The 144179-nt window shown below is 40.4% G+C and overlaps 1 protein-coding gene and 1 non-coding gene across 4 annotated transcripts; one reads left to right on the top strand and one right to left on the bottom strand.

The window, feature by feature from the left end:
- Positions 1-36439: 36439 nt before the first annotated feature.
- Positions 36440-133272, bottom strand: MCCC2 (methylcrotonyl-CoA carboxylase subunit 2). Of its 3 annotated transcripts, none has more exons than XM_058309965.2 (17): positions 132942-133272; positions 116891-116957; positions 111150-111234; positions 109795-109896; positions 101925-102052; positions 100438-100550; positions 78713-78826; positions 70529-70593; positions 66399-66498; positions 66198-66293; positions 55277-55349; positions 52395-52471; positions 50597-50663; positions 48881-49037; positions 44660-44774; positions 41520-41605; positions 36440-40174 (listed from the first exon to the last, which is right to left on the bottom strand). In XM_058309965.2, the coding sequence occupies exons 1-17, from the start codon at positions 133068-133070 to the stop codon at positions 40144-40146; spliced, it is 1605 nt and encodes a 534-aa protein (XP_058165948.1). In that variant the 5' UTR covers positions 133071-133272; the 3' UTR covers positions 36440-40143. The 3 variants fall into 3 exon arrangements, with proteins under 3 accessions (XP_058165948.1, XP_004465685.2, XP_023446660.2); XM_004465628.4 differs by having other exon boundaries at positions 36440-38874; XM_023590892.3 differs by having other exon boundaries at positions 36440-38874; positions 133054-133215.
- Positions 126316-126446, top strand: LOC111765871 (small nucleolar RNA SNORA24). Its single transcript, XR_002798092.2, has one exon. It is a non-coding gene; the product is annotated as a small nucleolar RNA SNORA24 (small nucleolar RNA).
- Positions 133273-144179: the final 10907 nt, after the last annotated feature.

Genomic DNA, 144179 nt, shown 5'->3' with positions numbered 1-144179 from the left:
GGCATCTGCATTTCTTTTCACCTTCACTTCCCCAGGACACACACACACACTCTAGGGTGCAAAAGAGGAGAAGCAGGGGACCCTGAAATACACTAAGAGTTCCAGAGAGGGAGACACAAACCTGCCCATGAGCGTTGTGCCTGACTTAGATTTTCTATGAGGTACAATTTGGGGCAGACTCTAAGACCTCAGAATTCTGTCCCCTCATTCCCAAGGTGTTTCCCAAGGGAATCTCTGTTGGGCGTTTGTTCTAGGGTTCCTGCCTAAGCCCACAGGTGTCAGCCTCAGTGAAAGCCTTGACATTGCCTCCAAGGACCTTGTGTGATCAGAGCTACTGACCAGGGTGGCAGACTTGGCCTAGTGGTTAGGGCATCTGTCTACTACATGGGAGGTCCGTGGTTCAAACCCTGGGCCTCCTTGACCCGTGTGGAGCTGGCCGCTGTGCAGTGCTGATGCGCGCAAGGAGTGCTGTGCCACGCAGTGATGTCCCCCGCGTAGGGGAGCCCCACGCTCAAGGAGTGCGCCCTGTAAGGAGAGCTGCCTAGCGCGAGAGAAAGTGCAGCCTACCTAAGAATGGCGCCACACACACGGAATGCTGACACAACAAGATGACACAACAAAAAGAACAACAGAAGCGGACAAAGAAGACGCAGCAAATAGACACAGAGAACAGACAACCGGGGTGGGAGAGGGGGGGAAGGGGAGAGAAACAAATTTAACTCTTTTTTAAAAAAAAAAAGAACTACTGACCATGCAAGTGAGCTCCGGTGGCCACTGGATGACATCATGCATGATCTGAGCACTGGGCTTCATCATAAGATCCGGAAAATACAGATTCGATGCCTCCAGAAAGAAATGGCTAGGATCTCTTTTCCTAGGGATTAGGCAGACTGAGCTGAAATGGGAGCTGATAATACCCCCTGATTGCATCTCAAGGACAATTTCCTTGAACTAAGCCTGAGTTTTGCCAACAGATACTTATTCCTTTGTAGATGCATCTACCAGGGAAATTTTAGCTCTAACATATATAGCATTAGGGAAAAGGGGGGTGGGAGGGTAGGAGGAAACATTTTACAGTTGTATTGTGATGAAATTGAGGGGAATCAAAATTGATTGTTAAGGGAAGCGGACTTGGCCCAATGGATAGGGCATCCGCCTACCACATGGGAGGTCCATGGTTCAAACCCCGGACCTCCTTGACCCATGTGGAGCTGGCCCATGCTCAGTGCTGATGCGCGCAGGGAGTGCCGTGCCACACAGGGGTATCCCCCGCATAGGAGAGCCCCATGTGCAAGGAGTGTGCCCCGAAGGAGAGCCGCCCAGCACAAAAGAAAGTGCAGCCTGCCCAAGAATGGTGCCACACACACAGAGAACTGACACAGCAAGGTGACGCAACAAAAAGAAACACAGATTCCCAGTGCTACTGATAAGGATAGAAGCGGTCACAGAAGAACACACAGAACACAGACAACGGGGGGGGGGGGGGGGGAATAAATCAATAAATCAATAAATCTCTTTTTTTAATTGATTATTAGGATAACATAGATCTTCTTATTGACTGGCAGCCCTGAAGAGAAAATACGTTTGTGCTGGGGGCTGGTTTTCAACATCAAAACCCCCCACCCATGCTAATGACACTACCTACCACCAGCAGAGCCCTTGTCTGGGCCAAGCACTGAGGAGAACACTTTACATGCTTTTCTCACTTAAACTGAGCAGTAGGAATTATTATCCCATTTTCAATAAGGCTCAGAGAGATTAAGTAGTCACACAACTGGTGAGTGGGTGAGTCTGAGCCCTCTGTCCCTCGTTCCGTCACGTCTTCTCGCGGTGGTCTCTGTACTTTAGAACCAGGGGGACCAGCAAAGAAGCCAGAGGAGGTAACCAGCTTGCAATGGAGAAAAAAGCCACCCTCCCTGCTGTTCTCCCCTACCCTCATCAGGAGGCTCATCACTAGCCTCCCCAGGCCAGGTGTCTCTCAAGGCTGTATAACCGAGGGTTAAGAATTAACAAATAGTGACACGGGCTTGTCCCAGTGGTTAGGGCGTCCGTCTACCACATCGAAGGTCCATGGTTCAAACCCCGGGCCTCCTTGACCCGTGTGGAGCTGGCCCACGCACAGTGCAACGAGTGCCCTGCCAGCAGGGGTGTCCCCCACGTAGGGGAGCCCCACTCACAAGGAGTGCGCCCTGTAAGGAGAGCCGCCCAGCACAAAAGAAAGTGCAGCCTGCCCAGGAATGGCGCTGCGCACACGGAGAGCTGACACAACAAGGTGACGCAACAAAAAGAAACACAGATTCCTGTGCTGCTGACAACAACAGAAGCAGACAAAGACGCAGCAAATAGACAGAAGGAACAGACAAGGGTGGGGGGGGAGGGGGAGAGAAAGAAAGAAAGAAACCTTAAAAAAAAGAATTAACAAATAATTACGATTGCAGATTCATTATATAGATGCCTTTTTACTTTCTAGTGTATTGAAAAAGTAAATACCTGAAATTACTGAAACTTGCTGAACTAAGATTGCCTTTATCTTGTGATTGTAAAGATCTTGTAACTGAACCCCGTTTTGTACCCACCCCCATTCTGTTTTCCAACTTTACATTCTCATGCTCACTAGACAGCCTCTTAATGTTAATTAACAAAGGCACATGAGCCAGCCCTACCCCAAATATGCATTAGCTCAAACCTGTGAAACCTGGATACTACAAGGCTTTCAGAATTACTGCAGTAATTTAGGGCAGTAGGCCTCTGCCCTCCTTGTTATGCACTAGCAACAAAAACTCTTGTATCCTTGAAACCCGGATATCTCAGGAATTGGGCTTTGAAGTGCATTGGTCAGAAAAGAACCCCGATTTTGTGCAGGATCAGGATCAGCTGGGGCTCCGAATAGCAGGGGCAGCAGGGAGAACAAAGGCAGAGGGCAAAAGCCCCAGGGCTCTTCCCTGCCATCCGTTCACCCACATCCAGTGCCTCCCACCAAACCTGACACCTGATGGTTTGGCTTTGAAATATTCACCGTACTCAACAACAGTCACTGCATTTTTACTGAACCAGAAAAATGTACTTTTTTAAAGCTGTTTTCTTTCAAAGCTCGACAGAGCTGAATCTAAAGGATGCCCTTTAAATATAATCTGGAGGGGTGGGGTGTGGGGTATGTGGGAACCTCTTATATATATTTTTTTAAGATTTTTATTTATTTATTTAAATCCCCCCCTCCCCTGGTTGTCTGTTCTCTGTGTCTATTTGCTGCGTCTTGTTTCTTTGTCCGCTTCTGTTGTCGTCAGCAGCACAGGAAGTGTGGGCGGCGCCATCCCTGGGCAGGCTGCACTTTCTTTCGCACTGGGCAGCTCTCCTTACAGGTGCACTCTTTGCGCGTGGGGCTCCCCTGGGGGGGGGGGCACCGCTGCGTGGCAGGGCACTCCTTGCGCGCATCAGCGCTGAGCATGGCCAGCTCCACACGGGTCAAGGAGCCCGGGGTTTGAACCGCGGACCTCCCATGTGGTAGACGGACGCCCTAACCACTGGGCCAAGTCCGTTTCCCTCTTATATTTTTTAACGTAACATTTTTTGTGATCTAGGTACCTTATAAAAAAGACAATTAAATCAAATAAATAAATAAATAAATAAGTATAATCCAGCATAGGTTGCTTCTCTGATAAATACCTACTATTTACTGAATACTACATGTCAGCTGCTTTACATATATATTTCTTACAAGTAGCTGTCAGGAGTAATGTGCATTGTACCAATACTTTAATACTTATTAATTTAATAGCTATTATTTATTGTACCTTAAGAGCTATGAACAAAAAATTATTTTAGTTATCCATTTTTAATCATAGTAAAATCAACAAATTCATCCTTTCAGACCTAGTACTTTTATAGCACTTAGAGTTTAGAACAGTGCCAGATGCTGTTAAGTATTAATTTGTTTAGTATTTTCAACAACCTTATGCTATTATCCTGTTTTGGCAAATGAGGAAACTGAGGCCCAGAGAAGATAAATAACTTGCTCAAGGTCACACACCTGGTAGGTAGCACAGCTAAAACTGAACCCAAGCAGCCCGATTCAGAGTCCAAGCTTGTGACCTCTAGGATCTGCTGCCTCAAATGCTTATTGAGTCTAATGACTGAACCACTGAGAGAGCAAGTGATAACTGCATGAAAGGAATGCAGTAGTAAAAGATTGGGGTAAGAGTCTCTTCCCTGTGACAGAGTCAGAATCACATACAATTCATAGAAACACTTTAACATGGTGTGTTGAAGTCAAAACAAATGATGAATACTTAATGTTACACATTATAGATACTCTAATTTTTTAAGATTAAGTGGAGGCTTAGAGATACTTCCAACACTTACAAGCACTCCTAACTGTGACTTCCAAGTGTCACCATTTTATAAATTAACAGGCACTGTTTGTGCATTCAGTGGGTGACCAGCTAAAACCCAGTTGAATCCTGGGGAAACATACTTCAATGTATGTGTGTGTGAGTGGGTATGAGTATGTAACATACAGCAATCAGCAAGGTTTATTGAAGGGAAGAGAGCACTCAGGTAGAATATATGATGTGTCTACTGTCATACATGAGTGGTAGAGCCAGGCTTTGAAGTAGCTCTTTCAAAAGCCTACGTGCTTTCTATTCACTACAGTCTTTCTGAAAGAATAGGATGAGAAGGGATTTCAGTTCAGTGTTTTCACTTAAAACACTGAATATATGTTAAAAGCTATTAATCATAAAGGGACAAATAAACCTAACACTCATAAAGATAACTTATCTATGGTTCTTTGGTCTATTAATTTTCTATTCTCTACAAATTTCATATCCCAAGTTATCATTAAAAGGATTCTCTACCTAATTTACTGGCTTTAGTGTGCAAATTCTATGGAGTAAGTTTGATGCAAGCTAGGAATGCTGGTTTTTACAGTATTTTTTTTTTAGTTTCACATAGACTAATTGTTCTTTCCTCCCTTTTTCTAAGTGAGTTATTTTAAACTAAAATATATAGCAACAGAAACCAAGGAGTTTTGTGAAAAACATATCTATGGAATTAATGTGTTGTCTATTGTTAGTCATGAAATCATAAGCCTTATGACCATAACAGTGACCAACAGAATAATTCTGAACAAGACATCAGCTACAGGGTGGGCCAAGGAGAAAAGGAAAGAGAGGGAAAATGCTCAGACCTCAATGTAATTGGGTCACACAGGCAAACAAAATGCTTGCATGCTACATTCCATCTCCTGAAAAAAAAATTTTTTTAAAGCATAATTTATTTTCTTGGCCTTTAACCAACTCTTAAAGGCAAGTTTCTACCTTCCCCTTTGCTTTCACTGACTGGCTAACCTGTGATTATTCAAGAGAAATTCCCAAATGTCTTGGCACACATAGGAAAGGATAATGACTGAAGGCCGATGGAGTGAAAGATCCAAGCTGCACTTGACCAAAAGTAATCTGCCCTAGTCCCCCACCAACTCAAAGACCTTGTTGCGAAGGCCTGCTCTATGTTGCCCGCATGTAACTCTCTCAAAGTACTTCACAGGTGGGGGTTTGGGTTAGGGTTAGGGATAGGAAGGGTCCAAAGCAATGCCCTGCATTTTCAAAGGCTGAGGCTACTTCTTCCCCTCCTCTGCAACCATACCGAAGTGCTCGTCCTGTTTCCCAAGCAACCATAACAGCTGCACAGTTGCCAGCCACTGTGCTGAGCCTTTTGCCTGAGTGTCACAGCCACTCTATGGAATGAGTGCTTTTACTTGCACTTTTTCCCAGATGAGGAAAAGGAGCCTCAGACTGAGACAGCAAAACTGGGTCAGCTGGCTCCAGAGCCTACTACCGAGGACACAGCTCTGCCAGCAGGGCATCCCAGCACCCCTCCACGTGTCTTGGACCACTGAGTTGAATACTAGAGAAAAAGGAGGCCAGAGTCCTGGGAAAAGAAGGGGAAACTCAGAGCAGTGGACCGAGGGCCAAGGAAAGGCTTTTGGTCCCTTCTCCGTCCTCTGGGCCTCAGGCAGCAAAGTAGAAGCTTCCAGACTTCTGGCAGGATTGCCCTCTGGGTCCTCGGAGGCCTGAAAAGGAGGCATGGGGCTACCCCTGAATTTCCTAATTTCTTTTTTGAGGATGCTGAAAGCTGAGAAAGGTCTGCCCAAGAGAGACTGTAGAGTCTGTCCCTGGACATGGACTTTAAAAGACAGAACAGACAGTCCCCTCTCCTGGGTATTTGAAGCACTTGCTTCCATCAAACCAGGACTTACTATTGCCTTATCCCATTCCCACCACCCACCTCCAGTGAAGTCCTCTTTTCTTTTCTCCTGCCTGTCCCTTTCCATTCTCCTTCTCCATAATTCTTCACTAATTTGACATTTTTAAATACTCTACCAGTTGTCTAAACATTACTCACACCTTCAAATAATTCCTTGAGCTCTTTGATTTACAATCAGTTAAATAGTTCTTGGCACAGTAATAAGACTTCCTATGTCAGACTGGAGAAGAAATACTGCTTCAATACTTCTTGCCCCCACAAATCACCACTCTTTCAAGTCTGCAACTAATGTCTCTGAATGTCAAGTAATTTTTTTTTTATTCTAATAAAACCTAATTCTTTGTGCAATAAAATCTATTCATGTTGACAACATCCCTGTAAATCTTTATGCCTGTGTTCCCTCACATGTATCCCAATCAGTTAAATGTCAATGCAAATTCCTTTATATAGAGAGAAGACTTGTAATGGTCCCCTACCAGAGGCCCCTTTGGATGACTGCCACCTCTCAGGAACCATGTGCATCCTGGGGACTTTTTACCACAGTCAGGGATCTCCAAGGAAACAGAACCAACAGGATATACATGTAAATATTATGAGATTTATTCGAGGAATTGGCTCATGCAACCATAGGGCTTGGTAAGTCCTAATTCCATAGAACAGTCTGCAAATGAGAAACTCAGATGAAGGTTTCGATGAATTCCTCAGGAGAAGATTGCTAGCTGAAGGAGAGGTAGAAATTCTTCTTTCTGACTACTGAAAACATCAGTTCTTCCTTTAAGGCCTTCAGCTGATTGAATGAGACTTCTCTCATTGCTGAAGGCAGTCTCCTTTATTGATGGTAGATGTAATCATCCAAAGATGCAACACACAAAATACCCTCACAGTAACAAATAGGCCAGTGCTAAATGACCAAAGAACTGGACACCAAAACTTAACCATCACACATGGATCATCAACACCTTCTTCAAAATTTATTAATTGTCTCTACATATGACTTTGTAAGTGGAAAAATTTAGTAGATTGCCCATCTATTTAGCTTCTAGGCACCCCAACGCCATAACTCTATGCAACTCAGACTACTTTGAGAGCCTTTTTGAATCCGCCGTTCATTGGGGTAGCCACGCCCATCTTGTCTTTGGCCATTAACTGCCAAAAGACTTTTGCCAGACCGACATCCAATCATCCTTGTTAGATATCAGAGCGAGACAATTGGGACACGAAGACCAGCAATTGCAGGCAAGGATTTATTGAGAAAATCCAACAGGAAGGGGTCCGAAGATAGAAACTTCAGAGCGCCCCTGGCAAAGGTAGTCATGAATTTATACAGTACTCTATAGGCAGGAACAAGCTTAGTTAGTGGGAGTGGGTTTGGGCTTCGGTAAGGCCAGAGGGCCTCTAGGGATGGCTAGGGGTACAGGAGGAGTTGGTGGGGAGATGTGGGTTCTCTGTCTAATCTTGTGAGGAAATGAACTGTATCTGGACACATAGGCTTAGGATGGGGGGCTGCTCTATGTCCCAGATGTGGCTCCTTCTGAGAAAACAGCTGCCCCTTCCACAGTGGGGCAGGTTTATAATAAACTTGCAGCTTCTACAAGTTGTGGCTGTTATGGGACCTAGGGATGGGACCTAGTCCTGTCATTCCTGGGTTTTGATTATAATAATAAATAATAAAGTAGGTCTAAGAGTGGACAGCCAGGCTCAGACATGAAGGGTGGAGGAAAGGGGCGTCAACTCATTCTGGCAGCTTCCTGCTGTCAGGGGGTAAAAGGGGTTTCCTTCTTGTGCAGTTCGGCTGGTGAGGTTTCACGTTTGAAGTGGTTATTGATTGTTGTTCTCCTATTTACATATTCTTGGGTGGTTGTTTGAACAACTCGGCAGATGAATCAGTTAGGAGCTGTAGGAGACAAGGGCCACACATGAGAAGTAGAAAAATAATTATTAATGAGGCTATTAGGGGTATTAGTATAGCTTTTAAAGGTGAAGAAAAATATGAGAGGAAAGAAGAGAGCCAGGATTGGCTTCCATAATTTTCATCTCTTGCTCTCTGAATAATTTCAATGTTTTCTTTTAGGGCTTTCAGGTTTTCTTCTACTTGTCCAGTTTTATTTATGTAGAAGCAACAGGTTTCATTAATAATAGCACATGTGCCTCTGGCTAAATCAGTAAGAATGTCAAGGGCTCTTCGATTTTGAATGATACCGAGGCTGGGCTATTGATTTCCATTTGTTGATTATTGATAGCTTGTACTGTGGCATTCGGGGTAGCTGTAGTGTAAGGAGATGTTTAAAATAACTCGTTCTAGGAGAGGAATTTCAGTGAACCAGAAAAGGCTCTGGGAGATAGTATGCCCTATTCCGAGTTATTTTAGGATTGGGTTATTGCAGGCACGGTAAAGAAACCCTGGATTACCCAAAAAGTGTCTTTGTCTGCGTTTGTGTTTTGGGGAAAGTGAGGTTTTAAGGAAGGAGCCAAGATTGGGGATTAAGCCAGAGGTGACCATGTCTTGTGGTTGTAGGACTGTAGTGTTAGAGGTTATAGATACAGTGGTACATGTTCCTGTCCAGACTACCAGCAAAACTAAGTAGCTGAGTTACCACAAAGAAAATAAAATCCTGTTCCTGCCAGTATTAAAGCAGTGGAGGGACCAGAAGGGATAAAGTTAAGCCTTGGGACGACTAGGAACTTGGAATATTTGGGTACCATCATATACCACATTGACGCACAGTGGAGAATAGTGTGATTTGGAAGGGTTGTGAGACTGGTTTGGCATACAAGGTTTCTGAATCAAAAGGTAAAGAGGTTTTTTGGATCCTTTTTAGATTTTGACCAGACAGAGTGATATAGTTATCCAGATTGAATGCCAGTTCCCAATAGTTCTTTCTTTTGGTATGAGCTATTGAAGCACAAGGCCTTGTATGTTGGTTTGTTAACAAATTGTACAATTTTTGGTAATTTCTCCCAGTGTTTTTGAGAGATGAGTTAAGTTAGGGAGTTGAATAAGAGATGGGAGAGTGGTTTACTTTTGACATGATATTGGTTATGCAGAGTAGTGAGGGTGTTATGTGCTTCAGATTCAAGAAATGAGATTTCCCATCTTTAACAAACCAACCTTCTATTTGAACTGCCCCTTTTTATGAATATTTAGAGTCTTCATCAGGAGTATAGAGGGGAGCAGGAAAAGAAAGGGCTAAAGAATAGGGGTAGTGACCGGGTGTGGTGATGGGTAAGTGTTCATTGCTTGAGTTTTTGCTTCAATGTCAGCTCTGTGGTTTCAATGTCAGCTTTGTGGTTTCCTCTGTCTATTGGGGTTTGTGATTTTTGATGCCCTTTGCAGTGAAGAGTGGCTGCACATGTGGGAAGTGAGGCAGGCTGAAGGAGTTGTAAGATAATGTTTTTCTTAGAATTTCCTATATTCCCCCATTCAGTCTTGGCTGCCACAACCAGACAAACAGAAAGCACAAGGACCTTCTTGTGCTTGCATCTGTAGTGGAAACCTAAGATAAGGTTTTTATTTACAATTGAGGAACCATTAGAAGTCAGGAAGCCCCTTTCTTTCCAAATAGGGGCATGTGAATGTACAGTGTGGTAAGAATATTTGGAATCTGTGTAAATGTTGAGAGTTTAGCCTTTGCCTCTAATCAGGGCTCTAGTGAGGGCTATAAGTTCAGCTTTTTGGGAGGTGGGTCCTGGGGGAAGTGGGGCAGACTCAATTACGCCGGTCAGGGTGACTATAGCATGTTCTGCCTGAGTGGTGTCATTAGTTTTTGTGGAACTTCCATTTATGAACCAAGTGTAGTCTGGGATGGGGAGTGGCTTGTCAGAGATATTAATAAGTGGTTGCAGGAAAAGATCCAAAAACTTGAGGCAGCTGTGGGAGTCTGAAGGGGAGGCTTTGGTAGGAAGTAGGGTGGCAGGGTTAAGAGATGAACATCGGTGTAGGAAGAAGTCAGGATTTTGTAATAGAGTAGCATGGAGAGTTTATAACTGTGTAGACAAGATGGAGGCATAGCCCGGTGTGTGAAGGGGAGAAAGGGAAGGAGAGGAAAAAACATCAAGATGCAAGATAGGAGTTAATCTAAAGCTTTCCTGTATGAGGAGGGTTGCAGCGGCAAGGGTTTTAAGACAAGTAGGCCAACCCAGAGTGACAGAGTCTAATTGCTTTGAGAAGTAAGCAATGATGTGTTCATCTGGTCCTTGTGGTTGTGTTAGGAGTCCTACTGCATAGCTCTGTTGGGTATCTAGGTAATGAGAAAAAGGTTTGGAGGGATTGGGGAGGACTAAGGCAGGAGGTGCTAACAGAGCTTGTTTGAGTTGGTTAAAAGGACCAGAGAGGGCTTAAGGGTTTTCTAGAGGTTCAGGAGGGTTTCCAGAGGCAACTTGGTAAAGGAGTTTGGATATGGGTCCAAAATTAGGAACCCAGAGCCTTAAGAAGTTAACAAAACCAAGAAAAGATAAGAGGTCAGTTTTAGTTTGAGGTAGGGTGTAGTTTTGGATGAGTTGAATCCATTCTGTTGTAATATATTTATGGGTGGGGGACAGTAAGAGTCCTAGGTAAGTAACTTCTATTTTGAAAAATTGTCCTTTACTGGGAGACACCCAATAACTTTTTTTCTCCAAGGAAATTGAGTAAGGTAACAGTAGAGATAGAAATGGATAAGGAGGATCTATGGAGTAGAAGGTCATCCACGTACTAGAGAAGAGTACTGGAGGGGAGGTTTAGAGTAGAGAGGTCTTGAGGTAGTGCTTGCCCAAATGTACGGACTATCTCTGTAGCCCTGAGGAAGAATGGTCCAAGTTAGTCGTGTAGGGTTTAGGGGGTAATCTGGGTCTGTCCATACAAAAGCAAAGATGTTCTGAGAGTCTTCATCTAGAGGGATTGTGAAAAAGGCCATCTTTGAGGTCTATTGCTGTGTAATGTGTGGTTTGAGGAAGGGTATGTGATAAGAGGCTATAGGGGCCCACTGGGTGGAACGTGGGAGAGTGTGGGCTATGATGTGGACCATTGACCATGAGATGCAGCGGTGCTCAGAGATGTATTCACCAAATGCAATGAATGTCTCATGATGATGGAGGAGGTTGTTGTTAAGGGGGGAGGAGTAGGGTGAGGGGGGTGGGGGGTATATGGGGACTTCATATTTTTTTAATGTAACATTAAAAAAATAAATAAAGACCAAAAAAAAGAGGCTATAGGGGTTGGGGACTAAGGAGACTATAAGCTGGGTTGCCTGGTTGATAGCTCTTAGGTCTTGTACTAGACGAATACTGCCATTAGGTTTTTTAACAGCTAGGGTAGGTGAACTGAATGGAGAGTTGGTGGGGCGTAACTGCCCTGCGGCACAGAGTTTGTCAATAGTGGGTTTAAGTCCCCATTTGGCGCTGAAGGAAAGAGGATATTGGAAAATGTTGAAGAAAGAAGTTTTCTTTTAGGGTGATTTTTACACGAGAGCGGTGTGAGGTTATCAAGGGAGAGTCAGTTTTCCAGACTTGGGGGTTTACTTCCTGTTGTAAGATAAGAGGCATGTCGGTAGGAGGGAAAGTAGGAATTAAGGCTGGGGCTGGGGACAGAAGGAAAAGGAAGCTAGCTTACGGGGAGGGTAGTGAAGAGGAGATAGAAGAGTGCAGTTTGTATAGAATGTCTCCTCCTAAGAGTGGGGAGGAGCATGATGGTATAACTAGGAATTGGTGTGAGAATGTGTGATTTTCTATAGCGCAAGGAAGGGGGTGTGTAATTGAGGGAGAGGAAGGAATACCGTCAACCCCCACAGTGGAGATTGAGGAAGATGTTAAAGGTCCTGAATGTTCTGAAAGGACTGAATACAGTGGCCCCCGTGTCAATTAAAAAGGAGATCGGCTTACCTCCAACCTTGATGATAACCCTTGGCTCGGACTTACTGATGGAGATGCAGGGCCTTTCCAAACCCAGGACCCATCAGTCTTCTGTTCTTATTCTGAAGAGGTCAGGAAGGGAAGATGATTTATGTTCTAGGCCGGTAAGGCGTGTTGGAGGGATTTTCCCGGAAACTGGGTTTTTGGGACAATTCAACTTCCAAGGGCCTTTAGGTCAGCACACTGGACAAGACCCTAGCAGGGGTCTCGGATTAGGGCACGTACATGCCCAGTGTCCTTCCCACATTTAAAGCAGGGTCCGGGTGGCGGCTGCAGGGGAAGAAGAGGGATGGGGTTTTTGGGAATTGACTCTGAGGGCAGCAGCAAAGAGGAAAGCTTTCACTTGATCTCCTTTGTGTTTTTCTAATTTGACTTCCTCCTCTTTGTTGTTAAAGACCTTGAAGGCTACTTTAATTAGGTCTTTCTGAGGGGTTTGAGGGCCCTCCTAATTTTTGCAGTTTTTTTCTGATATCTGGGTATGCCTGAGTGATAAAGAGGATATGTAACAATAGTTGTCCAGATTCAAAATCCAGGTCTAAATTAGTATATTTAGTGATTCAGTCAATCTATTCATAAAGGCAGCAGGATTTTCATCTGATTTTTGGGAAATTTCTTTGATCTTGTCATATTTTGTTGCTTTGAGGACTGCCTTTTTCATGCCTTCTATTGTGCAGGTTAGAAAGTGTACCATATGATCTAAATCTCTAGAGCCTGCCTGATATTCCCATGAAGGGGAGGCTGTGGGAACTGTGCCAGTGCCAGTGCCAGGGGCGTGTCGGTGAGGGTTCTGTGGAGAATCGGAAAAGACAGTGGCTGCAGCCCAAATGTGACTTTTTTCGTTGGGGGTGGTAGAAGAAGTTATTATGACATAAACATCCTGATATATGAGATGATAGGGGTGAGTGAGGTGTTGGAATTCTTTAATGCATGTGGCAGGCTTTTCTGAGGAGCCTAATCATTCTTCTAAGATCTGAGAGTGAGAAAGGAACATGTACTTGGATGATTCCTTCAGCTCCCGCCATTTCCCTAAGAGGAAGTAGGGGGGCCGAGAGTGGTTCAGTTGGTTGGGTGGAGGGAGGCATTCCACAGGAATGAGTATGAGGGGGAGAAAAGGAGGTAGGAACAGAGGGAGGGGACAGAGGAGGAAAGAGCTTGAGTCGAGTGAGGTCGGAGGCTCGGAAGGGGACAGTAGCAGATGATATGGAGGAGGGGAGAACGTGTTCAGACACATCAATATTGGAAGAGTCTTTAGGTGGGGCTGTCTTATGAGAAGGTTTCTAATTGAGAAATAGGATTTGGTAAGAGGAACACAACTGACAGAGGGAAGGACTGTTTTGGAGAAATAGGAAGGCCTGACCACAAGGGACCTCTAGCCACTTGCCATTGCATTGGATGACGTTTTTCAGATCTCTGAGAATCTGTACATCAAAGGTACTATGTTCTGGCCATTGACTTTCATGTTCCAATTTGTATTGAGACCAAATTGTAGTGGAGTGATGGATAAGTTTCTTGGGTCTGATATCTGCTTCAGGATATAAGGTTTTAAGGTTCTGAAGTGGGCAGCCCAGTGGTGTAGTTTTTGGAGGAGCCGAAGGAGTGTTTCCCATTTTCAGAAGCTGGGATGAGGTGAGGGACTCTCAAAGGTTAACTGAGCAAGTCAGGTGTCCCCGAGTTAGCCAGAGAACCTTATCAGCAGGAAGTCCACACCCAGGAACAGACATCTCTGATTCCTGAGGGGCTTCTGGGGACACAGGTCAGGCACCTGCCATGGTCCCCCAAAATGGAGAGGATCACTGACCTAGCTAGGATTTGTGGAGTTGTCTAAAGCAACAGGAGAAAGAACAGGATCCTCCAGAGAATTCCCCTAACTCATCCAGCTGGTAATCGGAGTCCAGTGTTGGATGGAGCTACAGCAGCAACAAGAGTAGGTCTCTCACCAATCTGCAGTCTTAACGCAGTCCCAAATGTCTCTGGGGTTCACTCTGGGGAGTTCTGGGAGAGGGTGAAAAGGATCCAAATTTGCACGATCAGGATCAAGGAGTAAGCCTGGGCGAGCTGCTGCTGTCCATTGCTTCCTCTTTCCAAGATCAGGCTACAAGCTCACCAACCAGAATCTGGGAGTAAGTATGGTGAGCTGCTGCTGCTCACTGCTTTCCAGGTTGCAGGGTATGGTGCTGGGGTCTCCTCTTCCTGGATCCTGGTTTGGGCATCAAATGTTAGATGTTGGAGTCAGACCATTGGGATGCAGAGACCAGCTACTGCAGGTAAGGATCTATTGGGAAAATCCAACAGGAAGGGGACTGAAGATAGAAACTTCAGCCTGCCCCTGGCAAAGGCAGTCATGAATTTATACAGTACATCTATAGGCAGGAACATGCTTAGTTGGTGAGAGTTGGGTTGGGGCTTAGGTAAGGCCCAAGGGCCTATAGGGATGGTTAGGGGGCAGTGAGCTAGGGGCAGTAAATTCCAAGGGTGCGGAAGGGGTTGGTGGGGTCATGTGACTTCTTTGTCTATTCTTGTGAGGAAATGTGGCTCCTTCTGAGTGAACAGCTCCTTCTGAGTAAACAGCTGGTCACCCTTCCACAATGAGGCAGGTTAATAGTAAACTTGCAGCTTCTGCAAGTGTGTGGCTCTTATGGGGACTAAGGATGGGGCCTGGTCCTGTGATTCCCCATAATGTTTAAGGATTCTAATTCCATTACAGCCCTCCCTACAGTAATATCTGGACTGCAGAGAGAAGCAACCACAGAGCTCTTCAGGGAAGATGGAATTAGTCTTAGAAATTTATTCCTCACAGTCCAGGTTAAAGGTGCATCCTCTGGATATTCCTGGGATGGGTGGGCAGGTCTCAAATGGTAAATCCATTCTAGCATTCCAATCTCTTTAAGCCTTTGAATTCCCTCTTCTACTGTATACCAGGGCAAATTGGGCATCTCAACCTCAGACATGCTAGGCCATCTTTTGGTATGTTTCAGTCAGCCACCCAAACAAAGTGTTAGAGACTTTTCTAACCCCTCAAGCTACAGTGTTGGATCCAGAATTTCTGCTTAGTGTGCCCATATCAATAAATTCAGCCTGATCCAACTTTATATTCCCTCTACTATTATCCCTTACCCTTATTATCCATTCCCACACATATTCCTCAGGTTTCTGTCTATATAAATTGGAAAACTCATGCGGTTCTTTCAGAGTATACCTTACTTCCTCATGGGTCACACTGTATTTCACTTTTGCAGGTTTGTCATGATTTTAGTCTAGTAATAAGTCTAGAAGACAAGAGGTGGTGGGGGTAGGTAAGGAGAAGGATTAGAAATGCCTTGCTAGCTACTGACCTCAGGGCATTCCTTTGCATTTTCTTCTTGTGAGACAGAATTAATCTCTTCAGGCAGGGGTTGGAAGGCATTTTCTTCAGGGCAGGCTGGAAGCTTGGCAATGCAAGCTGGAGTTTGGCTGGTACATGCCTCAGGGCTGGAAGGAGGTCTGGACTCCCTGGTGCAGGCCAGAGGCTGGTTGATACAAGGTTGGCAAGGTGTGGTCTCCACAGGGCAGGCCATTGCTGGCTTATCTTGTAAAGTCTCAGTGGAATTTAGGGTTCCAGTGTCCCCACCAATTATTATCATCATCCCATATGTCTCCATCCCAATGCTCTGGATTCCACTCTTTTCCAACCAATGCCTTAACTTTAACTGCAGAAACCCTGCAGGGTTGAGATTTTAGTTTCCTTTGAAACTGTGCTATTGATACAATGAGAGTCTGAGTTTGGTTCTCAGATATTTGGAGCTTATGGCTACAGGAAACAAGATTTTCTTTCAGAGCACACAGAAACTTTTGCATTAATCATGCGGTGTTTAAGTTTCAAATTTGAAGCCTTTAACTTATCTCTCTTTTTTTTGTAACAGTATCCAGAGTATCTAGGACAAGCCAGTCAACATTACTGTAACTTTTTACTCCACAAAACTCTATTAAGATGTTGAAAACACTCCCCTCCAGATCCTTGCTTCTTATAAGCATGGAAGTAGGAGAATCCAGTAATGATATTTTGCATATCTCAATTGCCTACTCTTGCCATGGACTGTTAGCTGCCTCTTGGTTATTGGAAAGGGAGTCATCAGTACCCTTGAGTCCAATTAGAGTAGAGACAATTGCAAAACTCCCAGAACCACTTCAGACATCCCGTGTGTAAGACTCTGTTCCTCAAGAACCATCCCATGTCTGGTACCTAGCTGTATTAGTCAGCCAAAGGGGTGCTATTGCAAAAGACTGGAAATTGGTTGGTTTTTATAAAGGGTATTTATTTGGGGTAGGAGCTTGCAGATCCAGGCCATAAAGCATAAGTTATTTCCCTCACCAAAGTCTGTTTTCACATCTTGGAGCAAGATGGCTGCCGACATCTGTGAGGATTCAGGCTTCCTGGGTTCCTCTATTCATGGGTCTTGCTTCTCTCTGGTCTTAGGGTTCCTCTATTCCCGAGGTTTGCTTCTTTTCCTCTGTGCGTTTACTTCCCAAAGGCTCCAGCTGAAGATTTCAGCATCAGACTCCAACATCAAAAACCTCTGAATCTGTCCTTTGCCATGTCTTTTATCTGTGAATCCCGCTCAACACCCTACTGATGTGGCCCAATCAAAGCCCTACTCACAATTTAATCATGCCCAGGTACAGGCCAGATTACAAACATAATCCATTATCCATTTTTGGAATTCATAACTATATCAAACTGATACATTTATCCCTAAGGAAATGTATTTATATGATAGAATATTACACAAGAGTTAAAAGGTGATTTATACAGTGAAAAATAGCTCACATTCGTCAAGTTCTTACAGTGAAATAACTGGACAAATTTCTGTTTTACAGCTAATTATTTCAAGTTCACTCCCAAATTAGTAGTGAATCCCACAAGAGGGATTCAGCTGAAATCTGTATCACCAATAGAAAGAAACAATTTAACACATTTGTTTTAGAGATGGATAGCCAGTGTCCTCTTTAATAACAACAACAACAACAACAACAACAAATAGCAGTTACTGAGCATTTCCTGTGCCAGGCACTTTTCCAAGCATTTAGACATTTTAACTCAATTAATGCTTTTAACAACCCAATAAAATAGACACTGGTAGAATTCACATTTGACAGATAAAAAAATTAAAGCACAGAGAAAATAGGAAATATGCTCAAGATCACACAATGTGTCAATTCTGGTTCATCAATTGGTAACAAATGTACCCCACTAATGTTAGTAATAGGGGAAACTGTGTTTGGGGAAGGGGTCAGTGGTGGTGTAGTTATATAAGAACTCTTTTGCATACTGCTCAATTTTTCTGTAAACCTAAAACTGATTGGAAAAATAGTCTATTAAATATATATGTGTGTGTGTGCGTCTTCTAATATTCCTTGGATTTTCTGTATTTTTTTAATTTCTCAAAATTAAAATGAGAAAACAAACAAAAGGGGGAAAAAATCTCAGAAATTCCGGCTGTGCTATTTGACATCAGGGATCTCAAGTAAGCTTTGATGCTCTCTTAAGTTTCAGGTCCTAATCCTCAAAATAAAGGTATTAGGAGTTAGAACACCTGCACCACCTAGGGCTGTTGCAAAATGGGTTGGGGAAAAATACACCAAATGTAAGATAAGAAATATAATTGGTAGTAATATTTTGACAATGTTCTTGCATAGTCTGTAACAAATATTTCACACCAATGCAAAGAGTTGGTGGGGGGCGATGTATGAGCCCCCTATGTGATATTATGTATGTTTATTTTGTAAGTTCACAATCTTTACTATACACTTATTGTTTATATGTGTTCGTGTATGAATGATATACTTCAATTAAAAAAAAAACTAAATGGGTCATATATGTAAAGCACCCTGTGGGTGCCAAAGAAACAGTGGCTATTATTTTTTTAGATGACGTCAGCCCAGACCTGCTGTTGGGGATTGAATCACAACAAAACATGTTCAGGTCCTAATTCCTGGTCCTGTGGGTGTGGACCATTGTAAACAGGGTCTCTTGAAGATGTTACTTCAGTTAAGGTGTGGCCTAACTGAATCAAGACGGGCCTTAATTCAGAATACTGGAATCCTTTATAAAAAGAATTTAATTTAGACACACACACAGAGCGAAGCCACTGGGAGCAGCCAGAGCTGGAAGTCAACGGAATGGGGAAGAGAAGGGAAACACTGGCCTGGGATTTGCCATGTGATGGAAAAGCCAAGGAACCCAGAGGCTGCCAGCCAGAAGGTCCTGACCTTGGGAGGCAGCAAGCCTTCTTTTTTCTGAAACAGTAAGCCAATACATTTCTATTGTTAAGATAACCCATTGTATGGTATTTATTTTAGCAGCCAAGAAACTAAAACACCCACCTATTGTTACATAATGAAGGCAAAAGTGGCCGGAAGAATGCAAGGACACACTTTCTAACAATTTTGCAATGTGAGAGGTAATTTAAAAAGAAGAGAAAAGGTTTGTAAGTGTTTGACTGGCTTCATCAGAAAGAAGAAAGCCTTAAAAAGAGAGAGAGAGAGAGAAAGAAAGCAGTTCTTTCCTTCTATTTTAAGTCTGGAGAAGAATCTAGTATCAAACTGACAAGTCATTCCACAAATACCAATAGAAGGTGCTTGGATGACCATTTATCATCTGAATACCCTTCTTGTGCTTGGAGAATCATCCATTGTGTAAGACTTGGTGGGAGGCAGGGCCCCAACTCCTTCACAGAGGCCACAAAGGCCAGACAGTGGCTCCCTGTGTTGGGCCAACTGGATGTTCCCACCTGGGGACTTGACTCTAGCCCATGAGTTGCAAAGAAGCAGGGCAATGCGGAGTCGACTCTAGTAGCAAGCCACAGCACCTGGCGTGTGAGTGACGGCACCTGCAGTGTGATGGTAAGGAGGCAGCACCCTGGCAGGATGCTCCTGGAGCAGGGCCTGAACTGCCATTCCTATTCTTGCCCTCGGCTCGTTCTTGCGCCACCTCATCTCCCTTGCCCTTGGCTCTTGACCATCTTTCAAGCCTGACCCTCCAGGATCTTAACAAATCAGGAATGAACCAATATCCCCTGATTGATTCCTTTTCTTTTATTATTATTATTTTTTTTATGTATCTCTCCCCCCTGCCCCCCACCCCAGTTGTCTGTTCTGTGTCCATTTGCTGCGTGTTCTTCTTTTGTCCACTTCTGTTGTTGTCAGCAGCATGGGTGATTCCTTTTCTTAAGCTAACCAGAGTCGGCTTTCATTGCTTGCCATCAAGAACCCTGAGAGGTCCATCTGTATGTAAGATTCAGTGTTCAGGGGATGAGAGCTACTAGTATAACTGTTAAGGCTTTGGCATCAACAAGTCAGGTTTGAAACCCATCTCTGCTACATATTGCAATGAGACCTTGACCAGGTTATTTAACTTATTTGAGCCTCAGTTCCATTACCTATGAAACAGTATTCATCTTGTAGAATTGTTATTAAATTAAATAATGCATAGAACTGGGTCTAGCTTACAGAGAAGCTTCCATTAATGGCATCTAGTGAAAAATAAAGATGAAGAAGGAGGAAAAGGAGAAAAACGTAGAGAAGAAGAAACGTCCCGTCTGCAAGGAGCCAAAGAGAAAATAAATAAACATAAAATTTTATGCCATAAGGACTTTGCTTCCGGCACTAAGTGAGTTGATACTGAACTGCACCTCCTATAAACAACCATAAAACTGGACAAAATGTATGAAACAACTGTTTACAGATATCGAACATCAGGCAATGCATCTTCGTGGTTCCTATAGGGGAAAAACAAACAAACAAACAAAAAAGGTGAGCCCTGTGGCCAGACGCCAACATGGGGAGGGTAAATCCAAGTCGAATAAGGAGGTTACCTTGAGTCGAAGAAAAGAGATCAGAGTACGGGAGTATGAAGCAGCTGAAATTTAAGCAGCAGAGATTCTGAGAAGAAGGAGCTCTGCAGAGAAAGAAAACCAGAAATCTGCCTAGGAGACCCTTTGAGTCATTGGCTGAGTACTGAGCCATGCACATGTAGAGCAAGACCTACAATCCTAGGCAAAGCAGCAACTACTAGTGAGCAATAAGCTGAACCACTATGAGAGCTTGCACAGGACTGGGAGAAGTTTGAGAAGCAACCAACCAGAGTGGATGAACGTTGCTGAACACCCAGGGTAATCAATAGGAACCGCCAAGAGGCCACACTTTAGAAACAGGCTAAAGTAACCCTGGAGTAAAGGCTATTCTAGACCTCTCCTAATGATACTTAAAAACAAGTCTTAAAAGGATAAAACTGATGGCAAGTAAATTAACTATCTGCTAGTCCAAACTAGATACTCTTAAAGAAAAATTTTTAAGACTCCAGGCCCTCAGTCACAATGCCTAGAATCCAATAAAAAAAACTATTACACATGTTAAAAAGCAGGAGAATGTGACCCAAAACCAGGAGAAAAGTCATCCAATAGAAACAAAAAAGCAGAGATGTTGGACTCAGCAGGCAAGGAGTTTAAATATAATCAAGGATTTAAAGGAAAACATAAGCAGAAGGGGAATAGAAAGTATAAAATAAGAACTAAATTGAACCTCTACAGCTGAAAACTTTTTGAAATAAAAGGTCACTGAATTAGCTTAACTAAAGACTAGACATTGCAAAAGAAAAGCCCAGTGAACTTGAAGATAGGACAATTAAAACTATACAAACAGAAGCACAGAAAAACAAGACTGATAAATGTTAACAGAGTCTCAGTGACCTAGGGAACAATATCAAGTGGCCTAATAACACATACAACTGGAGTTCTAGGATAAAAAGAAAGGATCGAAAAATATTTAAAGAAATATTGGCCCAAAAGTTCTCAAATATAAATTCACAGGTCCAAGAAGCTCAACAACCTCCAAGCATTAAAAAGAAAACCAGGGAAGCAGACTTGGCCCAATGGATAGGGCATCTGCCTACCACATGGGAGGTCCGCAGTTCAAACCCCGGGCTTCCTTAACCAGTGTGGAGCTGGCCCATGCGCAGTGCTGATGTGTGCAAAGAGTGCCCTGCCACGCAGGGGAGCCCCATGTGCAAGGACTGCGCCATGTAAGGAGAGCCGCCCAGTATGAAAGAAAGTACAGCCTGCCCAGGAATGGCGCCGCACACATGGAGAGCTGACACAGCAAGATGACGCAACAACAACAACAACAAAGAAACCGCTGATAAGGATAGACGAAGTCACAGAAGAACACACAGTGAATGGACACAGAGAGCAGACAACTGGGGGAGGGAGGGAGGAAAGGGAGAGAAATAAATAAAAATTTAAAATCTGAAAAAAAAAGAAAAGAAAAGAAAACCACATCAATAATAAAGAGAAAATCCCAAAAACAATTTGAGGAAAAAAGACAAATTATATACAAGAGACCAAAGATAAAAATTATCACTAAATATAAGCAAACAATTCAAGTCAGCAGACAGATAAACCACAAACAACTGTCCTCTTTTTTTTTAATGCTGGAAAAAAATTGTCAACATAGAATTCTATATGAAAATATCCTTCAAAATGAAAGTGAAGAAAACTGATAACTTGAAAGAATATAAAACTGAAGAATATACAATATATAAAAGATGAAAGAATCCCCTATCCTGGTGGCAGATTTCCTGCAGAAAAGGGGACAGTGGTTTATCTATCTTTCCTATATCAACTCTTATTTATAGGAAGAGCCCAGTAGTGGTCATTAATGATGATGGAGGCAGCAGACTTGCCCCAGTGGTTAGGGTGTCCGTCTACCACATGGGAGGTCCGCGGTTCAAACCCTGGGCCTCCTTGACCTGTGTGGAGCTGGCCCATGAGCAGTGCTGATGCACACAAGGAGTGCCGTGCCACGCAGGGGTGTCCCCCTCATAGGGGAGCCCCAGGCGCAAGGAGTGCGCCCCATAAGGAGAGCCGCCCAGCGCAAAAGAAAGTGCAGCCTGTCCAGGAATGGTGCCGCACACATGGAAAGCTGACACAACAAGATAACGCAACAAAAAGAAACAGATTCCCATGCCGCTGACAACAACAGAAGTGGACAAAGAAGACGCAGCAAATAGACACAGAGAACAGACAACCGGGGTGGGGCGGGGAGAGAAATAAATAAATAAATCTTTAAAAAAAAAATGATGATGGATATTTCTTGGAAAACAACACGAAATATTTGTTCGTGGGAAAATTATGAACTAAATGTGCACATTATAGTATATTTCATTCTTGAACATTAATTCAGAATGTTTCAGGCTTTAGGAAATCTTACTAAAGTCTTTACAATGCATAGTCAAGTGAAGTCATGTCACAACTTCAATGAGTATATGTAATCAATACACTTTCCTTTTATTTTCCCAATACTGTTATAAAAATTGTCATTTTTCCTTATTGTTCATATTTTCAAGGCTCAATATCCAGAAACTTGCTCTAATCTAAAGCCTATCTTTTAATATTTACATTATTAGAAGAGCATAAATGACATTCACTTTTAAGCAAACTTTCTTAAGTTATGCATTTTAACAATGTGAAAAGATTAGAAGGAAAAGCCAAACAGGCTAAAACAAACAACGTAAACTTTCTTATGATTTATTTTAGAAATTTTAGAAATTTCCAATAAGCAAGAGATAAACTTCACTGTACACAGCTGATTAAATTCCCATGTATATTGGTCTAGGATTTTCTATGATTAAGTATACATATAAAATTTTTATTCAAATACAGCATCATGGTGTATACACAGCTCCATAAACTGCTCTTCTCCCCTTATTATACAGTAAATATCTTTAAATATACTTCTGTATTATTTTAAACAGTCACATAATATTTCATTCTATGTATATATTTAGCCAACTGTTATTGGGGAAAAAATGTTGAAATATGACATTTTCAGAAAAATAAAAGCTGAGAGGATATGTTGCTAGCAGACCTATGCTACCAAAAAAATGTTAAAGAAAGTTCTCTGAGAGAAGGAAAATTATTCCAGATGAAAACTCAGTCTACACAAAGGAAAAAAGGGCATAAGATGACAAATACGTGAGTAAATATAAAATAATTTTGTTGTCTTTTTGCATTTCTTTAAAAGATAATTCACAATTTAAAGCAAAAAGTAAATCACAATGTATTGTGGGGTTTATGACATGTAAAAGTAAGAGGTATGACAATAGTAGCACAAAAGGTGGCAGGGGGAAATGGAAGTAAATGGTTCATAGAGTTGTATATAGGGAAAATGATAAGGCACACATTGTAAACCCTAGAGCAGCACCTACATAACCAAACAAAAAGTATGAACTAAGACAGTAAATACATGTAAATGCATGATTTCTTCCCTCTTTCCAGATGCTTATGTCTTCTTTCTACCTCCCCAGATTCCCTTTATCTATAGCCAGGGCTGGGCTGCAAGGGTAAGGACTAGAGGGGAAAGGAAGGTCAAAAAGGGTGTGGTGAGAGCTTTTTTGCTCTATAGGCATACCTTGTTTCATTGCACTATGCAGAGGGTGTGTTTTTTTTACAAATGAAGGCTTCTGTGGCAAAAAAAAAGTACATGATTCAAGGCGATAACTGGTATTTAAAGAAAGGACCCATCAGTGAGAGATGCAACCAGAATTCTCCAATACTCTCACCTCCTGCTATAGAAATAAAAATACCTGCTCACAATATGACTCTGATCTAATTCTTTTGTCCTAATCTTCATTTCAAAATATGGAGGCGATCAAACCCACCTGCACAAACTCCTAAAGGAACTAGACAGACAAATAGTCAGAGGGGTCCACAGAGAATTCAACTGAATGAAATCCAAATATCCTCATCATAAACTCATATCCTAACCCGAGAAGCCTGGGTCCTGAAGCTTTGATGCTATCTATCTTGTAATACAGTTTCATGTATCAATAACCAAGTTGGAAACATGCTGGCATTCTCATTATCAAAGCATCGATTTCTCTAACGTTCAGATCCTTTTTTGCATCCACATGTCCAGAGAGACAAAGACACAGTGACTTGAGCTTGAATGAGCCCTTCAGGGAACATCCAGTAGTTGATGACAAACATGTATCAGAGCTCAAGTGACAGAAGTCAAGTAGACTTTCTGAATCATTCCATCCTGTCACTTGGGTCCAGGCATAGCGCTGAGTGTCTCTGAACAAATCCTCCTGCTCAGTGAAGTAGAGCCAGTTGCTACATGCCTCTGGCAGCTGGGCTTTTTAAAAAATGATAGTTGAATCTCAAAATACATAGATTATTACCTATTTCCTTCCCTGTTATATTTCATACTTCATCCCTAGTTATGGTGCTGGTTTCCAGGGGAGATGAGAATGGGTCTCGAGGACAACAGGCATCCTCTTAGAAGGCAACTGCCTTAGGCAAGATTATTACGGGGTCTTCAAGCAAGAGCCTTGGAGGCCAGTCTCATATTTGGAAAGAGAGCTTGTGTCCACCAACCAGGGAAGCCCAGAATGACTTGGGATTCAAGATGTTCCCATTCCAAGTGTTAAGGTCCGATTCCTTCTCAGCCTATGTCTTAACTCTCACAAGTGGGCAAGGCTGTGAATTCAGTTAAAGTTTGTATCTGATTTTAAACACAATTGGGCCTGTGGCTTTAGGAAGTAAATGCTTTTAGGGCTACCCTAGAAGCTCTCTGGTTCTCTATGTCTAGAGCGGAGAATATAAGGATCTAAACTTGTCATTTTCTTTCTCTAAGTGCTCCAGGGTACTCAGAAGAAGGCATTCCACGTTATTGTCCTTTGTAGTCATTACTGTCACAATGGTTAAGTGCAAGCCACTTGTTCCCCAAAGGGGTACGCTTCAGTGAACACTTCATTACAATTAACTACATGTAAGATAGTTCAGAGACTGAATTAACCACCAAATGGGTTTTGGCACCAAACTTTAAAAAAACCCTTCAGGTCTCATGCTTTTTTAGATGTAAAAACTATAGATAAAAAATTACAAATCTGAAAAAAAAAAGATTATGAATCTGTGGTAATGTGATGTTATTGGGTAAAGAAGGGAAAGAAGGGGCTGGTTGTGTGGGTAAGCTAAAATCTTTATTCATCATAGAAAGAGAAAAATAAATGTCTAAAATTGAAAAGCAAAGAAATATTAAATAAGTACATACATAGGGATGTGGAGGCAATCACTAGAAGAACAAAATACAGAAATGATGAAGAGTGGTTGCCTCCGAAGCAGGGCAGGGGCTGGATGAGAAAAGCAGGGATGGGAACTGTTGTGAGACTGCATGTTTTGTTTATTTTTTGACCGTTTGTTTGTATTATTTGGTTTGACAAATTTTAAAGCATTTAAGCCAGGCCCAGAACAGCTTGCTCCAAGGAAAGACATTTAAACTTTAAGCCTAAGTGAAAAGAAGTCAACAAAAGTACTAAAGCAAGGGAGTGGCGCAATAAAAAATAATGTCTGTAAGAAAGGTCAGCAGACTCTGAAAATGTGAAGAGTGTACTAGAGGGCTGGGCAGCGGGGCACAGGATTGTAGGGAGACTATCAGGTGAACTTTCCACCCATGATTCCCACACCTGAAGAGTTTAGGGTCTACTTTACAAAGCAATTTCAGAACTTCACTAGTTCTGGCAGTGAGAAGACATAAGTTATCGCTCCCTTACAGCTCTCCAGTAGTGGGACAGCATACTAATACAGGCTTTTTCTTTTATTCCTCTTTTTATTAATTATCATTGCCTTGGGAGATTAAGACTTACACGTGGCCTCATATTACAATATTGCGTATGGACAGAGGCCCAATCTGGATGAGTAGGGGGAAATTCTACGGTTAAGAACAAGAAGCCATGGTGGACACCAGGGGTTTACTGGCCATGGGATCATGCAATAAAGGTGTGGCCAGAATGAGGGTGTGAATGGTGAGCTCTGTCTCCCCTGGCCCTTTATTTATTTATTTATTTTTAGATTTATTTTTTATTTATTTCTCTCCCTTCCCTCCCCACCCCAGTTGTCTGCTCTCTGTGTCCATTCGCTGTGTGTTCTGTGTCCGCTTTTATTCTTGTCAGGGGCCCAGGAATCTGTGTCTCTTTTTGTGGCATCATCTTGCTGCACCAGCTCTCCGTGTGTGCGGCGCCACTCCTGGGCAGGCTGCACTTTCTTTCACACTGGGCGGTTCTCCTTACAGAGCGCACTGCTTGCGCATGGGACTCCCCTACGCGGGGGACAGCCCTGCCTGGCACGGCACTCCTTGTGCACATCAGCACTGCGCATGGGCCAGCTCACCACATGGGTCAGGAGGCCCTGGGTTTGAACCCTGGACCTCCCATATGGTAGACAGATGCTATATCAGTTGAGCCAAATCCACTTCCCATATACAATATATTTTAAATTCTCTCTCTGCTTTCAGGATGTCTTGTTGAAGACAAGGAGACATCAGTATTAATGTTACCTTTAGCTAAAACAACAGAAAACACAACTCAAAATGGCTTCAACTTTAAGGACATTTATTATCTCATCTAGCACAAAGCCAGAGGTGCAAACTAAAAGTTGTTGGTTCTGGGACTCAGTTATGTGACCAGGGACATAGGTCCTTTCATCCCCACTCTGCCCCCGTCAATGCCAGCTTCATCTGCCAAAAGGCAGCAAGAAGCTCCCACAGATCCCAGAATCACACTCTCCATATGATAAGAGCCAGGAGCATCTTGTCATGTTCCTTGGGACAAGGAAATGTCCCTAAGACCACCCCTCAAAAGATTCCCCCTACCCTCCTCGGCAATTCCTGAGTCAGTGGCAGTGGGAGTGGGATCTTTTTTTTTTTTTTTAAGGAAGTACCAGGGATTGAACCCAGGACCATGTACATGGAAAGCAGGTGCTCGACCACTTGAGCTATTAATACATCCACTCTCCTGGAATCATTTTTAAAATAGACCCACCCTGGAGCTTAGAGCTCATCTGCTTCCCTGAGGAACATGGATACTTACATAGGCATATGTAGTTGCAGAACAAAATCAGGCATCTGTAGGGGAAAAGGGGTGGGGAGATGGGTGCTGGGCAGCTAACCAACAGTGTCCATTATAGCAACTACATTGAAAAAAATGGCTGATGGAATCAGAAAATCAAATTATATTAACTGATAATTTTGGCTAATCAATAGAAGTAAAGAAATATTTCGCTCCAAATTTGGGAAGGTGAAAGCCAAGAAAATGCTGGAAAGTAAGGCCATGAGATCCACAAGAAAAGTGTTTCCAGTACCTGGCCTCTGGGAACACGCTGACACATTCCCTGACATTTACAGAATCTCAAGAATTCTATAAGAATACCAGAGTAGTAGGAAGGGTAATAATGTGTTGTTGATGCTCGCTTAAATTAATAATTTAGTAATGCTGATGATGGGTAGCACACATTGAGTCCTTGCTCAATGCTAAGCATTTTACATATATCAACACATTAAATAGGGATTATTATGGCCTATGATCAGAACATTTTTTTTCTATAACTAGTGTAGCCTAAAACATGGCCAGCTCTTCTAAGGAATCTCATCACACTGTTACCAAACTTGCAGGATCTTTTTTTTTCCGTATTAGAATTGCTGCATTCAGATTTTCTAGTTTATACATAAGCTTTTTGTTTTCCAGAATTTAAATGTATCGGACTCATAGTCATTACTCTTAAATCCCATCTTGTTTGAACCCTTAATTCAACCTGCCAAGAATTTTTAATCTTTATTGAAAGGCAGGGAGTGGAGTGGAAAAAAGTTGGGCCCTACAGTTAGACAGACCAGTGTAAAATCAGATTCGTTTGAGACAAATGGCTCCAGTGGCTGGGCAGAAGACTTCGTAGCTCCAGAGTCCCCCTCAACGCCTGACAGGAAACGTGCACGCAATATCGCATTTGCTGAATGAACTAATTAAAGAATAACTGATGGGAGCGATAAGCAGAAAGCCTGGTTAGGAAGCTTTGCTACTGATCCAACTAAAAATAAAGGCGGGAATTGAGGCTACTTCAGTGGGAATAAAAAAGGATTCAGGGACCTATTTAAGAGGTAGAAGCAATAAGATTTGCGGAACAATTCGATGTCAGGGTAAGGAAAGGGAAGGCTCCCAATGACACCAGGACTAAATGCGTAGCACCTCGGCCATCCCCCAGATTTCCTAAAGGCTCTGAGGAAACGGGGGCTCTATCGGTTGGGTGTTAGCTTAATTGAAATGAGGTTGCCACCTTTATGGACCTAATTCAATTGTGATACCAATTATTTGATCAAAAATACTCGAGTTATCAACCATCCGTGTTAGTATGAATATTCCCTTTCTTAGTCTAGTTACAGTTGGCTGGAAGTGAGAAGGAATGACAGAAGTCCCCCGAGACCTGAATCCTCTGTCTAGTCCACTGAGAAGTTACAACATAGACACGAGGCCTAAGGGAGCAACTTGGAAAACAATTCCGTGGAAGCAAAACGCTAGCTGCTTTACGTTACAGCATGTTACATAAAACACTTCTGTTTTTGTTTGTTTGTGTTCTGGTCTTATTTTTGTCCACCACTAGGATAAATTTCATTAGAAACTTTCAGCTACTGGTAACCACTTTTAACAATTACCCTGAAGTGAGGTTACAAAGAGAAGTCAGAACACACACAAGTTTGCCTTCTCATAAAGGCGTGGTTTTTGGCATCCCAAAACAATTGCAGTAGTAACATCAAAGACAACTGATTACAGAGCACAATAATAGATATAATAAGTTTGAAATATTACCAAAATGTGACACAGAGATATGAAGTGAACACATGCTGCTAGAAAAATGGCACCAAAAGACTTGCTCAATGCAGGATCACCACAAAAACACACCCTCTGCACAGTGCAATGAAACAAGGTAGGCCTGTACAGCAAAAAAGCTCTCACCACCTTTTTCACTTTCCCTTCCCCTCTAGTTCTTACCCCTGCAGCCCTGACTATAGATAAAGGAAATCTGGGGAGGTGGAAAGAAGACCTAAGCATCTGGAAAGAGGGAAGAAAAACAACTGCTGGCACAGAGAGGATGATTTTACTCGCCTCCCATCTTCCTCAAGTTCACACAAATTTTTAGCAGCAGAACTAGGACTGAACTGATCTTTTCCCAATTCAGTGCTCATGCCATGACCATAATGCCTCCAATACATTTAAGCTGAGGCTTCACGACTTGATGCCAATGTGACGTTGTCACCTAGACACAACTTTTAAAAATTGAAGGAAACTGGTTTATACTAAACAATTTAACTCTACTGGAAGGTATTTCAGTATCTGAAAACACTGGGTTATCATTATATCCAGCAATACTTGTACCATAAGAGTACCTTTATAAAAAGGAATTTAGCAAAATAGCTGAAGTCCATGTACACTTTACTTTGATATAACAATTCCACTTCTAGGAATTTATCCTAAGAAAATAATCACAGATATGTAAAGGAATTACAAAGATATTCATTGCAGCATTATCTCTAATAATGGCAAACCAGAAATAACCTGAGCCTCCAACAATAAGGGATTGGTTAAATCAATCAAGGCATCCATACAATGTAATCCCATGCAACATCAAAATTATTGTAGAAAAAATACTAAATGACATAGCAACATGCAGATTACAAAGTAAAGAAATATCATTTTTGCAAAAACAAATCCTACAAATTTTAAAAATGATGGAATTATATATAAGAAAATAGCAATTATCCCTGTGTAGTGGGATCATGGAGAATTTTTTTTTACTTTATTTTCTCTACTTTCTCTAAGTTTTCCATAAGAAATACTCTGAGATTTTAAATTACAAATATTTTTAAAACAAGTTATTTTTAATTATCCAGTAGATATAGGAAAGTGATTAATAGAGCTTTGTAGTTAAAAAATGTTGAAAGTATTTTACAGATACCTCTTGATATTAGTCTAAGTACTCCAAAATTCTAGTTGTTTTTCTTCTAAGCTCACTTCTTACCATTAGCACTGAATGAATTGTACTTAAAAAAAGTTTTTTTCTCCAACTTATTTCTAGCAAGTAGCTCCAGGCATATTTTCTCTTCAGTAATTTCTGTATGAAATCACTACCTTCCTAAAATCTTGCTCTCCCTTGACATAAGGAAGAGTATAACCCTGTGATTTGAGTGACCTTTATGAGAGAAAACATTGCCAGGCACATGAAATTCTGATCTCAGAAAACTAATTGATGGATGCTACAGGAAACAAAACCACCCCTGCCCTATGGTAAGATCTCTTGGGTCAATTACATCACTCTCCAGAATGCTAATGCATATTATGTGATTGGTATCATACTGAAATCTATACTGAAAGTTACAAAGCAGGTATCTGGAATGCTGGTTGTGTGTACTATCAAAACTTGACAGTGATTAAAAGGGATAGAGGAGGGAGAGTTCTAGAAAGATGGCATCAGAGTAGGCAGGCAGAGCTCAACTCTGTCACAGAAACAATGGGGGAAAGTCCAAAAGCTGTCCAAGGGACCTGCTTTGCAGGTCAACAGGCCAGGACAGTGCTGCACAACTCCCAGGAGGACAAGAGACAGAGAGACAAGAAACTAAAACAACAAACGTGAGTTACTAAACCCCCACGGCAGCCTGGAAGGACTCCCATCCCCCACCCTTGAGATATTAAGACTGGATAAAACCTCTGCCTCACTGCAGCCGATTGACAGGGGAACAGTCATCCTCCCTGTCAGCTGTTTTAAGGAAAGAGGGATGGTGCTTCAGAGGGCTTCTCTTCAGTGAATTAGGCTAGCAGAGCCTGCTTTGAATCTCAGCTCTGGCCAGGCCAGAAACTCAGGAAAGCAGAGATTGAAACAAATACTTCTGTGGAACGGTTTGCTGACTGGCCAGAAATTGCAAAGAGAAAAACTGTTTTTAGGTCTCTCCTTAGCCCCATTCCTATGAGAAAATCTGTGCCCCATTAGTGAACCCCTGGTCCAATTTTGATAACTTAAGCTGGGAGATTTTAAAGACTCAGAATAAGCTGGCCAAAAATCAAAAGAGCTGTGTGTGGGGGGGAGGGGGGGAACAATAGGAAGGCGAGAAAAACTGACCATCAGAGTAAACTCACCAACATATGCAGATGCCTAGACATCAGCAAACAATTACAAGCCACACTGGGAAACAGAAAGAAATGGCCCAGCAAAGGAACAAACCAAATATCCTGATGAGATACAGGACTTAAGGCAACTAAGCAATGATAATTACACAAATCTCCTAAGTCAATTTAAAGAATGGAAGGAAAATATGGCTAAAGAGATCAGGAAGATATTAGGAAGACCCTGGGCAAGCATGAAAGCCAATTTTAAAGCCTACAAAGAAAAGTAACAGAGCTTATGGGAATGAGAGACATGATGGATGAGATTAAAAATATATCAGAAGCACATAACATCAGATTTTAATTGCTCAAAGATAAAATTAGTGATTTTAAGGCTAAAACATCTGAACTGGAAAAGAAAGGAAAACAAAGAGAAAAGAATGGAAAAAAATGGAACAGGGTCTCAGAAAACTGAATGAAAATATGAAATGCACAAATTTATATGTTATCAGTGTCCCAGTAGGAAAAGAAAATGGAAAAGGGGCAAAAAGAATATTTGAGGAAATCATGACTAAAAACTTCCCATTCCTTATGAAAGACATAAATATCAATATCCAAGAAGGACAACACACCCTAAACAGAATGAATCAGAACAGATGTACTCCTAGACACTTACTATTCAGAATGACAAATACCAGAGATAGCAGATTTTGAAAGCAGTAAGAGAAAGGCAAAGCATCAAATACAAGAGAACCTCAATAAGATTAAGTGCCAACCTCTCGTGAGAAACAATGGAGGCAAGAAGTAAGTGTTATGAAGTATCTAAGGTACTGAAAGAGAAAAACTGCCGGCCAAGAATTCTTTATGTAGCAAAGCTGTCCTCAAAAATTAGGGTGACTGAAGTTTTCATAGACAAAAACTGACAGAATGTATTACCAGAAGACCAGAATTACAAGGGAGACTACAGCAGTTTGGCATTATTTATGAATTCCAAAAATAGATATTGGATTATGTTTGTGAGCTGGTCTTTTCCTCTGGACATATTAGATTATATTGGATTCAGAGGTTTGCTTGATTAAATTATGATTAGGGCTTTGATTGGGCCATGTCAGTAGGGTGTTCACTCTCTGCCCCTTGGTAGGTGGGGACTCACAGATAAAAGACTGGGCAGAGGACAGAGTAGGGAGTTTTGAGCTGGAGTTCAGAAAGTGAATACACAGAAGAACACAGAGGAATAGATACAGCTTTTTAGACATGGTAGAAGCTGGGGGCGAGAGACAGAGCTGTCTACCTAAAAGTCTACAGCTGACCTTGTGGAGAAACTAGATGAGCTGAGCCTGCAGAGAAATGAACCTCAGGAAGAAAGGAACCCAGGAAGCCTGAACCCTGGCAGACCTCAGCAGCCATCTTGGCCCAACACATGGCAATAGAGTTTGGTAAGGGAAGTAATTATGCTTTATGGCCTGGTAACTGTAAGTTTCTACCCCAAATAAATACCCTTTATAAAAGCCAACAGATTTCTGTTATTTTGCATTAGCACCCCTTTGGCTGACTAATACAGCTATTAAAGGGAGTGCTGCAGCCTGAAAGGAAAAAAACAAGGGTGAGAGACTTGGAGAAGAGTGTGGAAATGAAGATTATTAGGAAGGGTAAATTAAAGAGTAAGAAGATAGAGAAGATATGACAACAAACAATCAAAGGCTAAAATGGATAAAGTAATGCCTTTACAGAAATAACATTGAATGTTAATGGCTTTAACTCCCCAATCAAAAGACGTAAACTGATATGAACCATCTATATGTTGTCTACAAGAGACTCACCTCAGATGTAAGAACACAACCAGACTGAAAGTGAAAGATTGGAAAAAGACATTTCACACAAATAGTAACCAAAAAAGGACTGGAGGTGATACTGATATCAGACAAAATAGATTTCAAGTGTAAAACTGTTATAAGGCACAAAAAGGTCATTACATATTAATAAAAGGGGCAATTCACCATGAAGAAATAACTCTAATATTTATGCACCTAACCTGGGTGCCCCAAGATACATGAGGCATACCCTAGCAAAACTGAAGGGAGAAATAGATGTTGCCACAATTACACTTGGACACTTCAATACACTACTCTCAGTATTGGAGAGACATCTGAACAGAGTATAAATAAAGAAACAGAGAGCTTAAATAAGATGATAAATGAACTAGACCTAATAGACATTTATAGAGCATTACACCCCAAAACAGCAGGACATACATTCTTTTCAAGAGCTCATGGATCCTTCCCCAGGACAGACCATATGTTGGGTCACAAGACAGGGATCAATAAATTTAAAAAGATTGAAATGATACAAATTTTATCTCTGATTATAATGGAATGAAGCTGGATATCAATAATGGATGGAAAAGGGGAAAATCCATAAATATACAAGGATTAAACAACACACTTAAATAATCAGTGGGTCAAAGAAGAGATTGCAAGAGAATTCAGTAAATATATTGAGACAAATGAAAATGGGAACACAACATATCAAAACCTATGAGACACCGCAAAGGCAGTGGTGAGAGGGAAATTTATAGCACTCAATTCTTACATTGGAAAAGGAAGAGCTCAAACGGAAGATCTAACTGCACACCTGGAGGAACTAGCGAAAGAACAGCAAACTAATCCAAAACCAAGCCAAAGGAAAGAAACAGTAAAGAGCAGAGCAAAAATGAATGAAATTGAGAAGAATAAAATCAACAAAACCAAAAGTTGGTTCTTTGAGAAGGTCAACAAAATCGACAAACCCTTAGCTAGATGGACAAAGAAAAAAAGAGAGAAGATGCAAATAAAATTGGAAGTGAGACGGGGGACATTATCACTGACCCTGCAGAAATGAAAGATCATAAGAGGCCACTATGAACAACCGTATGCCAAAAAATTAAGACAATGTAGAGAAGATGGACAAATTTCTGGAAACACATGAACAATCTACAGTGACCCTAGAAGAAAGAGAAAATCTCAACAGGCAGGCAATTCAATGGGAAAAAATATTTGGAAATCACATATCTGATAAGGGTTTAATATCCATGATATATAAAGAATACAACTCCACAATAAAAAGACAAACAACCCAATTAAAAAATGGGCAAAAGACTTGAAAAAACAATTGTCCAAAGAAGAAATACAAATGAAAAAAAAAAAACATTAAAAAAATGTTCAACATCATTACAAATGGCAAAAAAAACACGTGAAAAAAATGTTCAACATCATTAGCAATTAGGGATACGTAAGTCAAAACTACAAGATATCATATCACACCTATTGGAATGACCACTATTAAGAAGACAGAAAACTAAGTGTTAGAGAGGATGTGGAGAGATAGGAACACTTATTCACTGTTGGTGGGAATGTAGAATGTATAGCATCTGTGGAGGACTGTTTGGTAGTTCCTAAGGAAGCTGAATACAGGTTTGCCATGTACCTGGCAATACCACTACTACCTATACCCAGAAGACCTGAGAGAAGTGACATGAACATACATTTGCACACTGATGTCCATAGCAGTGACATTCACAATTTCCAAAACATGGAAACAACCCAGGTGTCCATCAATTGATGAATGAATAAACAAGTTGCAGTGTATTCACACGATGGAATATTATGCAGCTGTAAGAGGAAAGTCATGAAGCAAATAACAGTATAGATGAACCTGGAGGACATTATGTTGAGTGAAACAAGTCAGACACAAAAGGATAAATACTGTATAATTACACTATTACAAACTGAATATATTGAGTAAATTCATTGGAGTTAATAATTAGAATATAGGTCACCAGAAAATAGAATGAGGGTAGTGAATGGAAAGCTGAGGGTTAATATGTGTAGAATTGGTAAAGGCTGTTTGGAAATGAATAGAAATGGTGAAAGCACATCATAGGGTTTATAACTAGCCGAGTTATTATATAGATAAGACAGTGGTTAAAAGGGTAAGTCTATGGACATGTATATTACTAGAAGGAAAGCTAAAAAATGTAACATGGGACTGTATACCATAATGAAATCTCATGTGAAATAAAAACATGGGTGATATTGCAAATATAAGACTGTTTTTACAAAATACAAATACAAACAGATGGAAACAGAATAGCAGCTATGTATGGCATGGGAAGCATAGCAAGACTGAGAGGTGATGAGGTTTGTCTGTTTTTGGTTCTTTATTATTATTATTGGAATAATGAAAATGCTCTAATAATGACTGATGTGATGAATGGACAACTATGAGATTATACCAGATACCACTGATTGTACACTTTGGATGGATTTATGCTTTATTATAAAGCATAAAATTGATTTGTTTAAAGGAAAAAAAAATAATAACATGCAGCTTAAGTGCATAGTTTGTCTTAAAGGTAAGTTAGAGAGAATAACCACCCATCTGCCCAAGTCAGGCCCAGCTCATAGCTGTATCCCAGTGTAATTATTAGTAGGTCCCACCTGCACACTCAAATACTACAGTGTAGACAATAAATTATATCTCTTTAACTACAGATCTCTTAATCTGGAATGTATGTTTGCCCAGAAAGGTAAAAGATAACAGAAATTTCATTTAGCTCTCAAATAACAACTTTATCTTTAGCATCCTGATTCCAGGTACAGGAGAATTTGAGGCACACTAAATAAAAATAAATTACTTTTAAGTGATTTGTGCAAAGGCCCTTTGTCAAAACCATTAAATATCCATGTTACCATAAATAACAGTTGTACTTAAATTGTAACATTTTTAGAGAAATGCAATAAAGGACACTAAGTTGTGATTATCTATAGTTCATTTCCTTGCCATTTTTCTAAATACTGGATATGGGGACCAATCACTAAACGATCAGAAAGGTTTGGGCCAGAATCATCAACAATCAGCCCTCTAGAACACCAACATCAATGCATTTTAGAATGACCATAAAATCTTAATGAGATCATTCAAAAACCTGCTCTGACTTACCCGTTAATTAAGGTCACCACCGCCCTTTCTGGTTCTGCTGTAGGCAATCATGCTCGAGCAGAATGCCATGCACATATTGGTAAAAGATTAATTGGCCACTTACACATTCCACAATAATGCCTTCTGTTGGTGTAGGAAAACTGCTTTTAGACAATTTTTCATTTGAATATGTTTCTTGAATACTGGAAAATAAAAGTAATCTTGTCTCCTTTTCATTCTTTAAGTACCCAAAGGGGTAAATTCAGAGACTAATTAGGTGTAAACTTCTTAAAATCATAGGTTATTCACATTATGTGGCTGAAATTCAATTTAAAATAATGAAAATGTTAAAAAAGAAAAATAAAAGAGAAAAACTTCCTCTTTTGGTAAAAACAATTATGTTTATTATTACATAAAATACACAAAACAATCCAATTAATTTAAATATGTTTTAGTAATGATGGGATCTTCCTAATAGAGAAAGGCAAACACACTCCTAAAATATCTGAGTCCTTTGTACATTGACGGTTCCTACCAAAGGAATACCATCTAGCTATGACAAAGAAAATCATTTTGTTTTCTGACATGGATTCACATTTTAATTGAAAATTTAATATTATTATTTTAAAATACTTAATGTGTTCCTTCTGAAAATACACCCTGTCGTTGAATTGTGATCATTCATCAGTGTATCCCACCAAAACAAACTGGCTTCCTGACTCACAAATATAGCCTAAAGTGAACACCACACAAATGTTTGAAATATTATTACAAAAACATCTGATGGTTATATTACATTATATAATCAATTACCTAATTTCAAAATGACCTGGACAGAGTATATCAATTAAAATATGGATTTTTTCATTCATTCAACAAATATTTGAGCACTTACAAAGTGTCAAGCATTGGAGATACAAGGGAAAATAGAAGGATCCTTGCCCTCATGGGGCTTACATTCTTGCAGGAGGGTGACAGTAAAGAGATGTTTATAAGTTGATGAGTTTGTAACAGAATGGATGGTGCTTTATAAGAGCACATAGCAGCGTACCTAATCCTGTCCAGGGAAGTCACAGAGACATCCCGGAGGAAGTAGTGCTTAAACAGAAAATTAAGTGCTTAAGCAGAAGGGTAAGTATTTAAACAGAAGAAAGAGTGTAAGGAAAGAGGAGAGTTGAAGAGGTCAGGCAGAGGGAACTTTGTAGACTCTAAAAGAGGTAAGGCCTTGGCAGCTAAGAGGAACTGGAAGAGGTCTAAAATGCTAGAGCCCTGAGGGTGCAGCAGGAGTCAAGGAGACTAGACTGAAGAGGTGATGATCAAGACCATTAGGGCAAAAACAAAACAAAACAAAAGACCATTGCGGCATTAGGGCTTGGCACTTCTCACAGGAAACCACTGAAGAATTTTAAATAAGGGAGGAGCATGACCAGATGAGCACCTTAGAATGGCCATTCCAACTACAGTGAAGAACAGATTAGGCTAAGTAAAACTAGATATGGTAGATCACTTCAGAGGTCTGTGGTAGTAAAAGACAAAAATAAGAGGGGACTCAAGATAGGAGGCAAAATCAACAGGCCTTGATGGCTGAGTTTGAGGTTCCTCTAAGACAATGAGTAAAGATGCCCAACAAATCTGCTCGATAAGCAGGTCTGGAGCTCAGGGGAGAACGGTGTTAAGAACTGCCAGTTGTCTACATTTAGATGCCAACTGAAGCCATGAGAGGAGCTGAAATGGGCTGATGAGAATAAATCAAAAGATGAGAAAGATACACATTTAAGAATGAGATACTCATATATTATCTATACTTTAAAGAATGTATTCATATATTAGCAATGAAAAATCAGGACAAAGGATATGAAAGGGAGGGAAGAGAAAAGAATCCTTAGAGGAAGAGGGGCATACAAAGGAAACTGAAAAAGAATGGCCAAGAGGTTTGTAGAAAACCTGGAGTGTTATGTCATGGAAGCTAAGGACTGTATTTCAAGGAGAAAGGAAACCCCTGAAGGATTTTACAGGAGGATTATGACCAGATGAGCACTTCAGAATGGCCATTCCAACTAAAGTGACTGATTAGAATGCCTCAGAGTTAAATCAGATAATGACAGGAAAGAATCCACTGGTTTCTGCAATTCGGAGACCTTGAACAGGGCTGTTGGCAGTGGAAGCCGGAAAAGGGTAGGATGATGAGAAAATGGGATAGGAAACAGAGCCCAGAGAACAGACTGAGACATCTGACTATTATGGGAATGAGACAGACTGATGGCTGGAGGCAAAAGTAACAGATGATTTTTAAAAAAATAAGTGTGTCAAAATATCATGTATAATCAGCAAAGCAATCATTTCAGTGGAAATATAACTTTATATTAATAATCTCAATAACTTGAATTTACAGATAACAGGATTTCTCATATTATTTGTGAGTTAGAAAAGATAACTATAAGTAATTCTCTTCCTTTTAAGGATGGTAAAACTGGGTGCCAAAGAAATTTCTCTAAGAAAATTTAAAATGAATTAAGGTTCATCAAGCAAATATCCTCATTGATTTTTTTTTTAAGGTAGAAAAGTACAATGTACACCATGGTAAGAAAACAATTTTGTTCTAACAGAGTCACATGTTTAAAGAGTCATTTAAAATGGTAAGGCCACCAATATGTTCATTTTTAAGTACATGTCCAGTGGAAAGTGCTTTATATTCCAGTTACATCCTAAAGGTGCCAAACTCGGTCTTCTGGATTGGTGCGTTGAGGGCTGCACTGATACTGAGACCCAGGACGAGCCTGGTGTCAGCTGGATCAATAATCCCATCATCCCACAGCCTGATAAAAGAACAAAAAACCATTTATTAGAAATTCACCATCAAACTACCATTTATACCCTCTGTGCCCAAACATACCAGCAATGTTTTTCTTTAGGGAATATATGGATGTACTGATTAGAATCCATGTACTATACTCTCACAATAGAAAACATGGTCAGAGGGAGGAAAGGGGAAAAGAAAATCATATGACTTTAGTTCCAGGTCACCAAAGAATGTGGTACCACACTTAAGGTTTGGGAATGACTCACCATGAGAAATCTCAAAATAACCCCTGGAGTAAAAACCTTTTTCTTTATTTCAGAAAAAACTGTACTGACCTTTTCCTGCCCACAAAAATGTTCAAATCAAGTTAGTGTATTTGTCTTGTGAATATGAAGAACCACATAAACCCAGGTAATAATTTCATACCAAAGTCTCCACTGGAGAGAGAGTACCCTGGAGAACTCCCCAAACTCTTAAGAATCCATGTAAATTACTGAATAGCCTTGAGCATATTTTATTAATAAATACCTTCAAATGTAGTTGTTTAAATTATTTGCTACCACAGTAAAATAAGTAATAACTTTGCTTTCAGAAGCAACTTTTAAATATTTGATTTGCTTTTCATTGACATGACAATCTCAAATTTATAAAGAAAAACAGGTAGAGCTCAATGGTTGAGCACACATATACAAGGTCCCAGGTTCAATTCCCTGCTACCTCCTAAAAAAAAAAGAGAGAGAGAAATGTTGCTTTTAAAGGCTATTAATAAGTGGCAGTTCTCCTTTCAGTATCTGGACATAGCATCAATTATTTAACCATATGACAGGCCATGAATCAATTCTTTGCTCATAAAACATTTAAAACAGAGACTCAGAAGTATCAATATCCAATTTAAAAAGCCATCCTTGTAATTTTTAACCCATGTCAATTGATCACATTCCTCTCTGTAGCCCACAGCAGAGTAAACATAGTAATGAAGGGGCTGGTTAAGGAGGTCATTAAAAAGACTGCTTCAAGTAAGAGGTTCTAAGCAAACATCTCATTAAAGTTTGATTATAAAAACAATTGAGCAAAAGAAAACTGGCATATGTTACATGAACAGATTAAGAATACCTAAGGAGGTTACGGTAGGAGATGATGACAAGGCTCTCTGAAAAGTCAGGTATATCCATGCTCAAGCCTAAACAAGCCAGGGAATTTTATTAATCTGAGATTTATTAAACCCAAGAAAGGTGCAATTAACGGGCTTGAAACCTTTCATCTTCAAAAGAAAGCTGTTTCCACATCACCTCCTGTTCATCCAGAGGGTTAAGCTTCTACAAATCAACAGAAAAACATTTGTCTTTTAATATTTACCTCCAGAGATAAGCTTATCTGGATCATTTGCTCTCCTGCCTTGCATGTAATCCATTTTTTTAAAAATATAGTACAAAAATAATAAAGGATTACATCTTTCACAAGAGATGTCTTATTTCAGCCAGAGCAGAGAAACAAATTAATGGCTCACACAAAATATGCTATATTTCAAAGTTTAATATTTCAACTGTCCCTGTGAATTTCAAACACCTACGTGAAAAAAATTGAGTTTGCAACATATATTTTTTATCTTAAACTTTTTATATTTCTCTTTTGTTTCTACTGACTACTATATAAATCTATTTACATGATCATAAAAAAAAGGAACATGTTTACTTTTCAAGTCAAAGACTATAAAAATATTTTATTCTTAAAGAATTGATGACCCAACCCCACAACAAAAATATTCCTGTAAATTTGCTCATAAAGTTATATAATTATCAAGGATACAAAAAGGCTTTATTAAAACCTCAAATGGTCTGAACCTAATTACACTCCTGAAAACAGGTATTTTAGTTTTTGTAACCCCAATGCTAAGAGCAGCCTCTGCCACAAAGGATGCATTCTGGTTTTCTTTTCTTCCTCCCCTCTAGGCTGCCTTCACAACTAAATGGCATAAATCACAGCACAGCCTAATTTTAAAAGACATAAATAGTTATTTTCTGTCTTCCATCTGCCCAAGAGATGCAAAAAAGACATGAGGCTTAGATTCTTCTTCAGAATGTGTAACATTAAGGTCGTTGAAAAAAAAAAGATCTGAAAACACAGGACAGCAAGTCTCCAGCTAGGGTAGGTGGTAAGAATTTATTACCACATTAGGTGATATAAGAAACAAACAGAAGCCACAGCTACAATGCAGGCAGGGGAATTGCTTGGTGCCGACACGTGGACTCTGGCTGTCCTCTGAAAGCACAAGCCCACTTGTTAACAAGCACCAGAAAGTGTTCACTCAGTATCATGTTTCAAGTGGCATAAAAACAAAATAAATAGAGAGGGGTATGACAGGAATCCACAATTTTAAGCAAAAAATAGAAAACTAACTCCTGGAGTGATGGAGCCAGTATTAGAACTTCCCAGCTCCTAGCATGGCCCACAATTCAGGGCTTGATGACTCTCCCCCTTCTGTTGAGTGTCCCTGCAGCATTTCAGCAGCAGGTATTCCCATGATAAAGAGGCAAATTAAGTGTGTTCAAACATCATTTATTGGTTCCCACAAAGGCTGGACCATCCCCAACTGCTCAGATCTATATAAAGCTGTGGCCCTGTCAAGATGCTCCCATGAGGGAGCTATTCACTGGCTCCTACCTTGCACTGGAATAGTAAGGGTTTCCTTCCTCTTCAAACCTCTTAATGATGGGCTCTTTCAAAGCTGCTTCATCAGCACTGGAGAACTGAAAGGAAAGGGATGTGTGTAAGCTGGCTTCAGAGAAACAACAGAGCCTGCTGAGAAAACCTCAAGATCAAAGGGACCAAAAGATCCATGAATAATTTCATTATGACTAACATGTATACAGAAATGTATAGATTACAAGTGATGCTTTAAGATACATTACCTCACACGAAACATGAGTAAATTAGCACACCATTACATGTCCCTGACACCATTTAAGATAAAAAACAAGAGTATCATGCCTATTATTTTAAAAACCCAAGTTGTTTTTTAATAGCTGTTGTCAAGGATATGGAAAAACTGGAACCCTTGTACATTGTTGGTGGGGATGTAAAATGGTGCAACTTCTATGGAGAACAGTCTAGTGATTCCTCAATAAATTAAGCCAAGAATTGCCATATGATCCTGTAGTTCCATTCCTAGGTTTATACCCGTAAGAACTGAAAACAGGAATTTGAACTTTTATCTGTACACCAAAGTTCAAAGAAGTATTATTCACAATAGCTGAAATGTGGAAACAACCCAAGTGTTCATCAACAGATGAATGGACAAAATATGGTATGTACATGCAATGAAATACTATTCAGCCATAAAAAGGAATAAAGTTCTAACACATGGTACAACATGGATGAAACCTGAAATCATTATTTCTAATGAAATAAGCCAGACACAAAAGGACAAATATTGTATGATTCTGCTCATATGAAATATCTAGTATAAGCAAATTTACAGTGACAGAAGTGCATTAGAGGTTACCAGGGGCCAGGGGGAGGGGAAGTGGGGAATTTTTGCTTAATATGTATAGTTTCCATTTGGTATCATGAAAAAGTCTTGGTAATGGATGGTGGTGATGGTAGTACAACATTGTGAATACAATCAATACTGCTGGTATGTATACTTCAAAATGGCCAAAATGGGAAATTCTGTGCTATATTTATGTTACCACAATTCCAAAAAATCACAAGGTTATCAGGCATCACTGTATTACAGCAGGGTTCAATAACAGATGTGAATCATACAGTATAACACAAGAGTTAGGTCACATTCAGTAGATTCTGTGTAAGGAGGTGGAGAAGCATGACATTTTTATTTAAAATGGCTAATTTCTTTTTTTAATTAAAGCTTTAAGGAGAGAAACATCAACCACACTTTGAATAACCTCATCAGTAAATTTCCCAGATAGTTGAATTTTCTCTAATTAAAAATGTAATTCCTTGTTTATCAGTATTATCAGGACCAAGTGATAATTCAGTTGTAGAAATCTTCATGAGAACTTATTTTGAAACCTGATATTTTCAATTAAAAAAATTTTCACACCAAACACAAATGGCTTATTTCAAATAAATCATACTTTTTTCTTTGTAAATACTTAATACTTTAATATCATTTTTACAGGTCAAGAATTTAGAGGGCAAGTGGTGGAAATGGGAAATTTTGTGATATATATAAATGTTACCATAATAAAAACTTAAAAAAAAAGACTTTGGAGGGAAAAGCATTAACACCCTGTACTTTCCTCTCATACATAAATATGGATAAATTCTGATATATACATACCAAATTAATCAGAGATTACCATGTTAGGCTTCACAGAGTTTAAGGTACGTCTTCAAAATATCAGATAGGATTTCATATGCCACCCCTCACACATTCACTGCCCTATCCCCTTCGCCCCATATTCTTTTACCCACTCTTCTCCCACAGAGCTTTCCTTCTGTTTTGATACTATTGTACTAACATGAATCTGAAACTTCAACTCAAGTCTGCAGAGCTACAGCTGCATGGGCGGTTGCATTCAGAGAAGGCAGGAACCACCCTCTGGCTTAGTACTTTTCCAAGTCTGCGAATTAGGTAAACCAGACGAACCCTGAGAAGGCTGCGCTCCTCCATTTTATTCCTTTCTGTGCTGAGACAGCAGGGTACCTAAGTGGTTTAGGAACCTGCGTCAATCATTTAAGACTTGTTGTTTACACAAAATAGTTAAACATTATGACTAATAAAAACCAATGCAAGGTTACCAGGGGATGGGGTAGGGACAAGGAGTGGGAAATTAAAGCTTAAAATGTACAGGCCTCCTATTTGGAATGATGGCTGCTTTGATAATGAATGGTCGTGATGGTAGCACTACACTGTGAACATACTTAACAGCACTGAAATATACATCTGAGTATGGTTAAAGGGGGATATGTTAAGCTGTATATATGACAACAGAATAAAATTTTTAAAAAAACAAAAAAAACCTCCATGGACCCGTACTACACACACATGAACCCTAAGTTAAACCATGGACTACAGTTCATAGTATAACTGTAAAAATGTGCTTTCATCAATTGCAAAAAATGTTCCACACCAATGGAAAATGTTAATAATAGTGTGGTATATGGGAATCTTGTTTTCAATGCATGACTGTTCTGTAAACCCATGACTTCTCTAATAAAGAAAAAAAAACTAATGCAAAAACTTTAGAGAAATCTAACAGAGACACAAACAAAAGAATCCATTTCAAAGCAGCCTCTTGCTGTTTTGCCTTTCATCAAACTTCCACTGCCCTTTCTATTTTTCTTCATTTACGCTTTCACAGCATAATAATGTTAGTCAATTCTCATTAGATGACTGGAGCCCTCCCACTCAAGGTATCCTTAACAACAATCTAAAAGTAAAATAGGGAAAATAAAATTCTGCTACTTAGGTCATAAAATCAAATAAATAAATCAGACCTATTTAAATCTCACTAAATGCAAATGACTAAGAATCAAATATCTTTATGCCTCAGGCCTGCATAGGCAGTTTCTGAAGAGTTTTCTTGGAAATTCCAAAATATCTGTAAATTACCACAAAGGTGAAATGACCTTTAAAAGAGAGCCATAGAAAAGGTGTAAACCTAAACTGCTGGAACAACTCCCAGGACAGCTTCCTTCTATTATACAACGAAGCTGAGCACTGTGTGTTCAAGCCCTGCCTTGCACAGAGAGTGATTCTGGGCTCTCTGCTCCCTGGTCCTAGGGAGTTCAGTGGCAAAACCCAAACCCAGAGATGGATAAGAAATGGCATTTACCTGTTTCCCTTCCCGTGCTTTTTGGTCCCTTGCTATTGTGGCTAACACATTTGCTGCCTGCTCTCCTCCCATCACTGAGATACGAGCATTTGGCCACATGTAGAGAAATCTTGGACTAGGGAGAAAAAAAAGAAAGAAAGAATAAGCAAAGTAGTTCAATGTAAAGCATAGAACATGGAGATTACTAATTGACAGAGGTTCATGTTTTCCCTGTATATCTATGGTTCATAATTCTACTTCACCTTACAATTGTCTGGGACCATCAAAAAATACCAAAGTGGGAATAGAAGTGGCTCAAGCAGTTGAGTGCCTGCTTCCCACATGGGAGGTCCCAGGTTTGGTTCTGGGTGCCTACTGAAAAAAAAAAACAGAAATAAACAACAAGCAAACAAATGGAGAAACCAATGCAAGGGAGCCAATACAGTTCAGTAGTCGAGTTGGACCCTGGTATCTTAAAAAAAGAACAAAGAAAACACCAAAGTCTGGGGAGCAGATGTAGCTCAGTGGCTGAGTGCCTGCTTCCCATGTATGAGGTCCTGGGTTCAATCCCCAGTACCCCCTTAAAAAAAAAAGTCAAAGTCTGGAATCTACTCCCAGCCCAATCTCCAGAGATGGGGCTTAATCATGAATATGATTTTTAAGTTGACTCGATCGTTCTGGTGTGCAGTGACAGTTGAAAACCACTCCTGTACATGATTCCAACTGAGAAGCTTACCCAATATACTTTAAACACATATACATGCCTTCAAAGACTTTATAATTACAATGTAATACAATCTTCTAATATTATAAATTGTTCAAACATCACGTAAAGTAGAACGACAGTTTCCCCAAATCCCTATCACTGATTGGCAATTCTAACAGGTGCATATATTCAACTTCCTTTTCTTTCTAGAAACATGGTAGTACAATACCACTATTATTATCTTCGTTAAAAAAATCATGATTCTTTTCTTCAACTAGAGTTTTCACTTAGCAGCATGTCTTGGAAACCTTTCCACATCAGCACATGGAGATCTGCTTCATTCTTTTGAACGGCAAAACAGTACTGCACTGCTTGGCTATAAAACAGCTTGTTTATTCCCCATCTACAGATCGTGATAAGTTTTTGCTTCTACAATAATACTGCAGAAAACAATCTTATACTTATCTCTCTGCACATTTGCAGGCATGTTTTCCTAACAGAAAATGCCAAATTGTTCTACACAACAGCTAACAGTGTAGGAGTACACCTGAGATCTTCCACCTTCATCAATCATATAGGGGAAAAAAAAAGGATCTCGTTTTAATTTGCAACAAATATATTTTGTTTCACTTTAGAGAAACCCATAAAAATGTCTCTCACTTTTTTTTTAAGCTCAGCTTGAATATGCACAAAAAATTTTTGCTTTTTCAATTCCCAACAATGATGTTCTTTTAGAGAGTGAATAAGTGTGCCTATGAGCAAGCTTTCTAATGCTCTTTTTGACATTCCATTTGGACAAGATTATAGATGTAGTCATGTGACAGTCTCTCTTTTCAACAAATGACATTCAAACCACTTTCAACATATAGCAGGCACTATTATTTAAAAAGCCAAAGGCAAGCATGGCATGACAACAGTAGTGAATCAAAAAAACAGATTGATTCATTTAACAAGACATTTACTGAGTGCCATAAGACAGGCCCTGTCTCTTTTATATACTTGAAATACACAGTGAACAAAATGGGACGAAAATCCCTGCCTTCATGGTGCTTATGTTCTAGTGGGGACAGACAAACTGCAAATAAACAAGTAAAACAATTGATACGTTAGGTGAAGAAAAATAGAGAAGGGAATAGGGAGTGCAGAGGAGGGGGAGTTTAGAATTTTAAAGAGAAAGGTGCCAGGTAAAACTACATCACCAAGAAGGAGAAGGAGCCAGCCATGGATATTCATGGGTAAAACAATCCCAGCAGAGGGCAAAGCGAGTACAAAGGCACTGAGATGGGAGCAAGCCTAGCACGTATGAAGAAGAGCAAGGTCAGTGTGTCCGGATTAGCATGAGCCAGAGGGAGAGCAAAAAGAGGCAGGAAAGTTACAGGAGATCAGATCAAGGGAACTAAACTATAACTCCCAAGCCTTCAAGGCATTTTACCTCTATCTCAATTTCTTCAATCATAGCTGTCCTACTCTACCATGCTTCAAAATGTAGACCATGAAATCTTCCACTGCTTTAAAAATAACAATGCCTGGGAAGCAAATGTGGCTCAATCGATTGGCTCCCATCTACCATATGGGAAGCCTTGGGTTCACGTTCCAGTGCCTCCTTGTGAAGGCAAGCTGGCCTATGCCCGCCGAGAGCTGGCAGCCCATGCCTGCAGAAAGCTGGTGCAGTAAAATGATACAACAAGGGTAGGCAAGCAGACACAGAAGAATGTGCAGTGAATGGACAGAGAGGCAAGACAGCAAGCAAGCAGCAAGGGTGGGGGGGATAAACTTTTTAAAATAATAATAATAATAATAATAATAATGCCTATGATTAATCTATCAGTAGCATCTTCTTAAGTCATTTTAACTAAAGTATAAAGTATAATACACATGCAGAAAATCATTCAAAAAGTATACATATCACAAAAGCAGAGATCAGTGAATTACCATAAAGTATATCACCAAAGCTGAATCAGGAACACTTCCTGACATTTGCTCCGAGTTTTTATAAGTAACCAATATCATATTAAAGAAGCTCCCTTCTAGTCCTAGTTTGCTAAGAGAAGTTTTATCATAAAGGGCCTTTTAATATTATCAAATACTGTGTCTGCAATTTTTTGAGATTGTATATTTTCTCCTTTATTCAGTTAACATGCTGAATTATACTGATTCTTTTTTTAAAAAAAAGATTTATTTATTTCTCTCCCCCCCCACCCCCACCGTTTGTTCTCTGTGTCTTTTTGCTGCATCTTCTTCTTTGTCCACTTCTGTTGTTGTAGCGGCACAGGAATCTGTGTTTCTTTTTGCTGTGTCATGTTGTTGTGTCAGCTCTCCGTGTGTGCGGCACCATTCCTGGGCAGGCTGCACTTTCTTTCACACTGGGCGGCTCTCCTTACAGGGTGCACTCATTGCGCGTGGGGCTCCCCTACGCGGGGGACACCCCTGCATGGCAGGGCACTCCTTGTGCGCATCAGCACTGCGCATGGGCCAGCTCCACAAGAGTCAAGGAGGCCCAGGGTTTGAACCGTGGACCTCCCATGTGGTAGACGGACGCCCTAACCACTGGGCCAAGTCCACCTCCTTGATTCTTAAATATAAATCAATATTGCACTGCTAAAATAAACCCAACTTGGTCACCATGGATTAATCTTTTCATATATTTGCTGGATTCAGTTTGCTAATGCTTTGTTTGGGATTTCTACATCTATAATCATGAATGAAATCACACTGCAATTTTCCTTTCCTGTACCGTTCCTTGTGAGGTTGGTATTGAGGTTATGCTGGCTTCATACAAGAAAGTAGAAAAAGCTGTCTTGTTTTCTTCTCTCTAAAATGTTTCTGCAAGATTGTTATTTCTTCCTTAAAAGTTTGGTAGAATTTACTGGTGAAGTCACCTTGGCCTGGACTTTTCTCTGTGGGAAGTCTTTTACAGAGGTAATTTCTTTAATATTTATATTAAGATTTTATTTCTTCTTATATCTGCTTTGATAAACTGTATTTATCCATTTCACCTCATTTACTGGGCATAAACATGATTATCTGTGTCTTCTCTCTTTATTTTTCAGTATTAGAGGAGATTATCAATTTTATTAGCCTTTTCAAAACAAACCAACTTTTGGCTTTACTGATTCTTCTATATTAAGTTTTGCTTTTTACTATTCTCTTTCAATTTTCCTTGCTATTAATATGCTGTTCTTTTTCTAACTTCTTGACATGGTGTGGGTCATTGATTTTTAGTCTTTCTTCTTTTGCAGTGTACATTTAATGCTTAAAACTGTTCTCAAAGCAAGTCTTCAGTTGCATGACTTAAGTTTTGATATGTAATGCTTTCATTATGATCCATTTCAAAATGTTTGAGTCTCACCATGGATTTCTTCCAAATAGCATCTAGTATTAAATTTAATTTCACCCCTTCAGGTAATATAAATTATGAGTACAATTGATCTGGTTTGTGAATGCTATTTTAAACTTTAAATAAACCTGAAATAAACTGACCATTTCTAATTATACTTAAAGCATGTTCTTTCAGATAAAATCAGGACAGCACCCACCTGTATGCTCTGCCACACATCCCATAGTTTCCGGCCCCATATGATCCCCCAATGATGATGGTTATCTTAGGTACATTGGCACAGGCTACAGAAGCTACCATCTTGGCACCATCCTTGGCAATTCCTTCAGCTTCATATTCTCTACCCACCATGAATCCTAAGAAAGAGAACAGAAAAAGAGCCTCTGGATAATGGGATTCATGAGCAGAAGTCAATCCCACCAAGGCATGTGCAAGTACATCTTAAACTAATTTTCCTGCAGGCATCCCATCCTAAATATATATGAAATATAACCTGAAAAAATTGCCTTAAAAGGCAAAATAAAATATTTTCTAATCACTTTTTAAGTTTTCTTAAGGCAGTTCATCTGGATGTGTTCAAAGAATATAATGATGCAAATTATCTTTGAAAAATGCTCTCAAAACAGTGGCTTGATGATGACTCACAAAGCAAATTAAGGAAAAATTAACTATGGCAAGCCAAACTATGAGACTTCAGCGCTCACTGACCTGATTTAAAAATATATTGTTGTTCTGAAGTGCTGCTTTAAAATTTTGATGAAATAAAGATTAATGCTTTATAGAGATGCTAAGAGTCCTTTCCAGGGAGTTCTACTGGAAGGGGAAAAAAATCATTACAATTATGGAATCCTAATTCTTCAAGTCGCTCAGCTCTGTTGAAGCTTCACTGTGATCCCCAGGTCTTGGACTCCTCCCTCCCTTTGTAGAAAGACCAAGACAGGCTTCATTTGTCCCCCTCCTCAACCTGGGAGAAGCACTTCACTCATGTGCTGTAGGATGAAGAGAGCGTCACAGGACCTAACCACAAGTTCCCTTCCCTACTCCACTCCTGCAGATGTAATCCCCGAGTCAAACAACCCTGCTTATCAAGCGGGCCAGGTGCAGGCCTTGCTTATCCCTGACTTCAGAGTCCTGCCATCTGCAGAATTATTCCAACAAACCAATCGCCTCCGCCCTTGGGACCCAGGGGCAACCCAGCCTCTTGATACTACAAAGCCTGCCACCCACAGCCCCTGGGGTTTACTCTGTTCCCAAGCACAAGCCCCATTGGGCCCTGGGTGGTGCGTGGGGTCCTCCTGGACAGGGTGTGCATATGTGTGACTAATAAACTGCTGTTGATGGCATCTGTCCAGTGTCAGGGGTCGTGAGTTCGACCATCTCCAACCCTAGGGTGGAAATCCCTCCCTTACCAAGGGGGTAAACAAGAGGCTACACAAAACATGCATATGAACATTTTTAAAAGATGTTGCTTCAGGAAAAATTAACTGCACAATAGAAGATGATGAAAAGAAAGAACCACAGCATGTGCCTGACATCCCTTAGATATAAAGAAGGATTGGGAAAAATGACAATGCTCTGACAACACAGTGGCAGTGCGGAGATGGTGTTACTGACAGAGAACGGCTCGTTGTTTTCTGGGTGTGTGTGCATGTGCATGTGTGAGTAAAGGGAGGCCACTCGAATGTTTGTGATGTACGTCAGAAATCGCTTCACTTAGAAAGTACAGATAAACTCCTCAAAATATTTAATATTCATGAAGAAAAGCCCTAAGTCTTAAAGAGACTCTAAGAAAGCACGTTGATAGAACTTTTGGCTCTGATGGAAGTATTCTAGGTTGTGCTGTCCAGTACATGAGCCATGCTGGACACCACAGCTCTAAGACAAAGCAACCAAAATGATCAAGCTATTTTCTTACCAGTAATATTTTGAAGGAACAGCAAAGGAATACTTCTTTGGCAGCATAACTGGATGAAGTGAGTACCCTAAAAGTTAATAGAAGTCTTTTGAAAGGGCTATTAACAAACCTATAGTCATCATGCATCCTACAAACAGTACAACTTGGGTCAAAGACTAGAAAGAATACATTTTGCTTGGCCCATCGTCTGCCCTTACATTCACAGCAACGATATAATAGTGCTGATAGTTATCAGTGGGACACGTTACCCTGAGTTTGTTCTGCCTCAATTTGCACGGTCACCTGTGTCATCACTAGTGCCTGGCCGTAGGACAACAACCTGTGTCAACGATGAAGTTACTCACGACCATGCCTTATAGCAAGTGAAATTTAAATAACAGAGTAGAAAGAACTTCCTGTTAGTGAAAATGTTCACTTTTAAAAAGATAGAATATAAACTCTACTGGGATATTGAGGGTGACATTTACTTTTTGATGACTATCTGAAATCCTTTCATGCACCAAGATTATAGTAAAATACATCTTTCTTAACAATTCCTCCCAAGTAAATGGGAATTTAGAATAGATGAGTAATAGAGACCATCTAAGCTTGAGTCTAGGAAATAAATTATTTAATGAAACAAAATTATATCTATTACTTTCCATGTCTTCTAAAGATTATGTAAGAAAACTGTTAAAAACGTTTTCCTTTATATATTTGTGGTTGTGAGAAGCTTTTACTGTCTATCCTTATACTTTTGCTAGGAATGCTTTGGCAGGCAAAGAAATTTCACAGTAATTGTTCAACCATACACAAACATATGACTATGTTTATAAGAATGAGGAAATCACATGGACCTTTGAGGCTTATTTTAACAAATGAAATGTCAGATAGAAGCCAAACAAAACTCCTCCCAAACAAAGCTGACAAATAAGACCAGGTAGAATTTTGTTTGGTCTCATCTGACATTTTCTCCATTGAAATAAATATATAACCTATTCATTAAGTCATTATTTCAGGAATATTTCATGCTTTGGCAATACCCATTATATATACACTCTTAAATGAACATAAGCAAAACCTTTATACATATCTGGTAATATCAATTTTGTAAAAAAAAAAAAAAAAAAAAAAAAAAAACTAAGAATATTTTTCTGGTATGATTATGGGTTATTTTAATCTACTTTCTTATTTTATAATCAAGGTAAGAGAATGACAATGAATAACAATATAAAAACTGATTTTATTGATAAAACACTTCATAAAAGCCAAATTTTCCCCAATTAGCATATGAAAGAGGTTAACTGTTACCTGTATCAATAAAAGATGTCTTATCGTGTTATCTACCTTACCATTTCAAGAGGAAAAATAAGGCTAAATATCTTTTTTCTTTTTAAGAAAACATTTTATCAAATATATACACAAATTACATTTTTCCAAATTTAGGTAAATCAGAGAAGATGTAGGAAAATTAAATACTAAGTCAAAAGATAGTCAAGAATTCCCTCTCAAAAGCCAGAGCTCAAGGAACAAGTCCTACCAACCTCCCAATTCCAAAAAGTAAGAAAACAGAAAAGAGTTAGTTGGAGTATATGATAGGATTAAAGTGAGATTTTATTTTTTTAAGTGTTCCAAATAGTTTATTATGTTAAGGTAAACCACCATGAAGACTGCCTCTAACGAAGAGAGAGTTCTTTTGCTAAGGCATCTGCTTCAACGTTTTAAAGCTTTTATGCGATAATTTTTAATTCATCACTTGACCTTCAAAATTAATTAAATTAAAACAGAAAAATCTCGACACGATATAACCAGTACTTGCCTTTTTTGCAGATTCAGAGAAGAGAACTCCATTGTTTCCAATGATACCTACTGGGTACCCAAATATTCTAGCAAATCCTCAAAAGAAAATTTAAAAAAAAAAATGTATGTATATCAGAGGGTATTTTGAATTTACAATAAAAACAGACACATTTCCACATTCATTAATTTTTGATCAGAGCCTAAAATAAAGAGATTTTTCTATTTTTGTCACAATTATATGTTCCTAAGTTACCATCATTTTCTTTTGCTCTCTTTTAAGAGTTTTATAGTATGTAAAGATATCCAGTCATCTGACTGACATATGTAATTGTTACAGGGTTGGTTCAGTGTGCCATCCATCCATTCATTCGATCTGTACCTGAGCACCTACTACATACTATACACTAGACATTAGAGTTATGCAAGTAAGGAAAACAATGATGTATATCACTTTAAGAGTCAATTTTCAGAGCTCCTGGCCAGTTTCAGGTGATGAGCTTTCCAGAAAATGCCTGTGGTAATGACAGGCCCTTAAAAAGGATAAGGTCAGCAGAGGCAATTTTTTTAAAAGTCAGGAACAAGGTCAAATCTGGGTTAACCAATTTTAAAGTAAGAAATATAGTTAAAAGTTTAGGAAACAAAGAACCACTCCATTTTCATTTTCTCTATATTTACATCTTTCTCTTTCCCCAGCTTAAAACTTTTATTTATATCTCACCATTTCCACTACCGCTCCAAATGCCTACCTTTCATACACAAAACCACAGGCAAAATAAGGAAGGGAAAAAGAAAACAAAACCTGTTGTTTTATGAGACAGACACTTTAGGTGATTTTAGGGGAGGTGAATTATATTGAAACTGAAGTTTGAAGAGCCTGACTAGAGACCTTCCCAAGAGTATAACATTCAACAAGGAGAATGAATTAAAAATCATACTTGTAATGATAAATAGATATCAAATACTTGGAACCAAGAAACAACAAACTGTGCTTGTGAAAGAGGATCAAAGAAAGCATAGAGAAAAGTTCCTTGAACTGGGTTCTGTCTCTTCAAACTCTAGCTGGACAGGGAGAAGCTAAGACACCCAGGGTGCTTGGTACAAAGCGGGTACTCAAAAAAATTGGTGAAGAAAAATTAATGGATAAGAGAGAATGCTGACATATTGATGGCACAAAACTTTTAGACTGCTTCCCTGCTTTACTCTAGCCTTGTCTTGATTTATTATTTTTTAAACATTTATATTATTTTATATGATAAAATACTAATGATGACCACATAGTTTCTCTTTGTCTTCCAGGCCTAGAAGCCCACTCCAAAGTCTATGATGAACATCCTGAACAGTACTGCCACTTACAGAAGCAATTCAGAGAGGAGTGAAAAATGCAGAAGGACCTGCCCCACCCCACAAAATGTGATGGGAACCTAGCACATTCCTCACCAGTAAGATGCTACCCGTGAAGATGCAATGCCTTGCTAACTACTGAGACATTCAACCCGTAATTAGCCTTGCATGGGGACCTGCAGGTATAAGGCCCACTCAGTCGAGCACACGCCCCCACTATACTAGGGACATCCATGCAAAAGGGACTCCCCAACTTCCTGATCCCAACATAAGAGTAAAATGTCCAAGAAACTACTAAGGCCTACATATGGGAAGTGCTGAGGCAGGAGGAAATCCTTAAGAGCTGCCAGAGAACTTGATCCTCAGGGAACCTGATCCTCTCCTCTTTCCCTCCCCTGCTCTCCCTCCTATCAACCCCAGCCCCCCGTTTTTCTCTCCCCCTCTCAGACCTCCCCCACCTCATTCTCTTCTCACCTCTCATTCCCCCAGAGATGGAGGAAACTGGCTGTAACCCTGGTATTCTAGGGGACAAAGAGGTCAGCCACTTAGCAAGGACAGAGCAAATACATAAAAGGGGATGACAAGAACAGCCCAACCATCGTTAGAGAAAGCAGAAACAGCTCTGACTTGTTTTAAACTGCTTCAGAAAGAGGCCTACATCCTGAACTGTTGGGTGACAAATCCTGTCAATATATCAAACAAAAAGCTCTTAAACACTTAAACACCTAAATATAAAAATATAAATTCCACCCCCACTGTGAACCCTTCACTTGCTCATAAATCAGACCAGGAGAAAGTGTGGTGACTCATCCTTAAGCCTCGATATATATTTACAAGTTGGATTTTTGCAGCTAGTTTCTGTTCTACTCTGATATATTGTCTTCTGATTAGCTACTGCACTTTCAAGTTTTAAGGTCAAATAAAATTCACACAATTTGTTTTGTCATTTGCCCAAGATAGATTATTATGGGTTGCATTTATGTTTTAAATGCTTTTCTTCAATAGTCTACAAACTTAACAGTTTAGACAAATGAATTAATTTTCATAAACATCCTTATTTTGTTTTTTCGTGACCTAGTACACTGTCTTGTGTTCTCAATCTAGTATTTGCATGGGTCAGCAAAAGACCTACACAGAGGCTGTAAGAAGCTTTAATTCATTCTACATCACTTTTGGAAACCTAAACATCATATAAACTTCCTACGGGAATTGGAAACTAAAGAACAAAAGAGAGTGTTGAAATTTTCAAAAGAAACTACAAATATTTTCTGCTAATTTTACTATAAGCAATTATAGTAGTGCTTCAGTTAATGCAACAAAGCCACAGATAAGGGCCTATACCACAGCAACTAGATGACATATTTTAAACTCTCTGGAACCACTAGGCCATTCAATCACAAATGATTTTTATAAAATGGCTCTTTTTGAATAATGACTCACACATTTATACTGATCTAAATAATAAAGCTCATGCCAAGTGTCTCAAAGCCTTGAGACAAGAGATCACTTATTTTCAAAGTAGAAGAAAATGTTCATATGTTCAATTCTTCTTTGTTATACCTGTGACTAATGTGTCTCCATAGAAGGCTTTGAATTCATGGAATCTGCTTCCATCCACGATTCTAGCAATGACCTAAGAGGAAAGATAACAATGCCCCTGAGAAATTACATTACAAAAGGCTTTTTGCATTAAAGTTATTTATAAGGAAAACAAATTCACAGTGAAGCTGTCACTTTGACAAGATTTCACCCCACACAGAAAATCTTCTCACCAGAATTTCACTTTGCATGCATGTTGAATGTCTGGAAGCCGTTCTGGGCACTGATTTTACACTTTGCTAAAAGAGCAGACTGCACCATGTTACATACATGAGAAGCTGAAGAGACTCCAACAGCTTGATGCTAGATTTAGGGCTTCAGGAACTATTCAAATGCATCTGCAGAGCTTCAGGAATTCAATCAGAAAAAGCAGGGTATGGGGAAATGACAAAGTTTTAGAGTAAGAAGACTGATTCCAACCAATGGTGTCACACCTGACCTGTGTATCATTTTACCTGTCTCAGGTTTCACTCCTGGAGAAATACAATAAAGTTGTGAAGAAAGATGTGATGAACCAAAGTGGTAAAGGAACCTAAAAGAATAAGGCTGAGATTAAGAACCAGCTGAGGAACTAGAATCATAGGCTAAAACTCTCTAAGCTTCAATTTCCTCATCTGTAAAGTAATAATAACAATGTTTTCCAATCTACTTCCCAATATACTTCTTTCCATTAAGTGAAAGCGTAGTTTGAATTACTCTTCAGTTATTTTTCTAAAAGGGCGAATAATATAATGAGACTATACCATTTCTCTGTCCTAGACTCTATATACTTCCAAAATTGCACCTTGATATTTGAAAAGAACTGCTATTCTTTTCACATATCAAAACAGTAACTGGGGGAAGCGGACTTGGCCCAATGAATAGGGCGTCCGCCTACCACATGGGAGGTTCGTGGTTCAACCCCCAGGCCTCCTTGACCCGTGTGGAGCTGGCCCATGCGCAGTGCTGATGCGCGCAAGGAGTGCTGTGCCATGCAGGGGTGTCCCCTGCGTAGGGGAGCCCCACACGCAAGGAGTGCGCCCGTGAGGAAAAGCCGCCCAGCGTGAAAGAAAGTGCAGCCTGCCCAGGAATGGCGCTGCACACACAGAGAGCTGACACAACAAGATGACGCAACAAAAAAAAGTACAGATTCCCAGTGCTGCTGATAAGGATAGGAGCGGTCACAGAAGAACACACAGCAAATGGACACAGACAGCAGACAACTGGGGGGTGGGGGTGGGGAGAAGGGGAGAGAAATAAATGAAAAATAAAAAAAAACAAAAAACAATAACTGGTCTCATAATTTTTTCTCCTTGGACATTCTGAGCCAATTTAACAATTTTAAAAGGGGAAGAAGCTGCTGCTATTTACCAAAAGCTACACAGGAGGAAACAGAAAATTTCTAGAAAAAGTTAAAGGCACTCAAAGGACATAGCAATCTGGGGTCATTTGGTGTTAACACTACCTTCTTACTACCCAGTCATGTAAAATATATTAACTTATCTTCACAAAAACCCAAACTTCAGGAAGCAGACAAAACATGTAGTACTATTACTATTAATAGAAAAAGAAACCAGGCACATGGGTTAAATCCCAGTAACACTGACTGGGGCAACAAGAACCAGAGCTCAGGTTCTCTAACTCATATCCCAGTCCAGTTCCACAGCTCCATGTACTGCTAGGGCCTGCATCCAAGGATTATTTGCTACATTAGAGGAAAAATATGATAAATTTTAATCACAATAATGAGCATGAATCAACAAAAGGTGGGGGAAGCAGACTTGGCCCAGTGGTTAGGGTGTCCGTCTACCACATGGGAGGTCCGCGGTTCAAACCCTGGGCCTCCTTGACCCGTGTGGAGCTGGCCCATGCGCAGTGCTGATGCGCACAAGGAGTGCCCTGCCACACAGGGGTGTCCGCATAGGGGAGCCCCATGCGCAAGGAGTGCGCCCTGTAAGGAGAGCTGCCCAGCGTGAAAGAAGTTCAGCCTGCCCAGGAATGGTGCCGCACACATGGAGAGCTGATGTAATAAGATGACGCAACAACAAAAGAAACACAGATTCCTGTGCCACTGACAACAACAGAAGCAGACAAAAAGAACAAGCAGCAAATGGACACAGAGAACAGACAACTGGGATGGGGGGAAGGAGAAGGGGAGAGAAATAAATAAAATAAATCTTCAAAAACAAAAAGGTGGGAAACGGACTTGGCCCAGTGGTTAGGGCGTCCATCTACCACATGGGGGGTCCGCGGTTCAAATCCCGGGCCTCCTTGACCCATGTGGAGCTGGCCCATGCGCAGTGCTGATGCGCACAAGGAGTGCCCTGCCATGCAGGGGTGTCCCCCGCTTAGGGGAGCCCCACGTGCAAGGAGTGCGCCCGTGAGGAAAAGCCGCCCAGCGTGAAAGAAAGTGCAGCCTGCCCAGGAATGGCGCCACCCACACTTCCCGTGCCGCTGACCACAACAGAAGCGGACAAAGAAACAAGACGCAGCAAATAGACACAGAGAACAGACAACCGAGGGAGGGAAGGGAATTAAATAAATAAATAAATCTTTAAAAAAAAAAAAAAAAAGGTTGAAGTCCAGAATACTATTTAAGAAAGCAAAAAAGATCTATTTTTTATAAAAGATTTCTATTAAAATGAAATGGAGGAGCTACTTCTAGGGAAGATAGCGGAATAAGGAGCTCCAGGCCTCAGTACTTCCACCAAAAGGACTATCAAACAGGAAGAAACTGCATGAAAGAGCTGGCTTGAAATTCAGAGGCCAGAAGAACACTGCACAGCATCCAGGGAAGAAGAGGCAGGTAAATTACTGTTAAGAACTGTAAATTGCTCTCTCTGTGCAGTGGCTACCGGTGCCCCTACTCTACTATCGGAGCAGGCTGACATGGGGTCCAGTCCCTGCTAGCAGCTGTGGAAAGGGACATGAAAATCCTCTTCCCCCAGAAGAGGGATGAGAATGGCCGCTGATCGCAGGTTTTAAATATTAGCAAATCCAGGTTGCTGGGTCCTGACTCTGAGGGCAGCTATTGTTTCAGCCTCCACCTGGACGAAGGCAGCAAAGGCACTGGAGATTTAAAGACACAGGGCTTCCACAGGGCTGCAGGAAAACGTTAGCTGAAGGGCTGCATTTGCTGGGCAGGATAGGAAAGCTCAGCATTGGGGAGCCATCGCAAAAGTTCTGGAGCCTTTCCTGACCCTCTCCACAGGGAACTTTGGAGCCAGTCTGTGCTCCTTCCGTGGGTCCCAGGCACTGTTTTGGCTGGGAAATACCAAATTAGCAAAGTTCTCCCTGGAGTGACCTCCCAGAATTTGCCCTCCATGCAAAAGCAGCATCAGTCAACAAAAGGGAAAAGGAGTGCAAACAAACTGTAGAGGAGCGCAATGTGGGACAAAGGCCTACCAGCTTCAGATACAAAGGAGAGGGAGGTTTGTCCCCTATGAAACAGAGGGTAGAACCAAACTCCTGTAAACAGGGAACGCCTAAACGACTAACAAGCAAAAGCCCAGGACAAGACAGACGCCCAGAAAGACAGGGGGAAACCTTGCACACTGCTTTCCCCTTGGGCAGACCTTCCTAAGAGGAGGGCTGAAGTGCAAGAAAATCTGTCTTATCAGCAGCTGGTTACAAAACCAGGGAACAGCTGTTCCAGGAGTAAATTCCAGAGTTAAATGTAGTGTGCAGTGAAAAAAAAGAGTATAAGACAAACAAAGAGACAGGCAATAATGGTCCACCCAAAGAAAGAGTATAAAAATACAGAAAACACCAAAGACGAAAATGTGGACTTTAAAAAAAAAAGCCTTTAAAAACATCTTAAAAATGCTTAAGGAGTGACAGACTAACAGGCAGAGCTGACTGCTCTCACAGAAACAACGGAGAAAGAGGCAAAAGCTGTCCAAGAAATCTGCTTTGGGGGTCAGCAGCCCAGCACAGTGCCACACAACTCTCGGGTGGGTGAGGGACAGAGACAAAGAAGCTGGAATGATAAACGTGAGTTACCCAGCTCTGTGGCAGCTGGGAAGGGCTCTCCTCCGCCACCCTCAAGATACTAAGCTGAGGTAAAACCCCTGGCTCACTGGAGCCTACTGAGGGAAACAGACATCTTCCTTCCTGTCAGCTGTTTCAAGGGAAAGGGTGGGGAGGTTGGGGTGCTTTTCTTCAGTGACTTTGGCCTGCAGAGCCTGCTTTGAATCTCTGCTCTGGAGAGTCAACACTGGAACACGGGGAGGCGGAGACTGAAACACCTCCATGGAACGGTGTGCTGACTAGCGCCATCTGCTGGCCGATCTGGAAACTGCATGGACAAAAAGTTTACACATTGTATCCAGCCCTTGAGAGAAAATCTGCACCCCACTATTGAGTCCCTGGCCCAATTTTGAAAACTTAAGCTGGGCAATTTTAAAGACTGAGAATAAATTGAACCAAATATTAAAGAAAACCTATGGAGAAAAAAAACAATAGGTAAGAGAGATACTGGCCATCAGAGCAAATTCATCAACATATTCAGATCACAAGCTGTACTAGGAAACAGGAAGAGATGGCGCCAAAAGAACAAACCATATATCCTGAAGTGATACAGGATTTAAGACAATCAGTGATAATCACACAACTCTCTTAAATCACTTCAAAGAATTTATTGAAAATATTTCTAAAGAAGAAAGTATATTAAGAAGACTCTGGGAGAGCATAAAAAACAATTTTAAAGTCTGCAAAGAAATGTAACGGACCTTATGGGAATGAAAGACATGATGGATGAGATTAAAAACATATTAGAGGCCCAGAGGAGCAGATCTGAATTGCCTGAAGACAGAATTCATGACTTCAAAGGCAGAATATCTGAACTGGAAAGACAGGAGAACAGAAAAAGAAGAGAATGGGAAAAATGGAACAGAGTGGCAGTGAACTGAATAACAATGCAAAACACACAAGCATTCGCATTATTGGTGTCCCAGAAAGAGACGAGACTAGAAAAGGGGCAGAAAGACTATTTGAGGAAATAATGACTGAAAACTTCCCAACCCTTATGAAGGACAGAAATATCAATATCCAAGAGGGACAATGCACCCCAAACAAAATGAATCCAAATAGATCTACCCCCGGACACCTACTATTCAGAATGACAAATCTCAGAGATAAAGAGAGGATTCTGAAAGCAGCAAGAGAAAAGCAAAGCATCACATACCAGGGAAACTAAAAAAGATTATATGCTGGCCTCTTACCAGAAACTATGGAGGAGAGAAGAAAGTGGTATGCTGTATTTAAGGGACTGAAAGAGAAAAACTGCCAGCCAAGAATTGTCTATCTGGCAAAGCTAGCCTTCAAAAATGAGGGTGAGCTCAAAGTCTTTACAAAAAAACAAAAATTTATAGAACGTTACCAAAAGACCAGATTTACAAGAGATACTAAAGGGGATGCTGCAGCCTGAAAGGAAAAAACAAGGGTAAGATTTGGGAAGAGTATAGAAATGAAGATTAGGAAGGGTAAACTAAAGGATAAGAAAACAGAGAATAGAATGGTATAACAACTGAAAACCAAACGACAAAATGGATGAAATAAGTAATGTCTTTACAGTAATAACACTGAATGTTAATGGATTGAAATCCCCACTCAAAAGACATAGACTGATAGAATGGGTAAAAGAATATAAATCGTCTGTATGTTGTCTACAAGAGACCCACCTCAGATGTAAGGATACAACCCTGTTAAAAGTGAAAGGCTGGAAAAGGTATTTCATGCAATAGTAACCAAAAAAAGGCTGCAGTAGACCAGATAAATTAAAAAATAACAATATTATAGTATATGAACAATAATGACTCAGCGCAACTAGCAAATTGTTCCTGTCTCAGTATTCTGTCTCTTCATACAAAATAAACACTTGCTTTTAATTGAGGAGGACTGGAAACGAGATATATTTTTGTATACTTCATTTTTCTTTAACCCTTTCTTATGCATACTCGTTAATTAAAATAATCCATCTGGATCAATAATGATTTAGCATGACTACTGGTGAAAAGATTTTATGAGTTGGCATACTGTTATCTCCTATAATTCATTCCAATAAGATGTGAAGAATTCCCAAATAGGAATTTTATTATTCAGAAAGAATTTCATTCTTAGAGATTATTATGTCCAATAGTTAAAGCAGTAATATAAAAACTAGAATTGCTGTAATTAATTTCTATTAAATTAGAATTATTTACATTTATAAATGCTTCTTGCTATACTATTTCTTATATTGATTGTATTAAATCTAATCTGGCCTTGCATTCTCTTTTAAAATTTGTATTTTCAATCTATTTTTCTATTTATTTTACAATTTTACAATAAAGATCTTTTTACCAGCTAAAATAAAAAACCATTGTTTATACACATTGGATAGATCATATGGTATGTGAATATATCTCAATAAAACTCCTTAATAAACAAATAGATAATTGTGCAAGAATAGCCAGAAATAGCAGCTATGTACAGCAGGGGAAATAAAGAGATTGAGAGGGGAAGAAATTACTTGTCTTTTATTCATTCCTACTGAAATAATGAAAATGCTTTAATAATGATTGAAGTGATGAATGTGACTATACCTAATACCATTGATTGTACACTTTGAAGAAAGAGTATGCTTTATTAATATGTATCAATAAAATTGATTTGTTTGAAAAAATAGGGTGATTTGGGGGGAAAACACAACATATGTAAGATATGGACTATAGTTAGTCACAATATTTTGATGATGCACTTGATTAGTTTGTAACCAGTGTATTACAACAACACAAGGTGTTGGTGAAGGGGTGATATAGGGCACTCCTGTATGATGTTAGCCAAGTTTAATTTCTAAGTTCACCACTTTCACTATACACTTTTAAATTTTTAAAAATGTTTAAGGAGATGAAGGAAAGTACAGAGAAAGAGCTAGAGAATATCAGGAAAACAATGAATGAACAATATGAGAGTATAAGAAAAGAGATAGAAATTATGAAGGAAAAAAAAAAAAAAAAGGAACCAAACAGAACTACTGGAGTTAAAGATCACAATAACTGAAATGAAAAAATGCCCAGTAGGGTTTCAAGAGCCTACAGGAGCTGAAAGAAAAAAGAATCCATGAACCTGAAGACTTGAAATGAACCAGACTGAGGAGCAGAAAGGAAAATAAGTATTAAAAGCAAAAATATCCTAAGAGAGCTAAAAGTACAACAATACGTGCATCATGGGACTCAGAGAACGAGAATAAGAGAAAGAGGCAGAAGGAATAGTCAAAGAAATAATGACAGAGAACTTCCCAAACTTAGCAAAAGACATGAATATGCAAATCCAAGAAGCTCAGAGAACACCAAACATGATAAACATGAAGAAAATATACCCCATCAGATACTGATTACACTACTGGATGCAAAAGATAAGGAGAGAGTTCTGAAAGTTGCAAGAGAAAAGCAATGTGTTAGGTACAAGGGAGTCCCAACTAGATTGAGTGCCAATTTTTCATAAGAAACCATGGAGGCAAGAAAGAAGTGGATTGAAATAATAAATGTATTGAAGGAAAACAACTGCCTCCCAAGAATTTTATATGAGATTATGAGATACCATTTCAAATGCATTAGAATGGCTACTATTAAAAAACAAAACAAAACAGAAAATAAGAGTTGGAGAGTATGCAGAGAAATAGGAACACTCATTCATTTCTGGTGGGAATATAAAATGGTGGAAGAGTTTGGCAGTTCCACAGAAAGCTACATACAGAACTACCATATGACCTGGCAATCACACTACTAGGTATATACTCAAAAGAACTGAAAGCAGGCACTCGAACAGGTATTTGAACACCCATGTTCACAGCGGCATTATTCATAATTGCCAAAAGACGGAAGTAACTCAAGTGTCCATCAACCGAAGAATGGATAAATAAAATGTGGTAAATACACATAATGGAATAATAGCCAGAAATAGGAATGAAGTCTTGACACATGTGACAATATGGATGAATCTTGAAGACATCATGCTGAGTGAAATAAGCCAGACCCAAAAGGACAAACATGGTATGATCTCAACCAAGAGAGTCTACAACTGAAAGCAGGAGAATCCCACACATTAGTCTTGTAGGATTTAAGCCCCACCTATTTAGAGATGGAGTGGACACTGCCATCCCAGGGTCCTCAGGATGGAGGAATAACATATGGATTAGAGTGGACTTACTGGTATTCTACTATAGAATTATTGTGACTCTAGCAACGGAAGAAAATTATCATTGATGTGGAGACAGTGGCCAGAGGAGTTGCTGAGGGCAGGGAGAGGGAAGAAGAGGTGTGACATGGGGATATTTATGGTACTTGGAGTTGTCCTGAATGATATTGCAGGGACAGATGCAGGACATTATATATCCTTCCATAATCCACTGAATGGACTGAGGGAGAGTATAAACTACAACATAAACTATAGACAATGTGGTGTGGCAGTGCTCCAAAATGTATTCATCAAATGCAATGAATGTGCCACACTGATGAAAGAGGTTGTTGATGTGGGAGAAGTGGGGCGGGGGGAGTGGGGATATGGGAACCTTATATTTTTTAATGTAACATTTTGTATGATCTATGTATCTTTAAAAAAAAAATAAAAATTTTCAAAAAAAATATGATTTATGATTTCACTGATTTGAAACAATTAAAATAAGGAAACTCATAGACTCAGAATCCAAAATATAGGTTATTTATAGGGGTGAAAAGTTAAGGCTTAAAATGGACAGGGTTCCCATTTGGAATGATAGAAATGATTTGGTAATGGATGGTGGTGATGGCAGCACAACATTGTGAATGCAGTTAGCAGCATTGAAACATATATCTGAATATGATTAAAAGGGGAAATGTTAGATTATATATATGGTAATATTTTTTTAAATTTAAAATATATATATGGGTAACTACACTACATGAACAATGAACCCTAAGTTAAAATAGGATTTTAATTAGTAAAATTATAGAAATGTGCTGTCATCAATGGTAACAAACATTCCATACCAATTCAAGGTATTGATGGTGGGATGGTATATGGCAATCCTGTATTTTACGCACAATTGTTCTGTAAACCCACAACCTCTCTAATAAAGAAAAGAGAAAGGAATGGAAAACCATAAAGGCACGGATTTGTCTCTCTTTTGTTCTCTTCTATATCCTGGTACCTGAAACAATGCCTTGCATAAAACAAATATTTAATATAAATGTTGAATAAATGAAACTGTGGTTATGCTGAAAAGAATGAATTCTTGGCTCTCGAGGAAACTTGACTACCTGGAACTACCTAAAACAACTCATTTTCAAGCACATCGGATTTTAACTACCATTTCTTCTGTGCCTATAATTAACTGAAAAGTCAAACTCAAAATTCAATGCTAAAATTTAGAAACAAACTCACTTGCTGAAATGAAGTATCAGTTGGAGCTGTATAACATCCAGGATTTAAAGTCCTCTAGTGTGGTATACTAAATTGTGTAACCCAGTTTGGCCATTTTCTTCATCTCGGTCCCCATTCTGGTAGGTGTAGACATATTGTAAATAAGATTGCTTCAAGATATGACTTCAGTTAAAGGGTGGTCCAACGGAATCAGGTTGGCTTTAATCCAGATTACTAGAGTCCTTTATAGGCAGACTGAAAGTCCAATGGAGAGAGAAGCAGCCAGAGGATGGAAGTCAATGGAACCCAGAAGAGAAAGAAGGCACCGCCATATGCATTGGTGTGTGACGGGAAAGCCAAGGAACCTCAAGGTTGCCAGCCAGCTGGAAGATACAAACCCAAGCAAACCTTCTGGCCTCCTATCCAATAAATTCCTATTGTTAAGCCAACCCTTGTATGGTATTTGTTTTAACAGCTAGGAAACGAAAACATTTACCACCACTAGGGTATTGCCTTCAGAAATAATTGTACACATTCATATAATGGAATATTATATGCATCAATTCAGTCAACAAATATTTACTAAGGGTCTATCATGTGCCAGGCACAGTTATAGGAACAGTTAGGTCCTACAGATCACTGTTATAGGGATCTAGCCACAGAAAAACGTTTCATGAACTTTGAAAGACATGGGGAAATGTTCATAATTTAATACTGGTAAAAAGAGAAAAACCATACATGTGTGCTCTCTCAACTATATAACAATGTATACATATGCATTAAGACAAAAAAACCAAAGTGTTATTTGCTTTCTCTGGATGCTGGAATTTTCCTTTATGTTATTTCTGTGTTTTCTAAATTTTTCATAATTAGAATATAATAGTTTTATAGTCAAAAGGAAAAATAATTTAAAATATTAAGACTTCTAGGACAGAACATGATAGTAAAGTAATTTCCTAATTTAAAACTTATTCTGCTAGCCATGGATACTGAACAAAATAAAGGACCACAGGTTACATGTAAACACAAAACCTGTCAACCTAGATTACAGAAGATTATGTCAACAATCTGTAATCAGAGCAACATCTTCAACTAGTCAAAAGTCTAATCTTTGCTAAGGTCATATTGCTTAAAAAGAGTATTTTTTTTCCTCTAACAATTTACCGACATTTCATTTATTTTCCAAAATTAGAGTAATGAAAAGAAAGAGCTGAAAAGTGTTAAAGTGTGCTACATCATTCCTAATGTCCATAAGAAAATGGAATCCTACTTATGAACAAACCAAGCTTTGTCACTGTGCAATGAAAGAATTACAGTAAGTTTTCTCCTCATGAATACTTAGCAGGTACCAATGAAATCTACACTCTAGAAAGATATTTTTCCCTTAGATGTCACTGCTTACTGAGATCCACACCAATCCCAACATGAGAGCATACCTTAACAGACTTTCATTTTGAAAATGGATACACATACAAAGAGATGGAAAACATAATTTATGGCTCATATTTCCATTTTTACAAACCTCTCGGACATCAAAGTTCCTCTTAAGGTTAGTACCAACTATTCCGTATAATTCATCAGCAGGAAACAAAGGATCTTCAGAAGGTTCAATGGTAACCTGCAGAAATACAGAAAAGTCTTATTAACCGGTTTAAAGACATTATTTCAAGGTGACAATGGCCAAAATGCTTTTCAGGAAAATATAAGAATAACTCCTACTCACATCCAATTTCTTCTGATAATTCAGATTCCTCACAACCTTCCTAGCTAGGTGAAGGGCATGGCTGTCATCCAAAGCATAGTGATCAGTCACTCCAGACTTTCTACAGAATAAAGTAAACTAAAATAATCAGAGCAGGGAAAAGTAATATAATTCAATATCTTATACCCCAAATATCTTCTCTCATCTAAAGATTACAGTGTGCTTACTTCCAAAACACTTTAATCAAGATCATCTTATTTGATCTTCACTATGTCCCTGGCAAAACAGTATTAGCCTTGTTTTACACACAGGATAAAACTGAGATACACATAAGTAAGTACCTGCCTAAGACCACTAGGTAGCTATGTAAGAACTCACACCTTCTATTCCTCAACCTTGACCCTCTTTTACTAGACCAAAGAGCCTTGCTGACTAGGGTTTCTTTCAAATGCTCATACCTTGCATCACAAACAAAACTGTCTAAGATGAAGTCCAACCATAGAAGGCACACTTTCGTGATGTAGCCTGGAAAAGCAGAAAGTGTTCTTAACTAACTGAGCCTCTAATAAAGATGTCAGCTATGCTCTCCCACTTCCAAGAGACTGACGTGTCTTCCCTAACAAAGTTACACCCTAAATGAAAGCTGCATAGGTAACAAACACAAGGCTTGAATACAACTGTCCCTCAGATCATGGGTAAAATGGGTATTGATAAAGTGGTTCTGCGGTAGGACCACAGAAGCTCCTGCTTAATTTCAGTTTGGTGTGAATGAAACACAGGCCTGCTTGGGTTATTAGTTCTGTCCAAATTAAAGGGCTTATTATTTCAGATGTAGATGTACAATGTCTTCCTAGTACTTTTAAAAATCTGAAAGTCAGGTAAAAAAAAACTGAAAAAATAAAAATTTGGTTCATTTTATGAATAAGAACTAAGCTGTCACAATCTAAATGTTGATTCTTTTTTTAAAGAAAAGGCCAAAATCTTGGGAGACATTTCTAAGAGCTGAGTTCTCACAGTTGTTTCATGTCTTGCCCTACCTCTGGATTAGGTGTTTATAAATAAGAGCAGAGACTACATTTACTCCTCTTCTACCCCTACAATGCCTTCCCAACCACAGACCTTTCCGTTTCTTTAATTGAACGCAACATGTTACAACTGACCCTATTTTTTAAATGCAGTAATTCAGTAAGCAAACAGAAGCAAAGGGAACTGCTTCTCAATCAGTGTCTCTTTCAAGTAAAATGCTTTTCTACAAAAACTGCCTATTATTTACCACAATGGAAAAAGAAGGAAACCTTTGAGGAAAACACTATATTCTGAATGTTTATATAAGTCTTTTGGTTAAAGTACCTCTTAGGGGTAACTAATCAGAGAGGTATAAATATGTATTTATAAAGATAGAGCCCAAAACAATTTGTGACTGGTAATATTTTATATCACTATTTTTATAACAACAAAAAAGCCACCACCACCTAATCATTTTCCTATGATTTAAAGCAGATTGTTATGCATGGTAATAACTAATAATAATAGAGTGCTTTGTATGAAAGAGGCACGGGGCTTAAAGATAGGTATTGTTTGTACCATCATTCTGCACACGAGGAAACAAGGCTTGGGAGGTTGAGTCGTCTGTTTAAAGCACAAAGCTAATAATTGGGGCAACTATAAGATACAAATTCCAGAGCCTATACTCTGAATATGACACACTGCTTACAGCTTTTATGGGCACTAGATTACTTTCTTAAAACAGTCAAAGTCAGACACAAAAGGACAAATACTGTATGATTGCATTACAATGAACCAAACACATTGTGTAACATAATTGTACGATGTATGACTCAAAAGAAAATTTAGAGTTATCCAATACATTTAATTGCGAAATGAATGCTTTCATTCAACCATGTTTTCTTTTTAGTTTTTAGTTGTTTATATTTTCAATTATTAAATGTGCAAAATAAAGTTAAAAATAAATAAATCTTTTTTTTAATCTTAAACTAATTTCCTCTAACACTAATTTCCTCTAATACCGTCGTCTTCCCTTAATATAGCCCCTACAAAGGTATCCCACTCTGTCCCTAAGTCGCCCTCTTCTACCCACCCTCACTCTCCAGGTAGAAGCATCCACTCCAACCAGGCTCATCACTTCACGTCTCTCTACAATGGTCAGAAAGTGGCCAGATGGACGCTAATGCTCCTCTATGCTTATGCAGTCCTGCTCCCCGGAATGAACTCTTGCTGTGCTCAGACTCAGCCAGAAACTTAACTCCTCCCTCTAAGCTTTTCTCTAATTACCGCAATTCTACTCCAATCATTCCTTTGTCCTGTTTCCCTCAGCCTTTACTTGTAAAATTGGAAGCATACTAACAAACTTATTTTGCGATTGTTTTTTAGCTCATTCATTTAATTCTTATCTGCCTAATTAAAGTATAAATCCTTGTTCCTTTTAACATTTAGTACAATCGATCTACCCACAGTAAGTGCTCAATGAGAAAAGAAAAATGAAAAACCAGGCAACTATCCCTTAAACAACTATTCAAAAGCCATGGCGGTGTTCACTGGTAGGCAAGCAGCCATGCTACCACTCCTCTTCCTTTCCCACCTAAGGGGCCCCTCCCAGAGCCACCTGCCTCGCCGGGTTTGCAGTGCACTGGGTTTGAGCCAAGGGAGGTCACCGAGCTCAGGGACTGCATGGACTTGCCATTTCAATTTGGCTTTCTCAAGGCATGGTTCTGGGCTCTCTTCCCTATCTACATTCACCCCAGGAGAAACTGTCTAGTCCCATGGTTTTGAATCCCACCTCTATGCTGGTGACCTTCAAATAAAATCTCCAGCCCACATCCCCACCCTGCACTCCAGACTCTTAGAGTCAACTGCCAATTCAGCATCTCTACCTGGATGCCTCACAAGCACCTCCAACTAACCAGGTCCAAAAGGAATGCCTGCTCCGCCTGCCCCATCCCTAAATCTGCTCTTTCTCTAGTCTTTTATCTCAGTAAATAAAACCATCGTATGTCATCATCTTTGTCACTCACTCTTCTGGACCCCTTATATGAAATCCATCGTCAAGCCTCTCAATTGCACCTCTAAAGTAGAGCTCAAATCTGTTCACTCTCATTTACCTTGACTACCAGCACACCCCTGGAAGCCACCTGCATCTCTCACCTTTTATTATCTCTCACCTTTTATCTCTCTCACCTTTTATCTCTCACCCAATTATTATGATAAAACTGCCCAACTGGTGCCCCACCTAAAAGTCTTGCTATTCCTCCACGGTTTCTCCATTTAGCAGCCAGAGAGATTTTTTAAAATGAAATATCTGACGGTAACACATCTCTACTTAAAACCCTTCCAAGGTTTCCCACTGCTCTTTAAAAAGTCCGAAATCTTTAATTACCAATGATACTGATAAAACAATACTAACTACGTTGGTTAACAATTATAGGTTTTTAATTAAAGCAGATAGTTTCAAGCAATTTACATGTATCATCTCATTTAATCATCACAAAATCCTTGGAGGTGGGTGGTATTCTTACACTTGGACCCTAACACATCAGGGGTGTGCTAGAGTTGGCTCGCATCTGTCTCACAAGAGCTGACTGTTCCTATCTCTTGGATTACACATTCAGTGATGGCATGGTGGCAGTTTGAAATCAGCCATGGAGGATAATTTTTACCACAGAAACTGGCAACCATCTCCCTCAGAAAATCAGTTGTTAAACATTTACCAGCACACCATGGGGTTAGAGCCACCTTCTATACACTTTCCCTACACTTCTTTGTAGCCCTGATCACAAAAATATACTTGATTTTTGCAATTATTCGTTTATTGCCTATTTATCCAACTAGAATATATGCTCCTGAGGGCAAAGACAGTGTACATCTAGTTCACTGCCTTATCTCCAATACCTAGAAGAGTGCCCAGTACAAAATAGATGCTCAATAAATATTAAATAAAGCTAGAACAGGAAAGCTAACCCTCTAGCTTGGAAATGTAACTCTACAGTTCAAAGAATTGAACCCTGAAACAACAGATAGGGAAAAAAGTGTGGTTTGGTCTGGCAAGTTTAGCACTTAGGAAAAAAAAAAAATTAACTTCTTTCAAACTAGCAAAATCGCCATCCATCCTAGAAAGAAAAAGCCTTCTGTTTCACCTGCAGTGAAGATCAGCACCACCAAGATCCTCAGCTGACACCTCTTCTCCAGTCGCTGCTTTAACCTACAAGAAAGATAGAAATCAACAGTGATGCCACACTATTGCAAAATAGGGAAAACAGGGGGTGTGAGGTATACATGGGCACTCTGAACTTCCTGGATGATTTTTCTGTAAACCTACAACTGCTCTAACAAAAAGTTTTAAGATATCATCAGTGACATCTGTCCATCATGAGATAATAAAAATGCTTTCCTAGCATGTGCACCTGCTAACCTGACAATACCTACCACTCTTTCTTCCACAGAGCTGAAGCGCACTGGTTTTCTCAATCGATCCACCCAGCAAACCTTGATAATATTATCTCCAGTCTACAAATGAAGAAACTGAACCTAGAGCCACTAAGGAACTTGCCAATAGCACCTGAGCAAGTGATGGAGCCAGATTTGAATCTAGGAGCTTCTGACCTAAAAGCCCACCTTCTTTCTGCTACATTATGGTGTATCAACACACACGTGAAAGCCTTTGTGTGTCTGCATATGCTGTTCCTACTTCTAGGATCCCTTCTCCCTCTCCCCTACCTGGTAAATTCCTATTTACCTTTTAAGCTGCACCTCAGGTCACCTGTTCTTGTGGCTTTCCCTGACCCATCTAGGGCTCCCCATCATTATTAACACCCCATGATGTTAATACAGCAATGCTAGTTCATCTTGATGCAGGAGCATGCCTCCTTTATCAGCCAATGGCACTTGCCAGACTCTAGGACAGCAATTCTCATGTCTGTCTTCTCTTCTATACTGTGGGTTCCTTAAGTGCCAAACTATGGTTTATTTATCATTAAAGACTCAGTAAATGTGTATCAAGTGAATGCCTTCTTTTCATCTCAATTCATGATTACCTAAGCTGAAAAATTCCAGTTACTGTATCACCATGTGTAATACTCGACTGATATCTGCAACTAAAAATCTCCAGGATTACAAAATATGGCCAAAAAGAAAGAAACCCCAAGTAATAAATTAAGAATGACTTAATTATAGCTTGAAAAATTCTAACAGGAAATGGAAAAATAATTTAGTGATGAATCCACCTTGGTTCCTAAGGAATTGCTTATTGATTCTTACTTCTTTGGGTTGATTAATGTGCTTCTTTTTCTTCAAACAGGAAAAGCTTTTATTAGGATAATGAACACTAATCTAAAATACAGCATAAAAATGACTTATTTCCTATATTAAAAGCTTTGTCTTAAACGAAATATTGTTCCACAGAGAGAGGTAATTAAAATTTTCATCTCCAATTATTCCACCCTCAGAACCAAATACTTGATTCTCTTCATTCCATAAATTTCAGTGGAAAATAGCAGTCCAGACAATAACTAATTATAAGAGGTGTCTGGATATTTAAAATTGTAAAAAGAAATAAACAACAGACATACTGTATTTTCAGGCATCTGACTAAAATAAACTAAAAAAAAAAGGGATTTGTCATCAGCTAGTATTTATTGAACAACCACTACATGCTCAATACTGTGATAGATACAAAGATAAAAGTAAAGAGAACATTAAAATAAGCTCAATATTGTGATAGATGCGAAGAGGATAAAAGAGAACATTTAAAATAAAACAGTTGGTTCTAAGAAACAAGCAGATAAAACAGAAGATAAACAAAAGGCAGGAAAAAAATTTCCTTGAAAAATTTGTCTTTATATACTATCTACTTTTTTTTTTTTTTTTAAAGATTTATTTATTTCTTTAATCCTACCCCCCTCCCCTGCTTGTCTGTTCTTGGTATCTATTTGCTGCGTCTTGTTTCTTTGTCCGCTTCTATTGTGGTCAGCGGCACGGGAAGTGTGGGTGGCACCATTCCTGGGCAGGCTGCTCTTTCTTTTCACGCTGGGCGGCTTTCCTCACGGGCACACTCCTTGCGCGTGGGGCTCCCCTACGTGGGGGACACCCCTGCATGGCAGGGCACTCCTTGCGCGCATCAGCGCTGCGCATGGCCAGCTCCACACGGGTCAAGGAGGCCCGGGGTTTGAACCGCGGACCTCCCATATGGTAGACGGACGCCCTAACCACTGGGCCAAAGTCCGTTTCCCCACTATCTACTTTTTAAAACCACTCAAAGCCACTGAAAGCTATAGCAAATGTACCCTAAACCATCTGTGAAGCCTACATAGCCTTTTCTCAATTTTCAGTAAAAACAAGCATCAGAATTTAGAATTCTCAAACAGATGAAGCTGTTGCCACATTTTCTCCCTCTCTTCAGGCTTCTCCAGCAGCTAAATTGTTTTTCTAAAGGACGTGCTAAATCTGAGTCCACTGAATGGATATAACTATTTCCCTTGAGACAAAATCTCTCTAAAACATTTAACATTATTCCAATATGAAATACTGCCCGTATTCCCAAAAAGAGTCATTATAGCTATTTCCCCTTAGGCAAAATTATCTCACTAAAATATTTAGTATTATTAAGCTGCCTTTATTTCCAAAAGGATGTTTTCAAATTTTAGCCATTTTCTAATGAAAAATAAAGAACAGCCTCTATTATACCAAGGTAAGTTTTCAGTGGGTATTCCTTTCATTAAGCAATGAAAGCTATCTTGTAGCTCTGGAGAAAAAGTAATAAGTAATAAAAAGTAATAATGAACATTGCAAGTTTTTTGAATAATGCCTGAGACTTTTGAAATGACACATTTGAAATGGCAACCTGTCGGTCTTACCTGATCCTCGATAAAGTCATTAAAATTAACACAATGATTCTAGAAATACTTAATTTCAAAACATAAGCTCTTTTTAATACATTCTTTTTATAAGCTTTTATTAGCATTCCAAAGCCAAAGATACACTTTTTGACAGACTTGAAGCAAAAAAAAAATTTTTTAATTAAGACACAATTCACAGATCATAAAATCCACCAGTTAAGGTATACAATTCAGTGATTTTCATTATTTTCACAAGGTTATGCGAACATCACCACCACCTAATATCAGAATATTTCATTACTTCAAAAAAGAAACTCCATAACCATTAGCTCACTCCCCAAATTCCTCCTCCCTTCCAACCCCTGGCAACCACTAATCCACTTTCTTTTTCTATGAATTTGCCTATTCTAGACATTTCATATGAATGGAATCATAAAAATATGTGTCCTTTTATGTCTGGCTTCTTTCTTAATATAATGTTTTCAAGGTTCATCAATGTTGTAACATGTATCAGAACATCATTCCTTTTTATGGCCAAATAATATTCCATTGTATAAATAAATCATATTTTATCCATTCATTGGGTGATGGGCATTTGGACTGTTTCTGCTTTGGACTATTATGAATAATGGGGCCATGAACATTTGTGTGCAAGGTTTTGTGTGGACATAAACGTTTTCATATGGAGTTGCTGAATTGTATGGTAACTCTGAGTTAAACATTTTGAAAAACTGCCAAACTGTCCAAAGCCTATTTTTATACTTGCTAGTAACATGTGAGGGTTCCAACTTCCCACTTCCTCACTTCTCACTATTGTGTATCTGTCTGATTACAGTTATTCTAGTGGGTGTGAAATACCTCACTGTGATTCTGATTTGCATTTCCCTAATGACTTATGATGATGAACATCTTTGCATATGCCATTTTTATTATCTTCTTTGGAGAAATGTCAATTCAGATCTTTGACAAATTTTTTATTGGGTTACTTGTCTTTTTATTATTGAGTTCTAAAACTTCTTTATACATTTGAGATACAAGCATCTTCAGACATGATTTGCAATATTTTCCCTTATTCTGTGGGTTGTCTTTCCACTTTCTTAATAGTGTACATCATCCTGAAGTACAAATTCTTAATACTGATATAAAGTCAAATTTATTTTTAATTTTGCCACATGTGCTTTTAAAGTCATATCTAAGAAGACTTTGCCTAATCCAAAATCACTAAGACAGACTCCGCTGTTTTCTTCTAAGAGATAAATAAATTTGATCTGTTACATTTAGGTCTAGAATCCATTTTAAGTTAATTTTGGTGTATGTTGTAAGGAAAGGGTCCAGCATTCTTTTACATGTACATATCCAGTTGTCCCAGAATCATTTGTTGAAAGGACTAATTTTTCCCATTGAATGGTCTTAGTTGAAGAAATGAACTTTTACTTGTTTTTTCTTCTACTTTATCTGTACTATTTTTTCACTCAAGGTCAATCACAAATTGATAGAAGATTAAGTGAAAACAGCAAGATTCCTACAATTAAGGTATTAACTTTTATGTAAAGTGGGGGGGAATATATTTGTAGCTTGTATATGCATAAACAAACTCTAGAAAAGATATGATAAACACTGTTTAAATGTAGGGGAGAGTAAACAGGGTGGGAGAGAAACTTTTGACTTATAAGCCTTGTGAATGCATTACCTATTCAAAGGCTAAAATTTTAATAAATAAAACATGAGAACAAATGAGATAGAATAACTACAAGAGGTTTCTCAAATTGCTAATGTTAGCAACCTAAGGAATCAAGGGCAGCACCAGCTACACAATTCGTAGGTCCCAGTACAAAATGAAAATGTGGGGCCTTGTTCAAAAAGCAAGAAAAAAGTACCATCAAAGGTATTAAAATATAAAATATTTCCTTTCTTTGGCAGCTCTGTGACTTGCCATGGTGTTTTTTATTTGATGGTAATTTCTCAGGCTTGGAATATCCCCTTTCCAGGCATCTTAGCTTCCAACGGGCCCATCACCCCAACACATGACCTCCAAAGGATTGCACCCTCCACGCCAGGAGTTACCTGTCACTCTGATGACTGGATTACGTCACCCTAGCCTCATCCTCACCTCCTCTCTGGTCAAATCCACTCACTGAATTTCAGCAATGCATTCATTACTTTGTCAAGCTTAATGTCACAACATGATAACTAGACTTCAAAAATGCTAGAGAGGTCCTTGGGCCCAGGCCCTGCTGGTGGGGGTGGTGAGGCACCTTGGGGTCAGGTTCCTGCTCACGTGGAGCCTGGATTCGGGTAACCTTGAGGTGACGGTGCCTCTAACAGTGGCAGTTAAAAGATGCCAGGAAAAACGGTGCTGGTCAGAATTTCACTCACAGGCTGCTGGAAATCATACACACTGGACACACTGAAGATGAAAGAGTGTGTTATACAAGTGAGAGCTACCATCACATTGAGAGCATGGAGATAGGGAACGGCAGAGAGGGGGACTTTCAGAGGAACAGGAACACAGGAGACTATTAATACAAAATTGCTGGAAAGAATTCAGAACCCTTTAGCCACCTTATTTCCCTGGAGAAGGTATTATCGACTGGGCTGGAACAACTGTGTGATCATCCTGGCCGAGTGTCGGCTGCTCCAGTGGCAATACTGTTGTTGACTGGTAAGAATATTTTCAACCTGAGGTTTGTGACGACAATCTCCACAGGTGGCTTAAAAGACACAATGTGCTCTTGGCAGTGTGTTTAGTGAACCACACGAGCCTGAAGAACTGCCTGCAAGAAGCAGGCCAAAGACAAATAACTCAATCCGAGAGACAGAGTAAACGCAATCATACTCTCCAGCAGCCCTAAGGGTTGAAAGATGAACACGTCATTCAAGAGCCCCTTGCAACAAAAGCACTGACTAACCAAGACTGGTAGACTCATCCAGGGAACTTTTACAAAACAGAATATTTCTGAACGATTTGCTAGTTTTTGTTGTTGCTTGTGGCAGTGGGAGTGAGCACTGAAATTAATGTCATCCATTGTTATGTTATTTTTGACATTTTAATATTTGACAATACAGGATATGAGTGTGCTCTTATCACTTCTGAAGAAATGATGCCTGTATATGTCAAGGGGAGTTGCTAGAAATTTGAGATGATCCCCACTTACAACTTCAACCAAGGGAAGCTTTGTGGTAAGCCATGGCCAGATCTGCCACACAGAAAATTTGACTCCTCATTTTGAAACAGGAAATAAAACTAGGTTGAATATCTAGTATAACAACAAATTATGATCCAGATGTCAGGTCTGGATGATCTGGGCTGAGTTACCTATCCTCTGCCACCTCTCCCATCCTAAAATGGTATGAATGGAAATGAGCCCACCACTGGCTCTGGCCTGGTCAGTTCCTTCCTCACTCTGGGTTGAAGAGATCTTGAAACACTGGACTCCTCACTGTAAGGGGAAGGATAGGACTAGGGAGCTCCGTACTTGAACAGTGATGTATCCCCGATCTCCAAGGCATCATCTGCATTATTTGCCATTTGAAACATAGCAAAGCCTACAGCAAATACTGGACAAGCTCTTGCCATCTATGACTAACCTGCATGCCACTCTGTCATTTTGTTTTCCAAAGGCCTTCTAATAAAATAAGATGCTTTTGGGGGAATGGAAAAAAAAAAGCTAAAGAGGTTTGGGTAAAGATAGCTCATTACTACACCGTGCAAAAAAAAATGTCCCATTATACAACTAAAATCCAGGAAGAAAATCAAAGAAATCATAATTTTTTTCTTAAAAAGCATGAAAGTTTGACTAAGAATATATATTTTCTCAATTTCTTAGTGCTTGGTAACAAGTTACCACAAACTTCGTGGCTATAAACAACAGATGTTTGTTTTCTCACAGTTTTGGAGGCCAGAAGTCCAGGGCAATGCTCCTTCTGAAGGCTCCAGGACAGAATCCTTCCTGGCCTCTTCCAGTTTCTGAGAACTCCTCGCTTTCCTTGACTTGTTGCACCATAACTCCAATTTCTGCCTCCCTCTTCACACTGCCTTCTTCCGTGTATCCCTCTGTACTCTATTCTTCTTGTAAGGACAGCAGTCACTAGATTTAAGGACCCCCTAATCCAGATGATTTCATCTTGAGATCTTTATCTTAATTACATCGATGAAGAGCCTGCTTTCAAATAAGGTCACATTCTCAGGTTCTGGGTAGAAGTAAATTTTCAGGGGAAAATATTCAATCCACCACAATCCATCCTCTGGCCCCCCCAAAATTCACATGCATCCCACATGCAAAATACATTCACCCTGTGCCAACATCTCCCAAAGTTTTAATCCATTCTAGCATTAACTCTAAATCAAAAATTTCATCTAAACATCATCAACCCAAGAAATCCCATGTCTCATCATCTAAAGCAACTAAATCAGGTAGAAGCAAAACTCTCAGTGAGCTCAATCCTGGGGCAAAATTCCTCTCCATCTGTGGACCTAGGAAACAAGTTGTCTGCTTCCAAAAGACAATGATAGTGCAGGCATAGGATAAACATTCGTATTCCAAAAGGGATAAATTGGAAGAAATGAAGGGGTCAGCGTCCCAAGTAAGTCCAAAACTCAGCTGGGTAAAGTCTATTAGATTTCAAGGCAATTCTACAGAGGAAGAATAGTCTCTTTAACAAATGGTGCCAGAATTGGACATCCACATACAAAAAACTGAATCTAGACACAGGACTTACTCTTTTCACAAAAAATCAACTCAAAATGTATCACAGACCTGAAAGTAAAATACAAAACAATGAAACTTCTAGAAAGTTACATAGGAGAAAATCTAGGTGAACTTGGATTTCACATTGACTTTTTAAATTAAAACAAAAACAAAAAGAGGAGGGGAGGGGAGGGAAAACGTAGGGAGAGGAGAGATGAGACATCAAACCATGAAAAAACATAGGAACCTTAAATGCATACTGCTAAGTGAAAGAAACCAGTCTAAAAAGGCTACGAATTGTATGATTCCAACCTAAAACTGCTCTGAAAAATAAAATCTATTAAGAAAAGAAAAGGGAAAAAAGCATGATATGTTAAGCTGTACTTTAGAATCTATATTCACCAGAATCTAAATGTGTTTGACCAGATTAAATCACCTATCTCTAGGGTAAAAGTTCCCATAGTCTTCAGGTTTCCTGTGCTCAGTGAGGTAAGTTAGATGTTTAATTTCAGCATCTGCGCTTCTTCAGGTATGAAAGAAAATCTGGGCCCATGACTGACAGAAAACCCAAGACACTGCTGAACTGTCCACTTGCTTTAAAATTTCCCCTTCCTTATTTAACAACATCACACCATAGTTATGAAGGTAAAAGATCAAAATTTAAGGATTATTATATAGCTCTACCAGTAATTGTTCTCAAAACTAGGAACAGTGACCTCACCAAACTGAAAGCCTATTTTTCTGTCAAACAGATCAGCATAGAATGTTCTACATCACAAGTCAAGAGGTTAGTTCTTACCAAGGGGGGGCCTGCCAAGAAAATGGTACCCTGTTTGCGTACGATGATGTTTTCATCAGCCATTGCAGGCACATAAGCGCCTCCCGCCGTACAGGAGCCCATGACGACCGCTATCTGAAATCCAAGCACACAACAAACCCATGAGGTACAGACAAAATAAGGAACTATAGAATCTTTGGCTCTATAATTCCACAAATGCTTCATTAACTAGGGGAAATTACTAGCTGGTCCCGGGACTTCATTTTTAAAACGGAGTCCACTAAACGTGGAAACATTTCTTAACTTACTTTATCAAAGCATTTTGAAGGGCTTATGTCACACTTTTACAAAGTTTATGGATAATCTGTCACTGTCAGAGAAAAAACTGGGCTGATTAGACCATTAGCCTGAGCCACCAACAGAGAAACAAAACCTACAATAGATCTATAATTTAGAAAAACTGTATTAAAAGAAAAAGTCTTAAAAGTTAAAAATCTAAGAAAAATAAGGTTTATAAACAATTGCCACTTACCTCACAGGAATAATTATCCAAATGAGTGTTAATTCTTTGCATCATCCTGAATATGATACTTTCTAAATTTAAATTAAGGTTACCATTAGGGTTAAAAATCTTGCTCAAAAGAAAATTGAACGTGTTGAAACCAGGTGATGAATACATGGGGATTCACAGTACTATTATTCTCTACTTTTGCCTATGCTTCAAATTTCCCATAATAAAAATATTTTTAAGAATTCTTGTTCAGGAGAGAAGCAGGGCAAGATGGCACCTGAGTGAGTGCACCTTACGGTCTCTCCTGCGAAGAGGCGGCCGAGTGGGGTTGCAGTCTTGCCAGAGAGGGCTGTCTTAGGGGCTTGCAGGGCAGAGGGTGGACATCGATTTGGAGAGACAGTGGCAGAGGTGGTGCTTGCTAAAGGTAGAATTGCGGCTTACAAGTGCAGAGGTCCGAAGCTGTGGGCTGGCAGGACCCCCCTGGGGCTGGCAGCCGGGGTGTTTCCTGAGAACGGTCAGTTGTGCGGTGGCGTTCCTGGGCCCCGTGGTCCCCGGATGCGTGGTCCCCAGGTCAGTGTCCCCTTAGCCCCCATAGCCCGTGTTCCACGGACCTACATGCCCTGGGTCTGCTGAGTCCCGGACTTCCCTTTCCCAAGTCCAGAGCTCCCGGAGGTCCCGGATTGCCTTAGCCCTCTGGTTTTGGACTGACTCTGTGGGTGGGAGGGATTTGGTGGGGGGTGCAGTAGGGAAGCCTGGCTACTGCGGGTTCGATTTTCTGGTGTTTCTCCCCGCTTTTTCTTTTCTTGCGCTTGGAGGAGCATACGGGCTGGCTTGGGGAGAACTGGGAAGAGAGGAGTGGCGAATGTGCTGAGAAAGCCCGATTCACCTAAATACCCTGGGATAGGAAACTTGTCCTGGGAGAAGGTGGAGTCAGAAAATCAGTAAGCCTTCTCATAGCATACCTAAAGGAGAGGGACTGTAGGAGCTGCTTTCAAGCCTCCAATAGCATACTTGGGGTTCCTGGTGAGGTGTGGGTGCTCTCTCCCTGGAAATTAAGAGCACTGTTTTCCATTAGGAGCTGATTCAACAAGGACCCACTTGAGTCTCCTACCGGACCTCTCAGGCAGCTTTCCTGCTGCCTGGGAGAGAGGGAAGTGAGGAAGGGAGAAAAGAGGGAATGTCAGATCCCTAAGCGTGTTATTTAACTACAAACAGGATTCCTTGCTTGAAACTTTCCCTAGTATTTGGTTGGTTTTTCCTTGTTTTTCCTTCATCTTTATTCCCCCAAAGCCCTTTTTTCTTTCTTTTTTCTTTTTCTTTTTCTTGCTTACTTCCCCATGCCCTTTTGTCCCTTTTTTTTCTTTCTTTCTTTCTTTCTCTGCTTTCTTATTCTTCTTACATTAGGTGCTGCAGGGAGAGCTTCACATTTGCTGTACTTCCTCATCCTCCACTTACTCTTTTCTGTGTGTATTGATTTTGGTCACCAACACTATTCCCCTTCCTTGACATCTTTCTATCCTCCATCGTTGATTGTTTCTCTTACATTATACCTCTCTTTGTTAGCCCCCCCTATTTTTTTTACTTTTTATTACTAATACCTTTGTTCTGTTTACTGTTGTATATTCACTCTTTATATTATTGTCCTCTCTTTTCTCTTTCCCACTCTCCTGAACACACAGGCCTTTTTATTAAAAAAAAAAAGATTTATTTATTTATTTATTTCTCTCCCCTTCTCCCCCATACCCGGCCCCAGTTGTCTGTTCTCTGTGTCTATTTACTGCGTCGTCTTTGTCCGCTTCTGTTGTTGTCAGTGGCACAGGAATTTGTGTTTCTTTTCATTGCATCATCTTGCTGTGTCAGTTCTCTGTGTGGGCAGCACCATTCCTGGGCAGGCTGCACTTTCTTTCGCGCTGGGCGGCTCTCCTTACGGGGTGCATTCCTTGTGCATGGGGCTCCCCTATGTGGGGGACACCCCTGCGTGGCAGGGCACTCCTTGCATGCATCAGTGCTGCGCATGGGCCAGCTCCACACGGGTCAAGGAGGCCCAGGGTTTGAACCGCAGATGTTCCATGTGGTAGACGGATGCCCTAACCACTGGGCCAAGTCTGCTTCCCCCACACACAGGCCTTTTAATTCACACTGTATTCCTCCCCATATTCAGATTTTTACGTACTCTACTTTTCTTACTATTATAACTCTACATACCTTATATGAGTCTAAAATCCATTCTCCTATATCTCACATGGTTCCTCTGTTAATATTTACTATCAATACTAGTACTATTCATTTTCTTTTCTTACTCCTTATGCTTTCTCTGGCCCTAATATTTTCCTTCAAGTTAACTTAGCCAACAACAAGGAAATAGAATAAGAAGAACAAAGTGACAGAGAAGACTTAACACGCATGCAAAAACGACAACTAATTAAACTCCAAACTAGACAAAGAAGCTAAGCAACTTACTAAACCAGTCAAGATAAAATGATGATCAGACAGCAACAAAAAACTACAAACCAAACCAATAATCAGGAAAACATGCCCCAACCCAATGAACAAGCTAAAAACCAGAAAGAGGAGCAGAACATCGAACGAGTAATTAAAGATCTCAAGACATATATTAGGGACCAATTTGATGAGGTGAAAGAAGAGATTAAGAATATGAAGAAAACAACTGGAGAGAATACAGAAGAAATTGCAATCATACACAAAAATATAATAGATATGATGGTGATGAACGGCACAATTCAAGAAATCGAAAATACACTCTCAGCAAATAACAGCAGACTCGAAGAGGCAGAGGAGAGATTAAGTGATGTGGAAGACAGTACATCTGCAATCAAACAGATAGTAGAACTGGTCGATAAAAACATAGAAAAAATCCAGCAGTGGCTTAGGGACCTGAATGACGATGCAAAACATGCAAACATACGTATTATAGGCATTCCAGAAGGAGAAGAGAAGGGAAAGGGAACAGAAAGGGTGTTGGAGGAAATAATGGCTGAAAACTTCCCAAACCTATTGAGGGAGATGGATGTACATGTCCAGGAAGCATAATACACCCAAAACAGCATAAATCCCAACAAGCCTACCCCAAGACACATACTTGTCAAGTTATCCAACGCTCAAGACAAAGAGAAAATACTAAAAGCAGCAAGAGAAAAGAGAACCATCACAATCAAAGGAGGCTCCATAAGATTAAGTGCTGATTGCTCATCTGAAACCATGGAGGCAAGAAGATAGCGGTATGACATAGTCAAGGTACTAAAAGAAAAAAACGTCCAACCAACAATACTCTATCCAGCAAAGTTAGCATTCAAAAATGATGGAGAGTTCAAAATATTCACAGATAAACAGAAACTAAGAGAGTATGCTAACAAGAATCCTGCCCTTCAAGAAATACTAAAGGGAATTCTGCAGGAAGAAAGAAAGAAACAAGAGAGACAGAGTTGGAGGAGAGTGTAAGAGCAACTAAAAAGACAAAAACAGAGAAAGAAAATCAAACAGAATATGACAAACACAAATCCAAAGAAAATATGGCTAATATAAGTAATTCCTTGAAAGTAACAACACTGAATGTCAATGGATTAAACTCACCTGTCAAGAGACTCAGACTGGAAGATGGGATAAGAAAATATGACCCATCTATATGCCATCTACAAGAAACACATCTTAGACCCAGGGATTCAAAGAGGTTGAAAGTGAAAGGTTGGGGAAGCGGACTTGGCCCAATGGATAGGGCATCCGTCTACCACATGGGAGGTCCACAGTTCAAACCCTGGGCCTCCTTGACCCATGTGGAGCTGGCCCACAGGCAGTGCTGATGTGCACAAGGAGTGCCGTGCCAAGCAGGAGTGCCCCCCGCATAGGGGAGCCACACACGCAAGGAGTGCACCCCATAAGGAGAGCCGCCCAGTGTGAAAGAAAGCGCAGCTGCCCAAGAATGGCGCTGCACACACAGAGAGCTGACACAGCAAGAGGACGCAACAAAAAGAAACACAGATTCCCGTGCCGCTGACAACAACAGAAGCGGACAAAGAAGAACACACAGCAAATGGACACAGAGAACAGACAACTGGGGGGGGGGGGGTGCAGGAAGGCGAGAGAAATAAATAAAAATAAATCTTAAAAAAAAAAAAGAAAGTGACAGGTTGGAAAACAATCTTACAAGCAAACAATAACCAAAAAAGAGCAGGAGTAGCTATATTAATATCAGACAAAATAGACTTTAAATGCAAAACAATTGTGAGAGACAAAGATGGACACTACGTATTAGTGAAAGAAGAAAGAAGAAAGAACAACCATAAACATTTATACTCCTAACAAGGGCGCCTCCAAATACGTAAGGCAAACACTGGAAAAACTAAGAGAAGGAATAGATGCCTCTACAATGATAGTGGGGTACTTTAATACACCATTATCAACTTTGGACAGAACATCTCAAAAGAGAATCAATAAAGAAACAAAGACTTTGAACAATATATTAGAGGAGCTGGACCTAATAGTCATATACAGAACATTATACCCAAATACAGCAGGATATGCATTCTTCTCAAGTGCACACAGATCATTTTCCAGGACAGATCACATGCTAGGCCACAGAAAAAGTCTCAATGAATTCAGAAAGATAGAAATCATACAAAATAATTTCTCTGACCACAGTGGAGTGAAGCTGGAAATCTGCAAGGGCCAGAGACCCAGATTTGGCACCAAGATTTGGAAGTTAAACAACACACTTTTAGAAAAACAGTGGGGGGAAACGGACTTTGGCCCAGTGGTTAGGGCGTCCATCTACCACATGTGAGGTCCGCGGTTCAAACCCTGGGCCTCCTTGACCCGTGTGGAGCTGGCCCATGCGCAGCGCTGATGCATGCAGGAGTGCCGTGCCACACAGGGGTGTCCCCCACGTAGGGGAGCCCCACGCGCAAGGAGTGCACCCGTAAGGAGAGCCGCCCAGCGGGAAAGTGCAGCCTGCCGAGGAATGGCGCCGCCCACACTTCCTGTGCCACTGATGACAACAGAAGCGGACAAAGAAACAAGACGCAGCAAAAAGACACAGAAAACAGACAACTGGGGGGAATTAAATAAATAAAAAGAAATCTTTAAAAAAAAAGAAAAAGAAAAACAGTGGGTCAAGGAGGAAATCTCAAAAGAAATTAATAACTACCTTGAAACTAATGAAAATGATAACACAACATATCCAAACTTATGGGATGCAGCAAAAGCAGTACTGAGAGGGAAATTTATAGCCATATATTCATACATCAAAAAAGAAGAGCTAAAATTGAAGAACTAAACGCACACTTAGAGGAATTAGTTAAAAAAACAACAAACTAACCGCAAAGGAAGAAGAAAGAAGAAATAACAAAGATCAGAGCAGAACTAAATGAAATAGAAAATAAGAAAGCACTTGAAAAAATAAATAAAACCAAGAGCTGGTTCTTTGAGAAAATCAATAAAATTAACAAACCCTTAGCTAGAGTAACAAAGAAAAAAAGAGAGAAGATGCAAATACACAAAATAAAAAATGAGAAAGGAGATATCACCACTGATCCCACAGAAATAAAGACTATCATAAGAGGATACTTTAAAAAACTATATTCCAACAAAAACAATTTAGAGGAAATGGACAAATTCCTAGAAACACATAAGCAGCCTACATTGACAAAAGAAGTTGACAATCTCAACAAACCAGTCACAAGTAAAGAGATATAATCAGTCATTAAAAATCTCCCAACTAAAAAGAGCCCTGGGCCAGACAGCTTCACAGGTGAATTCTACAAAACATTCCAGAAAGAACTAACACCAATCTTGCTTAAACTCTTCCAAAAAACTGAAACAAAAGGAACACTGCCTAACTCATTCTATAATGCCAACATTACTCTAGTACCAAAGCCAAACAAAGATACCACAAGAAAGGAAAATTACAAACTAATCTCCCTAATGAACCTTGACACAAAATTTCCCAACAAAATACTTGCTAATCGTATTCAACAACACATTAAACAAATTATACACCATGACAAGTGGGGTTCATTCCTAGTATGCAAGGATGGTTCAACATAAGAAAATCAATTAATGTAATACACCACATAAACAGATTGAAGGGAAAAAATCACATGATCTTATCTATAGATCAGAAAAAGCATTTGACAAAATACAGCACCCTTTCTTGATAAAAACACTGCAAAAGATTGGAATACAAGGAAACTTTCTGAACATGATAAAGAGTATATATGAAAAACCCACAGCGAACATCATTTACAATGGTGAAATCCTAAAATCTTTCCCTCTAAGATCAGGAACAAGACAAGGATGCCCACTATCACCCCTTCTATTTAACATAGTCTTAGAAGTACTTGCTCGAGCAAGAACCAGACATAAAAGGCATCCAAATTGGAAAGGAAGAAGTCAAAATTTCACTATTTGCAGATGGTATGATCCTATACATAGAAAACCCTGAGAAGTCTACAACAAAGCTTCTAGAATTTATAAATGAGTTCAGTAAAGTCGCAGGTTACAAGATAAATGCCCAAAAATCAGTAGCATTTCTGTACACCAATAATGAGCAATCTGAGGAAATTAGTAAATTAAAAAATCAAGTACCTAGGAATAAATTTAACTAAAGATGTAAAAGACTTATACACAGAAAACTACACAACACTGTTCAAGGAAATCAAAGAAGACTTAAATAAATGGAAGAATGTTCCCTGGTCATGGATAGGAACACTAAATATTATTAAGATGCCTGTCCTGTCAAAACTGATCTACACATTCAATGTAATCCCAATAAAAATCAACACATCATTCTTTAATGAACTAGAGAAACTAACTATGAAAATTTGGAAAGGAAAGAGGTCCCGAATAGCCAAAGACATAATGAAAAAGAAAAATGAAATTGGAGGAATCACACTGCCTGACTTCAAAACATACTACAAAACTACAGTAGTGAAAACAGCATAGTATTGACACAAGGATCGACATATTGACCAATGGGACCGAATTAAGAGTTCTGACATAGATCCTCATATATACAGCCATATGGTATGTGACAAGGCCACCAAACCCTCTCAAATGGGAGAGAATGGCCTCTTCAACAAATGGTACCTGGAGAACTGGATATCTATATGTAAAAGAATGAAAGAGGATTACCAACTTATATATTATACAAAAATCAACTCAAGATGGATCAAAGACCTAAATATAAGACCCCAGACCATAAGGACCTTAGAAAGCAAAGTAGGGAAGCATCTACAGGACCTCGTAACAGGAAATGGCTTCATGGACTTCACACCAAAAGCGCTACCAGCAAAAGAACAAATAGAGGGAAGTGGACTTGGCCCAGTGGTTAGGTCGTCCGTCTACCACATGGGAGGTCTGCGGTTCAAAACCTGGGCCTCCTTGACCCATGTGCAGCTGGCCCATGTGCAGTGCTGATGCACGCAAGGAGTGCCCTGCCATGCAGGGGTGTCTCCCGCATAGAGAAGCCCCACACGCAAGGAGTGTGCCCTGTAAGGAGAGCTGCCCAGCGCGAAAGAAAGTGCAGCCTGCCCAGGAATGGTGCCGCACACACGGAGAACTGACACAGCAAGATGACGCAACAAAAAGAAACACAGATTCCTGTGCCGCTGACAATAACAGAAGCAGACAAAGAAGAAGATGCAGCAAATAGACACAGAGAACAGACTACAGGGGCAGGCGGGGAGAAGGGGAGATAAATAAATAAATAAATCTTTTTTAAAAAAAGAACAAATAGATCAATGGGGCCTCCTCAAAATTAAAGGCTTCTGCACATCAAAAGAGTTTGTCAGGAAAGTGAAAAGAGAGCCTACACAATGGGAGAAAATATTTGGTAACCCTATATCTGATAGGAGACTTATATCTTGCATATATAAAGAACTCCTGTATCTTGAAAATAAAAAGATAAACAGCCCATTTAAAAAATGAGAAAAAGATTTGAACAGACACTTCTCCAAAGATGATATACAAATGGCTAAAAAACACATGAAAAAATGCTCAAAATCCCTAGCTATTAGGAAAATGCAAATCAAAACAATGAGATACCATCTTATACCCATAAGACTGGCAGCTATCAAAAAATCAGAAGACTGCAACTGTTGGAGAGGATGTGGAGGAATGGGAACACTCATCCACTGTTGGTGGGAATGCAGGATTCAGCCATTCTGGAGGACAGTTTGGCGGTTTCTCAAAAAATTAGCTATAGATTTGCCATATGACCCAGCAATTCCACTGCTGGGTATATACCCAGAAGATCTGAAAACAAAGACACAAACTGATATATGCATACCAATGTCCATAGCAGCATTGTTCACTATTGCCAAAAGTTGGAATCAACCCAAATGCCCATCATCAACAGATGAATGGATAAATAAAATGTGGTATATACATACAACGGAATACTACTCAGCTATAAGAACAAATACTCCACAAACACATGTGATAACATGATGAATTATGTTGAGTGAAGCAACCCAGGCATTGAAGGACAAATACTACATGACCTCTATGATATGAAATAAGTAAACCAAGCTGTCTCAGAGAGGTAGAGACTGGATGATAAACTTTAAGGTAGTTGGAGGGTAGAGGAAGGTTGTGAGCTGACAGCTACTTGAGTGAAATCTACGATAAGCTGGAGGTAAGTATTTGTACAGGGAAGGGATAAAATGGGGGCATAGGGATAACTTAGGGTGGGGCTACATGGGCTTTAGGGGCACTAGGGATGGGAGGATGGGTCAGGTTGCCCAAGAAATTGGGGAAAGGATAAGGGGAACATTTGATCATGGGAGATTGTCAGATATGTGGTTGAAATTGTGGTGCAGAGAAAACTCTTTTGAGAATGTAATATGGAAGGTTGCCTGTTTGGGATGCTTGGGGGGGGGGCACATCTGATACAGGGCAAGCTTCTGGGGAGTGTGTGAGTGCTCATTTTGTCATAGTGGATTATATCATTGGGTGGAGACCTATACAATGAGAGTGAAGGTATACCCACATCCTGGGGAGGACTGATATTCTCAGAGGGAATTGCATCTCTTGAGAGAATCAGTGGCTCCCAATGGATTAGGGCAGTCAAGTATGTGAAGCCCTCAACAGTTTTGCAAGTATCTCTGAATATGGTCCCTCAAGTAATGAAGATTGTCATGGTGGGCCCTGAGGGGAGGGGGAAAGAGGTGTTGAATACATGGAATCAGGGTAACTGTGGGGCAATGGAAGTGTTCCACAGGATCACACCATGATGGATATAGGTCATGTTAAATTACAACAAAAATTTATAAAAGTCTATAGGCTAAAATGTAAACCATAATGTAAAACATAAGATTACTAAAAATTTAGAAAATTGTATAGTCTAAAATATAAACTATGATGTAAACCCAAATGGAACCATGTTTGAAAGCTATCATTTCAATATCTGTACATTAGCTGCAGCAAATATAATATGAACAAGTAAAAAGATCATTGTTGGGGAAGGGACAAAGGGTTTGATGTTGGATATGTGGGAGTACCATATACTGTACATGTGAATTACTGTGACCTAAAACTCATGTCAAGAGAAACTTAATAATAAGGAAAAAAAAAAAAAAAAAAGGTAGACACTGAGGAAGAAATAGAAGAAACTGCCTTGCCACTGAACATACAGGGCAACCCCTGTAGCAGTGATGAAAGGCAATATGTCAAAAACAAAGCTTTTTCATTTCTTCATTTCTTTGATACCCCAATTTATTTTTCCTTTATATAATTTTTCTAAATTTCTATGTATTCTATATCTAACCTTTAAACCCATCACTATATTCCATTTTTCTATTAATGGAACCTGGCAATATATTGGGTTTCCTTTTTGAAGAAGTTTTGGACTACAGAGAGGTTCAACTATGGTGGGGGAGGAGCACTTGTGTGGGGTGTCATTAGTGGCGGGAATGGTTGGGAGGGAGTTCTCCAGGGCATATGTACAGGGTACATAGAAAGGTTTGGATATTTTCATAGTGGTTTCAGTTGGAAACGACAGATGAGAGAGTGTTGACTTCCTGACCAGGGGAGCTCTATCACATTCCCCAATGGAACAACAATTCCCCAAGTACAATGGCAAAGACCAATAAAGATGGATGGTCCAACAATGAGCCCTTGATACTGATGGCTCCGATTATGAACCTGTATGCCTAAAATACGAACTAGGCCTATAGCTGTGGGGTGCATAAGAGTTACCTCCTGCGAACCTCCATGTTGCTCAAATGTGGTCACTCTCTAAGCCAAACTCAGCATGTAGAGCATTGCCTTCCCCCTAGCATGGGACATGACTCCCAGGGATGAGCCTACCTGGCACCGAGGGATTACTACCAAGCAACAAAAAGTAACTACAAAAAGACCATGAACAAAGAGGTCAACTCAGACCAGCAGAATATCTCAGCCTACATGTAATATCGGGTGTTAAAAACAGCATTTTGACCTTCAATAAAAGGGGGAAATGGAAAGGATAAATGAGTTTTATATGGCTATGAGTCTCCAAAAAAGAGTCGTGAGGTCATCAGGGGGTGATGCTTATGCATGCCTCAGCAGGGTACCAGAGACAACCAAGGTAGATGGAAACCCAAGTGCTGGTTCTCCTGAGGGCTGCAGCAACCCACAGGTTCTATGGCCAAGGCAGACGGCTCTGGAGTTCAGGGCCATGTTAATTGGCCCTACTTTGGAGTTTGTATTCCTGAGTGTGATGGAGCTGGACTCAGATATAACCTTTCTACATATGCCTCTTCTGTTACTTTTACCGGACCTGTGGTTGGCATTTGGGTTGGTATATACTCAGGAGACCTGAATCTCTGGAATGTCCATGTGACAGCCAGGCCCTGGGCCTCAGCAGACTTGCAGCTCCGACCCTCTGGTTTCTTGGACTTACCCTGGCCAGCTGACAGGGAGGTGAAGAGGGTCAACCACCATACCAGGGAGCCAAGAGTTCCTACAGCTGCAAGCAGGAGAATTGTATCCATCATCCATGTGGAATCTAAACCCCCTCTTGAAGTAGAGGGGGACTGGACATAGCCATCCCAGGTCCACAAGATGGAGGAATAGAGTATGGATTAGAGTGAACTTACTGGTGTTCTGCTGGGGAAATACTGTGATTAGTAAGGGAAGAAATTATAGTAGTGATGTGGAGAGGGTGGCCACGGTGGCTGCTGATGGCTGGGAGTGGGAAGAAGAGATATGGTGTGGGGGCATTTTTAGGATTTGGATTTGTCCTAGGTGGTGCTGCAGGGACAGATGCTGGAAGGTGTGTGTTCTGTCGTGGCTCACTGGCTGGACTGGGGGAGAGTGTGGACTACAAAGTGGACCACTGTTCATGTGCTGCAGCAGTTCTCCAGAATGTATTCGCCGGGTGCAGTGAATGTGCCACAATGACGGAAGAGTTTGTTGATGTGCGAGGGGTGGTGTGGGTAGGGTGGGGGGTATATGGGGCCCTCATATTTTTTTTAATGTAACATTTAAAGGAAAAAAAAAGAATTCTTGTTCATAGATTAGTATGTCACAAATAATAAATATAGGTTTGGCTGATTATCCCCAGGTAGGAATAAATAATATCACAAAAGGAAATTAAGAGAAGTATGTCATGGATATTAGAAAGAAAACCATATGAAAGCAGTTTTTGCTACTGATTCCAACATTCCAGAAATGTTCCATAGTCATGCAAATATCTGTTTTTTCCCCCACACCAAAAATGAAAGGTAGCATCAGTTAACATTTTTCCACCCAAATTGGCTGTCTCAAAAAAGCATTTTTCCTAACTAAAGCATTCATGTATGTTATTAAAAGTAGCTACATTTATATGTCAACATATTTCAGAAGTTTGTAACTTACTGTTTTGCTTATTAATCACTCAGAAGTTTGTATTAAAGATATATGGCTAGAAAAACTCTTGCCTATAAGCATAAGAGAACAATAATCATAGTAGTGATTTATAATAGAAGTCTGCAAATAACTTAAATATCCATCAGCGCAACATTTTGAATCGATAATTGTTAAATGGATAAGTTCTTCTAAAATTTTTAGTTTAAAATAACAAAATGAAACATTTTAAAACTGAGTGGTAGATACGTGTATGTTGCTTTATTATTCTCTGTATTTTCTGCATATTTGAAATATTTAATGGGTTTTTATTTAAGCCAAAAAAAAAACCTAGAAAACATTCTATAGGGAACAAAGGACACAATTTCACCTTGTTACCCTGTTCTTTGTACTAGAACACCAGGTATGGTTCAAACTGTTTCAGTAACAGTCCCCACCCCCCACCCTCTAAAATGAAGGAACTCAGAGAAGAGTCACAATGATGCAAGACTCACAAAGGGAACATTTTCAAAAATAAGAGCTAAATAAAAAAACAGGCATAGCAAAGTTCCATGAAAACAACCAGAAAAGGAAAAGGAGAGAAAAGAGTAGCAACACTCAGCAAGTATTCAAAGACCAAGGATAGAGGCTGGGTGGGGGGAAGAGCAGGAAGACAAAGAAGGGGCAATTAATTTATCAAAATGTAGTTAGACAAAAATGAACGTAGGGAAACGGACTTTGGCCCAGTGGTTAGGGCGTCCGTCTACCACATGGGAGGTCCGCAGTTCAAATCCCGGGCCTCCTTGACCCGTGGGGAGCTGGCCATGCGCAGCGCTGATGCGCGCAAGGAGTGCCGTGCCACGCAAGGGTGTCCCCCGCGTGGGGGAGCCCCACGCGCAAGGAGTGTGCCCGTGAGGAAAGCCGCCCAGCATGAAAAGAAAGAGCAGCCTGCCCAGGAATGGCGCCGCCCACACTTCCCGTGCCGCTGACGACAACAGAAGCGGACAAAGAAACAAGACGCAGCAAATAGACACCAAGAACAGACAACCAGGGGAGGGGGGGAAATTAAATAAATAAATCTTTAAAAAAAAAAAATGAAAGTAATGAAATCAAATGCAATCATGCTATCACAGAGGGGAGAAAAAAACTACCAATTTAGAAAAAAAGTCTCACAAGTGAATAGGTGTCAAATTATTAGCATATCTACCTAAGGGAATTTTACCTAAGTGCACTTCAGACTTGTTGTCTCCAGCTTCTCTGCAACCAAAAATCAATAGTTCACTTCTCTGGTACCAGCAAATACATGATAAACGTATAAAACCTATGCTCAGAAAAGGATAGGAGCTTGTGGTAGGCAGACTTCTGACATGGCCCCCAATCATGCCTGACTGCTGGAATTTAAGCCCTTGTATAACCACCAACCCTCCCAGCCCCGAGCCCTGACTGTGAGGGGAACCTGTGACTGCTTCTAAGGAAAAGAACACGGCAGGCGATGGGAAGTCCCTTCCAAGATTAGGTTACAAAGGACTGTGACCTCCCTCTGCTAGCTCTCTCTCTAGCTGGCGCTCCCTTGCCCTCTCACTTTTTTGCACTGATAAAGCCAGCTGAGCTGTTGAGAGATGCTCTATAGAAAGGACGTGGGGCCTTCAGCTCATAGCTTGCAACCAGCCGAGTGAACAAGGAAGAGATGCTTCCCACTCAGCCTTGACAGGGCTGCAGCCTTGTGAGAGACCTGGAGCTAGAGCACCCAGCTCAGAAAGCCATGCCCAGATCCCTGGCCCACACAAGCTGTGACATCACACATTTGTGTCGGAAACTGCTAATTTGGGGTAACGCGTTCTGCAGCAAGAGATAACTATTATAATACAGATCAAAAACCATCTGTCTTAGGTTGCTAAAACTGAAGGACTTCTGAAGACTTGCAAAAACTCTGTTTAGAACTTTTGTGTTGTTGTTTTTCAATGCATCGACTTGAAAAATGATCATCTACTGAAGAAATAGGAGATAGACCACAAACAGAATTCTTTACCAGCCAAGAGGTGATCTGAAAAAAAAGAAATTAGGGCTAACCATGCATGAATCTTGAAAGCATTATGCTAAATGAAAGAAACCAGTCAGAAAAGGCTATATATTGCAGGATTTATATGAAATGTCCAGAATAGGCAAATCCATAGAAACAGTAAGTTAGTGGTTGCCTAGAACTATGAAAATTGGGTGGAAGTGGGGAGTGACTGCTAATGGATACAGAGTATTTTGGGGAATGATGAAAATGGTCTAGAATTAATTTTGATGATGGTTACATAATTGGGAACATATCCTTTAAATGGGTAAATTGTGTGGTATGTGAATATCTCAATAAAGCTGTTATGAAAAAAAACAAGAGCTGGAGTTACTAAGAATGTAGGAATCAGAATTCCCAAATGTTTCACAAATAAGAAAAAGAGGCCATTCTAGTTACAAGTATATAACAGGCATAAAACTTAATACTGCTAAAGTAAATTTTATTAATAGAAACAAAAATTAAATAAAAGAACACAGATAAGTTATTACTCTGTCCCACAATCTCCTCTTCTCGTCAATCAATTCTAAGTGATTCAATCACTCACAAAAGGGAAAGAGAACATTCAGGAACAGAATGATGTATACTGAGAAGAACTCTGCCCCTGTGCTTGCTTCTTCCTCTCACAAAGCAGAGAGATCCCAATGCTAAAACAACACATTCCATGTCCTGAAGCACCTGTTTATTGTACAAGCAAGAAATTACATGAGGTCTCACTGGATAAATTATCTTGAGCTTCAAGAGGAAAAATCTACTGCATTCTAAACTCAGAGGACACATAAAGCACATAAGATGCAGGACCATAACCTTCTGTGACCATCCTCAGCAGCCTAGACCTGGCTTGCCTTGGAGGTAAAACACAGGACACTGTACCTGGAGAGACAACACACTGACTCTCATTCTGCATCAGGAAATGGGTTCATCCCAAAGAACTCTACCTAGAAGGACTCCCATCCACCCATCACTAGTGAGGTGGGCCTGCTCTGTGACATGGATAAACCAAGCACTCTCTCTTGCCAGGTGAGGAGGCTCATGTTTCTATGACTTTTATCAAGAGCAAGAAGGCAGCAAGAAGGCCAAGAAAGATGTGTAACTGACAGCAACACATGATCTGTCATCACCTCCCCAAGAGGCAAAAACAAAATGAGTAAAAGCAAATGTAAAAATTATATGCTATAAAACAGATGTAATAGTCTGGAAAAACTTTAGACAAAATTCCATTACCCTCCAGGTCTTGCCTGAACAAATAGAGACTGGTTCTCATTGCACCAAAAACAAATTACATATTGTTAGGTCACCAGACTGCCCTACAGAAAAAGTCTCTGACAAGGAGTCAAGAGGTTTTAAACCAAATTCTGAAAAGCTGTGTGAACTCTAGACATCCATTACTGTACTGAAAATAATGGAGGAGGCTATCCAGTTCAAAGGATAACTGTGATAAATGTAATACAATTTGGAGTAGGGAAAAAAGCTCCAATTGCTTGAGGAAAAAGCCATTAAAAATGTAATAACATCTTTTTTTTTAACCTCTCCCCTTATTTCTTCTTCGATTCAAGGTAATTGTGAAAAACAAATATTGCCTGTCTAGCTTTTTCTGTCTCGACCTGAAGATCTGCTGTTGAAAAGCAAAAGCTACAAAACAACATCTCAATTCAATAGCTGCCCAGGATTTAAGAATATTATCAGCCACACCGACTGCTCAATACATTGATTCTGAGTCCTCGAGCTTGACCGGACTACTGGACAGGCAGAAACACACACACAATACCAACAGTCCGCCTTTCCCAAAAAATTCTGTTTCTTCCAGTCTTTTTATCAGAGCCTCAAAGTAATCAGAATGATTTCATTTCTTCCTGGCCCTATAGGGCTTCATGAACATTTTAAAATATGTTTGAAAATACTTACGGGGAAACAGACTTGGCCCAGTGGCTAGGGCGTCCGTCTACCACATGGGAGGTCCACGGTTCAAACCCCGGGCCTCCTTGACCCGTGTGGAGCTGGCCCATGCGCAGTGCTGATGCGCGCAAGGAGTGCCGCCCCACGCAGGAGTGTCCCCCGCGCCACGCGCAAGGAGTGTGCCCCGTAAGGAGAGCCGCCCAGCGGGAAAGAAAGTGCAGCCTGCCCAGAAATGGCGCCGCCTGCACTTCCCACCGCTGACGACAACAGAAGCGGACAAAGAAACAAGACGCAGCAAATAGACACAGAGAACAGACAACCGGGGGAGGGGGGGGATTAAATAAATAAATAAATAAATCTTTTAAAAAAAAAAAATACTTAGGTACACAGTGCCTTTCCTAAGAACCCTGAAACAACAGCCCAGTTCTGAAACAAAGAAAACCAACTTAGTAAATGAGTTGGGCTAAGAGATGGGTAGGAGGGGAGAGGGAAGAACCTAAGAACAATCTTAAGCATATTTCAAAAAAGAACAAACTGGCAGAAACACAAATTTTTTTTAAAGTGAAAGGCCTAAAGAACTATAAAGAAACCTGGCTAGATGAATATTACCTACTTCAGAAAGAATAAACTGTTAGTAAAAACAAAAGCACCTTGGTAATGGTATACTAAGGATTACACTAAAACAAGGAAGAGAATTAATCGAGCAAAGATCTATCTACAGCAAACTAGACCACCAAAGACTGGTTGTAATGTGAGACCTGAGAAGACAAATGCAAAGCTCTTAATTATGAAGACAATTATAAGCCAGGAACATGGTAATCACAATTAGGAAGATAAATGAACACATCTCCAAGATTACCATGGTATCAAACATGGATATGGAGAAGCCCCAGAAAGCATTTCCTCAGCACGTGAGAGTCAGTGAAAGACCACAGACACTAATATGCCTACGCATTACACTTCAAAGGCAAATAGGGGGCCCTAAAACCTAGTGTGAAGGAAGGAAAAGTGACATGGAAGGGAATACGAAGGTAAGTACCCAGTTTAACTATCTTTTCTCCTTGAGAGCAAAGAACATTTTAAGCCTTGAAGGCCTACAGGAACCTGTCTACATCTTCACAGCTGCGATATAGGAAATAACAGAAATATGATTAATAAGAGACATATATCTTAAAAATCAATGGATCAATGTATTGGCAATGGACAAGGTTGAGAATATTAAATAAAAAAATAACCTTGAAAATTCCTCACCTCTCAATCTGATTCCCCTCTTTGTATATAGCTGCTTATATTAGACAACCAAAGGGATGCTGATATAAAATACCAGAAATCGGTTGGTTTTCATAAAGGGTATTTATTTGGGGTGGAAGCTTACAGTCACCAGGCTATAAAGGTTAAGTTACTTCCCTCACCAAAGTCTTGCCACATGTTGGAGAAAGATGTACCAATATCTGCCAGGGCTCAGGCTTCCTGGGTTCCTTTCTTCCCAGGGCTTGCTTCTCTCTGTGGTCAGGGTTCCTCTCTTCCCAGGGCTTGCTTCTCTTTCCTCACAACCAAACTCCTCTGTATGCTTACTTCCCAGGGCTCCAGCTCAAGACTCCAGCATCAAAAATCCAACAACAAAAACTCTAACTCTGTCCTTTGTCATGTCTTTTACCTTTGAGTCCTCACCCTTCAAGGGGTGGGGAGTCAACACTGTGCTGACGTGGCCCAATCAGAAAGCTTTAATCATTATTTAATCAAGTAAAAGTAAAACCTCTGAATCCAAGACACTCTAATACACCCAGAGGAAAAGACCAGTTTACAAACATAATCCAATGTTTCTTTTTGGAATTCATCAATAATATCAAACTGTTACACTGCTATTTCTGGCTATTCTTTGCAAAATTATTTGTTTATTAAGCAGTTTTATTGAGATATATTCACATACCATATGATCTATCCAAAGCATATAATCAAAAAAAAAAAAAACAAATTTATTTAAAAAACAAAAACAAAGTGTATAATCAATGCCTTTTAGTATAATCACTGTATGGTACATTCATCATCTCAGAAATTTTGGGGAAGCAGATTTGGTTCAAGATGACACAACAAAAAGAGACACAGATTCCTGGTGCCGCTGACAAGAATAGAAGCGGACACAGAAGAACACACAGCGAATGGACACAGAGAGCAGACAACTGGGGGGGAGGGAAATAAAATTAAAAATAAATCTTTTTTAAAAAAAAGAAATTTTGGTTCTCTATTTTTGTTTATTATTATTGAAATAATGAAAATGGTCTAATAACGATTGAATGCACAACTATGTGATTATACCAAGTACCATTAATTATACAGTTTGGATGAGTTGTATGCTTTATTAATCTGTATCAATAAAGTTGATTTGTTAAAAAAAAAAAAACACAACCTTGGCAGGGAGAAAAGGAACTGGGCTTGAATAAGCAAGTTAGTGCTCACTATCAAAATGTATACATAGCATAACTGGAGTTACAAGAGACTGACTTATTTAACAGAAGAGAATTATTTTCTTTTTGGTAAACAGTAAAATTTTAATGAACTTTTTAATTATAGTATTAAAAAATACTTTTATCAGTCCATCTGATCCAAACTCTTAAATAAGTAAAAGTTGGCATGAAGATTATAAATAACAAGCTTAGCCTTTGAAAGAGGACAGACAATTCTTTCCGGGATAAAAGAAGGCTGACATAGTAAGTAGCAATGTTTTTAAAAGGAATAAATGCCCACACTTAGCCTGACTTTTTCAGCAAAGTATAAATCAATATGAACACATCGTCAGTGCAGGTGTCAGCTTTAGAGTTCATATAGTAAAGAAAGGACTGAAATAGACTCTATGGAGAATAGAATACAATTACAATCAGAAATTTTTCTATAATTCCCAAGGATTCATAAGAGTAAAGGAGGACAGACATAAACCCTAAGAATCCTATCAAAGGGAAATAAAAATAAATAAATAAAAAGGGGAAAAGCTCCATTAAAGAAATATTTTGATATCAAAATTTTTGGAAAACAGGAAGCGGATGTGGCTCAAGCAGTTGAGTGCCTGCTTCCCACATGGGAGGTTCTGGGTTCAGTTTCTGGTGCCTCCTAAAAAAACAAAAAACAAACAACAAGCAACAAGCAAAACGAAAAAAAAACCAGCTCAGGGAAGTTGATGTGGCTCAGTGGTTGAGCACTGGCTTCCCACATACAAGGTCCCAAGTTCAATCTCTGGTCTCCAGGACCTCAAAAAAAAAAAAAAAAAAATTTTTTTTTGGTAACAAAAATAAAATAGGTGAGATGAAGACATTATGTCATACACCTCACTTAAAAGAAATATGTACAATTTTAATTTTAAAAAGCCTGACTGTAAAGTTCTTTAAGTCACAGGTTTCATGAGAAGAGAGACCCTACCTAGTTTTATTCACCAGCAGCGTCAGACACACAGATATCCTCCATAAATACTTAAATTTTGTTGTTTTATATAATTTCCACTAAAGAAACTACATGAATAGAAAGAGCAAATATGCATGCAAGGTGACAGGACATCAATACAGGATTATCTAAATCTTTTTTTCTTTAAGTTTTTTTTTCTCCCCTTCCCTGCCTCCCCCTATTGTCTGCTCTCTGTGTCCATTCACTGTGTATTCTACTTTGTCTGCTTGCTTTCTTGTCAGTGGCACTGGGGATCTGTGTCTTTTTGTTGCTTCATCTTGCTGCTTCAGCTCTCCATGTATATGGCACCACTCCTGGGCAAGCTGCACTTTTTTCATGCGGGGTGGCTCTCCTTATGGGGTGCACTCCTTGCGCACAGGGCTCCCCTACACGGGGGACATCTCTGTGTGGCACGGCACTCCTTGTATGCATCAGAGCTGCACATGGGCCATCTCACCACATGGGTGAGGAAGCCCTGGGTTTGACCTCTGGACCTCCCATGTGGTAGGCAGAGGCTCTATCAGTTGAGCCAAATCTGCTTCCCTATCTAAATCTTTTTTTTTCCCTCTCCTCTCCCTCCCCCCCAGTTGTCTGCTCTGTGTCCATTTGCTGTATGTTCTTTTGTGATCGCTTCTATCCTTATCAGTGGCACTGGGAATCTGTGTTTCTTTTTGTTGCATCATCTTGTTGTGTCAGCTCTCTGTGTGTGCAGCGCCATTCTTGGGCAGGCTGCACTTTCTTCCGCACTGGGCAGCTCTCCTTACGGGGTGCACTCCTTGCGCGTGGGGCTCCCTACACAGGAGACACCCCAGCATGGCAGGGCACTCCTTGCGCGCATCAGGACTGCGCATGGGCAGCTCCACACGGGTCAAGGAGGCCCGGGGTTTGAACCGTGGACCTCCCATGTGGTAGTCAGACGCCCTAACCACTGGGCCAAGTCCCCTTCCCCCTATCTAAATCTTAATACCAGATTTAAATGGACTAATTTCTGCTACAAAACAAAGGATCACAGTAAGAACTTTAATAAGGTAAGTAGCATACTAAACTTCAAGAACCTCTTCTCTAAGTAAGCAAAGCTTAAGTTTTTTTCCAGATAAATAAAGCATAGAGATAGGCAAGGTCACTACATATGAGTGAAATATATCTACCATATTGATAGAAATCAAAAAGAAGAGATGATAAATACAAATAAAGATTAATTAGAATATTACTAAAAATATTTCAAACTTAAGAAATCCAATTAACAAAATAGAAACAAAGGAATATCACCAAGTATTATGAAATATTTCAAACATACAAAAAAGATTAGAGAATAAGAAAAGAAACTTCCATTCACCCAGCTCTACTAAATCTTGACATCTGGCTAAATTTACTCAGGTGTTTTTTATAAAGGAATAAAATATTTCAAACATAGACGAAGCTCCCAATATACTTCCTACCTCATCCCTCTTCTCCTCCCTCCTACCCCAGAGGTAACCACTGTTCTAAAGCTGAAGTGAATCATTCCCATGTACACATTTATCATGAACATATAAGGTATAAGGTATTATTTCACATATTTAACCTTTTAAATAAAGTAATAATTGATTACATATGTACTCAACATTATGATTTCTGAGACTCATTCATGGTGATAAACTCAATTCTAGTTTAGTCATTTTAATATCTAAAAATTATATTCTTCAAACTCCAATTAATGGACATTTATGATGCTCTTTAACTTTTGCTAAACCAAACTTTCTTGTTCGACTGCATCCTTGTACAAAGTCCTAGAAAAGAAACTCTAGAGCCTAAGAAAAGGAAGTGCCGAGTACCCTTTCTTTTTAAAACCTCTTTTTACTTAGGTAAATAACCTTTATTGCAGTATAAGGAGTATTTTCATATTTAACCAAAGGGTCTGACAGAGACAACCTTAAGGTATTGGCTGTGTGAAAAAATTAAATTCTGACTTTCCCACATCAACCAGAGTATCTGGTTAGCAAACACATTTGAAACAGAAAGCAACACCTCTCAGTAATGAGAAATTACCTGTGTAATATTTTTAGAAGACATAAGTGCCTGATGATAAAATATGCGGCCAAAATGATCTCGATCTGGAAATACGTCAGCTTGTCGAGGTAAGTTTGCTCCTCCTGAATCAACTGAAGACACGAGGGAAATGAGAGAAATAAGCGTATCTCCATGTTTATCAATGACAGCTTCACGTTGTAATCACATAATCTAGCCTTGTCTCTCTCTGGTCCCTCAATGAAACCAAACTGACTCACTGTTCTCCGAATTTCTATTAGATATTTCCATCTCTGTGTAAAATTCCACTTGAAATATTTATGGTCCTCATCCTTTGAGAACTCACTACAGCCCCACAAACACCATAAATTCTTAGCCAGTTCAGCTGAAAAAGTAGTTTTCCCTCTTCTATCCCAATACAAAAATCACAATAGAATTCATGTGGCAATTTATCACATATTGCCTTCTGGTCCTATTTTTTTTGCAGAACAAAGTAGTGGATAAAGAATGTCAGCTGGGTTCAAAACAGAGCTTCATTACTTCATAGCTATGTGATTATAGGAGTATTTCCCAGCCATTCTATGCCTTAGCTCAGCATCTTTGAAATTAGGATAATAACAGTAGCTGTCACATATAGCTGTTGTTAGGATGAAATGAAATAATGCTTATTATTCATTAAATTAGTTCACCACATATTGTGGATGTACACAGTAAATGGTTTTTAAAAAGTTTGCTAATCCTATACCTATACCTATTATTATGGCCTGAAAGTATCAAGTCTTTATCATTATTTATTTCACACTTTATATTCGGTCTCCAAATCACCACAAGTTCCACAAGGACAGGGACACTCTTCACTGTGTCCCTTAGAGTGTTTGGCAAGTACCTGCAAATATTAGGGCCTCATTTGCTGTTTTCTGTATGTGAAAAGAAGTTCATACTGTGAGTCAACCAGGTACCTATTCAAATACCTGCATAGATGGACAATATATGTGGGGTTTTACCTAAACTAATATCCAAGAAATGCCCATTTTAAACTCTCTTGCACATAGGTTCTTTGTGAAATGCCCTTAAATTTAAGAGTATTTCAATTTCAAATATAAATTTACTTTCATTTCAAATTATATTTACTTTAAATTATATCTCCTCAATTTATAGAATCATTTAATACAGTACACGTGGCACTCAAGAGATCCATAAATATTAGTTATTATTTTTTCAAAGTTTGAACCCGTTACTATAGAAGAAGAAAATCCAAGCATGTCAAGAGAAAGATAAACTGGCATACACCAAAATATTATCAAGAGTTATTCCTAAGTGAGATTATGGGAAATTTTTGTTTACTCTCCCCAGTCCCGAGAATTTTCAGCCATGAACATGCATGTCCTTTGTAATCAAGGGAGAAGCAAAAAGTTTTTTAAAACACCCTTTGATACTACTTCACAGATAACCTTCTACGTAGTAATTTTGCCAGCTAAATAGCTTATTTTACAACTCTTGAGACTTACCCAAGTAGATGCATGTAAGCCTGTTTTGCAGCGCAATCTCTTGTGCACGTATATGTTTTTTCACAGTGACCGGGTAGTAGGTACCTCCTTTGACAGTGGCATCATTGGCAACAATCATACATTCCACTCTGAAAGGCAGAAATTTCATTGGAAGGAGAATATTGAGAATTTACTAAAGGCCAGTGAGATAAGCCAGGCAAAGAAGGACAAATACTACATGATCTCACTAATATGAACTCATTATAAGCAAACTCACCAAAGTAGAATATAGAAGATAGGTTACCAGGAGATAGAATAGGGGTAAAGGATAGGGAACTGATGCTTAATCTGTGCAGAATTTAAAATTAGGTTGATATGGGAATGGATGTGGCTCGAGTGGTTGAGCACCTGCTTCCCACATGGGAGGTACCAGGTTTAGTTCGTGGTGCCTCCTAAAAAAAAACAAAAAAACCAGCAACAAGCACACAAATGAAAAAACCAGCTCAGGGGAGGTGACGTAGCTCAGTAGTTGAGTACCAGGTTCCCATTTACAAGGCCCCAAATTCAATCCTCAGCCCTGGTATTTAAAAAAAATAAATTTAAAAAAAATTAAAAATTGGCTGATTGTGGAGAGAGGTGATAGTAGTATGGTCTTGTGAGTGTAAATAGCAGCACTGAGGCTATTATGTCTGTGAGTGTGGTTGAAGGGAGAGGTTTTGGGTTGTATATGTTACTCCAAGGAAAGCAAGAGGATAAAACATGGCATTGTGTAACACAGTGAACCCTATGGGGGCAAAGATTAATAATATAAATATAAGAATGTTCTTTCAGGATCTAAAATATCTAGTACATGGTGTTGATATTAAGGCGGTGTATGGGGAGAAAATACACCTAAAGCAAAATACAGACCATAGTTAACAGTAACATTTTAATATTCTTACATCAAATGTAACAGAGGTACCACACCAATGATAAATGACAAAAATAAGGGAAGTTTGGAAATGTTGCATATTTTATTATTAGAAAAATGTTATAAGTCATAGAAAAAAAACAAATTTCGCTGTAAGTTATACTGTTTCACATGGTCCGGTGTCTAGAGAGACAGAGCCTTTTAAACAGCTTGAAATTTATATAGCTACATACTTCTATGGTATATAAATGTAGCCTTGTTGCCATAGGTATGTTTTCTGGATAAAGGCCTGCACAGTAGTTAACAAAATGTTAAACTTCCTTCCTGGGGAAGTCCAACTACTTTTTCAAATGAGATGGCCAGAGGCTCTGGAACATTTAAGCCCTGCCTAATAAAGGAAAATAGGCTAATAAGCCAAGACTTTGATCTTGATCTTAATGATCTTATGACCTTTAGTCCTGAAATAATGAAACTAAGCCTAATTTTAATTATGCCTAAGAGTTGCCTCCTGGGAGCCGAAGTGGCTCAGTGGTTGAGCATCTACTTCCAACATACAAGGTCCCAGGTTCAATCCTGGGCCTAGTACCTAAAAACAAAACAGAGCTGCCTTCTGAAAACCTCCTTGTTACTCAAATGTGGCCTCTCCCTAAGCCAAACACAGCAAATAAACTCACTACCTTCCCCCCAACATGGGACTTGATCCCAGGGATGAGCCTCCCTGGCACCAAGGGATTATTACCAAGCATTAATCAGTGAAGCATTTGAAGAAAGACCTTAATAAAAAGAGGGAATCAGTAAATAAAAGAGTTTTCAGGGGAGTAGATGTAGCTCAGTGGATGAGCACCTGCTTCCCATCGGTTCATTCCCTGTACCTCATTTTAAAAAAGTGTTTTCATGGCTACAAGGGAGTCAGGAGGTCATTAGGGAGGTTTAGTCAGCTCTCAGTCAGACTCCACAAAATGCTGCAGTAAATGAAGCCACAAAGAAAAGTGCTCCTGAAGGCCCTAAGGACATCCAGACACCATAGGCAAGCCACATACCACACGAAATCAACAACCCTTCAGTGGGCTCTATCTGGGAATATATGAAACGCTATTTCCCCAATATAATATAGCTATACTCATTTACAAATGCCCTAATCATGATTTCTCAACTTCCTTCATTTGAACCAATAATTTTTAATTTACTTGTTAAGTATATTTCTCAGAACTTTAAGCCTTCAGATTGTTTCTATGTCAGTGCTGAAACTCAGCAGAGAGGTGGCCAACTCCTACTCTCCAATTCTTTGGGCCTGCCCAGGACAACTAACAAAATGATGATGATGGGCCAGCCTTACCCCAAAAGGAATACAAGCAAAATAATTCCATTCCTCTGCCCCATAATATTTACATCCCTTCTCAGACTGAAGTAGAGTAGCCTAGTCCCAAATCCCACAAGACTGAGAAATGATCAAAAAATAAGGGGGGGAGTGTAACCACTGACTAAAGTAGATTTATTGGTATTGTAGTTGTTATTTTGTGTTAACAGACTAACATGTAATAACGATATTAAAAAATTTAAAAAGTTAAAGGCCAATTACTGAGGGTCCAACAGTGAGACCATGATACTAATGACTATGCTTGTGAGCCTATATGCCTGAAATAAGAACAAGGCCTAGAGTAGCACTGTGCCTAGGAATTTCCTCCTGACAGCCTTCATGTTACTCAAATGTGGCCAGTCTCGAAGCCAAACTCAGCATGTAAATGCAATGCCTTCCCCCCAGTGTGGGACATGACACCCGGGGATGAGCCTCCCTGGCACCGAGGGATCACTACCAAATACCAGATGAAGATGCAACTAGAAAATGACCTTGAATTAAAGGTTCAATGCGGATCAGCAGAATATCCCTGTCTACATATAATAACAGGACTTTAAAATGCTGTTTGACCTAATGTAAGGGGGAAATGGAAAGGAGAAATGAGTTTATATGGCTACGAGTCTCTCAAAAAGAGTCTGGAGGTTGTCAGAAGGATTGCCCTTATGCACAACTGAGCAGAGTCTAAGAGACAGATAAAGTAGATACAACCCCAGGTATTGGTTCCTTTGAGGGCTAAAGAGACCCACGGGTTCTATGATCATGGCAGATGGGGTTCACTGCCATGGCAGATGGCCCTTCTTTGGAGCTGGTGTTTCTGCGTGATGAAACTGGACTCAGATGGGATCTCTTTTCACAAGACTTTCATGCTACTTTACTGGAATTGTAGTTGGTGTTGGGATTTAAGATATATTTAGGGGATTTGAATCTCTGGACTGACAATAGGATAGCCAGGCCCTGAGCCTCAACAGACTTCGGCTCCTACACTCTGATTTATTGGACTCACCCCACTCAGCTAAGATGGAGTTGAAGAAGGACAACCACCACACCATGGAGCCTAGAGTGCCTACAACTGAAAGCAGGAGGATTGCATCCAGTATCCAAGTGGAATCTGAGCCTCCTCGTGACATAGAGGTGCAACGGACATAACCAATCCAAGGTTCACAGAGAAAAGGTGGCATTGGAGTGGGAAAAGTGGACATGGTGGCTGATGGGGATAGGGAATGGCAGGAAGAAATGAAATGTGGAGGCGTTTTTGGGACTTGGAGTTGCCCTGGATGGTGCTTCAGGGGCAATCACCAGACATTGTAAATCCTCCCAGGGCCCACTGGATGGAACGTGGGAGAGTATGGGCTATGATGTGGACCATTGACCATGAGGTGCAGAGGTGCCCAGAGATGTACTTACCAAATGCAATGGATGTGTCATGATGATGGGAGTGAGTGTTACTGGGGGGAGAGTGGTGGGGTGGGGGTGGTGAGGTTGAATGGGACCTCATATTTTTTTAATGTAATATTTTTACAAAATGAATAAAATTTTTAAAAAATAAATAAATAAATACAGGCCAATTACATCTTATTCTAAGATACTCCATTATGACCTTCAATTTCTAGCATATACAACTGAATGACATTCATTAGTAGCAAACCTCACGTTATAAAAATGAGCTTTTATCACAGTTCTCATATTCATTTATATGATACAAAATAATCACTTTTAACAGTTTACAAATTTGCACTTCCTTTTTAAAGAGTCATCAATCCTAGAGAAATAGTAAAAAACTAACGACCTAAGGTGTATTTCATACTGCTATTCTGAATGAAAGTCCTAACAAGATTTTTTTTAAAATTCCAAGTCTTAATGATGAGGGAAACCCTCATAATAAACCTTGAAAGTTTCTTTGTAGGAAGGTAATTTGCAAAGCTAAAAACTGGCCAGTCAAGAGTAGTGATACTTATTTTTTATATTTTCAAAAGTTCTTCAAAGTTGTTGCATATTCTTTTCTATAAAAGTAAAAAGTTTAAAATATAGTCTTATATTGTTAACCACAGACATAAATTTTAAAACAGCACATTTAAACATATGAAAGTTATAAGGAGTTATCAATAGGGCCCTTTCTCATCAAAATCAGTTTGTTAGGTATAAGGGTCCACAAGTTACACAAAAAAGAGCAGTATGGTGAGTGAAGATGCCTGACAAGGAAAACTTTGTAATACTACTGCCTGGAAGTCTTGAGACCAGATGACAACCATGAGTTCTTTACAAAATTTAACTTTTTATATTTATGATGATTTTTTAATCTCATTTTATATTCTCTGGAAACTCTAAAATAACTCACTGAATTCCTGTGGAAAACAAAGTGGAGAAGAACACTAAACTTGCAGCTTGGGTTAGTGAGCATTGTGCTCCTCATATCAGGATATGTGACTAGAGGGCTCAACACCAGACAAACAGGCTTCTCTCTCTGGAGCATCAATTTTATTGACCAGATCATAGGAAACATCTTCCACATTAAAATTAACATTTTATAAAGTGAAATACAAATTTTCAATGACTTTTAGATGACACAGACTAGACATCAAGAAATCTAGGCTTGTGCCAGGCTACTGGGCCATAACCCCACACTTCTCTGCCACTAGGTATCACCGAAAAAAGCTCACGTAGTTCTGATAAATGGAAATAGGCCAGGCTGAGAAGTCAGACAATGCTAGACTGAAATTCTAGCTCTGTCATCTGTTAATTACATGAACTTGGATAAGTGTCACTGACACTTTTCCTTCTCTATTAAAATGTCACAGAATTATTACAGAATAGGAAACAAAATTAGTCCACAAAACTACTGTTCGGGACATCAGTTAGTTATGCTTGTCCAGCATGCATTATTCTGACAACAAAACTCCTTTTACTTACAGAATTACTTCTCTCCTTAATCCATGTTGTTCAAGTGGAGCAAACCCCAGAGCCCAACTTCAGAAGTGAGCAAAAAAACAGGCCTTTCTAATCACAGTCTAAACTGATGGTTCAGCAAAGTGCAAAGTCTCCAAGTCTACCCCCTCAGGAGCCCCCCTCCACTGCAGCTACTAAGCACATAGAATATTATACCTAATGTAAACTATGGACACAGTTAATAGCTATTTTAGTAATCTTTCATCAATTATAACAAAGGTAACTACTGCTTAAAAAAAAAAGTACAATTACAAAAAAATAAAAGAATGAAGGTGGACCCTACCTCATACCATATAAAAAAATTAACTCAAAATAGATCAATGACCTAAACATAAGAACTAAAACTACAAAACTCCTAGAAGAAGACATAGGGGAATATCTTCAGGACCTTTTGTTAGGCAATGGATTCTTAAACTTTATATCAAAAGCACAAGCAACAGGGAAAGGGATGTGGCTCAAGCAGTTGGGCTCTGTTTACCACATAGAAGGTCCAGGGTTCGATGCCCAGGGCCTCCTGGTGAAGGTAAGCTGGCCTGCGCAGCGAGCTGGCCCATGTGGAACGCCAGCCCATGTGCAACTGCCGCCCCCTGCGGAAATGCCACCCCACGCAGGAGTGCCGCTCCACACAGGAGTGCCAGCTGACACAGAGAGCTGGCAGGGCAAGATGATGCAATAAGAGACACAGAGGAGAGACAATAAGAGACATAGCAGAACAGGGAGCTGAGGTGGCACAAAAGAATGGTCACCTCTCTCCCACTCTGGAAGGTCCCAGTATCGGTTCCCAGAGCCGCCAATGAGAAGACAAGCAGACACAGAACACACAGTGAAGAGACATAAAAAGCAGACAACAGGGGAGTGGGGGGAGAGAAATAAATAAATCCTTTAAAAAAAAAAAAAAGGCACAAGCAACAAAAATAAAATAGATAAATTGCACATCATGAAAATTTAAAACTTTTGCACTTCAAAGGATATTAGCAAGTGAAGACAACCTACAGAATGTGAGAATATATTTGGAAACTATATATATGTTAAGGGCTTAATATCCAATTACATTGGACATATATATCAAGAACTCCTACACTCAACAAGGAAATAGCAAAAAGCCCAATTTCAAAAATGGACAAATACTGGGAAACACACTTCTCCAAAGAAGATTAAAAAATAGCAACAATCACAAGAAAAGATGTTCATCATCATTAGCTATTACAGAAATGTAAATCAAAACTACAATAAGAGGGAAGCAGACTTGGCCCAATGGATAGAGTGGATGCCTACCACATGGGAGGTCCGCAGTTCAAACCCTGGGCCTCCTTGACCCGTGTGGAGCTGCCCGTGCTCAGTGCTGATGCACACAAGGAGTGCCATGCCATGCAGGGGTGTCCCCTGCGTAACGGAGCCCCACGCACAAGGAGTGCGCCCCATAAGGAGAGCAGCCCAGCACGAAAGAAAGTGCAGCCTGCCCAGGAATGAAGCCGCACACACGAGAGCTGACACAACAAGATGATGCAACAAAAAGCAACACAGATTCCTGGTGCCGCTGATAAGGATAGAAGCAGTCACAGAAGAACACACAGCAAATTGGACACAGAGAGCAGACAACTGGGTGGGGGGGAATAAATAATAAATCTTAAAAAAAAAAAAACTACAATGAGATACCATTTCACACCACAGAGGTGGTAATTATTTTAAAAACGGAAAATACCAACCGCTGATAAGGATATGAAGAAAAAAGAACCATGGTATATAGTTGGTGGGAATGTCAAATAGTACAGCCACTGTAGAAAACAGTTTGGCAGTTCCTCAGACAGTTTAGTACAGAATTATCATATGACTCGGGATTCCCGCTTCTGAATACATACCCAGAAGAATTGAAAACAGGGACTCAGTGATATTTGTACACCAATGCTTATAACAGCACTATTCACAACAACCAAATGGCCATCAATGGATGAATGGATAAACAAAAGGGGTATATACATATAATGGAATACTATTCAGCCATAAAAAAGAATGAAGTTCTGATACATGCAACAACATAGATGAACCTGAAGACAACATGTTGAATGACATAAACACAAAAGGAAAGATATTGTATGCTTTCACTTTTATGAAATCACTAGAATATATCATAAAAACGGAAAATAAATTACAGATTCCTGGGAAAAGGGAGCAGAGGAAAGGGGATCAGGGAATGGGGAGTTATTGCTTAATAAGTGCAGAGCTTCTGTTTGGCAGAATAAAAAAGTTTTGATAAAGGATGGTAGCAATGATAGCATCACATTGTGAATATAATTAAGGCTATGAATTGTATGCTTGAATGTGGTCAAAACAGAAAATTTTATGTTGTGCAAGTTACCATAGTTAAAAAAAAAAAAAAAAAGGTGCCTGTGGAGCCTTTGAATATGCATGCAAAGCCCATATCCAGAGATTTTGATTAAATACATTAGTCTGTACTGGAGCCCAAAGACTTTCCCTGTAGTTCCCCAGCACCCCCAGCACCCTTTAATTTCTGTCTTTAAAGCTCTACAGATGACTCCAATACAAGTCTAATACAAGCCTGACACCAGTCTTAAATAACATAAATAGCATAAAACTTGCACATAAGTGAGTGCCTGATGCTTGCGACTTGTCGGGCTTCTTCCCACCCCACACTGCCGAGTGTGCGTAGAATGGGCACTCACCCCGAAACCCTTCCAATGCCTGTAATAATGCCACCTGCAGGAACCTCCTCATTACCATACAGCTGGTACCCTGCAAACTGGGAAAATTCCAGAAACGGAGACCTACAAGGAAGAAAGGATATTGCTTGAATTAACGTCATAGAAAAAAATTATATTTAGATAATGTTCTAGTTACACATGGAAGAGGTAAGTTTTTTTTTTCTTTAATGGAGGGTTGTTTCAAATATGCATATTGTAAACAAATTCTACAAAGAATATCTAAAAAAAAATCCAGTTTTAATATTTTGGGGATGTATATGGTATATCTACACAGCAGAACACTAGGTATTTATTTTAAAAGATGTTGTAGAAATGTGTTTATTAATAAAGAGTACAGCAGCTAAACTCTTAGATTGTGCTTCCCATGTGCCAGGCACTCTTCTAAGAGCTTAGAAACATTAACTCATTTACTTCTCAGAACTACCCCAAGGTGGACCCTATTACAATCCTGATATATTGATGAGGAAACTGAGACACACAAAGATTAAGGAACTCTCTAAGATCACACAACTAGTCAGCAGCAGAGCTGGCATTTTAATCCTAGCAGTCAGGCTACTCACCACTACACTACTCCACCTGCCACTCAGTTAAACATTCAAGACAGGAAAGCGGACATGGCTCAACTGATAGAGCATCCATCTACCATATGGAGGGTCCAGGGTTCGATCCCCAGGGCCACCTGACCAGTGTGGTGAGCGGGCCATGCACAGTGTTGCCATGCGCAAGGAGTCCCATGCCATGCAGGGCGCCCCCGCATAGGGGTGCTCCATACACAAGGAGTGCACCCCACAAGGAGAGCTGCCCCGCATGAAAAAAGAGCAGCCCACCCAGGAGTGGTGCCGCACACATGGAGCGCTGACACAGCAAAATGACACAACAAAAAAGAGATGCAGTTTCCCAGTGCCACCTGATAATACAAGCAAATGCAGAAGAATACACAGCGAATGGACACAGAGAGCAGACAACAGGGGGGAAGGGGAGAGAAATAAATAAAATACATCTAAAAAAAAACAAAACATTCTAGACACATTAAGTGGGGGGAATAAGGAGAGGGGGGTTTCCCAAACACATCTAGCAGGATTCCTTTTTTAAAAAAAACATATAGGTAGCTGTCTGATACATATATACATAGACTAGTCCAGAAGGACATGCACGAGGTGTTATAATCCTATAGTGTGATAATACTTTCAAAATTTAAAATATTTTTTTCAATTATTACAATAAGAACCAGAATTCAAAATCATTTATATATAAAATGATCTAATAAAGTGCCATGGAAAAGAATACTCCGAGTTAGTACTGGAGTATGTACCAACCCTGGGTCTATTAGATTGTCAATTCTTTCTCTGGGTAACAGTTTTCCTCTTGATATGTGAAGTGCCCGGGCTCTCTCACCACCACCTATGAAAAAAACATCATTCCATTAGATTTACAGGATATAAGGTCCCCATTTAATTTAGTGACAGAGAAACACAATGCTTAGTCCAAAATATGGTGGCTTTTGAAAAAACTCAACCTATCCTGTGAGAAACTAATTTTTCATATCATTCGGTCAACTTACCAACTGCTAATTTTCTGAAATAAAAAACAGACATTTTAAAAAATCAATCTAGGAAAGCGGATGTGGCTCAACTGATAGAGTGTCCGCCTACCATATGGGAGGTTCAGGGTTCAAACCCAGCGCCTCCTGGCCTGTGTGGTGAGCTGGCCCGCACACAAGGAGTGCCCTGCCACGCAGGGCTGTCCACCACATAGGGGAGCCCCATGCACAAGGAGTGCGCCCCACGAGGAGAGATGCCCCACGCAAAAAAAAGCACAGCCTGCCCAGGAGTGGCACTGCACACACAGAGCTGATGCAATAAGATGATGCAACAAAAAGAGACACAGATTCTCAGTGCCGCTAACAAGAATGCAAGCACAGAAGAACACACAGCAAATGGACAGAGAGAGCAGACAATGGGGGAGGGGGATTAGGGAGGGAAGGAGAGAGAAATAAATTTTTTAAAAAATAAATCTTTAAACAAAAAAATCAATATAGGGGAACAGATGTAGCTCAAGTGGGTGAGCACCTGCTTCCCATGTAGGAGGTTCCAGGTTCGTTCCCCAGTACCTTCTAAAAACAAAACAAACAAACAAATGAAAAAACCAACTCAAGGCAACTGGTGTAGCTGACTGAGCATCAGCTTCACACATTCGAGGTCCCCGGTTCACTCCCCAGTCCCTGTAACTAAAAGAAAGGAAAAAAAATCAATCTAGGGGAGCAGGTATAGCTCAGTGATTAAGAGGCTGCTTCGTATGTACAAGGTCCAGGGTTCAATCCCTAGTAACTCCCCCCAAAAAAAAAATCGAACTACCCCTGGTCCTACCACATATAAAACGGTTTCTAAATTCACTAGCTACTGAGCAATTAAAGAAATTACACAGCATTTTTGTCAACAACTCATGCATTGCAAATACTACTTCATCTCCACCATATTTATTAAATACCTACTACATATATACACATACATGTTTACACCTTGTTACATGCCACGTGAAATTTGAAAAATTCCTGTCTTCAAGTTATACCAAGTAAAAGCAGTATTTCAGAAATGATTTCTGTGATAAGCACAATACGATTTACATAAAGCTGCCAATTATGACCCACAAATCTCTTTTAGGCCTGCAAATGGGACAGAGTGGAACATCTTACATAGCGGTTTAAAAGTTTACCATATTGTTATTTTCTTGACTCAGAGATTGTCCTCAAGTGTTTCCTGATGTTATTCACGTTATGACAAAAAGAATTTCAATAACTGAAAGCTTGCTGAAGTTACCTGTCCAGGCTGCTGAAGGCCAGAAGCACAGCCTCACTAGCCAACCCCACAGCTGAGGGGCTCAGAATCCGGGGAATCCCTACAAACCCCCCACGCAAACCAAGGTAACAGATTAGGAGCAGAAGTATCTAATGGTACCTCAGAATGTCTATGTTCATTGTTGCCCAGGAATTTCATCTTAGCATAGTCTTTGCTTAATATAGTCTTTCATAGCACACATCCAGTCTTTTAAAATGAAATGATTCTGGGAGGGAAAGACACAAGGCAGTGTGAATTAGGTCTGATCACTTTTCTCCCACCCACACCTGAGCAGGCCCTGAGGATGAGCTGAGAGGTGTGTGAGGAAGGGAAGGGTTGCAAAGGGGCAGAGAAATCTTTTGGACAAGGTGGATACATGTTCATTATCATGACTGTTCTGATGGTTTCATAGGTATACACATATCCCAAAGTTCATTCAAATTGTACACTTTAAATAGTGCAGCTTATTGTATGTCTCAAAAAGCTCTTTAAAAATAAGTAAGTATTAAAGGAAATGTGAACTTAAGGCACAGCAAGGAAGGCCAGGCCTGAGTTGAGAGCTCTTGTTAAGTCAGTAAGTGACATAAGTAGTGTCCAGGGGGCTGGCAGGGGAGAAGCTGTCAGGGGAGGGTGCAGTGACAAAGGTGAAACAAAAAAAAAAAAAAAAAAGGACTTAGGGCAACATAACTTCCTTAATTCTGACTAGAAGTCGGGTTCTTAACAAGAGGTCAATGAGCTTGAATTTAAATTTTAAAAAAAACATCATTCTTGTGGGGACGTGTTGACATGGGAATGATATATTTATTAAATAATACACAGTGTAGTGTAGACTTAGTAGGGGGTCCATGGTTTTCAAATGACTGGCAAAGGGGTCCATGGAACAAGAAAACTTAAGATGGCCTGGCCTAGAAGTTGGCCTTGCTGATTAACAGCAGCTGGTATATTCTGGCTTCATGAGGAAGAACTAGAAAAAGGTCTGGGCTTGAGGCAGACTCAGATCGCAGAATTAAGTTTCTCTGGGATTCTATCTGGCCTAGGATATTTGGACCACCACAAGAAGACAGCATGATACTATCACCTTAGTTTTCCAAGAACAGTTCTTCAGGATTTTACAATAAATATCTCCATTTCCACAGACTTAGTGCCAGAAAAACCTGATGTTTCCTTAAACTCTCATTTACCACATTGTATCTAATTTACCATATGCATCAATTCTAAGCCACACTTTTTTTTTCACATTTTAACATTCCTGAAATCTTCCAGACTCCAGCATTTTAAAACTCATTTTCAATCGCTGTCTGTCAGGGGGGCATTTATAACAAAGCTGTCTTTGCCGCTGCATGTACAAAGGTCAAACTGCTGTCACATCAACTGTGTAACAAATGTATGTGCACTGTTGGTACTACACATGTACACTTTAACTGCCTTTTTTTTTAACAATGGATATAATTTTTTTTATCCCCCACCCCACCCCGAGATGTCTCCCTCGTCTGTCTGCTCGTTGTCTGCTCATTTTGTTTAGGAGGCAATGAAAACCAAACCCAGGACCTCCCACGTGGGAGGCCAGTGCCCAGTCGCTTGAGCCACTTCCAGTCTCTGCTGGTTGCAGCGTCTGGGGCATCAGCTGGCTGCTGCGTCTGCTTCTTGTGGCAACTGCTCGTTGCTGCATCTTGCTGGTTGCAGCATCTGCTCATCTTCTTTAGGAGGCACCGGGATCCAAACCCATTTGGGAAGTGGGTGCCCAATGGCTTGAGCCACATCTGCTCCCCTTAACTGCCATTTAAAATGTCTTCCAAAAAATCTCACAGGCCTTAACTTTAGGTCATTAAAAGTCACTGTTTCAACTGCCAAAACAATACCCTTCCTTAAGCTGTAAAGTTATTATCTAGTGTAAAAAGTAAGCACTTCTGAATCCATCAAAATACTTTTACAGCCCTTTAATTAGCCTATGTTAATCAAAATACTTAGTTCTGGCTCTTGTGAGTAACACAGCTGGGTACTCCTTTTCTCCTACAGAAATGATTAAGTCTCTTCTCAAGCATCTCTCCAGTTCAAACAAGAACAAAAGGGGAGATTAAAGAGTGCCCCAGAAGAAACCGAAAACAAAGGCAGAAAAGGAAAAAACAAAAAGGTAGGCAAGAGTCAGCTACTTTTCCTCAACCTTTTTATCACAAATTCTACGAATGAAAAACTTCCAAGATTACTTGTGAAGTAACTTGAAAGTCCTGCCCTTTGCTCCTGTCTAAATTTATGTAGGAAGTTGCGTGAATTTTAAAATCAGATTGTCTAAATTCTACAGTGGCAGGAGAAAAAGAAAAGAAGAAAATGAGTAGAATTCCCTACCTATTGATCAACACAACTGCTAAGCCAAACTATGAGCATTCACATAACAAAATCACAGAAGAAAATACCCAGAGCAAGGAATACCAAAAAACAAAAAAACAAAAAAGCCCACACAACACATACACAGTTTGCTATTAAAATTAGGAGACTGTGGGAAACGGACTCTGGCCCAGTGGTTAGGGCGTCCGTCTACCATATGGGAGGTCCGCGGTTCAAACCCCGGGCCTCCTTGACCCGTGTGGAGCTGGCCCATGCACAGCGCTGATGCGCGCAAGGAGTGCCCTGCCATGCAGGGGTGTCCCCCGCGTGGGGGAGCCCCACGCGCAAGGAGTGCGCCCGTGAGGAGAGCCGCCCAGCGTGAAAAGAAAGAGCAGCCTGCCCAGGAATGGCGCCGCCCACACTTCCCGTGCCGCTGACGACAACAGAAGCAGACAAAGAAACAAGACGCAGCAAATAGACACAGAGAACAGACAACCAGGGGAGGGGGGGGAATTAAATAAATAAATCTTTAAAAAAAAAAAAAATTAGGAGACTGTTCAGAATCGCATTAAAAATGTGTAATTAGAGAGATTTATGGGTGATTTTTAATTTTTTCTTCTTTATACTTTTCTCTTTCCCAACATTTCTATATACTACATATTACTTTTAAATTTTAAAAGAAAGTATGTTTGTGTAATGTCCATTTTCACAGCAAAACAGGACTAATTGCAGGCAAAACTGTGAAGAAGGCCAAGTTTGTCCTGCCCCCTTCTCCCTCCTCTCCTCTCCTTTGGGGACCAGCCACAGGTCATCAGAACCCGCCATCCTCAGCAGGTGCTCAGTGCTAGGGGACTCCCGACTCCCTCCCTCACGCAAAATATCCAAGCGGAACAGGCGACACATCAAATAAAACTGTGATAACAGGCATAACTATTAATGAGATATCACCATTAACAAAACGTATTTTCAATTCGGCAAGGTGGTTTGTGTTTTTCTCTGCAGACAAAGCATTAATCCAAAATGCTTCAAATGTACGAATTTCAGCCACCTTTTCTTAAAAGCCTACTGGCAGGATATTTTACTCCTCAAATCATACTCAGAAGACAAGAAACCCAATCATTTTTTAACACCATTTTCCCAAACTAGGACAGGGGTTCCAAAGTGGCCTGGTTAAAAAACAAATAAAAAGACAGACAAATGTCCACTCTATTTGTTTATACAAGTCAAAACCCACCTACTTACACACCCTTGGTTAGAAGGGGGCTGGGCCAGTATAATTGACATTCACTGCTTTTGACTGCTCAGCTTTCCCTTTCCTCACTGGGCAAAAAATATGAAAAAAACTAACTGGGGAACAAAAAAAGGTCTACATAACAGCAAATGCATAATTAACCTTGAACAGATAAAAGTTTAATGCTACATGTTTTTCCTAAAATCAATAGCTATAAAGAGACATCTTAATTTAAAAATAAGGGAAGCGGACTTGGTCCAGTGGTTAGGGCGTCCATCTACCACATGGGAGGTCCGCGGTTCAAACCCCGGGCCTCCTTGACCCGTGAGCAGCTGACCCCTGCGCAGTGCTGATGCGCGCAAGGAGTGCCCTGCCACACAGGGGTGTCCCCCGCGTAGGGGAGCCCCACGCGCAAGGAGTGTTCCCGGTAAGGAGAGCCGAAAAGTGCAGCCTGTTCAGGAATGGCGCCGCACACACAGAGAGCTGACACAGCAAGATGACGCAACAAAAAGAAACACAGATTCCCGTGCTGCTGACAACAACAGAAGCGGACAAATAAGAACACGGAGCAAATGGACACAGAGAACAGACAAGTGGGGGGAGGGGTGAGAAATAAATAAAATAAATCTTTAAAAAAAATAAATAAGTTGAGAGTAAGTGTTGTGTTTACCTAATCTTACAGACTGTGCTCGTTCATGGAGCTGATTTACCAGCGCTTTCATTTGTTCATAGTTTTCCTGAAACAGAAACAAAAGGGGGGGGGGGTTTGAGGGTAATATTAGAAAGCAATTCTCTTCTTACCAAAATAAGGCTCAAGGAGAACACTGGTCTGGGCCACCTCTCCCCAGCCCACCCCAGCACACCCTCCAGCTGTCTCCACACCCTGCAGGGCCATGCCAGGGGTCTCCATCCTATGGAGGTGAAGTCCTGCTTTTCAATCTTGGGTCAAGCTCTTCACTGCCACCACCTCTCAGCCCACCTGTCCAAGCCTACCCATCTTTTAAAGCCTAACTCATCTTCCACTCCTAACTAATGCCATAACTAATGCCCCACTCACTCAGCATCCTTCTTCCTTAAACATCTCCTGAACCTAATTGATCTGTGATTCCATATTCTAAGGTATACAAGCCTTTTGAGGGTTAGAAGGTCATCTTATTTTCCCTGTGCACAATCCTAAGGAAATCCCAACCAATGCAGAAATACTTGATTACTGACATATTATACTTAAAAAGCCCAGGAAAAAACTGGATTCTGTTTTATGTTTAAACAAAAAACAAAACACTCTATATGTTTAGAACATTTCTGGAGTAATAAACAAGAAAACATTAACAGTAAAAAGTGGGACAAGGGTAGCAGGGTTAACTTTTCATCCCTCTGATGGTTTTGTTTTTTATTTCATAGTGGTGGGATTACAGATAGTTTATTTTCTTTATACATGTTTGTATTTTCCAATTTTTTTACAATTAACAAAGCACTTTTTTTAATTTTATTGTTTCGACTGTGATTTTATACACACCCATACTATAAAATTTCACATTTTTAAGTGAACAATTCAGTGGCATTAATTGCATTTACAATGTGGTGCTACCAATCAACACCATATATTACCAAAACTTTTCATCGCCCAAACCAGACACTCTGCAACCATTAAGCAATACCTTCCCATTCCCCTTCCACCCACCCCCTGGGATTCTCTTATCTACTTTCTGTCTGTGAGTTTTTTTATTCCAGATATTTCATGTAAGTAGATTCAGACAATATTTGTCCTTTCGTATCTAGCATACTAGCATACTGTTTTCAAGATTCAAACATATTGTAGCATATATCAGAATTTCATTCCTTTTTATGACGTAATATATTCTACTTGTGCATAAAGCACATTTTATTTATCCATTCACCTGTTGATGGGCACTGGGTTGCTTCTATCTTTCAGCTATTGTGAATAATGCTGCTATGAACATTGGTGTACAAATATCTATTTTAGTCCCTGTTTGGACTTGGTAATTATATCTTAAGTTTTTTTTTTTTAGATTTATTTTTATTTATTTCTCTCCCCTTCCCTCCCCCCCAGTTGTCTGTTTTCTGTGTCCATTTGCTGCATGTTCTTTTTTGTCCACTTCTGTTGTTGTCAGCAACACAGGAATCTGTGTCTCTCTTTATTGCGTCATCTTTTGTCAACTCTCCGTGTGGGCAGCACCACTCCTGGGCAGGCTGCACTTTCTTTCGCACTGAGTGGCTCTCCTTACAGGGCGCACTCCTTGTGCGTGGGGCTACCCCACGCAGGGACACCCCTGCGTGGCAGGGCACTCCCCGCATGCATCAGCACTGCGCATGGGCCAGCTCCACACAGGTCAAGGAGGCCCGGAGTTTGAACCGTGGACCTCCCATGTAGTAGACAGACGCCCTAACCACTGGGCCAAGTCTGCTTCCCTCAAGCTGTTTTCATTTCAAATTCCCACCAGCAATGTCTGAGAGTTTCAATGTCTCCAAAACCTCGCCAACACTTGTCACTTCCTGTGTTTTTTTAAAGTAGAAGCCATCCTGGGGGTGTGGTGTCTCATTGTGGTTTTGATTTCCATTTCCCTAATGGCTAATGATGTTGAGCATCTCTTCATGTGCTTACTGGCAATTTGTAATTTTTAATTTTTAAGAAGCTTTAGATTACATAAATGTTACATAAAAAATATAAGGGATTCCCACATGCCCCACCCCCACCACCTCCCACATTTTCCCACATTAACATCTTTCATTAGTGTGTGTACTTTCTCTTTGGGGCTCTCACCCTGACCCTGGGCTGCAGCTGCCACACCCAGACTCAGGGATGGGTATAGCTCCCTGACCCCATCCCTTGGGCTCCCCTTTGCACTGCTCTTATTTATCATCTTTTAACACATAGGAGAGAAAAAGATCTGATTAATATACTGTTGCTGAGTAGAAATCAAATTTATTCCACTGCAAAGATAAACTAAAGCTATTTTTTGTTTGTTTATTTTGTACTTTTTAAGGTATATTCTTGTCAACTTTTGCACTTCCAGGGTTTAAACCCCACCTAAAAATCCAGGGTTGGAGGACTCACACTCCCAATTTCAAATTGCATTATAAAGCAATGATAATCAAACAGTGTGGTACTGGCACAAAGACAAATAAATCAGTGGAACAGAAGTGAAAGTCCAGAAATAGATCCACACATCTATGGCCATATCCACTGCAACGGATGTGTTCAAGTCCTAATCCCAGACATGTGGGTGTAAACCCATTTGTAAACAGCACCTCTGAAGATATTCTTCATTAAGGTGTGGCCAAACTAGATGGCTTAAATCCAGTATGGCTGAAGTCCTTGTAAGCAAAGGAAATTGGACAAGGAAGAAGAAACCAGAGAAGGAGACAGAGATAGATGGTCAGTGAGGAAGGCAAAGATTGCAACACCAGCAGAATTCAACATACTTCAGAGAAACGTTGGCCTCCCACTACCTTGATGTTAAACTTCTAGCCTACAAAACTGTGAACAATAATTTCCCATTGTTTAAGCCAACTAGTTTGTGGTATGTCACAGCAGCCCTGGCAAACCTGAGATAACTTTCAGAGTCAGGATTAAAGGTCACCCTGAGACATACATTGTTGGGAAAGTTGGAACAATGGGACTTGCCAAGTTTATTATTCAACATGCCACTGCATGTTCAATAGCACTACTGAGAGAAAAAAATCTAAGAGACCTTTTTATCTTGGCAAGGTGTGTGAAAGGCTAACACATTTATCTATAATAGGAACAATCCTATTTTCTCTGTTTAAAATTGATCAGATCAAGAAAATAAGATTTTTTTCCCAGCAACATTATGTAGGACTACATCTCCAGCAAGTCCATCCAGTCATTAATGGCATATACTATGTCCTTCTCAGTCCTGCTTAGCTCAATAGTACTAGAAAAGAAGTACAGCAGGGTTGTATTATAGCAAACATAAAGAACCAGGGGTCTCACCAATATTCTCAATTGATCTTTAGTTTTGTTTTTCTTGTTATTAACTTTCTATGATAGAAATTTCCTAACATATACAAAAGCAGAAAGACTACTATAATGAACCAGGTTAAAGTGGTTTTATCCATCCCCCCAACCACTCTCCCACTCCAAATTATTTTGAAGAAAATCCCAGACTTCATAGCACTTCATCTGTAAGTATTTCAATATCTTTAAAATATGGGAAGCGGATGTGGCTCAACTGATAGCGTGTCCGCCTACCATATAGGCGGTCCAGGGTTCAAACCCAGGGCCTCCTGACCCATGTGGAGCTGGCCCACCCTCAGTGCTGCCATGTGCAAGGAGTGCCATGCCACCCAGGGGTGTACCCTGCATAGGGGAGCCCCACGTGCAAGGAGTACACCCCACAAGGAGGGCCACCCCATGCTAAAAAAAAAACACAGCCTGCCCAGGAGTGGCGCCGCACACACGGAGAGCTGACGCAGCAAGATGACACAACAAAAAGAGACACAGATTTCTGGTGCCACCAAGAATGCAAGCAGACACAGAAGAACACACAGCAAATGGACACAAGAAAGCAGATGGGGGATGGGGAGAGAAATAAAATAAATCTTTAAAAAAATAAATAAAATATAATGACGTTTATCACATATACCTTTATCACAAATACCTTAATATGAAATATCCAAATAGTGAAGAAATTTTCCCAACTACAAGATATATTTGCTTTTTTTTTTTAAGATTTATTTTATTTTATTTATTTCTCTCCCCTTCCCCACCCCCATTGTCTGCTCTCTGTGCCCACTCGCTGTGTGTTCTTCTGTGTCCGTTTGTATTCTTGTCAGCGGCACCGGGAATCTGTGTCTCTTTTTGTTGCATCATCTTGCTGCATCAGCCCTCCATGTGTGCAGTGTCCTCCTGGGTGGGCTGCGTTTTTTTCATGCAGGGCGGCTCTCCTAGGGGGCACACTCCCTGTGCGTGGGGCACCCCCATGTGGGGCGTCCCTGTGTGGCACAGCAGTCCTTGTGCACAGCAGCTCTGCACATAGGCCAGCTTACCACACAGGTCAGAAGGCCCTGGGTATCGAACCCTGGACCCTCCCATATAGTAGGCAGATGCTCTATCAGTTCAGTCACATCTGCGTTCCCCAAGTATAATCTTAACAACATCACATATCCAACAGTACTGACAAGTTACAAGCACCTTTAGTGTGCAAAGCATTTACCTGAGCTCCAAGATAAATATTAATAAGCCGCTATATAGCTTCATCCTACCTTCATTTAAACTTTTCTTACTTCTGTATCTCATGCACCCATTACAACCTTTTAAAACCATTTCCAGTATCCTTTCTGTGAAACTGTGCCAGTAGCTGTCTTAATTCCTTCCACTCCTCTGGTTACAAAGAAGATCCCCCACTAAGGTTCCACCTGTAAAACATACACTGCACAGGCACACCACTGCAGTGGCATGAGCTGTGTGGAGTCGGTTTCTATTGCCTTCCAGCAGTCACTACCAAAGCTGATTGTCCTTGCTTGGAGAAGGGCGCCTTGCCATGAGGTTCTTGGGGCAGTGTCTCAAAGAGAGGTTTTGGACCACATTAGATAATTTGCAGTGCTAATGAGGACCTCGTCATGAGTTACAGGAAAATAACGTCCAACAAATTTTTTTTATCCCCCACCTTGTGACTTTTTGCATGCTGTCTGCTTTCTGTATCCATTCACTGCATGCTATTCTGTGGGGGTTTTTTTGCTTGTCTCCCTTTTGTTGCATCACCTTGCTGAGTCGGCTCTCTGTGGCACTTGCAGGCTGGGCAGCACTCCACGATGTGCGGGTGAGCTTGCCTTCACAAGGAGGCCCCGGGATGCAAACCCAGGGCCTCCCATATGGTAGATGGGAGCCCGACTGATTAAGCCACAGCCGCTTCCCGCAGTGAATTTTGATCCATCACACTTTTACCTTTTTGGCACAGGTGTGGGGTTCAGGAGCACAGGAACTTTGCATCACTATAGAAATATACACCAGGACAGAGACTGTGCCAGGTTGCTGGAATGTCCAAATCTGAGTAAAAGGTTATCTAGGGATAGGACTAGGAAAGCACTCATTTCTAACCTGAGTGGTATATGGCACAACGGTGCATGATCTTGCTCATTTTTCCATTTTTACAATTGTGTGTATGTGTCTAGATCTGGCCAGGCCTTCCCATGAGACATTTTTGCAAGAGCTTTGCATAAAATGGACATTAAATGACCATTTGATAAAAAAGAATATGCTTACTCATGTACCTGTTGCCCAAATTTGTGTGTATGTGTGTAAATGCATGCACACACACATATACACCCTTGGAAGTCTTATCAAGATGCATGGGTAAAGTAAATATTCTTTGTGCTTTTACATATGGGATATGCCAGAGCATATGGATTATGCCAGCAACAGGTGGAAGGCACACCTGGGTCTGTAGTAAAGAGCACTGCTATTGGGCACAGCTGCCAGGACTGTATGGACAAAAATTGTCCATATGCTCCCCTGGGAGTGTTCTCCTTTGGGGTTTGATACTTGGTTCACTAAGTACTCTATGGACTTGACAGCATCACCTCAGGGGTTCCTGATCCCTACTCTATATGTGCTGAGAAGAAGGATTAGCCCCAGAGAGTGACACCTCTGCTTCCTGCCTCTAACTAGACAGGCAGGTCCTGTCCTTCCTTCCCCATCTGGAGAAGTTTGGGCTGAGCAGAGATCCACAGGTCTTCCCCCTTCCCCTTCTTCCTCCTCTTGTTCTACCTGGAGGAAGCCTTGAGCCCTTTCAATTTATTCTTCAGGCTCTGCTTTGCATGTCACCGATAGAAGCTTGTGTCTTTGGGAAAGTCATTTAACTTCTTAGGGCCTCAGGTTCTTCATCTCCTATATGGACAGTGATCTTTCCGTTCAAGAGAAGCTTCCTCCAGGCACAGCTGCCCAGTGATCCACAAGGTGCTGCCCTGTCTGACACAGATCCAGTTTTGGGGGAGAGGTCAAGGTTTATTTTCTCTAGCCCCTGCCCCTCTCTCTAGGAGCCAGGTCTGGAGTGGGGTGCCAGGTGCATCAGCCAGTGGAGGGGGCAGTGGGTGTTGTACCGCCAAGCCCATGCTACCCAGAGCACACCGCCCCCCCACATTCAGTTTAATTTTATATCTTTATCTCATTAAGACTGACCTGACTTCTCCTCCACCTGCACTCCACCTCTTGGTCTCCTGCTGATTTTGCAATGACAGGCACCCAGCTTCAGAGCTGATGGAAAATAATTCACATACATACAGAGAAAACCAGTAAACCTCTATTAAAGAGAACCCAAACCCTGAAGTGCCATCACTGCAATCAACTATATTCTCCAATTTAGAATACCCTCAATCAAATTTAAAACTAATGGGAAGCGGGGAAGCGGATATGGCTCAAGCGAATGGGCTCCTGCCTACCACATGGGAGGTCCATGGTTCGATTCCCAATGCCTCCTAAAGAAACAAAAAAAGATGAAAAGACACAGCAAGTGCAAACAACAAGGGGGTGGGGAGAGATAAATAAAATTAAATAAAAATTTAAAAAAACACTAATGGGAAGCAGATGTGGCTAAGTGATTGGGCTCCCATCTACCACATGGGAGGTGCTGGTTCAGTTCCCAGCACCTCCTAAAGAAGACAGGGAGCTGGCGCAATGGGCAGGTGGGGCAAGCTGATGCAACAAGAGACACAAGAAAAAACATGATCACACACACACACACACACAAAAAGCAGTGAGCAGAGATTCCCGGTGTCTCCTAAAGAGGACGAGCAAGACAGCAAGCTGGCATGATGGGCAAGCACAGCAAGCTGAAGAAACAAGATGATACAACACGAGGCACAGGAGAAAAACACAATGAAAGACACAACAAAGCAGGGAAGGGAGGTGGATCAAGTGATTAGGCACCTCCCTCTCATTTCAGAGGTCCCAGGTTTGGTTCCTTGTGCCTCCTAAAGAAACAAGTAAAGATAAACAGACACAGCAAATGCAAACAATGAGGGGGTAGGGAAAATAAATAAAATAATCTTTAAAAAAAAATTAAAGCTAGTTAAGGGATCTTTACCCTAGCTAAGCCAGATTCCCAGTTTAGAAATAATGGGAACTGAAACTGCCTGCTGATAATTTCTGAATCATATAGTGAGGGGAAAATGAGAGCAGGTAGTATCATACTATGGGAGAGGAGGAAAATAGAGCAGAGAGAAAATGGAATGTAGCCATGCACCAGGAAATAGAGCCTATGTGTGCCAGCTCTCAATCCAGGGCATGGTTTTATCCTTTACTCACCACCCCCCCCCCTTTCTTAAGGCAGTTTTACTGAGTTATATTCATATATGATACAATTGATCCAAAGTGTAAAACCAATGGGTTTTAGCATAATCATTACATTGTGCCATCATCACCACAAAAAATTCTAGAACAATTTCATTACTACAAAAAAAAAAATTCCATACACCTTAGCAGTCAATACTCTGTCCTTCTACCCATTCCCAGTCCTATATAACCACTAATCTCACTACATTTCAATAAATTGATTTATATTACATTTTATATAAATGGAATCATACAATATGTAGTACTTTGTGGCTGGTTTCTTTCACTGAGCATAATTTTTTTTGGCCTGATAAGAACCTCTTGTAACATTAACATATATTTCTTCAGTTTCAAAGAAAAAGTCTTATATATACAATATGACCCACATTCATATTTCATATGAGGTTCTACAATGCAATACAGTATCATGTTACATTTGTTGTTCGTGCTTTGGGTGTGAGATCCAAGAAATCACCACCTACCACAAGGTCTTTAAGATGTTTTCCTACATTTTCTTCCAGCAGTTTTATGGTCCTCACTTTTATATTTTCTATTTTATGATCCATTTTGAGTTGATTCTTATATAGGGAGTGAGATAAGGATCCTCTTTCATTTATTTGGTTATGGATATCCAGTTCTCCCAGGATCAATGCAATGGGCTGGCGCGGCAAGATGCACAGCAAGAACGACTCAATGAACAGACAATGAGGAAACACAATGAGAGATTTAACAAGCAGAAGCAGAAATGCCTCTAGCCATTGGGTGCCTTCCTCCCACATGGGAGGTCCTGGGTTTGGTTCCCAGTGCCTCCTAAAAAGTAGACAAGCACACTATGAACAGACAAATAGAGCAGACAGTGAGTGCAAACAATGTGGGGGGGGGGGGGCGGGGCAGGGGGAGAGATAAATAAATAAAAATCTTTAAAAAATTGCTCTTGGGAAGAAAAAAAAAAAGTATAGGACAGGATACCAGGAGCAACAGGGGGGTGAGGAGGAATTGGGAGTTGATGCATAATGGGTACAGGGCTTCTGTTTGGGTTGATGGGAAAGTTCTAGTAATGGATGGTGGTGAGAGCAGCATAACATTGTGAATGTGAATAATTCCACGGAACTGTATGTTTGGGAGCAGTTGAGATAGGAAAGTTCATGTTGTATATATGTTTCCTCAATTAAAAAAAGAGAGCCTAAAGAACCAATAACAACTATACACGATACATGACGCTGGACTGAATATACTAATAGAGAAGAAAATGCCCAAAATGACATTAAGACACATATATATATAAAAATTGGTACAGAGAATGAAAGTTTTATGTCACTGTTAGTTTTTGAACTTGACAACTATACTTTAGGTGGTTGCATACATGAATGTCCTTGTTCTCAGGAAAAGTGCATGGAAGTATTAAGCATTCAAAGAAAATGTGTTCAACCTATTCTCAAAATATTTAGAAAATTATAGTTAAATAGACACGTAGATATGGATAGACAGAATGATACAGCAAATGTGGCAAAACGTTAAAAGATGGCAGATTGTGTATCTTGATGGGTGCTCATTTGGAGTTTTTTAAAAAATTATTATTGTTGCAACTGTCCCAGATATTTGAAATTATTTCAAAATAAAGCATTACACATTAAAAAAAAAAAAAAAGAAGAAGAAAAGAAGAATTGTACAAGGCAAAGAGTGAACCCAAATGCACACTATGGACTTCACCCAAAAATATAATTCCAATAATATTAGTTCATCAATTGTGTCACATACTGCACTAATGCAAAATGTTAATAAATAGGGAAGCTTTGGGACCTGTCATCTGTGGCAGTCTCCCTCCCTAGCCATGGAAGAGCATTTTCTTGTTTCCTGGCAAAGCTGTCACCATTTAAATGGTATCAGATTCTGACTTGAACAAGTAACATTCTTTACCATTAAAAACCTGTAGTGTTTTGAGTTACCAGGTGAGGTTTTCTAACTAATTTTCAAATGTTTCTAGGAAAACTGGACTAATGTTTCAGACCAGATAATGGAGAATATAACAAGATGTCAAGAAATCCACAATGATAAAGATGAAGCTTTAGTTGACATCTTGGCAGGGGACTGTCAAACTTGAATTTGTACTGTGTTGGGAATAATTTCTAGGAACTATATATAGGCCTAAATATTGATTGTTAAATAGTGCAAAATGAAATGGGTGCTTTGTTACAATTGGATAACATGCTTGATTCATCTGGGTGATCATTTAGGGATGATTAATAAGGTGGAAAAGTAAAAAATGAACAGACTTGTTTATTCTTGGCATGGTGGAAAGGTGTAACTTTACTTACAAAAGTGTGTGTTGAACACTTAAGAGTTAAAACAAAATTTGCTACAATGAAGGCATTATTTCATGAACCATGTGTTCCAGTTAGGATTCAGCAAAAGTTCAGGCCATCCATTTTCAAAAGTTATCTTGGAACAACCATGCCCATTCCTTTACATATTGTTAAGGTTTGTTTTCTGAAATGGTGATTATCCTTAACAAGTTTGCTGACCCCTGGTTTATGTGTTACTTGAACCTGTGCTGGAACTTACTGAAGGCAACCTCAATAAAGAATGCATTTTCTCGTTAAAAAATAAATAAATAGGAAAGCTTTCTGTGTGGAATATCAGTGTTACAGGGGAACTCTGTACTTTTCACATAAATTTTCTTTAAACCTGCAAATGCTCTAAAATATAGCTTATTAAAGCATTTTTTAAAAATAGTAGATCCTGCTAAGCTTCCAAAGTGAATTAATATATAGCTTTTATGGTTAGGCTTATCATTTGTAAAATGAGGAAAGCTAGTATTTTACTACTTGACTTGCTTACTGTGATGGTTAGGCTATTGTGCCAACTCCACCAGGTAATTGTGCTCAGTTATTTGGTCAACCAAGCACTGGACTAACTGTAATACAAGGGCATTTATGGACTTTAGTCACCTTGACTTTACTGCAGTGGTAAGTCATAGATAGCTGGTTATAATTACATCAATCAGGGAGATTGCCATCAGCAATGAGTGACACTTAGCCCAGTCAACTGAATCCCTTAAAAGGGGAAGTGATTCCAGCATTGAGAGAGAATTTCCCAGCTCGTCTTTAGACAGCCAACATCTCCCAGAAATCATCAAGAATCTTCACTGGACTTTCATCGGAGCTCCTGGTTACAGCCTGCCTATGGAACCTGGACTTGTGCATCCCCACGGCTGCATGAGAGACTGATAAATCTCTTACTATTGACAGATATCCTTTGTTGATTCTGTTTCCCTAGAGAACTCTGACTAATACACTTACCTAGAAAGGTTATGTTATATTCAAATGATATTAAAGATGTGTATATGCTTTGCAAGAAATGAAGCAACATACAAATGCAGTATGACAGAGGAACAAAACACACACTGGAACCTCAAGTAATTGAAACTGTTTAACACTTAAGGCCTCAATTTATTTACTCCCAAAGAAGAGTAATGATTATAGTTGTTTCTTATCATAGTGCCTTGGTACTTTCCAATTTCTTGGTATTTTGTTGTTACTACACCAACTTTTTGTTTCTCATTTAAATCATGTACAAGTTTCCTGTAATCTTGCAGGTGCTCATTGTTTATATTTTTGTTTGATTCCAATGACAGTCTATGGTCACCCTCTTTGATGTAGGACATTTTCCTATTATAAGCTGCATCATGGTAATTTCCTATTGTAGGGTACTAAACTCTTGAAATTACATCTCTTCAAGATGAACTAAAATCTCAAATCTTAAGGAATGAATGCAAAAGTTTATAAAGAAAAAGGTAACTTTACATAACCACGGTTTTTTTAATTCTTTATAAATACAACATGAAATTGATAAGCTATAAAGGCAAATATGTGCAAAATTAGATTCCATCAAAATTATGGACTTCCTTTGCCTTTTTTGAAAGCCCCTTGATATAATAAATTACAACTTGGTTAAAAAAATAAAAGGTCAAACATGAAAGGTATAGTTTAATAGAATGTGTTTCATGAACTCTTTCTAATCAGTAAGAATAAACTGAAAACTCAAAAAAAAAAAGGCAATCCATGAGGGTGTCCTTTCACCTACTCATTCTTCCTCCTGCTTTGTACCTGGAACTCAGACATAATGGTTAGAGCTTAAGGAGTTATTTTGAATGATGAGATAGACTGTATTACTTGCTCAAAAAGTCTTCCTTCCCTCTCATCCTTGCCAAAGCTCATTGTGAGAATGTACTTCCCTACTCCACAGGCTTTGAATCTGCCCATTTTACTTGCATTGCCCAGGGGAATGCTGAGCAAAAGTGAGTGTGCCAATTCCAAGGACAGGCTTCAAGAAGCACCATGTGTTTCCCTACTCTCTTCTTGTGCCCGTGTTCTCCACCATGAGGAGTATCCCCCAACAGCAAAGCAGACAAGCCTCAATCTGATGCATTGCCTGGGATAGAGCTACAGCAGCCAATCCACTGACTCATGAGCAAAAAAATGAAGATTTTTTCTTTTGCACTTTGAGACCTTGGGATTTTCTGGCTACAAAACTTTACTGAAGGGGAAGTACATATGGCTCAAGTGATTGGGCTCCCATCTACCATATGGAAGGTCCAGGGTTCGATTCCTGGGGCCTCCTGGTGAGGGCAAGCTGGCCCACACAGCGTGCTGGCCCTCATGGAGAGCTGGTATAGCAAGATGACATGACAAAAAGAGACACAGAGGAAAGCCAATGAGACACAGCAAACAAGGGAGCTGAGGTGGCGCAAGAGATTGAGTACATCTCTTTCACTCCAGGAGTTCCCAGAATCGGTTCCCACAGCATCCTAAAACGAAAACAAACAAATGGACAGAGAAAGCAGACAGGGAGTGCAAAAACAATGGGGGGAGGGTGTATATAAATAAATAATTTTTTTAAATTATTGAAGCAAAAGCTGGCTAGTGCAGGTCATGAAGTGACTTGGAGAAGAAAAGAAAAAGCAAAAGATAATATTTCTATATTCTATAGTTATTATATTACAGACACTCTTCTAGGAAGTCATTAATTGCCCCCTATAACTCTATGAGCTAGGAACAATTAATACCATTGTACAGCTGAGGCAAATGAGGCAGGGAGGCTAAGAAAGTAGTCCAAGGTCACTTAGTTAGCAAGTAGTAGAACCAGGATTCAAACCCAGGCTCTCCAGTTCCAGCACCTTGTTCTCATATAGATATGCTACACTGCCTCTTAGGCCCGCTATTCAAGCCACTGTAACATTTTAGCATATTTCCCTAGTTTGTTTCCTATGGAAATAGGATGTTAGTTTTTAGCATACACAAATACCAGGCCAGACTTTTCCTCCATACCACAGCTACTCCCCTGTTCTAATCACTGGTACACAGACCAGACCAAAGCAAAATACATTTTATATAGAGTAAGAAGCTATTCTGAGTCCCGCAATCCTTAAACCCTAACTCACCGCCTACATCAAAAGCATCAGGCCCTGGGCCTGAACTGAGCCTAGTCAAGACTCTGGGTCAGCCCATCAATTTACATCATGTAAGAGCCAGCACGGGGTAGAACCCACCTACAGCGGAGTCCTCTGTTAACCCACCTCAGCTCATTTGGATGAGCCTCATTAGTTAATTTAGTGGCAAAAGGACAGACGTGTGGAAGCCAGACAGATCTGAATCCAAATCTTAATTTCCTCATTTCCTGGTACTATGGTCTTAAGCAAATTCTGACCCCTCAGTGCCTCCGTTTTGTCACCTGCAAAATAGAGTACCTAATCTTATAGGATGCTTGTGAGACTGAGAAACCACAGAGCCCGGGGCGTGTAGATCATAATGAATGTGAGCTGACCCATTAACACCTTCCAGCTCAGTCCTTTCGACCTCAGAACCTACTAAAGTCAGGCTGGGTAAGAAGCGGTTCAAATAGTTAAGAACATGGACTGAATAATTAAGAGCCAGACTGCCTTGCTTCAAATTTAGGTTCTGTTACCTAATGGTGTTATCTCAGAGAAATTCTTGACCTCTCCATACCTGTTTCCCCATCTGTGAAACAGAGATACCACAGTACCTACCACACAGGATTGTTGTGATGATTAAATGAGTTCATTAATATGGTCTTTAGAAAAATGACTGGTACACTATAGAATTCTTTTATTACTATTACTTATTATTGTTGCTATCTCTAATCAGGAAACACTGCCAGATTGGCTCATCCAATTTTGAGGCTAGATTACACAGTCATCTGTAGTTCGGCAAGCCTGCTGTAGATATTACTGCTGTTCATAAATATCCTCTTCCACAGCCATCTCCCCATTAAGGCTGAGCTCAGACACATGACTCACTTTGGCAAATGGAATGTGAGCACCCATGAAGGTCATCGCATCCCAGCCTTAAATGCAATTTGGGTTCAGCCTTTTCCTCCTTTGCCCTCTGCTATGAGAAGGGCCTGTACAATCTGGGCTTCTCCTTCAGCCTTAGTCCAGGAATGAGAAGACACTTGGAATAGACCTGAATCCAAACCTGCAGTGTGTAATAGTCATAATTGACCACAGCTACTGCTGGATAACACAAGCAAGAAATAATTATTTGTTGTGGTGAGCCACTGAGATCTTCAAATTGTTAAAACACATAGTCCAGCAAAAGGTGACTATTACAAAATCCATCACCGAAAACCATCTCTCTCAGGTATCAAACCCATTTCTGGGTCCTGGAAGCCTCATATTAATGGCATCAGTCTCCACTTAGATTCCCTGCCCAAAATTCAAAACCCCAAACTCATCCATGACTCTCCCTTACCTCCTCCCCTTCCTCAGTCATTAACTGTATAGTTGTCTTTGCTCCTCTGGTATCCATCCTCTTTCCCCTATACACAACAATAATTCTGGCTCCCAGTATCTCCTGACTCAACTCTTCCAACTGACACCAAAATCTAGTCTCTTCTCCACACCTTTCCATCCACCACACTGATGATCCCACCATATCCATAAAATCATGCCCCTTCTCTATTTAAATATCTTGGACTACCTGCAAAATGAAATTTAAATGTGGCTTCTGCATGCAAGGCCTTCTTCCATCTGGCACCATCATAAAACCCATCTGCAGACACAACTCTAGCCATAACCTACAAGTCCTCCCACCCAAAATACACTTCATAATTCAGTACCCATGTTCTTCTAACTCCCTGAGTTTGCATAGTATCTTCTGTCCTACACCCTGAACCTGGCCAACTCCTACTCAACCATCAAGGCCCAAATCACACCACTCAACAATCCCAGTTGAACCCAGCTTTTGGGTTATTCCAGCCCAATGACCAGACCTGTGATGACTCTATTCCCCAGTCATTCCAGCAGTTGTCTTCCCAACTGAGGCCCCTGACATCATGCAGCAAAAACAAGCAGCTCTGCGACCCTTATCTGAATCTGGTGCACAGAATCTACAAGCATAATAAAATGTTTTATACCACTTAAAAAAAAAATCCAACTCACTCATGACTTCCAATTCTTAGGTTTCTGTGACTATCTTTTCAAGCTTTAGACACTACTCATCACCCTGCACTAGTTACCTACTTTCACACTCATCTCATTCACAAAATTATGAGCTACATTCCTACACAGCCAAACCAGGTACCTAAAATAATGCCTAGACCACAGTAACCACTTAATGTTTCAGAATTAAATTTTCACTCTTGACTCCAAGAAATCCAAAACTCGTGGAAGCCCCTCACTGAACATTATTTCTGAGTCAGCATACTGATTTTCTTTCAATCTCTGTGTTTCCCAAAGGCAACAGTTCTTTAAAATGTCTTCTCTGAAAGTTATTTGCACAGTTTAAACAGTATCTGAATAAGCTTAGCAACCACGGGACAGATTGAAATTTTCCAGCTCTATTTTAGAAGCTGTGAGTTATTTCTTTAACCTTGTGATATCCTCTGAATTCCAAGACAGGCCATTTAAAGGTATGTAGGATGAGTATTTTCTATTAACCTGATCAATTATTTAAACCCTGGGCTGCGCCAGGCCAGCGGTTCCCAAAGCTGCTTGCTCCCAAGTCTCCGGAGAACGTCGTTAACAATGCAGATACCAGATGCCTCGCAGAGACCCAGAAGGCCCAGGGTGGGTTTCAGCCGTCTGCATAGTCCATTAGCCTCCCAAGGTGACAAAGCTCAAGCCAGGTTTTGAGAACCACTGACTTCAAAGATACAAAGTGCAGTGCCTGTTCTAAAAGTGAACTAAAACTTATTTGATTAGAAAGTACCTTCTTTTTCTAACTTCACAACATCCTAGTGCGTCCCAGAACTACGACTGGGCTGCAGAAAAAAGAAGAGCAGCTGTTAAAGTGGACCCACCCCCCCACCCCCCCCCCCCCGCGTCTGGGCCGGCACTGGCGCATAGTAAGGTGCACAATCACAGAGAAGGGGCGCCCACCCAGCCTACCTGGTAGATGGCGGAGCTGGAGTCCAGCTGGGTGCCAAGCGTGGCCACCGAGTCCCCATGATAGGAACGCAAACCCGGGGCAGTGACGCGGGCGCGCCGCCGCAGGACTAACCTCAGAACGGCGGACATCACGGTGGGCACAGGGGAAGGGTGGTGAGCGAGAGAGAGGCACTCACCGACCCGGGGCGGTGCTTTCCCCGCCCGTTCTCCCTTCTCAGGCACCCGTGCCCCACTCTTGCCCCAGCGATCCCTACTAGCCCCGCTGCCTGCTCTCGGCTTCCCCAGTGAGGCCCAGCACGTGGCCCAGCCTGCCACTCGCGATTGGTCGGTGCCACACGCCACGCCCCCTATCCCAGCCAATAAGAGAAGAGGCGCAGCCCCGCCAGGCCCCGTCGTCTCGCGAGCCCAGGCAGGCGCTGCTGAGGTCTAGACCACCCCGGGCGGGCGGGACCCCGGGCGCCTGCCAGCGGCCAGAGCGGCCAGACGTGTTGCTGTGTTTTGTTGGAATTCAACTCAGTTCATCTTCTATGTCCTGTTTTCTTCTTCTTCTGTTAATAGGAGGGGACTTGAGAGAGTTTAGCCTTATATAAGGACTGGAAACCGAGCACTCTTTGGAGGAAATACATATATTTTTTTAATCCGTTCAACAAATATTTATTCTGCATCTATGTCAGGCGCTCTTTAGGGATTCAGTGAAAAACAGACAGGTGCCTTTTTTAATAAAGGAGGGGAGGTCATAGACAGCAAATAATTAAAAAGTTAAATTCTGATAAGGGCGCTAAAGAATAGTGAATATATATATGCATGAAGGGGGAGGAGTTATAAGTAACAGAAAAAAAAAGATTTGTGTTTGCACCTGCCATTTTGACATCCTGACAGATTCATTGGATTCTGCTGAATTTCCAGTGGTTGAGACAAAAGAGCAAATTCCCTGTCCCAGGCTATGAACTCCTTCAGGATGGGGACTTATTCCTCTTTATATCTGTAACTCTTAGCAGAGTATTGAATCACTGCTTACAAGAATGAATGAATGAATCCTTTTAAACTTTTCCTGGTAGGTATGCACATTCCTACATATCTTAAAAGAACCATTGTGATAGGGGACAGTCCAAGCCAGTCCTGCCGGCTTTCCCTGTAACCCACAGATACAATACATCCTATGCTCAGGACCCAGTGTGTCAGCCTGGCGAGGTAAAACCCAGTCCCCAAATAGATAAGAGTATATTCCCTCCCCTATCATCCAGAGCATGTATAAATATTCACTGGAGACAGTCTGATCCTGGTGGCCATGTTTTATGACATCCAACTCACATCCTGGTGGTATATCCCTGGAAGTGAGGGAGCAGGGTTCCCTACACACACAAACACCAAATGGGGTGCAGTAAGTAGAGAGTATCTCCCTGCAAATTGAGACCCGCTAGCTTTGGGGAACCAAAGCCCACAACTGAAGCTGACCTTGCTCTATCTCTTCTCAGTGTTAGTAAAACGTTGTTCCGTCCAGTGCTGTGTGAGTCGTGCTTCTGTTGATGCCTCCAACACCTTTATTGGAGTGGGTTGACGTCTTTAGGTGTCTCTCCTTCTGAATGACAACCATTGTTTCTTCTCAAGATAGATCTACCAGTTGAGTAGAAATGGAAAAGAGGACTATAGCACTGTCTGCTTACATTTGTGGAACATGGAAACCCTAGGAATGAGAGCCTGATAAAAGATTCAGTGAATGTACTGCTGTGATTTGTGGAATGTGGCCTCACAGGCCAGAGAACCTTGTACATCTAGGTTACAAACTACTGTTGTTCCTTGTTGCTCTCCTTTCCTTCACTAAAAAACTTCTTCAAGAAGGCAAGAGGGCTTAGAGGTGAAAAATTCAGACTCTGACATTAAATTCTTTGATCAGGAATCCTGGCTCTGCTAACTGAGCAAGTTCTTTTACCTCTTTTTTCCTCAGTTTCCTCATCTGTAAAATGGGTATTGTGAAATTGGAATGATAAATGATTTTACTAACCATCCTGATTTGCTTGAGCTTCTACTTTATCCAGGGAATTATAAGAAATGGAGGTTAACTGAAGCAGGCTGACTTACCAATAATCCTTTGCGGTACTGATAAAACCCACTTCCCAGCCTGGTAGGAAGAACTGTAACAAACAATTCAAGCTGACAGCAGCAAGTTCTGCAGATCTTCACCAGATAGTCACAACCTTACATCAATATCCTGCCTGCTAATTAACGAATTTGGCCTCAAGGACACCCTGCTCCAACTGGAGTTCCATGGTACACGGAATTCAAGAAATGCACATACCAAATGTAAATCATGTCTCCTTTATCCCTTCCTATTCCCCCCATACCTTCTCTTTGTCTCAAGCAGCCATATAGGCTGCTTCCCCAACTCAAAATTTTGAACAGAAACCTCTTTTGGTACTGCTCCTGCATTAATGCAACTTTAGAATCAATAAACTTATTCTGCATCCCCTTTTAAGTCTGTTTTATTTTCCCAGCACAGGAGTACCTACATCATAGATTTCTTGAGAAATTTTAATGACTTAATAGACGCAAAATGATTGACACATGGTAAGTGCTCAGCAAATTTTAGTTTCTATTGTCTCTCTAGAATGTAAACTCCATAAGTATGGAAACCTAGCCTTTCCAATTCAGGGTATGACATACAGCCCATATTCTAAAAAGATTGATAAATGAATGAATGAAGGTGCTTTCATTACTTCCACAGCCTCACCACCCAATTCTTATATTTAATTACACAAGTAATATTTACACACCCTTTCATATACAATTCAAGCAATTCAGAGAAAATAAAAATCTTAACTAGAACCGGCCAATACCTTTTCTCTAAATATGGAAAAAATAAATAAATAAATAAAATCCCAGAACCAAGTTCTTTTCACTGGATGAACTGGCCCTCCAAGCAAAAGTTCCTTTTCCTCCTCCCTAAGCAAGAATTCTGAACAACCCTCTACTACTCTTTTCTTTAGATCAAGTTTTACTCTCCAACTCCTTCTCCCTTTTTACCCTACCCGAATCTTACCAGTCTCCCCAGATCTCCAAGATCAGACCAGTTCTGCAAGCATAAATCTGAACATTTTGTCTTCTACTTAGGACAGGAGCTTCTAAGAGTCTATTTTTCTTGGCAGGGTTTGGGGGTGCTATGAGGATGTCCCTCAGGCACCAAATGTACAGATCAGCACTTTATGATGTCACCTACCACAAAAGCAAAGAAAACAACAGGAACTAGAACATTCACCAACAAGATGGTTCTTTTTAAGAAATAAATATTGCCATTCCTTCTGTGGTCCCATAAATGGGTCAACTATGCATCACAACACATGGCTACAAAATGTATTTCAACCCATTTGCATGTATATTACAATTAGCAGTTACATTTTCCAAACTTTCCAAATGCATGTAGGGCACAAACACTGTTTGACTAGTCATAAGAATGTCAGATGAACAGGAGTATCCATGATTTCATTTTAGGATATTGTACTAGAAATATTGAGCTACAGGTGTAGCTCAGTGGTTGAGCACCTGCTCCCCATGTATGAGGTCCTACATTCAATCCCCAGTACCACCTGAAAAAAAAAAAGAAAAGAAAAGAAAGAAAGAAATATTGGCAACTAGGAGCAAACTTCCTGTGTTTCTGAAACTGTTCCACCTCAATTGCATTTATGTCTCTGTACAAAAACCTCTGGTAAGGATGTTACAACAAAGTAAACATAGAGGAGACAGGGATTATATCCAGCACTGGTGAATCTCCCCTATCGCATAAATGCATAAAGTATGGCAATAATAACCACAATGGCAGGTTTTTAGGTGGAAATGACCATATACAAGGGATGAGATTGGTCTAGCCTGTTTCAGTAATTTCAAATATTAACCTTTGGCTATTCTATAATATACTGGAAGTAAAAGACATCTATATAATGATTTTTTATTTTTTTTTAAAGATTTATTTTTTATTTATTTCTCTCCCCTTCCCTCCCTCCCCCCCCCCCAGTTGTCTGCTCCATGTGTCCATTCGCTGTGTGTTCTTCTGTGACCGCTTCTATCCTTATTAGTGGCACTGGGAATCTGTTTTCTTTGTTGCGTCATCTTGTTGTGTCAGCTCTCCATGTGTGTGGCGCCATTCTTGGGCAGGCTGCACTTTCTTTCACGCTGGGCAGCTCTCCTTATGGGGCACACTCCTTGCGCGTGGGGCACCCCTACACGGGGACACCCCTGTGTGGCAGGGCACTCCTTTAGCACATCAGCACTGCGCATGGGCCAGCTCCACACGGGTCAAGGAGGCCCAGGGTTTCAACCGCGGACCTCCCATGTGGTAGGTGAATGCCCTATCCATTGGGTCAAGTCCGCTTCCTTATATAATGATTTAGTAATCGTAATTTTTGTTAATTTTTAACCTTTACAATTATATAATTATTTTCACGGTTGTAGCGCTAAATAAAGGGATTGTGCACTTCTTCTCTGTTAGCTTGAATAAAAGACCTTAAATGTATGCATAAAAATTAAAATGCTCTACACAAAATGCCTTCATTCAAATATTTGTTGCGCACTTACTACCTGTTACTCTATCAGTTGCTTGGAAGGCAAAGAAAAGGGTGAGGATATAAAAAGGATGATCAAGGAAGAGAAAGAATGAGTCTACACCCTGGGAGTAACTTAGTTCCTGATTCAGAAACTTCTAAGAGAATAATACAAAGAACCACATGTCAGACACTAAGTGCAATTGGGGGTGGGAATGGGTGATGGGACAGAAGGTGCAAGAAGGGCAGGGAACAAGAAGGAAGAGGAAGAGAAGAGAGATAACTGAGCAAAGCTTTACAGAAACATTTTAGTATGAGCTGAGCGGTGAAGCAGGGCCAGGTTTAGTATAAATGGAGAAGAGCTGGAGCATTTGGGACAGGAGCATGGGCTAAGCTGCTAAAGTCTAATTAACAATGAGCATGCCTCCTGTGGTCCAGAAATTAAAGTCCCAGTGACTCTTTAATGTATCAAGGTGAAAGGAAGGAGTGTCTTTGACATTTAAATTGGTTTTCTCCAAATACCTTTTGGATTACTCAAAATACTTGAAAAAACATCTGAACTCAGGGAAGATACAATTAATAGGATATAATTCAGTATTTTCTTAACATACCACACGTTTCTTATTTCTGGTACTTTTATTACTAGAAGCTCATTGGAATTAAATATTGTTCCTAGAACAGAGAAGTAGAAAAATGCAAAAGCTCAAGTGATACTAAAGCCACCTAAAACCTGTTAATGACTCTCCATCCTGCTATTCAGATTATGCTCAGAGGAAAAAAGTACACCTTTGCTCTGTGCTGCTTTTTTTTAAAGAATATTTTATACCCTAAAATAAGAGAACGAATCAAAACCTTAACACACAGGACCATCTCTTTGGCCGCTTCTCCAGTAGTCTTTCCCCTCACTTGTCCTCAGCTCCACCCACTCATCCTGGGGGCCGCCACCTTCCTGGTGCTTTTCCTTCCTCTATGTCTGGTTCCTTCTCCCTAAGGTGCCTTCCCACCACCATCCATGCCCATCCCATCTTTTCCACCTGGTGAACTCGTCCGCATCGTTTAGGACTCGGCTCCGCGTACTCCGTCTCCAGAACGCCTCCTGGCACCACCTCCGTGCTTTCTCGGAGCCTGTGTAGCCATTCTATTGTGGCTTAGCTCACACTGTGTTGTTAGGGTTTATTTAGTCTCCCCCACTTGGGACCTTGTCATAGTCATCTGTTAGGTCCTACCCCCAGCCAAGGAGCTGGTATATACTGTAATAGGTACTAAACTTGCTGAATTATTAAATGAGAATTAGGTGGTCGGGAGGCCAGGTGGGAAGCCAGGATGTTGGGGTAGGCACATATGTACACCTTGCCTGCCCAAGGAGAGTCAGACCAGGGCAGGCTCTACTACGCCATTGGAAGCTCCTCTTGAGGAGGGCAGGATGTGGAGGGGCTCCAGCCCCCACAGAGGGGAGAGGAGAGGGCTCTGGCCAGGCTTTGGAGGCAAAAATCAGACCTCTTAGGCTGCCTTTGCTTCAAGATCCCAGCTTATCTCTGCATGAGGATGAGGAGCTTTTGAATTTAGATTGCTGCCTTTCGTTAACTTTTTAAAAACACACTTTGGGGAAGCAGATGTGGCTCAAGCAGTTGGACTCCCGTTTATCATATGGGAGGTCCAGGGTTCAATGCCCAGGGCCTCCTGGTGAAGGCTAGCTGGCCCGTGTGGCAAGCTGGCCTGCGCAGAGTACTGACCCGTGCAGGAGTGCTGCCCTGTGTAGGAGTTCAGCCCCGCAAAGGAGTGCTAGCCCATGCAGAGAGGTGGTGGGGCGGGATGGCGCAACAAAAAGAGACACAGAGAGGAGGTAATAAGGGATACGGCAGATCAGGGAACTGAGGTGGCACAGGGGAGTGATTGCCTCTCTCCCACTCTGGAGGGTCCCAGGATCAGTTCCTGGAGCCACCTGATAAAAAACAGGTGGATGCAGAGGAGAGTGCAGCAAGTGGATGCAGATATCAGACAACAGGTGTGTGGGGGGGTAGAAATAAATAAAATAAATCTTTTTTAAAAAAGCACACTTTGTTGTCATTCCTTACCTTATTGGTATTCATTTTGTATTATTTCAGAATTCATTTTATTAGTTTTATCTTTCTCATTTTTAGTTCTTAGGTCTTAACTGTTTTAATCAATCTTGGTTATTTTTGGCCTGCTTTAACTTCCCTTATGATTTTGTGCTATTTGTTCATATACTTGTTTGCTCATTTTTCCTTAACTTTTATTTTTAATTATTTTCATCTAATTTTTTTCCTCATAATGTATCTATTTTATTTTATTTCATTATATTTAATCTTTCCTTTTCTGGATGCTTAAACTATTTTGTCACACCATAATTTTTCTTATTGTCATTATTTAGGAACTTAAAATGAAGTTTTACCCAAGAATGAGAAAATGAGGAAAATAGAAATGCTCTTGTGAGTCCATGAAAGGCACAACGAGGTAGGGTTGGTTTGGGAGAGGGGTGGGTCAGCCAAGGAATCCTAGAAAGCAGTGAAGCACAGGTGCAAATATTAATGATGCCCATGAAACTGCTCAAGGCAAAAAGTATGTTGGAGGGGCATGACATTACAATTTAGATGTACAATTATAATATACTTTTAAAATTTTACCTACAAAGAATCTGGACTTCCTGATAATCCCTTCCCAACTGGACAATAAGAAAAAAATAACTTTATTTAATCCAATAAGATTTAATACTTCAATGCAATAATTAAAATAGCCTTTCTAGGTAATTACAGTGTTTAGAAAAATAATTTCTTATTTTCTCTTATTACTAATCTTATTACTAATTACTAACCATCTCCTACTTCTCTGAGATGGTGCTGCAGTGTAGGAGCAGGGGAAATAATAGATTGTCATGGTTGTGGAATGAAGGGATACTTGGACCACCAAGTATCTCCCAGTTCTCTCTCATCCTGGTTGTAGACAAGCTGGTCCAACACTCCCTGGGAAATGGCTGGCCCAGTCCCTTCCCTAAACTCTGTGCTGGCATCTTCTGTAGACGTCAGTGTCTGATAATCTCAATATCTCTCTTCTTTCGGGCAGGGCCTTCAGCCACATCCTCTAACCTCAGACCTCCCATTGATGTCTGCTAAGACAATGCGTTGAATCTCAAATCCCAGGTGTTGCCATTACTATCAAAACTTAGGGTTTAAAACAATGTATTTTTTGTTTTTTAAAGATTTATTCTATTTATTTCTCTCCCCTTCCCCCCTGTTATGTGCTCTTGTGTCCATTCGCTGAGTGTTCTTCAGCATCTGTTTAAACTATCAGGCAACACCAGGAAAATGCATCTTTTTCTTTTTGCATCATCTTGCTGCGTCAGCTCTCCATGTGTGTGGTGACACTCCTGGGCTGGCTGTGCTTGTTTCGCCTGGGGCAGCTCTCCTTGCTGGGCGCACTCCTTGTGCGTGAGAAACCCCTATGCGGGGGCGCCTCTACATGGCACCGCACTCCTTGCACGAGGCAGCACTGCACATGGGCCAGCTCACCACACGGGTTGGGAGGTCCTGGGGATCGAACCCTAGATCCTCCATATGGTAGACAGATGCTCTATCAGTTGAGCCACATCCGCTTCCCAAAACAATGTATTTTTAATGCTAATGTATTTTTTTCCCTTTACCTTTTTTTCACACCTCTTTTTGTGTGTGTCTTTTTTTAAAGATAAATAGATCACATAAAACGTTACGTTAAAAAACATAAGATGGAAGCGGATGTGGCTCAACTGATAGAGCATCCGCCTACCACATGGGAGGTCCAGGGTTCAAACCCAGGTCCTCCTGACCCATGCTGTGCCACATAGAGGAGTCCCCTGCATAGTGGTGCTCCATGCACAAGAAGTGTACCCTGTAAGGAGAGCTGCCCCAGGCGAAAAAAGCACAACATGCCCAGGAGTGGCGCCGCACACACAGAGAGCTGATGCAACAAAACGAGACACAGATTCCCAGTGCCACCAAGAATGCAAGCAAACACAGAAGAACACACAGCAAATGGACACAGAAAGCAAACAACTGGGGGAAGGGCAGGGAAGGGGACAGAAATAAATTTTTAAAAATTAAAAGTAAAATTAAAGAAATAAAAAAGCATAAGAGGTTCTCATATACCCCACTCCCCATTCCCCCACACCCCCACTCCTCTCACATCAACATCCCCTTTCATCAGTAAGTCACATTCATTGCATTTGGTGAGTACACCCCGGAACACTGCCACACTGCATGGGCCGTAGTTTACATTGTAGTTCACACTCTCCCCTAATCCATCCAGTGGGATATGTCAGGATAAACAATGTACTGCATCTGTCCGTGCAATATCATTCAGAACAACTCCAAGTCCTAAAAATGCCCCATATCACACCTCTTCCTCCCTCTCCCTGCCCTCAGCAACTCCCCTGGCCACCATCTCCACATCAATGATGCAGTTTCTTCCATTGGTAGAGTCACAACAGTTCTATAATAGAATACCAGCTAGTCCACTCCAATCCAAATTATATTCCTCCGTCCTGTGGACCCTGGGATGGCTATGTCCACTCCACCTCTAAATCAAGAGGGGGCTTAGATCCCACATGGCTGAAGGATGCAATTCTCCTGCTTGCAGTTGTTGACACTCTCATTTCCCTGGTGTGGTGGTTGACCATCCTTCCCTCCCTGTCAGCTGGCCTGGGTATGTCCAACGAACTGGAGAGTAGGGGTTGCAACTCTGCTAAGGCTCAGGACCCAGCTGGCACATGGACAGTTCAGAGATTCAAGTCTTCTGAGAATACACCAACCCCAGTGCCAATCACAGTTTCAGTAAGAGTGACAGAAGAGCCATGTGTAGAGAAGTCACATCAGAGTCCAACTCCATCACAGTCAGGAGCACAAATTCCAAAGTAGGGCTACTGGCAAGGCAATGAGCTCCAGAGCCATCTATCATGACCATAGAACTTGTGTATCTCCGTAGTCCTCAGGAGCACCAGTACCTGGGGTTGTATCTACTTTGACTGGCTCTGGGATTAATGTATTTTTAATGCTTATATTTTGTGGGTTGGAAATTTGATCAGGGTCTAGCTGAAAGAGCTCCACAATGTTCAGAGCCATAGCTAGTAAGATTTCACAGCTCAGACTGACTTGATTCTTGGGGCTAGACTCATCTGGAGGTGTCTCCATTCACATGCCTGGGTTGTGAATGATGCTGGCTATGGACTGGGACCTTAGCGAGGGCTATCAACCAGAACCTATGTGGACTGGGATTCCTTACGATGTAGTGGCCTCAAGCTTTGAACGTACATAATACTACTGAGGATTCCTTGTAAATGTCACATTGCTTCTTTCTTGTTGCTTTCAGAAGTCTCTATATTTTGTACCCAGCAGTTTGATTATATTTATGTGCAGGTGTGCTTCTATTTAGGTGTATCCTCTTCAGAGTTTGTTGACCTTCTTGGATGTATGTATTCATGTCTTTCATTATTTTGGAAAGTTTTAGTTATTATTTGCTCTAATATTCTTTCCTTACTCTTTTTCTTCTCCTTCTGGGACTCCCACAGTGCTTATAGTGATATGCTTAATGGTTTCCCACAGATCTTCCAGGTTCTATTCACTTCTCTTCTTTCTTTTTTCTTTATTTTCCCCAGGATGAATAATTTTATTTGTCCTACCTTTAAGTTCACTGATTCTTTCTTTGCAAGCTCAAATCTGCTACTGAACCCCTCTAGGGAAGGTTTTATTTCTTTTACTGTGGTCTTCAACTCTGTTTGGTTCCCTTTCATGATTTCTATCTCTTGAATGATGTTCTCTTTTTAGTCATCTATTGGTTTCCTGATTTCCTTAGTTTTTAAAAAAGATTTATTTATTTATCCCCCCCTCATTGTCTGCTCTCTGTGTCCATTCACTATGTGTTCTTCTGTGTCTACTTGTATTCTCATTAGGCAGCTCCAGAAACTGATCCTAGGACCTTCCAGAGTGGGAGAGAGGCAATTACTCTTTTGTGCCACCTCAGCTCCCTGTTCTGCTATGTCTTCTTAGTTTCTTTCCTCTGTGTCTCTTGTTGCATCATTTTGCTGCACCAACTCTCCACGTCAGCTGGCACTCCTGTGTAGGGCAACATTCCCACGTGGGGCAGTATCCTGTGTGGGGCAGCATTCCCATGCAGGGCAGCATTTCCACATGGGTTGGCATACCGCATGGGCCAGCTTGCCATGTGGGCCAGCTTGCCCTCACCAGGAGGCCCTGGGTATCAAACCCTGGACCTCCTGTATGGTAGACAGGAGCCTGATTGCTTGAGCCACATCCATTTCTCATCCTTTAGTTTTTTGTCCATGTATTCCTTTTGCTCTTTGAAAATATTTAGGACCATTTTTTAAAAAGTCTTTGACTGGTATGTCTAAGCTCTGGTCTTCCTCATTGATTTTTTCTAATTCTTTATCCTGTCTCTTTTCATGAGTCATAAATTTCTGTTCTTTTTATGTTTTGTGATTTTTTTTAAAGATTTATTTATTTTATTTATTTCTCTCCCCTTTCCCCCCACCCAGTTGCTCTCTGTATCCATTCGCTGTTTGTTCTTCTGTGACCGCTTTCATCCTTATCAGCGGCACTGGGCATCTGTGTTTCTTTTTGTTGTGTCATCTTGTTGTGTCAGCTCTCAATGTGTACGGCACCATTCTTGGGCAGGCTGCACTTTCTTTCATGCTGGGCGG

Source organism: Dasypus novemcinctus, chromosome 2 (assembly GCF_030445035.2).
Source record: "Dasypus novemcinctus isolate mDasNov1 chromosome 2, mDasNov1.1.hap2, whole genome shotgun sequence".
Classification (NCBI taxonomy): Eukaryota; Metazoa; Chordata; class Mammalia; order Cingulata; family Dasypodidae; genus Dasypus; species Dasypus novemcinctus.
The sequence above is the reverse complement of the archived record's forward strand: the minus strand, read 5'-3'. Positions and strand labels throughout refer to the sequence as shown.

Bases quoted from the DNA above. Each gene is read 5' to 3' on its own strand.
- MCCC2 (XM_004465628.4), bottom strand. From the start codon at position 133,070: ATGTCCGCCGTTCTGAGGTTAGTCCTGCGGCGGCGCGCCCGCGTCACT. The intron at 70,594-78,712 runs GTAAGAACTAAC...TCTTTCTTGTAG, and splicing joins TCTTGGCAGGCCCCCCCTTG to GTTAAAGCAGCGACTGGAGA. The intron at 66,499-70,528 runs GTGAAACAGAAG...TTTATTCTGTAG, and splicing joins GGTGCTGATCTTCACTGCAG to AAAGTCTGGAGTGACTGATC.